The sequence below is a fragment of the Furipterus horrens genome, unplaced genomic scaffold (genome assembly GCF_987537825.1).
Source record: "Furipterus horrens unplaced genomic scaffold, mFurHor1.1.pri manual_scaffold_6, whole genome shotgun sequence".
NCBI lineage: Eukaryota > Metazoa > Chordata > Mammalia > Chiroptera > Furipteridae > Furipterus > Furipterus horrens.
The window spans coordinates 89,081,164-89,224,505 of NW_028327176.1; the positions used below are offsets into that span (position 1 = coordinate 89,081,164).

Sequence of the window (143,342 nt, forward strand, 5' to 3'; positions counted from 1 at the left end):
TTCAACACCCATCTCTGCAGTTTACAAGCCTTGCTTTTGCCATTACTTCCTTTTTGTAGAAGATTGAACATCAGCCAGAGGTATGGTCTCATGGCCTTCTCAGGACTTCTTTGATTATATGCCCCAAACTGGGCATGTACATGGCCTTCTACAGTCACAAGAAGATGTGAAACTTTTCACAGCCCTTATGGCTCATGGCACCTCACTCCCCAGATCCCTCTCCCATATTTTTCTCCATGTACGTTATTTGCCCCACCTGATGTCTTTGCCTTAGGGACAGCTGCTAGCTCTTTGGCATTTAAATAATTTTGGCAAATGATCTTTGCCAAAGTCTGTCTCTACCTGAGAGAGTTCTGGGTTAAAGAAAATAAAAATAAGCCATTTATATTCATCCTGAGGGAGCCCTCTGACAGCTCAAAAAAGAAAGTCACGGGGCTCTGACAGTGTCCACGCTGACTCCTCTGGCACCTAGAACCCACCTGAGTGGCACTGTCTTCAAGGTCACAGCTCAGCAGGGGAGGGGGATGAGTGAAGGGCAACCAAAACAATGCAGAGCTGTCCTATTCAGTTTCTGTTGTCTTCTCTGTCTTTAACATTAGAAAAATCTTTATTGTATTTTTTCCATCACCATAGAGTCCCCTTATATCCCCCTGCCCCCAGCAATCAGCACACTGTTGTCCATGTCCATGAGTACTTTTTCCTTTTTGCTCAATCCCTCTATCCCCTCACCTCCCCGCCCCCACTAGCTGTCCTCCTGCTCTTTATGAGTCTGTCCCCATTTTCCTTATTAATTCAGTTTGTTCATTAGATTCCACATATGAGTGAAATCATATGGTATTTGTCTTTCTCTGACTGGTTTTTTCACTTAGGATAATGTTCTCCAGGTCCATCTATACTGTCACAAAGGATAAAATTTTCTTCTTTTTATGAACAAGTAGTATTCCATTATGTAAATGTCCCATAGTTGTTTTAGCCACTAATCTATTGAGGGATATACTTGGGCCACTTCCATATCTTGGCAATTGTTAAAAAAAACAAAAAAAACTGCAGTGAACACAGGGGTGCTTATTTTCTTTGGAATTAGTGCTTTGGGCTCCTTCAGATATAGTCCCAGAAGTGGGATCACTGGATCAAAAGGGAGATACATTTTTAATTTTTTGAGGTACTTCAGTACTGCTTTCCACTGTGGCTGCACCAGTCTGCATTCCCACCAACAGTGCAAAAGGGTTCCCCTTTCTCCACATCCTCACCAGCACTTGTTGCTTGTTGATTTTCTGATGATAGCCATTTTGACAGTTGTGAGATAATATCTCATTGTGGTTTTAATTTGTATTTCTCTGATGATTATTGCCATTTAGCATTTTTTCACCTATCTATTGCCTGTTTGTATGTCCTCCTTGGAGAAGCACCTATTCAGGTTCTTTCCTCTTTTTTTTAATGGGGTTGTTTATTTTTTGGGTGTTGGATTTTGTAAGTACTTTATAAATTTTGAATATTAACCTCTCATCAGATATACCAGCAGATATATTCTCCCATTCTTTTTTGTCTTTTTTTTTTTTTTTTTTTTTTTGGTTGATGATTTCCTTTTTCTTTTGTTTCCCTCACCTGAGGAGATATACCCAATAAAAAATTGCTATGAGCAATGTCTGAGATTTTGTTGCCTATGTTTTCTTCTACAATTTTTATGGTTTCAGGTCTAATATTTAATTCTTTAATCCATTTTTAATTTAGTCTTGTGTGTGGTGTAAGAAGGTGGTCTAATTTCATTTTTTTGCATGTACCAGTTCTTCCAATACCATTTATGGAAGAGACTCTCTTTATTCCATTGTATGCTCTTGACTCCTTTGTCAAATAATAATTGACTATAAAGATGTGGATTTATTTCTGGGCTCTCTATTCTGTCCATTTATCTATATGTCTGTTTCTATGCCAGTACCATGCTGTTTTGATTACTATGGCCTAATAATGCAGTTTGATACTAGGTAGCGCTGGCAATGCGTTTGTCATATATGGCCTTTATTATGTTTAGGTTTGTTCCCTCTGTTCCCACTTTGCTGAGAGTTTTTATCATAAAGAGGCCAGTGTTCAAAAGTTATGTGTCATGTAGAAGTTCAGTCCAGTTTAGCCTTTCTCCCCACCTGGCTAACATAGTCTGTGTTTCTGGTTGTATTCTGGCTAGCCTTGTGTCCAGGCCCACGCAGTCTGCCAAGGGCAATGGTGTCGCATGGTTATGAAGAAATCAGAGAACTGAACATGGTGAGCACATTACAGACAGAGAAGACAGACAGAGAAAGAGAGAGCTCTTTCTTAGCCTGAATATATTACCTGGACTTGAGAAGGGCCAGGTGCCTTTTTAAACGAATCAGTCAATTTCCCAAACTTTCTCAGGCTTATGATGGGTCCTTTCCCTAACCAATGCATTTCCTAGATCCTCTGGAGTTCTGTTCCCTATTCAGTCTGATCCTTTTCCCAAGTTAGACTGACAGGCCTCTACAGTTGTCATCTTAGTTTCTAGTGTGTGGGCCTCAGAGTAGAAGCACCTCCCCTTTTGTCATCTTGGCTTCTACTGGGCATGCGCTCAGCAGAGAAATTTCCTGTCCTCCTTCCCCTGATAATCCAATGTGGTACCAGATGGCAGTCCCCCCACCACCCCGGAGGTTTGATAGCTGGTGCAGAATGCTGCCATCCCCTGGGGAGAGTATGAAGCTGCAGCTCCTAACAAAGCAGGCTCAGTATCTGACTTAGCTCTCCATTCATTAGGCTCGACAGTGTCTGATTCCCTTGATTCCCTTCTTTACTAATATCTAGCCACCTGCGCTAACAGTACCTCATGCCCAACATTTCTCAAAGTATTTGAATCAACTTACTCTCTCACTGATAACACATAAGAGAATTAGTGCTAATTCTTGCCAAGTTTCTCATTTTTGCCATTCTAGGGGTTGTGCCGTCATATCATATTATGCCTTAATTTGAATATTTCCCCTCTGACTAAAAAGTCTGAGCAATTTTCTTAAATTTATGGGTCATGTAAATATCCTTAATAAGGTCATGGACTGGACTAATAAAGACTGAATGGGACTCTAGCAATGTGCCAGCATCTTTTGATTGTTATGATACTTTTGCTATTAATGGATATGTAGTCAAAGACCTGTGGTATAATAGAAAATATTTGGTCTTTGTCCCTGGATCCTGGCACAGAGCTCCTAAAACTCTTGGATCTCAAGGATGCTAATGAGATGGCTGTTGGCCGAGGGTCCTGGACAGTTTCAGGATGGGGCTGTTACCAGAAGACCAAGCCTAATCAGAAGGTTGGAAGTTTTAGCCTCACTGCCCAACCTCTGTCTGGAAAGAGGGGTAGGAGTCTGAGTTCAATCACTAGTGGCAAATGACTTAATTAATCTTGTCTATGTAGTGAAATCCCCTTAAAACCTTTAATAATGGGGTTCAGAGAGCTTCTGAATTGTGAACATACCCACATGCTGGAGGCAGGGGTGACACTTTCCAACTCCATGGTGACAGAGGCTCTGGCACTCAGGACTCTTCCCCATCTCGCCCCATGTCCCTCTTCACTGGCTGCTCACTTGTATCATTTATAATAAAATATAGTATTTTATTATAAGCACAGCATTTTCCTGATCTGTGAGTTGGTCTGACAATTAATGAACTTGTTGGGAACCCCTAACTTTCATATTCAAGTCAGACAGAAGCGCAGGTAACACGGGGGCCTGAACTTGAGACTCGCTCTGAAGGGAGGGTCGTGTTGCAGGATGGAGCCCTTCCTGCATGGGGCCTGAAGCTACCTCCAGGTAGTTCACATTGGAATTGAGCTAGATTGTGGGAAGCACAGTTGGTTTCTGAAACTCAGAGAACTGGGTGAATGGAGAAAAAATCCCTCACCATCCCACAGAGAAATTCAGAGTGAGAGCAAGCAAGTGACCCTCTACCTTGGATGTCATTTATCAATCACTTGTTCTTCCAGCCAAACCTGAGCACCTGTAAAGTAACAGAAAGTTCTAGTCTCGGATCTTTGCTCCAAGAATTGAAATTAGTCTCTTTTCTACCCCTCCCCCAGCACCTATACTGGGCAGAGACCGCATTCCGACATGAAAGAGGGAAACACACGTCCCCAACATTCATGCATCTGGACACGGCTCAAGGCTGCACCAGTGAGGTGACCACATGCTGGACTGACTCAGGACCTGGTGACACAGAGAGGCTGGGCCTGCACAGAGCGCACTCGGCAAGGGTGGCGGGAGTGGCAGTAACAGTGTCTAGGTGCTAGAACAGCAGAGACAACAGTCCCAGCCGCAGGGCTCAGGGTCCAGCATCAGGGGAGTCAGTGGTGGGAGCGGTGACATCTGTGGCCAACAGCCGCGCAGTGGGTCCTGTGTGAAATACGACCCAGGCTGGACTGTGGATTGCTCCTGGCTGTGCAATCTCTAGTCTGTTCTGCTGCTTTCCTCAAAAAAGCATTAGAACCCAATATATTGCTTCATATCTAAATTAGAAAAAATTGGGATTTCATTGTTTGCTCCAAGAAATACTTCTCAAGAAGAATCTCAGAGAGCAAGCATTCAGAGATTTTATTATGCTGACCCGGGGCCCTTCCTAAATCTCCCACTGACTCTACGCCATGGTAGAGAGAATGACATGTCACTCCCAACATTGTATCTCATAACTGACAATATCTGCCTCCCTTTCCTTTCTGAGGAAAAATAACACCTTTTAATATGCATTTAAGACCCCCCCCCCACCCTGAGCTCTGTCACTGACCTCAGCAGTCCCCATCTGGCTGAGCCCCCTCACATAACCTGCTTCCAGAGTCTTCCCCATCTCTGCTGATGGCAACTCCGTCTCTCTGCTTGTAGCCTCTGAGGTTTTTGGTGACCCTGACTCCACCTCTCATACCCCAGATTCACCATCAGGAACGCTGTAAAGCCCTTCAGAAGGTATCCAGAATTCCCCCCATGCCCACTGTTTCCACAGCTCACTCAGGGAAGCATCTCCAGCCTGGAGCCCTGCACAGGCTCCTCCTGTGTCCCCACGGCCTCCCAAGTCTGCTCCCATGTCCCTCTCCTGCCCTAAACTGCCTAGTGACTCCCACCTTACTCAGAGCAAATCCATGCCCTTCCAACGCCCTCCAGGCCCTTATGGTTTGGCTGCGCCTCTGTTTCATCTCCCTTACTCTCTGCTCCATTCCCACACCGCCTCCCCAGGCATTCACACTGCCCCTGCCTGGACAGGACTTCCTCCATGCATCCTCTTGGATAATCCCTCACATTCTTCAAATCTTTCCTCAAGGTCACCTTCCCAGTGAGGTCCACACTGACTGCCCAAGTCAAACAGCCATCTTCCCTGTCCCCACAGCCCACACTGGGGGTCGCCTTCCCCTCTGAGCTTTCTGATCACTTACCCTCCTAACACAGACACTTCCTGGTTACTGTGCTCACACACCCTGTCCCTCCCACACAACACGTGCTCCACAAGGCCAGCAGTGACCCTGATTAACTTCAGTGATGTTCTCACATGCAAACGATGCCACACATCTGTCACACAGCCACTATTGCTTCATCAATGGTCAGTGCAGGGCACCTCCCTATGCTAGACAGTGTTGTTATTAATGTGGCCTTGGTCGATAGCTGTTCTGTGGCAGCGATGGCACCACCCCCACTGACGCTGACATTGACACACCTGCACTTTCCCACAGCACTGCTCCCCCTAAATCTAAAGTGGACTCTGCTCTGTGAATCCTGGGGTTTGCACTGGAGCCAGCACTAGAGCGAAGGGCAAGGAAGGAGTGCAGGCGAGCAAAGCAGAATTCCAACAGAAACTTATCTGAGGTAAGGAATTATGGGTCCCATTTCTGCTCATTCCAGATCCTGGCTCCTTTGAGAGTTTAGAAAAAATGGGAAGACCAGTCAAGTCCTAGAAGGTGGCAAGGGCAGGATGAGTCTGAAAGTTCATCTCTCGGTTCCAGACTGTGTGCAGGGACCCCCAGGGCCCTGTGGAGACAATGACAGGCAAAGCACCTCCTGCTGCTGACAAGGGACACCCAGAGAATGAGACTATGACTCCTAACAAGAAAAAAGAAAAGTCATATTTCCCTATAGAAACAACAAATAAAGACCCAGAAGATGGGGACTGAGGGTCAGACCCAGGCCTGAGCCCTGGCTGACCCGACCTCACGAAGTCCTTGCTGCCCACATCCTGGAGATGTTCTTTATTAGGACAGTGTAAAGGCCTGGGTGATGTTGGGTCCCTGTGATCCCAGGTCCTGGTGGCCTAGGTTCTACTGAAGGAACAAGGACAAAGGGGCAGAGGGGTGACCCAGTCAAGGAGTGACCACGTAAAAGCCCATGATGCACTGAGCACTGGCTGGGCACCGGCCTCGACAATGCTTAGTCCTCACAGCTTCTCCAGTCCCTGCAACAGACTCAGCACAGCAAATACTTGGGTTCTGGAAATTTTTCGATGCTCCCATTTATTTCTTCTCACATTTTAGACTCTTCAACTTTTTAATTAGCACATCAACCATTCATGGCAAGATTTGAAAAAACAAATTTATATCCAGAGTCTTATTTCAGTAAGGGAGTAAGAAGCTGCAGCTCATTGAACCAGGGTTAAAGTCAGGGATGGGAAGGGCCCAGCCCCGCCTCTGCTGGAACAGGAAAGTGAGGGGAGGGGGCATGGTGGGCAGCGGTGGGCCAGCCTCCCACCTCCTCACAAATGCTGATAGGAACGCAGACATTCAGACATTGCAGAAAAAGAAGCGAGATGTTCCTGAGGTCACAAATGAGTTTGGTGTGTGTGTGTGTGTGTGTGTGTGTGTGTGTGTGAAGAATCTTCCATCACTTATTCCCCAAGGCAGCTGTCTCATGCTGTAGAAGAAAATAATCATGAACAAATTCAGGTCAGTTGCTGTAAGTGGTGACATTGCACAACAGCTGACCTTTTGCCAAAATGTTCCAGAGAACCCCCATTACCCTGTCCCGTCCCCTCTCCCCCAACTCCTCCCCATGTCAGGGTCTCACCTTTATAAGCCAAGAGAGATTCATCAGAGCCCTGGGGACTGTCACTGCCTGGGTAGCACAAAAAGGAAGTGGTCAAAACCCAGGACAGGAGACTAAAGGATCTCAGGGTTTCAGAGGTCACTCCCCTCCATACTCACTGGCAGCCTGAGGGCAGCTCCCTCCTTTTCCACCTGCGGGAAGAAAACATCCTGTGAGAGACTAAGGAGAAGGCAGGGCCATGAAGTCCTAAAGGAAGCCCTAGTCCTGGACCCCAGAGAAGTTTCCAGAACTTTGGCTACAGATCCAGGGTAGGATCAGGAAACCTAAGAAAAGTACATTTACAGGAACTGGACCAACCACACTCCTGGAGGTCTGTCCTCAGCAGTTACCCCACTTCTGACCTGTAACTGTTGGGAACCAGGTCCCCATACTAGAATCATTCAGGTGATCAATTTGTCTCTTACATTCTCACCTGCCTTACTAACGTGTAACTGAGAGTAAACAGGCCCCCAGACTAGCAAGCACCCGGGTGAAGATGGTGCTTCCCTTAATGAAGCAGGACTCATGTATACCTGGGCTTGAAACCCCCAGTAGGACAAGAAACTCAGTTCCCTCCGCTCCACTACCTGAGTGCTTCCTCCCCCACATCACTGCTCCAGCTGCCACAGCTACAACGACCAGGCCAACAAGGACGCCTATGATGATGATGATGGTGGTGGTGGTGGTCTGAGGCAGAGGCTCTGAAAAGGAACAGGAGGGTGAGGACCCTGACCCCTAGGCCCCAGCCCCGACCCTGATGAGGTCCTCCAGAGGCCCCCACTTCCCTGGGAAGAGGCTCTGTGCCCATGTGCCCCCCTCACCCCATCTGAGGGTCCGGGGCGCGGCCAGCCCCTCGTGCTGCACAAGACACGTGTATCGCTGCTCCTCTCCAGGGGGCACCACCACCGACGCCCACTTCTGGAAGGTCCCATCCCCCGCAGGCCTGGTCTCCACAAGCTCCATGTCCTGGGTCTGGTCCTCCCCATCACGCTGCCAGGTCAGGGTGATCTCGGCAGGGTAGAAGCCCCGGGCCCAGCACTTCAGAGTGACCTCACTCTCAGAGATGCGGTGGTGGGTCACGTGTGTCTTTGGAGGGTCTGAGAGAAGGGTGAGAAAATTCAGAAGCATTGCATCGTCATGGGACACTCCAGGAGCGCTATGTGACCATCCTGAGAAAGGACAGGACAATCGGGTCCAGGAGGGAGCGCCAGACCTCGACACCAGCCTGGACAGCGTCACCTGAGATTTACTCCCAGTCTTTAGAAAGTTCTAGAATCAGAGTGACACAGCCCCGGGCAGGAGGCAGGTCTCAGGGGAGAGAAAAGGCATTTCTGGTCCAGATGTGGGTGGAGGTCACGCGACTCAGAGCAGCCGGGTCACACCTGAGACACCGGGTGTGGGGCGGGAACAAGGCCTGAGAGAGAAAGTCCCCGTGGGCCCCGGAGCCACTGCCAGAGTCAAAGGGAACCGCTGATCGGTAATTTCCGGGTTGTGTTCCTGCGCCCCCAGAGGGACGGCACCCCGAAGTGTCCCTGAGAGGAGGTGGCTCTCCGGCCCCGGATCTGAAAATCCCGGCGAACCCCGTCTCCCGACCGAAAGCAGCGGGGACTCTGACGCTGACCCCATTCCCGTCTCCTCGCTGGAGCCCCGGCCCCGGGGGAGAGGAGGCCCCGCGGCCCCGGTACCTGCGCGCTGCAGCGCCTCCTTCCCCTTCTCCAGGTACCGCAGGAGCCACTCCCGGCACAGGCCCCTCACGTAGCTCTCCCATCGCTCCGCAGCACCGGCCGCCTCCCACTTGCGCTGGGTGAGCTGAGCCGCCGCGTCGGCCGCGGTCCAGGTGCGCAGGTCCTCGTTCAGGGCGATGTAGTCGGCGCCGTCGTAGGCGTACTGGTCATAACCGCGGAGGAGGCGCCCGTCCGGTCCCGTGTCGCAGCCGGACATCCACTGGATGGTGTGAGCCCCTGACCCCGCCCCGCGGTCAGCCGCGCCCCCGGGTGAGCCCCGCCCCGCCCCGCCCCGCGGGGACTGAACCAAAACCGAAAGTGAGACCGAGTCAACGTCCCCGCCGGCTCCTCCCGGTGGGGTGTAGGGGGTCCCGCAGCCTCGGGGTGAAGCTCGGACGCGGCCCCTCAGGCGACCCCCGCCCGCCCGTGGGGATGGGGGTCGGGACGAGCCCGGTCCCGCGTGCTCACCGCCGTCGCTCTGGTTGTAGTAGCCGCGCAGGGCATTCAGGCTCACTCGGAATATCTGCGCGGCTTCCTTAAAGTTCCTTGTGTTCCGGTCCCAGTACTGCGGGTCCTCCTGCTCCACCCACGGCTGCTCCATCCACGGCGCCCGCGGCTCTGTCCTCGGGTCCGCGGCGTCGCTGTTGAACCGCACGAACTGTGTGTCGTCCACGTAGCCGACGCCGATGAAGCGGGGCTCCCCGCCGCCAGGCCGGGACACGGCGGTGTAGAAATATCTCAGGGAGTGGGGACCTGGGGGTGGGGCGGGGCTGAGAGCGGCGACCATCCTCCCGGCGCGGGTCCCGGTCGGTGGGACAGGGGGGGAGGGCCCGGGAGACGGAAAAGTGGGGACGGAAGGGGCGTGGGGTCGGGGCCGGGGGTGGTGGAGACGCGCCCTCCCCGGGGTCCTGCCCGCGCCGGGTCCCCCGCGCCTCCCCCGCAGAGGCCGTTCCCTCCCACCCCGCGCTCACCCGCCCAGGTCTCGGTCAGGGCCAGCGCCCCCCAGAGCAGCAGGAGGAGGCTCGGGGACCTCATGACCGGCATCCTCAGGGTTTGGGGAGGACCTGAGGCCGGGCGGGTCCGCGGAGACCTTATAACCGGGAACGGCGGTGACGCTGATTGGCGTCTCTAGAAACCGGGCACCAATGAGAGTGACAACTGGGGACGCGTCATGAGTATCCAGGAAGGAGGCCCCGACACAGGTTGTGAGAGGGCGAAGTGAAACCGGGGAGACGGGGACTCCCCAGCACTGGGCTTCCCCGCCCCAGACTCCGCCCTCGGGCTGAGACCCTGACAACCGGGCCTGGGACCTGGGACCTGACCCCCCTCCTGCTCTGAGAGTCTTTGCCACCCTGTGTCCCTGGGTCCTGGCCCAGGGTCTGTGTGAGGAAACCAGGGAGAGACCCCAGGTGGGCCCAGCCCCCTTTCTTCACCTTCTGTTCCCGGATTCCCTCTCCCTGAAGTAGACTCTGTGCCTCCCACCCCTTCTCTCTGTGTCAGAACGTAGAGGCGGCTGGACTGCCCTCCCGGACTTCTGACGTATGTAAATGAGCCGTATGCAAATTAACCCCGTCCTAGCCCCTCTTATGGGAAATGAAAATGGACTTTGCGAGTTCCCAGAAGAAATGTTGACGGACCTAGCTGGATATGTTGACTGACCTCGTGGGGGAAAAGCAGGGAGATGTAAATAACTTACTGAATGTGTTGATGGGAAAACTCAGCCTAACTGAATTTGTTTTTGGCAAAGCGTGGAGATGGCGCCAGCAGAGACACACGGAAGTAAATTTTACAGCCCGTAGGTGATTGGGAGTTTCTACTCTTCCTTTTCTCTTTTTTCTACCTCCTCTCTTTATTTCAATAAACTTTTTGTTTAATCTTAGAGTGGTGTTCAGTGATTTCTCAGAGGAAGACTACCTGACACTTTCCCCCTGGACTCCTCTAGAAGTAAAATCACCCCAGGGAACTTGATGCCTGAGAGGAGCTCACCCAGGGAGTGGGGTCTGAGGGACAAGGGCTTTCCCTTTAATCCTGGAGGAATTGTGCCTGGAAGCAACTGATGGAGATTCTCAGCTCCGGTTCCTGGTTATCTACGAACTGCAGTGGGAACACGATCTTGGAAACCCGACACCAGGAGGCTCATCTGTGAAGAAGTGGTTTTGGCCCCTTGGTACAGAAATGTGTCTAAATAGCCCTGCAGTCCGACTCACAGGGCCCCTAAATCCCACTTCCCACACAGTGAGTGTGTGATTCGGGATTGGTACGTTGTAAAATGCCCTTCACTCCGAGCCCCAAGTGTGTCCCTGTGAGTCCCGCGTCCTCAGTACAAAGGAGCCCCGGGAAGCAGTGTGTTGCTGTGCGTTTGAACAGGAGCGTGTGCAGCTCAGAGCTGCAAGGACTCAGTGCGGTCACCCACGTCATGGAGAGAGAGCAGGCGGGTGGGGGAGGGGTCCTAGACCCAGGGCAGGGTGAGGGAAGTTCAGAGAGGGCATGGTGGACCCTGGAGTCTCTCAACCTCCAGAGGATCAATAACCCTGCCTCAGTTTCCCTGCTGTTCTCAGTCTTTGACAAGAAGAAGCCTGTGAGAAGCGAGGTCCCAGAGCAAAGGGGCAGCACATTAGAGAGCACAGCAGTGGGGACATCAGTCAGTCACCGTCCTTCAGGCGGAGGGTCTGGGTGTCATTCTCATGCTGCCACGTGATCTAATGGAGAAAGAAAAATGACAAGAGAGCACATGGAAGCACTGCTGGGCCAACACCTTTAAGTGGACGAGAGTGGAGCACCAGCCGGGGACTGGCTCTGGCTGGGAGTGTGGGCAGCTCACCTGCGTGAAGGTCTCCAAGTAGCTGGTGCTGGAACTCTGTCAAAGTTGTCGTCTTATGTGTTCGGTTTTCTCAGTGAAGCAGGAGACAAGGTCACTGGCAGTAATAAGATGGGGAAGGAGGGTGGACGTTTGAGCAGAGGATGGGGGGAGACTGAGGGAGCCCTGCAGGGACAGGATGATGGAGGACAGCGGTGTGGCCCCCCTTACTGTCTGGGTCATGATGTTAACGTGACAGTGTGAGCACAGCTGAGTGGTTCTCCAGCCTCCTGTAGCTGGTGGGGCCGACGCAGGGCAGGCAGAGGTAGGGTCAGTGGCTGTGTAGTTTCTCCAAGCAAGGGTGACAGAGCGACAGGGGGGTCAAGGGATGGACTGAAATGACATCTCATGGAATTGAAGAGGAGGGAGGAGAGGACATCAAGGGGTGAGGGACAGGGAATAGATGGATCGTGAACTGGGATCCCAGTGAGGTCAAGGGATTGTTGGAGTTGATGCAGCACAGGGTGGACTCAGGCCTAAAAACAGGTTCATTTGTGATGAAAGGTTTGCTGCTCTTACGTTACAATGTATGATCAAATAATCGTACCAGTGTTTTCAGAGCTGAGGCCACTTTGCTTTTAGGGTTTGTGTGGCATCATTGGGCCCACCCAGCTAATCCAGGAGAGTCTCTATCCCTAGGTCCTTAACCTGAATTACATCACCCAAGTCCCTTTGCCATGGAAGGAAACCTGTTCACAGGCTCCAAGGAATAGGCTGGGCGTCTTTGGGGGCCACTGTTCAGCCTTCCACCTGTGATGATGTTGACATCACTGAGGATCAAGGAGGCAGCCCTCTGGGGAGGGTGATAGTGAGACAGGAGCTAAGAGAAGTGGGGGAACAGCCTGGGGGTCCACAAGATATTCCTACATGAGGGGATTGGGGCTCCAATCTGATGACCAATTAGAGGGTGTTAGGGAGAAGGGAGGAGAAAAGGTCAGAGCAGTTGAGGAGCAAGGACCCCACCCACTGCCACACCCAGGGCACAAGGTCAGTGGGAGGGGAGACCCCCGTGGGAGGACGTCAGAGGGAGCCGTGTCCTACGGAGACCCGGTTTCTGTCAGAGCTGCAAGGGGCAGGGACATCCTGGGGGAGGCTGTGCAGGTTTGGCTGATCCTGGGCTGAGATCTCTGGGTGTGGACAGTGGGGTGTATGCAGCCTGTGAAGCTGAGTGTGCACCATGTTGGGGGACCAGAGGTGACTGAGAAAAGCAGGGGAAGGAAAGATGAGATTCATCCTGGTTGATTCAGGGCATATGGTGGTGAGTGTGGGAGCGGGAGGTGGGAGGAGCAGGGTTTGGGGCTCTCACTTGGGCTCTGCTGAGGGAGATGAGGAGATTTGGGTGGTCGGATCTCGGTTCCAGGTTTGACCCTGACTGTGGGTGCAGTGCCTGCGGGATTGGAAGGGGCTTAGAGGATGTGCATGAGTTCACTCTTTTTATTTTTAAATCCTTACCCTAGGACATTGGTTTTGTTTTGTTCTTTTCATTGCTTTTAGAAGAGAGGAAGGACGAGAGGAAGAAGGGAGAGAGAGAGAGGCATCGAAGTGAGAGAAAAATCTTTGATTGGTTGCCTTCTGTATGTGTCTGGTCCTGGGATCATAAGATCTGGACCGAGGATCTAACCTGCAATTTTTCTGTTAGGTGAGCGCGCACCACCAACTGAGCCACACCTGCCAGGGCGTGAGTTCCCTTTTAAACCTGAGAGAGAGGTTTTACTCAGACCAGGTCTCAGTGTGACAGCTGCTGTTGGAGGTGTGGCTACTGGGTCATCCGCTGTGACCTTGGCGCCCAGGCCCCTCTTCTGTCCTGTTGAGGGAACAGAAGGCCCAGGGGAGCCGTGGTCCTCATGCCAACAGTTGCCATGTACGTAACCACATGTGAAAGATGTAGACATTGAGATGTTCCCAAATAAGAGATGGTTTTATTTTAAAAACTGAGCAACGAAACAGAAATAGGGAGAAGGAATTAATGTGCCTACATTTCAGTTTTCCCTGGTGTTGCCATCAAAGGGAAGGACAGACAGGTGCTGGGAGGGGTGGGAGTGTGACAGGCAGTACAAGGGCCCCTGAACGCCCCTCTTCCCCAAATGAAAGATAGTGCAGGATAATGAAGAGAAGTTTATATTACTTTGATGTTTGTATACAATTAGGAAAACATCATTTTGTTCAATGTAATAATATTATTGTTTGAAGAGAAAAGTTATTTTTTAAGAGATGAGTCCTCATATATTTAAGAGTGAGGGGTATGATGTTGGCAGGTGATTTTCAGTTGTAAGAAGTGCTTATTTCTGCCTTATCCTGACTTCCTCAGGAGGGTCCTCTCCTTCCCAGACCTAACACCCCAGCCCCCGCCCCTTCCCATGTTCTGAGACAAAATGAACGGATTTCCAGGTGTAGGGTCCTCTAGCTCCAGAGGCAGCGGCAGGAACAAGTGACAGGGACTTGGGTGGCCAAGGTTCCATCCCAGGGACTAAGGGCACCCACCTAGTGTGTTTGTTGGGTCCATCCTGGACCTGGGACCAGCTGTTACAGCTTGGAGACCTCACTCTTGCCTGAGGCTGAGTCCACGGTGACTCAGGGGGAGGAAGCATCAGTGTTAGCGTGGGTTTTGGAAAACGCTTTGCACCAGGAATCCGAGAGCAGACGGTCCCCGATCTTGTATAAAAGCCCTGATCTAGTGCTGGGAGCAGAGGAGACCTTGGGAGGTCCTGGCTGAGCAGCAGAAAGGGGAGCGGGGTCTTCTGTCGTCAGCCCTGTGGCCACACGGGGGCGCTGCCGCGCTGCTCCCGGAGGCTGCCTGCGCCCTGGGAGGGTCTGCCTCGGAGTTTGTCAGAGACGTGGACCTGAAGGCTGGGCACCCCTGGGGGGCGGGGGGGGGGGATGAAGTTCAATAGCTTCCGAGCAGTCCCGGACTCCGCAGGTGTCGAGGTCAAGGATGCGACAGGGGTTGACAGGGAGGAGCGCCCAGGAGCCCTGGGCCATCTGTGAGGTTTCCATCTCCCTGCTGTGACCTGTCTCTTCAGCCCCTTGATGACAACACACAGAAAATGCAAAAAGAAACATTTTCTTCTCCTCTCTGTTTTTCACAGGACTCTTTCTTGTTGTAGCAACAGTAACAACATTTGTGTAAGTTTTCCTCAGGAAGGATACATGACAAATTGGTAACATGCTCTCGTCTCTGGCAGGGAACCTGGGTGCTTGGGGTCTGGGAGGGAGGAAATTTCCCACTTGAACTCCTTGGACTGTCTGGAGTGAGCTTTGCGCAATATGTTGCATTAAAGTCCCTCTCACTTGCAAGACCCTTTCCAGTTCAGGTCCAGATGGCACAGCTGTGGCCGTGTGATGGGCTGGGTCCAGGTCCTCTTGCCAAACAAGAGCAACCGGAGCAGTACTGTCCAATAGAAATATAATGAGAGATACTTACTCAGTATCAAAATTTCTAGTAGCCACATTAAAAAACTAATAAGAAATCAGTGAAATTAATTTAATAAAATTTAAACTTAATAAATCCAAAATAGTTAAAGTATTATTCAATATAAAAGTTATTAATAAGATTATATATTTACATATATAATACATTTTTATTTTTATTATGTTGGTTTAAAAAATTTGATTTGATTTGATTTTTCAGTCACAGTTTACATTCAGAACCGTTCTGTGTCAGTTCCAGATGTACAGCAAAGTGGCCAGAAATTCATGTACCTTACAGAGTGGTCCCCTCCTGCCTCAAGTACCCACCTGGCTCCCTATAGACTTACCATGTTATCATTGACTATATTCACTCTGCTGCAAGCCATGACTCTGTGACTATTTTGTAAATACCAGTTTGTACTGCTTAGTCCCTTCACCTTGTGCACCGAATGTCTCAAATTCCTCCCCTCTGACAACTGTCAATCTGTTCTCTATAACTATGAGTCTGCTTATATTTTATTTGTTTTTAAATTTTTAAAATTTAAGTTATATTCAATAGTTTATGCTATTACAGTTGTTCCAATTTTCTCCCCTTTAGACCCCTTCCCCCAGCCCCACCACCCCCTCAGGCAGTCCTCACACCATTGTCCATGTCCATGGGTCATACATATATATTCTTTACTACTATATTCCCTATGCTGTATTTTACATCTCGTGACTATCCTATAACAACCAATTGGTACTTCTTAATCCCTTCACCTTTTTTGCCCATCCCACTGACCTGCCCTTCCCATCTGGCAACCATCAAAACATTCTCTGTATCTATGATTCTTTTTTTGTTCTGCTTGTTTGTTTATTTCATTTTGTAGATTCAGTTATAGATGGACGTGTTTATTACCATCTATTGTTCATATTTTTTATTTTCTTTTTAAAAATTATTTATTTGTTTGTTTATTTTATTTTAGAGAGAGGGGAAAGGAGAAAGAGAGGGAGAGAAACATCACTGTGTGGTTGCCTCTCATGCATGCCCCCAACTGGGGACCTGACATGCAACCTAGTCATGTGCCCTGACTGGGAATCGAATCAGCGACACTTGGCTCGCAGGCCGATGCTCAATCCACTGAGCCACAGCAGCCAGGGCTTGATTTTCTTCTTCTTAAAGAAGACCATTTAACATTTCATATAATACTGGTTTGGTGATGAGGAAGTCCTTTAGTTTTTTCTTGTCTGGGAAGCTCTTTATCTGCCCTTCAATTCTAAATTATAGTTTTGCTGGGTAGATCAATGTTTGCTGTAGGTCCCTGCTTTTCATGACTTTGAATATTTCTTGCCAGTCCCTTTTAACCTGCAAAATTTTTGGAGAAATCAGCTGACAATCTTATGGGAGCTCCCTTATAGGTAACTGACTACTTTCTCTTGCTGCTTTTAAGATTCTCTCTTGTCTTTAAACTTTGGTATTTTAATTATGATGTGTCTTGGTGTGGTCCTCTTGGGGTTCACCTTGTTTGAGACTCTCTGTGCTTCCTGGCCTTGCATGTCTATTCCTTCACCGAGTTAGGGAAATTTTCTGTCATTATTTTTTCCAATAGGTTTTCAATTTCTTGTTCTCTGTCTTTTCCTTCTGGTACCCCCCACCCCTTGATGCAAATGTTGTAATGCTTGAAGTTGTCCCAGAGGCTCTTTACAATATCTTCTTTTCTTTTATCATTATTTGTTTCTTGTTGTTCTGATTGAATGCCTTTTGATTAGTTATATTCCAAATTGTTGATTCCATTCTTGGCTTAATCCACTCTACTTTTGATTTCCTGTAAATTGTTTATCATTTCAGTTAGTGTATCCTTCATTTCTGAGTGGTTCACTTTTATGGTTTCCATACCCCTTTTTATGCTGTTGAAGTCCTCGATACATTTACTGAGCATTAGTATAACCAGTGTTTTCTTTTTAAGTAGATTTTATTGATTATGTTGTTATAGTAGTTTTAATTTTTCCCCCTTTGCTCTCCTCCGCCCAGTACTCCCCTTCCCTCCAGCAATCCCACACCCCTTAGTTCATGTCCATGGGTTGTGCATATAAGTCTTTTGGCTTCATCCTTTACTATATTATTCTTAACTTCCCCCTGTCTATTTTGTACCAACCGATTAGGCTTTTTAATTCCTGCACCATATTTTCATTTCTCCTCCTCCCCTCTCCCAGCTGATAACCCTCCAAATGATCCCCATTCCTATGATTCTGTTCCTATTCTGGTTTGCTTAGTTGGATTTTGTTTCTATTTTTTAGATTCAGTTGTTTAGAGTTGTGAGTTTGTTGTCATTTTAGTGTTCATAGTTTTGATCCTCTTTTTCTTAAGTAAGTCCCTTTGACATTTCATATAATAATGGCTTGATGATGATGAACTCCTTTAGCTTTACCTTGTCTGGAAGCACTTCATCTGCCCTTCCATTCTAAATGATAGCTTTGCTGGATAGAGTAATCTTGGTTGTAGGTCCTTACTTCTCATCACATTGAATACTGCTTGCCAGTCCCTTCCTGCCTGCAGTTTCCTTTGATAAATCAGCTGATAGTCTTCGTAGGTAACTCTCTGCTTTTCTCTTGCTGCTTCTAAGATTCTCTCTTTATCTTTCACCTTTGGCATTTTACTTATAATATGTCTTGGTATGGTCCTCCTTGGGTCTAGCTTGTTTGGGACTCTCTGTGCTTCCTGGACTTCTATGCTTATTTCCTTCACCAGATTTGGGATGTTTTCCTTCATTATTTTTCACATAAGCTTTCAATTTCTTGCTCTTCCTCTCTCCTTCTGGCACCCCTATGATTTGGATGTTGGCATGTTTAAAATTGTCCCAGGGGTTCCTAAGCCTCTTCTCATTTTTTTCAATTCTTGTTTCCTCATTCTGTACTGGTTGATTGTTTTTTTCTTCCTTATGTTCCAAATCATTGATTGGAACCTCAGTTTCCTTCCCTTCACCATTTATTAGCTTTGCTGGATAGAGTAATTTGGGTTGCAGGTTGCTTTTCATCACATTGAATACTGCTTGCCAGTCCCTTTCTGCCTGCAAAGTGTCCTCTGAGAAATTAGCTGATAGTCCTATAGGTACCCCCCTGTAGGCAACTCTCCACCTCTCTCTTGCTGTCCCCAGGACTCTTTCTTTATCTGTCACCTTTGGCTTCTCAATCATGATGCGTCCTGGTGTGCTCCCCTCTGGGTCCAGCTTGCCTGGGACCCTCTGTGCTTCCTGGACCTGTATGTCCATCTCCTTTACAAAATTTTGGAAGTTTTCCTCATTTTTTTCAATTCTTGCTTTCTCATTCTGCACTGGTTGACTGTTTTTTTCTTCCTTATGTTCCAAATCATTGATTTGTACCCCAGTTTCCTTCCTCTCACCATTGGTTTTGTGTGGATTTTCCTTCATTTCATTTAGCATAGCCTTCACTTCTTCCCTTATGCATTTGCCATACTCAAGCATATCTGTGAAGCCTGTGAGCATCTTTATCACCAGAGTTTTGAATTCTGAATCTGTTAGGTTGTTTATCTCCTCATCTGTTAGGTTGGCTATCTCCTTATCACTTAGTTCTCACACTGGAAACTTGATCCATTTCCCCTTTTGGGCCATACTTCTCTGTCTCCTCATTCTGACAGGCTCCTGTGTTTGTTTGCCTCCGTGTCCCAGGTAGAGCTGTCGTTCCTGTTCCCTTGTAAGGGGTGGAGTCTTAGGGATTCGTCAGTACAGGGCAATGTGTTTCACCACGTTGTGGCACTGTATGTGGGGGAGGGTTCAGAGAGGGAACAATGCCACCTACCCAGCACTTGCCCCTTTTCTAAGCACTTCTCGCATTTCTGCACCAAACTGGCGCCTCTCTAGCTGCTGCCCTGGCTGCCATTTCCACAGTGGGTAGGTCTGCGGACATTCTAGGACCGTGGGGGCCCTTTAAACAAGCGACTCTGCTGAGAGACTAACAGTTCCTGCCTCCGTCCTAACCCCCACTGATCTGCATAGTCAGGAGCAATGAGGCTTGATTTTCCCCAGTGCTGGGACTGTGAGCTGGGAGGTCTGGTGAGGAGCTTGGAACACACCCCAGGTGTCCCTCCTGACTTTTTAAGCCATGTGACTGCACTTTCCACTGGCCTGCCACTGCCGCCTCCACACCACGTCCTCTCTGCTCTGGCTCCGCCCCTCCTACCTGTCTGGGTGAGCATTTCTTCTTTATATCTTTGTTTGCTGGACTTCCATGATATTTGATTTTCTGGAACTTCTGGTTGTTTCTAGTTTTGAGATAGTTGTATTCCTTCTTAGTTGTGGAGGGAGATGTAGCGTGTCTGTCTACACCTCCATCTTTGCCAGAAGTATAACCAGTATTTTGAACTCTGCATCTGATAGATTGCTTATCTCCATTTTGTTTAGTTCTTTTTCTGGAGTTGTGATCTGTTCTTTCATTTGGGCCATGTTTCATTGTCTCCTCATTTTGGCAGCCCAGCCTCCCTGTGTTTGTTTCTATGCATTAGGTATGACTCCCTGGCTTGGAAGAGTTGTCTAATGTAGTAAGTGTCCCTTAGGGTTCCAGGGGCTCCCCGGTAGGCATGGGCCAGGTCACCTTCCTGCGGCTGCTCAGTGTCTCCACCCACCAGGACGTCTCCTACCCTTGCTCTGGGGGTGCCCCAGAAGGCCAGCTGAAACCAAGGGGTGCCAACGAGGGTGAGCTGAGCCCAGACACTGACATTTATGTCAAGAAATTCAGAGAGGGCTGTCAGGTGGGAAGTGGGGAGATCCTGATGGGGGCAGATCCCAGGCTCAGGCTGCAGGAAGACCCTTTGGGCAGGGGCACCAGGGAGAGCAGGAGACTAGCTTCTTGGTCAGACATGGCTGAGTGAGCTCAAATGGGGAGAGGGGTGGGGAGGACGGAAGTGGGGTTCACTTATGTGCAGACAGCAGAGTCCCCAGAGTACACACATTTAAACAGGTTGCTCAACAGAAGAACATGGATGGGGCAGAGGGGGAACACCCCCATGGAGGCACAGGGGCACAGACATCCCCAATCTGTACATACATCCCCACACATGTGTGGAATCATGTCGGCTAATATCACACAGGCCCCCCACAGACACGAGTACACATGTCCCTGAGGAGTCACACAGACTCACGTCACCACCACAGGCAGATAATCTCAAAGACAAACCCGAAGCCGCACACACTGGTCACGAGCATGCACACACCACGCACACAGGCACATGCAGGCTTCCTGGCTTTCCCAGGCCTGACTGTCTGGAAGAACATTCAGCAAGTCAGAACATGTGACGCGGCCGGGGGAAAGTTTCTCAGGGTGCTCAGAGGGGAGGCTGCCAAGGCCTGAGGATGGGGCATCTGTGGGGTGTGGCCCCTCCACCACACTCACTTCCCCACTCTTCTGCCTCCCCCTCCAGGCACAGCAAGGCCAGATGGTGCTGGAGGTGTGGATCCCTGTGCTGGAGCAGCTGCCAGTGCTGGGTGCCTCCTTCTCAGACCTGGGGGCACCCCCCAGGCAGGGAGGGGTGCTGCTGGGGCCTGTGTGCTTCATGGGCTAGCACCTTCTATGTCTGACCCTGTCAGTTGAAAGCAGGCCCACCTGGAATCCCACAGCATCAGCTCCACACCACCTCCCAAGAGGGGTCCTCACCATCTGGGGACCCTGGGCCAGGGCACTGAGAGCCCCTATTCAGGGGCAGACCAGAGGAGGGGTAAAGTGGGGTTCTGGGACACTGCAGGGCAGGGGTGGCATCTGGGCTCATGGTGCTCCCACCTGGAGCCCGTGACCTGTTAGACAGCTGACACACTTATTTAAAACTGACCTCCCCATCACCCCAAACAAGATGAGGAGAGAAAGGACACTGTGTTTTGTATTTAAAAGTAATTGTATTAATTATTTAAATACTAAAACTAAATAACAAAGATAAAGAGAGAAATGCCAACAAAAGTCGGTGGACTTTGGAGTCAGGGCTCTCCAGGGCTGAGCCCCTGACCCTCCTCCTTGCCTCAGGGCTTTTCCTCAGTGACTGGGGGTGGGGGTTGGGAGCTCAACCCCAGCTCCCTCACACCCCACCCATAGCACCCACTGTGAACATTAGAATACACGGTCTCCTTGGCCTCAGGGCTCTGACTCTCTTGTCTCCACATCCTGGGTCTTTGGCTCCCCGACCCTCACACCTGCTCTCCTTCACCTGGTCTCGGCGCAGGAATGGCCTGCTGCTTGGGGACCTGGCCGCTGCCCCCAGGGAGGCAAGGATAGTGAGGGCTGTGTGCGGGGCCTGTATTCAGCGGACGATTGAAATGTCGAAATATTCGCTATTGGCTGAGAAGTCACCGTGGCCCTGAGCCCCTGAGTATCCCATTGCCATCCTGGCCACCCCAGTCCACCCCGGGGCACCCCCTCCCCTTCTCTGATCCTTCAGTTGAAGGGATAATGTGTGCTATAGGGATGGAAGGGACTCCCAGGACCTTGTGTAGCTCTATGATCAGCGTCCATTCTGACTGGTGGTTAAAAAATTGTGATTGCCTCCTCCTGGGGAGTATGCATGTGATGCTTGCATTGTTACCTCAATCCCCACCAAACCTCTATCCACCCTCATTCTCCGACAGGCCATTGCCAGGAGTGGGTGGCTTAATCCCTGTTCCCTGGAGGGCCTGCCCGGCTGGGATCACAAAGCCTGGCTGACATCCAGAATCACAAATGGATCCCCGGTTCTGCCTGACGCTGGTGCGGAACTGGTTCAGGGGGAGGGTGTGCCTCGAACACCCCTCCCCATCTTTAGGAACTCAAGACCTGGAAGGAGCCTTAGATAGCCCAGTGTCAACTCTTTGCAAATGTGGAGGCTGAGGCTCCTTCCCTGCAACGTTTCCTGCGCCTGTAGGTCTGGTCATCTCACCTCTCCCCCTAAGGCTGGCCGAGTCCGGTCACAATAAGGCAGGGCTGTGGCGGCCCCCATGCTGTGCCACTGCGGGTATCAGCGTGGAAGTCATCCCAGGCTTCCCGCTGTGCCAAGATGCACAGTGTTCGCCCTTTCCTCCCACTCTGTGCTGCCCCCACTCCCTCCTACCCCAGCGGCCACTCCCGGGGCTTATTTTTCCTGCAGCTGGTCCCGGTCCGGGTCTGTCCCTTCTGTTCAGGGCGGCCGCACCCCTCGGGCATCCCTCCCTGGGCTCCCTGCCTCTCCTGGGACTTCCCATCCTTCCACAGCACTTCCTGGCTGCCGCCCATCCTGCCAGTGGATTAAAATTTATTCCAGGGCCTCATCCCAGTCAGGAGGTCCCAATTTTTGCCGGACGCCTGGCTCCGAGGGCAGGAGCGGGACGGGCGTGAGCGCGTGTGCACGGGTGTGTGTTCCGGTTTCGCGTCCGCAAAATCCGGTGCTGCCTTGCACCCCCGACCTTGAGTGCGCACCCGCCTGCCCACGCTCCTACTTCTTTCTAACGTGGTATCTCCAACGGCACCGCCTTGATCGTCCGGATCTCAGCGACAAAACCCCAGTTTTGAAACCCTGGGTTTTGGGAGCTACTTCTCTGTGCAGGAAGCTCTCTGACGGACGCCTAGAAAGAAAAGGGAGCAGGAAACCAGGGGACAGGTGAAAAGCCCCCCTCGCACCCCGCCTCTGGCTCCGCGCATCTCTCAGCCTCGTCTGCCCCCTGGTGCCGGCGCCCAGGCCTCCGCCCGCTCACCGGCCTGCGGAGCATTCGGTCCCTAAAGACTCCGAAACGGCTGCTCCTCCTTCGTCAGCACTGAACCCTCACTTTCTCATTCTGCCCAGCCTAGGAGGGGGCCGAATGGAGGGGAAGCTCCCGATCTCATCTATTTGGGGTCAGGTGTTTCCGGGTCCACCCACGCCCTGCGTCTCAACCTTCAAGTCCTGAGGGCTTCAGACAGGCCGCCCTCCTCCCTTCCCACCCTCCCTCCCAGGCCTCCCTTGTAGAGGTGACCAGACCTAAAAAGACGCTCCCCGCTCTCCCCGCCGGCACCCGCTCCCAGGCAAGACCTCGGAGAGCTGAGGTTTCTCAGCGCTCTCTCTGCATTGGAGCCAAACCCACACAGGTAGCCCCTGAGCGCAAAGGGGAATGATCCCAGAGGTCACTTTTGGTCAGATGCCCTGAGCTCAGAGGGCTTTTCTCCACGGAAACAAGGTCACACAGTCACTCAGACAACATTTATACATGGCGGTTAGGTCCCCTGGCCACCCACGAAAGCCTATTTTATGAAGGATTCTGTGTCAGGTTGCAGCTTGAGGAAGCCAGAACCGCAGTGGGACGCCTCCCTCCCCAGGGCAAGCGGAGCCCCGGCTCGAAGAAAAGATGGGAGCAGTTTAAGGGCGGGGCTCCAGGCTGGGGGCCTGGGGCGGGGCTGGGCGTGTGAGTGCAGAGGCCCTGGCGTTGGGACACGTGGATGCTGTCAGTGGCTCCCGTGGCTTGTGGGCAGTGGAGGCTTCTGGGAAGGACATAAAGGAGTGAGAGGCAGAGACTTTAGGGACCTTGGGGTTGGTTGGGTCAAAATATAAACTTGTAGGAGGGGCTGGATTCTGAAGCAACTTGACTGCCTCTCAAAGGAGTTTAATTTGAAACCCAAAAGGAAGAGGGAGGCATTGATGGTGTTTAAAAGGTGACTGATATGATGAAGTTGTGTGCTCCCAAGGCCCCACCCAGGGTGGATGAGGGTGTGAAGGAACCAGAGGAAGGCACACAGCCAACAGGCTCGGAGGTTTAGGAGGGGAGGACTTGGAGTGGGTGGGGAGAGCAGTGAGATTATAGCGGGAAGGCTGTGGGGATGGGTCCTCTAGCCTGTTACAGCCTTGGAGCTGCTTCTCAGACTCGGACTGATATTTTTGGCTTCTGTGACTATGGTCAAAATATCCCTTGTAAAATTTGAACCTCTTAGACTCCTCATTGTACATGGGAACACTGAATAGTCCAGAAGGCTATGTTGCATTCTGGGATTTGTAGTTTTTTAGTTCCTGAGTGGTCAGGGCAGGTGTGGGGTGGAGATGAGATAGGAAAGGGAATGGGTCAAAGCAAGGCTTTAGCTGCCTCAGAAAGAAGTTCCTGTGTAGTTGGGGTGGTGACCCATTTTTGTGGCTGCGTAGCCCCTATCCCTGCAATTTCTCATGGTCAGCAGCGGGGGTCAGGGCCACATCCTAGCTTCGTCCTGGCCAGAGTACAGTTCACAGGGCATGATCATGTTTCCCCATTCAAACCTGCTGAAGGAGCAGCCACCCTGGGTGCTTGCACTTGGTTTCCATTATCTCTTTCTCATCTCCAGGTGGTTTCATGGGAACTGGCCCTGCCAGCAGAATGCCATCTCAGTAGGGAAGACCTACTAGCTGTCCCAGCTAGTCCTTGATTAAAGACCAGGGACGTCTATAGGGGTACCTCCATAGGGTCACCCACATACAGTTGGGATGGTAGATCAGCCTCCTTGAGAGCCAGCACACCACGCCACTTACCCTCAGTTGGCAGAACATGGCAATTCGTTTTATTTACTTTGTTCTGGCCTCTCTTTCTATTAGTAACATCTTGCTTCTAAGCTAAAATCGTTTGGTTCCCCAGAAATAGATGGGTGGTTTTTCAAAGCATAAGAGGTAAAAGCTGCATTGGATACTATGGCATCTGGTGCAAAGGTCATATTCCAGGTCTTGCCACTTCATCTATAAGGGCTTGGGTTCCATGGACTCGGGCCAAAGTATGTGGGTCATGGCTCTCTGTTCCTGTTGTGTTCATGTCTCCCCAGTGGCTGGGCTGTATTGCTGTGGGTTAATTCTTTTCACTGAATAAGGTGTACCTATATTGCTAGGGCTGGTAGAGATTTCTAACAGCTCTGCAAATTTCCACTGGTCGTTATTTTTATTAATATCTCAAGATTTTTCAAAATTGAAATCTACAGAAACAAACAATAAACACTAAAACTAAGAAACATCTTTCAGGGAACAGGGTTAAGAGAGGATGGGAAATGGTGGGTGTTTGATTGGGGCCCTGGTAGTCAGACAGAAAAGCCTGCAGCAGCAGATGGGCTGGCTGAGCAGACTTGGGGCTGGCGGTGACAGTGACGGTGGCTGGCAGGAGACCTCTCTGTGTTCCTAAGTAAGGGCTTCTTCATTTAGCTTCCCAGTGGTGCATTGCTTCTTACTGGTCTGCTTATTTAATTTGAACATCAGTTTTCTCATCTGCAGAATGGAATAGTACCTGCTCTCTAAGGGAGTAATTTCCCCTTAATGACACCTTTGCACTGGAAAGATCAGGGAGGGGACTGCCACGCTGCCCTAGTCCAATGTCCTTGCCCTGGTTACTGCTGACACACTGGTGTCTGGAGTACAGAGCTCCCCTTTACCTTCTGGTCTCAGTGCTGCTAAGACCCCATACTTCTTGTTTCTTTTTGTTACAAACAGCTGTTTGTAATCTGTTTTGTTACAAACAGATTTTGTTACAAAAATCTGATTCTGAAGAGTTTAAGTCCCCCCCCCCAAATTTACTGTGAAAATATTGGGGTACTCTGGATTTGAAGGACAGGTTGATTCAACTGGGAAGAGCAAAGGATGTTCTGGGACCTCACGGGTTCTTCATGGACTTTGTCCGGGATCAGGGCCACGAACACCATCCAGTTGGTCTGCTCTCAACTCTGTGTCTCTGGGCGCCAAGGCTCAGGTTCCTGAGTTCCAGTCTGGCTGGTCTAGCTGTTGGGTCAGCTGTCTCCCTGAGAACCCACAAACCCACTCTTCTATGGCAGGGGATCCAGCAAAATAGATATGAACTATGAATATGAAATATATATGAAGCACTGGGATGGGGGTAGAGAAGTGTTGGGGGCACTCTTTCCACATAAGGTGGAATTACTGCGACACCCCAAGAGGTGTCTGCTGTCTTTCCCCTTTCTGAACATTTGACCAGCATGATCCAACCAGCCTCTTCATGACCACACTTGCACTCCCCCACCCCCCTCTCCCCAGGGGGCAACCCAAGTCATGTTCAGCTGTTGAAGCCACAATGTCATGGGCGCTCTATTCTTGGAGTCCAGCATCTCTACTAGTTTGTATTGTATTTTGCTGCTTTGCTCTTCAGTATGTACATGTTCGTGACCATTAGATCCAGAGCTGCATTCTGACTTCTGTGGGCCCTAGGCTCCTTTATCCTTCCTGGACCCTTTCTGCCAAAAATAATAATAATGATAATAATAATTAATAATTATATTTTATGACTTTGTTGATATACAGATAAATATATTAATATTATATTAAGATGTTTTCTTGAACCAAAAAGTTTATTTTGTATATGAAAAGAAATGTAAACATTTCCATGGACCCCAAAATTTTTGTGGGTCCTATGCACTGTGTCTACTATGCCTAATGGATAAGCAGGCCCTATTGGGTCTTTGTTGAAGATTTTATATTTTATTAATAAAAAAAAAATCCCTTTTCCTGTTTACTGGGTTTATCTTGATCAGAGATTTTCAACTGATGTGCCGTGGTACATTCGTGAGCTGCAAGAATTTTTAAAACATGCAACAATACCTGACTATTTAGTCAGGGGCACTGACCTCTTTTCCCTTATGTTGTCAAATTAAGAAAATGACAAAAGTCAACCCAACAATAGCTGCCCTGTGTGAATGAATCAAAATTATACCTATTTTTTTGTCCGATTGGCAAAAATAAAATTTTTAGTGTGCCACAGAATTTCAGTCATTAGTTAATGTGTGCCATGAGATGAAAAAGGATGAAAGTTGCTGGTCTTGATTAACATATTTTGTATATGTTAAGGAACCCTGCTTTTTTCATTTTCCTTTATTTGGTTTATATATGCATATAATCTATTTTTAAAACTGTTTCTAATGAAAAATTTCAAAATACAAACATGTAGCCATAAGTTGCTAAAAATTTTTAACTCCTGGCCAATTTTGTTTCATTTCTACCTCACTCCTTCCTTGTTATCTGGATTTTTTGAAGGAATCCCAAATACCATATAATTTCATCTGTAAACTATTCAGTATGTAGCTCTGAGAGATAAGGACTCTTAATATATAATCACAATTTTATTATCACATCTAAAAATTAATAATTATTTCTTTTTTAAAAAAATTATTTATTTATTTGTTTATTAGTTTTGTTTATTTATTTATTTATTTTTAGAGAGGTGGGAAAGGAGAAAGAGAGGGAGAGAAACATCACTGTGTGGTTACCTCTCACTTGCACCCCCAACTAGGGACCTGACGTGCAATTTAGTCATGTGCCCTGACTGGGAATCGAACCAGCGACACTTGACTTGCAGGCTGACACTCAAATAATTATTTCTATTGTCATCAAATATTCATTCAGTGTTCAGATTTCCTAGATTGTTTTACACGTGCGTGCGTGTGTGTGTGTAGTGGTCCAAAAAGAGCTGATAAAAGTCTTTTAAGTCTTTGAGATCTATTTCTTTTTTTGTTTTGCTTTTTGTGTTTTTTGAATTTTTATGAGTTTATTTGTGCCAGACTGATGACATATGCTAGGGAGCAAGATCTCAATTGCTCAGGAGAATAACACTTTTACAGCTTCTTTTATGCATTTGAAATTAAGGAGGAAACATAAGAAAGATTACATGGAGGTGGGAGAAGACAAGGTGGGATTGGATTACAGGATAGTTAAGATTATGTGTCCTTTTCTGGGTGGTTATGATTTCAAAGGAGAGCTAACCTAGATGCACAGAAATAGTGGACAGGGCTGGCTTAGGTCAGAGACAAGCCTTTTAGTGAAGAAGATATAGGTCTGGGGTGTGACTGCTCCCCATGACCTGCCCAGTTAGGAATTCATGGTCAGATCACCCTGTGAAGTTACTTTCCATAGAACCCCGCTTCTTTGTCCACAGTCCCCACTTTTGGTCATAAATCCATCTGAAATGCATTGATGACTAAGCTTTTGGTCAGAAAGTGTTGTCGCACAAAGCTAGGAAGGCTCACTCTTGGGAAGTCTCAATTGACCATGGGGGATGGGGCAATACTGTAACCATGGGATCTGAGCTGAGACTTAATTTTTCCCTAAAAGGGAAGAGCAGATAAATGGAAGGCATTCAGGGCTTATGGCCTCCATTGAAAAAAAACCACTCTGAATCATTTCTATCCTGTGAACTATCATGATCCGAGTTTTGCCTTCTGTCTCGTTTTTCTGTATTTAGCATCTAATATAACTTTTACATAGACCATGAAAAGGCTATTAAAAGTTATATATGTTCAGTAATCATAAACAGTTGGACTATGTAGGAAAACCCAGAGAACAAGTGTAACTATTATTATGACTAGTATCATCAGCAGAAAATCAAACAAAATGAATTCTGAATTCAATCCATAGGTATACAGGCCTGTCAATGCCTTGGGATACCTGCCTACCTCTGATGTGGGATTCTCATCCTAGAGGAGTCTTTGATGTTTGGGGACAGGGGTAGCTATCCATTCATGGTTAGGTGCCTGATAAGCTCCCTCCCAATAATCTTGGAAAGTGAGTTTTGTTTGATGTCCAATACATAAAAGCTTATCTCCTGGGAGCTTGCTGTGAAAGAAGTCATTACCAACTTGGCAGTTTTCCTGAAGCAACGCTATCAAATTTTGGTGATGGTGTAAGATGTCTCCTTTCAATAATGTCAGCTCATAAATTCCTTCCTCCAACTTCAGCTCCAATGCACTGTGATGCACGAAGGAATGCAAAACCTGAGAAATGGGGAGTCAGGGAGCAGGGAAGGACTGAGTGTCCAGCTTGGGTTTCCCATAGTCCTGACTATTCATACAACTGACAACCTTTGTTTACCATACCATATACCCTAGAAACTGTCATCACTCATTTTACAATGTTTTCTATGCGGTATCAAATCTCTTGACGTGTTCCAGGGCCCCTTCTGAAATGCTGCAAAGTTATTCTGGCATATGTTGAGACTTTAACCCTAACGCCTCAATGTCTAATGAAAACTAAGTAATCAATTAGCATTCTTTTGTTTTTAGTCTTCACCTGAGGATATGTTTCATTGGTTTTAGAGAGAGAGGACTACGGGAGAAAGAGAGAAACATGGATGTGAGAGAGAAACATTGATCAGTTGCCTCTGGTATGCGTGTCAATCAGGAATTGAACCCAGAAGCTAGGTATGTGCCCTGACTGGGGATTGAACTCACAACTTTTAGTATATGGAATGACACCCCAACTGACAGAGCCACCCAGCCAGGGCTGATTACCATTCTTTAGCATGGACATTTTATAACCTCTAGAAATATTTTTTATAGAGATAGAAGTCAGTTATTAACATAGACTTATTTTTGTAAAATTCTGATAAAATACATGTCATTTATACTTATACTAATATACTTAAGCTAGCTTTTACTTACTAAGAATTAATCTTCAGCCATGTGAACTTGAAAAGCATTTATGATTGTTCCTATATTTCTGAGAATTTTAGAATACTCAATTCTTACAAATGCTTGCTTTGAAATTATTTTAAAAAGTTTTTTTTTTTTATCCTCACCCAGGGACACTTTTTCATTGCTTTTTAGAGATAGAGGAAGGGAGAGAAAAAAGGAGAGAGAAACACCAGTCAGCCACCTCCCATACACACCTGTGCTGGGGATCAAACCTGCAACCCAGGCATGCGCCCCAACCAGGAATTGAACCCATAACCTTTCACCTACAGTACGTTGCTCCACCCAACTGAGCCACAATGGCCAGGGTGCCTTGGATTAATTTTAACAGTACTAGCATGAGGTAGAAAATTATTCGACATTGCAACATACATACATATAGACACACAGACAGACAGACACAAATAAAGACTTTTGAGCCATTAGAAAAACTCACTAGTTTATAAAAGAAGAATTGGATCCAAATTTTTCCCTGGAGACATTTACAATATTTTTAGATATCTTATTTATTTATTTAATTTTAGAGAGAGGGGAAGGGAAGGAGAAAGAGAGGGAGAGAAACATCAGTGTGCAAGAGATACATCGATCATTTACCTCTCCCAAGCCCCCAGCTGGGGACCTTGCCCGCAACCCAGGCATGTGCCCTGACTGAGAATAGAATTAGGGACCTTTCCGTTCACAGGATGGCACTCAATACACTGAACCATAGCAGCCAGGGCTGGAGGTATTTACAATTTATATCTGTCCTTGATAAGTCAAGTTCCAAATTACCTTCCCCCTTTTAAAGTAAGGACCACCATTTGTTTTTGAAAAGTCTTACAAGGTTTGAAGCCAAAATTTTGAGGACATGCCCGGAAGTAAAATCTCAATGGATTGAGAAAATGCTCTGGAGAATGGAAGTTTTATAGTTTATTTTATACAATAGAATCAAAAGAGTCATAAGGGGTTACATGAAACCCAACTGTGGTAGATTAAGGGGGTGGCAGAAAGCAAACTGGGGAAATCTTGAGGATTGAATAAAAAACAAAATGGAGAAACTTCTTTCACATCCGGGGATACAGGAGAGTTAACATTTGCAGTGCATAGAGAAGGGAAGTAATTTTTAATACCTCAAAGAATTGGGTTGACACCTAAATGATCTCACAGGTTGATCCATTTATCCAAATCATTTACGTTGTTTCATTTTAGTACAGGGGAAAGGCCTTTTTCAGTTCATTCTGCCTAATTTTATAGGTGGCTTTTTCTAATTATGCTCCTGGAAGTTAATTTAGAAACATCACAGGATCCTCATCTTGGCCATGTTAGTGTCCATGGGGAGCTGACCATCGTGGGGCTCTTTGGCTTCAGAGGCACGATTTCCCATGTAAATTTTGAGATCTATGGAATCGGAACAAACTCCTAAGAAAAACCAGTCTTTGTATGGATGTCTCCAGAGGAGGCAGATGCCAGAGATACAGGACCACTTAACTCCCTAGAGAAAAATGTTTCCTCTGGTGACTCTGCAAAGATCTAGTCACCTAAGAATACTCAGGGAACAACCAATGAGCGCTTACCAGGCGCCGCTGAGAGTGTGCCGCCTTCCCAGGCACAGGTCCTGCCCCCGAGCCCCTCGCTTGCGGTGTGCCCATTCCAGGGCACCCTGCCCTTCTCCCTGGGCTCCTGCTGACTTCCCTGGGATCCCTCTACTGCTCTGGATGACTCCCTGGGCCCATGTCCGTCACCCTGGATTCAGAGATCTGAACTGTTGTCACCCTGTTGGCTATTAGGGTTAGGGAAGCAAGGGTCCTTTCTCTTCCAAAGCTAAGGAGGGTTCAGGCTGTCACTTAACCAGCAAGGATTTTGTTCAGACTCCAGTAAGCAATTCAATTCTCAATTAAAATTAAAAGCAGCAATTCATTATTTCCCTTTCCCTGGGTTATTTCAACCCTTATCCCCCTCTAGGATTGTCTAAGAGCATCTCTATAAAGTCATGGCCTGCTACTTAAGCAAAGAGGCCCAGAATTCTGAGAGAAACTCACCAAATTCCCCTGCTGTGAAGTGCGGAGCTGGTGGGCACAGTGGCCCCTTGCGGGTACCTAGCACAGGGTCTGTGTCAGCAGGTGGTCCTGGGTGGGCTTCTCTGAAATCCTGCCAGTTATCTCAAGTATATGTAGATAGAAGAAACATCCAGACCTGTAGAGATTTTTTATAAGAGTTTATTTGAGCCAGACTAACCACATATGCCAGGGAGCAAGATCAAATACAACCTAAAAATCTTCTTCATTATCCAAACAACTTTCATTTACACTTACTTCCTCATGCTGGTCACCTCATGTCCTCCAAGTGGCTGCTACAACCCTGGGCATCACTCCAACACTCAAGACAGAAGAGGTAAATAACAGTGACAGTCACGTTTGTGCCTCCAACCAACTTGATTGCAAGGTGGGTTGGGCAAGGGAAAGGGTGGGTCATTATGGGTGTGGGGTCAGCCAAACGCCAGTGTCTGCCACACGCTAGTGAACCAGTATGTGGAAAGTCAATGTCTAGCTTTCTCTCCTGGGCAGGACCTGCCAAGCTGAACAATGGTGTTAAATTTATTTATTTGTTCATTTGTTATTTGTCTGTTTCACCCATTTTCCCCACTCCCCTCTCCTTTGGCAACCAACAGCTTGTTCTTTATTATTTATGCATCTATTTCTGTTTTATTTTGCTTATCTGTGTGTTTTGTTATTTTAGAGTCCACATGTAAGAGAAATCATACAGTACATTAGTCCCTCGCTATATAGTGGTTCACTTATTGCGGCCTCACGGTATCGTAGGATTTTAAAAAATATTATATTTAATTATTTATCGCGGATTTTTTGCTATATCATGGGATTTTGCAGTACTGTTAACGTATGTTGTTAAATTTATGTAGGTTTAAGAGTGTAGAATAAATTTAAGGTTCCTACTTCTCAGGGGGGTCTGGAACATAATACCCACAATAAGTGAGGGAATACTCTATTTGTCTTTCACTTTGCATAATACCCTATAGGTATTATAGGAGGAAAGAGGAAGGACATCTCTAAAATCAGAGAAGGAAAACTCTGACTCCAAAAAACCTCCGCTGCCTTGCGGCATACCTCTTTAGGGGAAAGGCTAAGGGAGTAAACCCCGACAGAAAATCCGGAGCCGGAGTCCCTAAGGCGGTTTGACATTGTAGTCAACACCGGCAACTCCTGCGGCGCACCTGAAGCCAAGCTGTATTGACTTTGTCTTTCCCTTGGACCCTTCAGCTGCGAAGAGAGGGGGGGTCTGCTGCATGGGCAACAGCAGACCCTCCATATCACCCTGCCCAGGCTCTGTAGCTTCAGTTTCACTTGAGAGGACACTCCAGCGTCATCGCAAGATGTCGACTCAACACGGGAGGAGACAGATACCGGTTATAAGCTCATCCGATTGGCGAAGGAAACGAGCGCCAGGGGTCTCCTCTGACGGTGGGAGAGGTCATCGCACCTCACTGGACAGCTACCGTCTCGCCATGGCTCGCCTGCCCCACTGGGTGCGTGGGGATCAGAGAGGCGCCTCTCGAAAAGTGGGCCACAAAACACCCGCACCAGTTAATTCCAAGCAAACAACAAGAAAGAAGCCTCCGGCTCTTCGCCTCGCTAGCTGGAACATCAGGACCATGTGCCCCGGACTTACTGCAGACCTTCCGTGGATCAAGGGTGCCAGGAAAACCGCTGTCATCGATAGGGAACTGGCACGACTAAACATCGACATTGCGGCTCTACAGGAGACCCGGTTGGCCGACAACGGAACTATCAGAGAAACCAACTACACCTTCTACTGGCAAGGGAAGTCTCCGGACCAACCAAGACAGCACGGTGTTGGGTTCGCTGTGAAGAACACGCTTGTTAACTCCATAGAGCCACCCACAGGAGGCACAGAGAGATTACTTACCCTCCGATTGTCAACAACTTTCGGCCCAGTCAGCATTCTTAGCGCGTATGCCCCAACCCTCTGCGCCACCACCGAAGAGAAAGAACAGTTCTACCATGCACTGGACGAAGCGTTATCCAAGATTCCCAGAAGTAACGCTCTCTATCTCCTTGGAGACTTCAACGCAAGAGTAGGAGCCGACCACATGGCCTGGCCCACCTGCCTTGGAAACTTTGGGAGAGGAAAGATCAATGAGAATGGTCAGCGACTGCTTGAGCTTTTGTGTCACCACGGCCTGTGCGTGACAAACACATTCTTCAAGTGCAAAGAGATCCACCAGGTGTCATGGAGGCACCCCCGCTCCCGCCATTGGCACCAGCTTGACCTCGTCATCACCAGAAGAACGGATATTGGCAGCACCCTCCTCACCCGCAGCTACCACAGTGCAGACTGCGACACGGACCATGCCCTCGTGGTAAGCAAGGTGCGCATAATGCCGAAGAGGTTGCACCACTCCAAGATGAAGGGTCGCCCACGCATCAACACCAGTTGTGCCAGCAACCCAGTTAAGACCCAGCAATTCATCAACAAGATGGAAGATGCACTCGGCGAGGGAGTGGCGGCAGATGACATTATCGAATCCAATTGGCCACGTCTCCGCGACGCCATATACAACTCCGCCATTATTGCTTATGGGAAGAAAGAGCGGAAGAACGCTGACTGGTACGAGGCTCACTGGGAAGAAATGGAACCCGTGATCGAGGCTAAGAGGAAGGCCCTACTGGCTTACAAGGTCACGCCCACTCCCAGTACACTTCAAGCTCTACGGGCTGCCAGGAACAAAGTCCAGAAGACCGCCCGCCACTGTGCCAACACCTATTGGCTAAACCTGTGCAGAAGCATCCAGGAAGCCGCCGATATAGGCAACACACGAGGAATGTATGAGGGTATCAAGAAGGCAACAGGCCCAATCCCCTCCAAGATCGCCCCCCTTAAGTCCAAGACAGGTGAGGTCATCACTGACCAGGAACAGCAAATGCGGCGGTGGACCGAGCACTACCTCGAGCTGTACGCAACGAAGAACACCGTAACAGACACTGCTCTTAAAGCCATCCCAGACCTACCAGTCATGGAGGAGCTAGACACCCCACCTACTGCGGCAGAGCTCGGCAAAGCCATCGACCGCCTTGCTTGTGGGAAAGCACCAGGAAGCGACGGAATCCCTCCAGAAATCCTAAAGAGCGGGAAACCAGTCCTGCTACAGCCGCTCCACCATCTACTCTGTCTCTGCTGGAAGGAGGGTTACATCCCCCAGGATATGAGAGACGCCAACATTATCACCATGTACAAGAACAAAGGAGACCGCAGCGACTGCAACAACTACCGGGGCATCTCTCTCCTCAGCGTCGTCGGCAAAGTATTCGCCCGGGTCGCTCTTGCCCGCCTGCAGACCCTTGCTTCCCGCGTCTACCCAGAGTCCCAGTGTGGCTTCAGAGCTGGCCGCTCAACAGTGGACATGATCTTCTCCCTACGCCAGCTGCAGGAGAAGTGTCACGAGCAGCATAAACCACTCTACCTCGCCTTTATTGACCTCACGAAGGCGTTTGATCTGGTCAGTCGAAGCGGACTCTTCAGCTTGCTACGGAAGATTGGCTGTCCACCACATCTGCTTGCTGTGGTCATGTCCTTTCACGACAACATGCACAGCACGGTGTCCTACAACGGCGCAACCTCTGAGGCCTTCCCAGTCAGCAGCGGAGTAAAGCAGGGCTGCGTCCTCGCGCCTACGCTGTTCGGAATCTTCTTCTCCATGCTCCTCCAATACGCCTTTAAGGACTGCAGCGAGGGTGTCTTCATTCACACCAGATCCGATGGCAAGCTCTACAACCTGGCCCGTCTACGAGCCAAGACCAAAGTCAAAGAGGTGCTCATCCGTGAGATGCTCTTCGCCGACGACGCAGCTTTGACATCACACTCCGAAGAGGGACTCCAGCAGCTAGTCACTTGCCTTTCCCACGCATGCAAGGAGTTCGGACTAGCCATCAGCCTGACGAAGACGAATGTTATGGCTCAAGGCACGGGGACTCCCCCATGCATCACCATCGACGGATACACCCTGGAGGTTGTCAACGACTTCACTTACCTCGGGTCCACCATCTCGAGCTCTCTGTCAGTCGACTTGGAGGTCAACCGGAGAATCGCCAGGGCAGCCACAGTTATGGCCAGACTGAACCGGCGAGCGTGGAACAATTCCAGCCTCACTGAGAAAACCAGACTGCGCATCTACCAAGCCTGCGTACTCAGCACTCTCCTCTATGGCAGCGAGACGTGGACCACCTACGCAAGGCACGAAAGGAAACTCAACAGCTTCCACATGAGGTGCCTGCGACGCGTCCTGCATGTCGCCTGGCAGGATAAGGTCCCCAACACCGAGGTGCTGAAGCGAGCCAATATGAGCAGTTTGCATGCAGTTCTTAGCGAGAGACGCCTCAGGTGGCTCGGCCATGTCAAAAGAATGGATGCAGGCCGTATCCCCAAAGACCTCCTCTACGGCGAGCTAGCAGAAGGCCAGAGGATGACAGGGCGCCCAAAACTGCGGTTCAAAGACATCTGCAAAAAGGACATGACACAATGCTCCATCAATCTCAACACATGGGAAGTTCAAGCAGATGACCGCCTAGCCTGGAGGCTCGCGGTCAGGCAAGGTACGTCACGCGCGGAGGCTGCGCGCAACGAGGAGGCGGTCCAGAAAAGATCGAGGCGGAAGCAGCGTCAACAGCAGCAACAACGGCCATCTGCCTTCACCTGTACCAAGTGCGGCAGGGATTGTCACTCCCGAATCGGACTGCACAGCCATTCTCGGCGGTGCAGATAGACTCTCAGGAAGCTACGCCATCGTCTCTCGAGACGGACGGCTGCCGACGACGACGACTCTATTTGTCTTTCACTTTGCATAATACCCTATAGGTCCCTCCATGTTGTCCCAAGTGGCAAGATTTTGTTCTTTAGGGTGTTACTTTTAGACTGAGTTGACTATCAAATCAGTACAGTAAGGCGCCACTGGGTGAATTCTTAGGTATTTTCTTTGGTCATATTCAATACTCAGCTGTTAAACTCCAGTGGTCTATAAACCTGTTTGACCTTCTTAACAGTGCTGTCCGATAGAGCTTTCTGTGATGATGGAAATACTCTATGTCTGCGCAGTGCACCACTAGCCACACATAGCTACTGAGCACTTGAAATGTGGTGAGTGCACCTAAGGAACTTTATTTTTACTTTTACTTATATTAATCAAAATAACCAGCCGCACATTCTCCTGGCTGAGGGTGCGCCCAGCTCTGCAGACTTGTGAATAAATGCCTCACTTTAGTGCTCAAAAAAGAATAAAATAAAATAAATAAATAAATAACCACAAGTAGTGGCTTCTGCATTAACATAGCTCTAAGGCATCTTGCTGTTTAAGCACCTTTGTTAATTTGGATCCATTTTTAGTTATTTGAAGAAGAGACCCAAGTTTAACCCAGGTGAGGGACATGCAGTCTTAAGAGTTCAAACATATCAATTTTTCTTTTTCTTTTTTGGGTCAGGAGGTTCAAGGGCAAAGGCTTTGGCGCAGAATTTTTCTCCCCAAATCTTTGCTGAAATTTTTGTGGTTTTATGAGCCATTTCCTTGTAATCATAAAATTGGTAAGGGAAAACAGAGTCTGTATGCAACTGCTTATTTATTTATTAAATAATTTAGATATTATTTAAATTGTATTTTTCCACTACCATTTATCCTTCCTATACCCTCTTCCACCCCCACTGACCTTACCACCCAGACACCACACTGCTGTTCCTGTCCATGAGTTCTTTTTTTTGTTTTGTTTGTTGCTCAATCCATCCACCCCTCACAAACACCCCCAGATCTGTCAACCTGTTCTCTATCTGTAAGTCTGTCTCTATGTTGCTTGTTAGTTCAGTTTGTTCATTAGGTTCCACATATGGGTGTAATCATATGTTAATTGTTTTTCTCTGACAGGCTTATAACACTTAGCATGTTTTCCAGGTCTATCCATGCTTGCAATTGCTTTTTTAAAAACAGGTATACGAGATATAATTTACCTAAAGCAAATTCCAGTGTCCTTCGCTGTATAGTTCTATGAGTTTTGACAAAAAAATTTACTGTGTAGCTCTCTTCCTCGACGCTGCCTATGGAGGTGGCAGCCATCTCTTAGTTGGCATCATGGCTGCCCTCAGACCCCTCATAAAACCCAAGATTGTCAAAAAGAGGAAAAGAGGACGAAGAAGTTCATCCAGCACCAGTCAGACCAATATGTCAAATTAAGCAGAACTGGCGGAAATGCAGAGGTACTGACAATAAGGTGCACAGAAGATTCAAGGGCCAGATCTTGATGCCCAGCATTGGTTATGGGAGCAACAAGAAAACAAAGCACATGCTGCCCAGTGGCTTTTGAAAGTTCCTGGTCCACAACATCAAGGAGCTTGAAGCGCTGCTTGTGTACAACAAATCTTACTGTGCTGAGATTGCTCACGTCTTAAAGAACTTCAAATCCATTGTGGAAAGAGTGGCCCAACTGGCCATCAGTCACCAATCCCAATGCCAGGCTGTGCGGGGAAGAAAATGAATAGACAGATTGTGTACACATTGTATTTGTGTTAATAAAACTATAAAATTCTGCCATCTGGCAAAAAAAAAAAAAAGAACATTACTGTGTATTCTGTCAGAACATGGCGGCAGCTAAACTGCCCACCCGGATTTTTGACATATGCAAACGAAACAAATTAACCTGAATCTAGCCCCTCCCATAGGAAATGAAAATAGACTTTGCTCCTTCCCAGAAGAAATGTTGATGGACCTAGCACGATATATTGACTGGCCTGGTGGGGGAAAAGCAGGGAGATGTAAATAACCTGCCGAATGTGTTGATGGGTAAACTCACCCTAACTGCAATGTATATTCAGAAAAGTGTGGAGATGGCGCCTGCAGACACACAGGCTGGTCATTTCTATGAGCCTTTGTGGGTGACTGGGAGTCCATTCCCCCTTTCTCCTTTTCCCCTTGACCCCCTTTCCCCTTTTCCCTGCTCCTATGGGCCCTTGAGTTGGTTCAGGAGTTTCCTATTCTCTCCAACCCCCTTTCCCCTTTTTCCTCAATAAAGCTGGTGTAAAATCCTAGATTGTTCTCTGATGATTTCTCAGAGCAGGGCTACCTGACATTTTGGTGCCAAAACCCAGGAGGGGCTCTGAGAGCTGTCACTGGCAGCTTGCTGGCAGGGGAGCCATGGGCTGTGGCAGCACGTCCCAGGCTTACCCCCTGATCCTGCCTGTCGGAACCCCCTCGCCCCCTACTCTTCCACCTTGCTCAAGCGATCTTCACATCTGACAACCTCCACCTCTGGACCCTTTGCCTTGGCCTGTCCTCCATCCACACCAGACACCAACTAGTCAAGTTTCTTCTCAATGGGTGAGTCTCTCATCAGGTTGACTGTCTCATTTCCGAGCCTACTGTGGTTCTACTCGAAAATCCTAGGCCTAGGCTGTCTTCCTTGGGGCCTTGCACCTCGTTGGACTTCCACTGGTGGGGACGCCAGTGGACAGTTTACTTGGGGACTTTGTGACTCGTAGAATCAGTGGCTTGAGTGGGGATCCCCCTTAACCTTCCTGATTCATTTCATCTCAGACTGACCCTCTGGGTCGTTACTCTCAATGCCATGGGAGCATATCAGTCCCAGCTAAGAAAGCTAATTTCTCTTTCCACTGTCACCTGGCCTCAATATTCTCTTGATAACAAATACCATTGGCCAGAACATGGAACATTTGACCTCCAAATTCTTACTGACCTCGACAACTACCTGAGTTATAATGGCAAATGTTCTGAAGTTCCATATGCTGAAGCCTTTTTGATTTCACAGCAGACAGTCCCTTTATTCCTCCTGCCCCCACCCCCCACCACCACCACTTATTCTTCTTCAACTGATCTGCGCCTGCAGTTCCTCTGCGTTCCGAACTCCCCCAACTCCCCACCCACCCCTGTTCTTGTCCTTTACAGAAGCAGACCTTGGACACCGTTATCCCCTCACCCTATATTTCCCCACCCGGTCAACAGCGCCCCCTGCAGTAAACCCTTCTCCCTCATCCCCCTCCCCTCCTGACTCACTGGCCAAAGACAAGCCATTGCCCCAGACTCCACCTTCTCATTTCACCTCCCCACACCCGTTCTCGGCCTGCCCTCGCACCATTGTTCTCCCCGCCACCCTCAGGCCTGTACCCTCTTTGTGAGGTTGTAGGAGCCAAGGACATTGTCCGGGTACATGTCCCTTTTTCCCTCATGGATTTAGCTCATATTGAGTGCCATCCAGGGTCTTATACTGCAGATCCTTACCCACTTTGGCAAGGAGTTCAAATATATAACTCAGACCTATTCATTAACATATCAAGAAATCTATGTCATCCTAACCTCCTTTACCATGCCAGAGGAAAAAGATGGCATTCTGTCCACTGCTTCTACATTTGCAGACACCCTATACATCCGGGATCCCAATAGGAATCCGGCCAGACCCACAGCAGTTCCAGCTACGGATCCTCACTGGAACTATCAGTCAGGGTCCCCTGATTTGGCTAAGAGGTCTCATTTTCTCACATCCCTTGTTGAAGGCATGTGTAGGGCTGCCCTTAAGGCCATCAATTATGACAAAATCCTAGAAATTACACAGGAGGCCTCCAAGAACCCAGCTTCATTCATGAGCGACCTTACAGAGGCCATTCTCAAGTACACCAAATTGGACCCCAACTTAGAAGAGCAAGCTCTCTATCTTAATACCCACTCTGTTCCTGATATTAGAAGAAAGTTATGGAAGCTGGAGGATGGACCCAAAACTCCCCAGAGGGACCTAATTCAGACTGCCTTTTGAGTCTTTAATAAGATAGAGGAGGAAGAAAAAAAACAAAAATTAAAAAGGGACCAGCAGAAATACCTTATGTTAGCTACCACCATTAGGGGTCAGCCCATCAAAGGTCAAGGGAACAAAAGGCTCGCCTAAGCCTCTGCCAGGACCGTGCTTCAAGTGTAAGTAGACAGGTCATTGGGCACAACAATGCCCCCAACCATGGCCCCTGCCGGGTCCCTGTTCATCCTGTGGACAGAAGGGACATTGGAGGGTCGACTGTACTCTGGTCTCTAACTAGGGGGGCAGTAGACCACTTCAGTCCAGTTCAGATCAACCTCAAAAGGAACAAAGACTTCAGCACCCCAGTCTGTTGAGGCCTGCCACAGACAACTGACGGTGCCCAGGCTCGGAGCCCCTGTCTCTGACCATCTTGATGGTTGAACCCTGGGTAATCATGGTGGTGGCCAGTACATCGGTCTCCTTTCTTCTAGACACAGGGGCAACCTAGTCCATCCTTATTGAATATGCGGGTGTTCTACACTTATCTCCATCTCTGTTATTGGAGTTTATGGGTTCCGCACTAAAACCCTAACTATCAAATCTCTCACATGTACATTAAGGTCCTTACCCTTCATGCATTCTTTCCTGGTTATGCTTGAGTGCCCAGTTTCCCTCTTGGGAAGAGACATCCTGGCCTAACTAGGAGCATCCCTGTCTCCTAACCTAGATGGAGGGGCTAAGGCCGACTCCATTTTCCTTTTGACTTTAGCGCAAGAAGCTTCCCAGGGGGATACCCCTCGTCAGTTGCGCCATTATAGTGTGAATGTAAACCACCTTGTTTGGGATACTGAGAACCCAGCAGTAGCCAGACCCCACCAGTGGGTACAGGTCACCCTCAAGCCTGGGGCTTCATTCTCCAGTCGGTCTCAGTATCCTCTCAGCGCACAAGAGATGCAGGGTCTGCAGCCAGTCATTCACCACCTGCTCAAAGCCAGACTCCTATGACCAGCAAACTCTCCCGCCAACACTCCCATCCTAGTGGTTAAGAAACCCAATGGGTCTTTTCGCCTAGTCCAGGATCTTCGGGAAGTCATTGAAACTACTCTCTCAATCACTCTCATTGTCCCCAAATGAAAGAAGGACACGGGAATTGGAAAAGAAATAAGAAGGAAATATAAGCATATAGTTCAATCTGAAAGAGTAAAAGGTATTTAGAAAGTTTACGAATATTGCAGAAGGTCTGTGGAAAGTTGTAAAGATAAATGGAAAAGGGTGTGGAAGTTTGAAGGGAAATAGAGATTGAGGTTTCCCAGGGAGAGTTAAAGCTTCACACTCGTAGGAAAGTGAACAGGAGAGGGTGTAAGGCATGGGAATGAATAAGGTTAGTGAAAGTTTTGAAAAGAAATTGTATGGTTTTAACAATGGAAAGTATAGGGCACAGAGATGCAATTTTAGTGAGTATTAGAAGGACAAGAATTTTCCTTCCTGATTTTTCTTTGCATGAAACTAATAAGATTCCTGGGACTTAAGGCTCTCACTAATCTGTTGGCACCCACCCTACATAAGGCCCAACTTCTTAGCACCCTCAGCAAGATCAGTCGTCAATGCTCGGTTTGCCAAAAGGAGAGAGCTAAGGATAAGTTAGACCTCCACCATTCCCTACTCACCAGGCCAGGGACAAGATGGCAAATTGACTTCACCCACATGCCACCAGTTAAGAAGGTTAAGTACCTACTAGTAACAGTAGATACCTTTTCTGATTGGATGAGAGCTTTTCCCACTATATCAGAAGGAGCAAATGAGGTTGTTCATGTTTTACTAATAGAAATTATTTCTAGGTTTGGACTACCTCAATCCCTACAATCTGATAATGGCCTGGCCTTTGTTTCTAAAGTTACTTCACAGGTCAGCACGACTTTGGGCATTACCTTGGAACTGCAAGTTCCCTACTGGCCTCAGTCCTTGGGGAAGGTAGAACACTACCTTAAAAGCCAGTTAATTCAGCTTGCTTTACAGGTCTGGGAACCCTGGCCCCACTTGCTGCCTGTAGCTCTCCTCCACATTCATGCAGCCCCCCATGAACCCCACTTACTTGGCCAACCAATATCTGAAAAACCTCTTGACTTTTGCTTCTAAGCCCTTATCTATTGCAGGACCAGTCTTCACTGGGGTCTCCATCCCCCAAAGCCAGCAAGTACCCATTTGTGTTTCTCGTACTCAACATTCAGGATCTTCTAGCCTGGTAGGTCACCAGCCAGCTCTCCCGTGCAACTTCACAATCAATATAACATGCCAGGAGCAACACGAGAATCACCTCTCGTCTGAACCTGGCATCAAAATTTACATACCCTCTTCGGTTCATGACACCTCCCCTACTAAGATGCACTGGGACTTCCAACCATACCTCCTGTTCTGGAAGCCCCTCTCCCCTGCTATTCCCCTTCGGCACTTCCAATCCCGGCTTCCCTATGAGTGCCAACTGTCACCAGTGGTCTAATCGTACTCTCAACCTACAAGGTCCTTTTATAGAAAATTGCTCAGTACGTGACTCCATCCAGGGAATGACCTGGGCAGAAACTATCTTGGTCTGGGAAAAAGAAACCCAGACAGTACCTTTAGAAGGTACCTGGAACATCTACGGGGCACTCAATACAGGCACATCTCTGACAACTCTCAGATTCACCTACCGCCTTCATCTTCAGGTGATGCCTTTGACATTCTGGCATTGTCTTTCTGTGTGGATCACAAGCCTACCTCTGTCTACCTACCAATTTGACAGTGACCTACACAATCACCTTTCTAGCCCCTTCCCTATAGGTGATGCCATCCAACTCAGAGATTCCTATTCCACTTTCTACGGCAATAAGAGCAAAGCGAGCTCCAGTACTACCCCCATCCTAGCAGCCCTTGGCGTTACTACTGGAGTCACAAGGGGAGTGGTAGGATTGAGAACTTCCCACAAATATCATCAGGAATTATCCCTAGAGCTTGAACAAAGCCTAGAGGATACAGCGCAGGCTATTTCCAAACTTGAATATCAGGTAAACTCCCTAGCCAGAGTCATCCTTCTGAATAGAAGGGCTTTAGACCTCCTTACTGCCCATAGAGGGGGTACCTGTGCTTTTTGGGGGGAAGACTGCTGTTTTTATATTAACCAATCTGGAATAGTACAAGACATATTTAGAAGGCTAACAGATCAAGCTGCCCAATTAAGGGATAAGATAAGCAACTCATTGGATTTATGGTTTGACTTAACTGTCCCTCTGAAGTTCATCCTTCTACTCCTCCTTGCGCCTTTGCTATTTCTATTTTTAGCTCTCATTCTATGACCTTGCCTCCTGAGACTCCTCGTCAGCTTCATCAGAAGAACCATCAATACAGCTCTGGTACAGACAGCCTACACCCTCATGCTCCTGTCTACTCCTCAGTACCAACCCCTGCCACCACGAGAAACATTGGAGATAAACACAGAGGATTATGTGCACTCTACACCCCCATGTCAGCAAGAAGTAGCCAGAATGACTGCGACACCCTTTTCCCCTAAACCCTCCATCCGTGACCCAGGACCTCAGCATCATTCTTTTTATTACAAACAAAAGACTGGAAATGTCAGAACATGGTGGCAGCTGGACTGCCCACCCAAACTTTTGACATATGCAAATGAGACATATGCAAATTAATCTGGATCTAACCCCTCCGGTAGGAAATAAAAACGGACTTTGTTTGCTCCCAGAAGAAATATTGATGGACCTAGCATGATATATTGCCTGGCCTGGTGGGGGAAAAGCAGGGAGATGTAAATAACCTGCTGAATGTGTTGTTGAGTAAACTCACCCCAACCAAAATGTATGTTCTAAAAGGTATGGAGACAGCACAGGCAGGCTATTCTTACAGCCCTTGTGAATGAACTGGAGTGTTCACTTTTTCTCTCCTCCTTTTTTTCTCTTTTCTCATTTCCTACTTCTCTCTTTCTTCTTCCTTCTACTCTTGCTTCTACAGGCTCTGGAGTTGGTCTGGGAGTTTCCTCTTTTCTTCCAATCTTCTTCCTCCTTTTTTTCTTAATAAACCTGGTTAGAATTCTAGACTGTTCTCTGGATGATTGTTTCAGAGCAAGGCTGCCTGACATAATCATCAGTGCAATCACTATAAAAGATACTTTTATTCCCCACCACCCAAAAATTTTCTTATGGGACAATTGTTTTCAGGTTGTTACCAAACAGCAAAATTCCAGAGGCAAAGGTTTGCTGATCAAGGAAAGGAGTCTTTATTCAAAGGCAGTCACTTAAGCCTATCAAATCACAGCTTTAATCGCTTATGCCTATCAATAAGGCTAAAATCTAACACCTACGTTCTCCCATCTTTTTCTCTGTAGGGTTAGTTTACAAACTAAAACAACATAATACACAAAAACTCCATGATTCTAGAGTGGCAGGCTTCTGCCTCAGAGCCTGTTCCTTCTAGAACTCCCAAAGAATAAACTGCCACCCTCTGCCAGGCCAGCCTGATCCCAGGATGTGCTCAGAGTTCCTTCCCATCCAAAATACCATCAACTGGAAAAATGCAGGCAGCTGCAGCGTGATCATCCATGAATCCTCAAGGAGGAAAAGCCTGAGAGCCAGAGCCAGAGCCTGAGAGAGAAAGCCAGCTCAGGAGAGAAAAGCTCATGAGCCCAAGAGCCAGTCCTCTTTTTATTTCTATTGGCTCTAGAGGCTTCAGCTTCTCAGCCAATCCTCTCCTAGCCTGCTTTCCATTGCCTGGGCAAACTCTTCCTATGGCCTTTCTCTGCAGTGATCTTAATCAGATCTCTCTGTGTCAGTGTTACCCCCTGGTTAATGCCCCAGTAGTGTAATGAACAATTTTGATACTCAAATTGGATTTAGGTCATCTGATTAAATTCGGCTTTATTGGATTTTCCTCAGGGTGGGAGAATTTACTGTGGCAATACAGTAAATGTGACTTGGGGCAGCCAAGTGCAAGCAGACTGCTGGTGGTGAACAGAATTGATTGGTGTAGATAAGAATACACCAGTCTGATGGGTGCATGTGTGCTAATCAGAGGCTGGTTTGGCAGCATCTTGTACTAAGGAAATGATATCAGGTACAGTACCAGCCACATTTATTTATTTATTTTGTAATTAGATGAGTTAAATATACATAAAGTACTCAGAACAGTCCCTGGCACTTAGTAAGTTCTACAAGAGCTCTGTTGGTGGGATGGATTATTTGAAGTTCCTCCAACTATTTTACCGTAATTGGTATTTTACATACTGGCCTGAAGACTTCCCACTGTTTCATATTTACATTTTTTGGTCGTGAAGTGAAATTCCAGAGGTTCAAAGTGGGAGCTTTTCTATTTCCCACAATTAGAGCAGCAAATTCAAATAACATCCCCAGGGCAAGTGACATCAACATAGAAATTCTTGAGGTTTTCTGTAACCTCCATAATGTTATCACAACCTGTCATCCAAGGTTCATAAGAGCCCTTTTTATTAGATTAGGTTTTCATAATTAAAAGTTGCTTTGATCCTGTATTCAAAATTTCCTAGATCTTCAATATTGTCCATTGTCTAAGGCAACGGTTCTCAACTTGGGGGTCGCAATCCCTTTGGGGGTTGAATGATCCTTTCACAGGGGTCACCTAAGAACATCGGAAAACATATATAATTACATATAGTTTTTGTGATTAATCACTATGCTTTAATTATGTTCAATTTGTAACAATGAAATAGATCCTGCATATCAGATATTCACATTACGATTCATAACAGAAGCAAAATTACAGTTATGAAGTAGCAACAAAAATAATTTTATGGTTGGGGGTCACCACAACATGAGGAACTGTATTAAAGGGTCGCAGCACTAGGAAGGTTGAGAACCACTGGTCTAAGGTGTTTTAATGGAGCCTAGACCGTCTCCAGGCAGATCTAACATTGAGACAGGCCTGGAGGGAAGAACACGGGGACTATTTGTGCTGTCCTGTGACAGGATCTGGCTTGAGCTTTAGGGCACAGCCCTTTACACTCAGAGGGTGAATCGGAGGAGGAGGCGTGTTGGAGTGTCCCCTTTCTGCCTGTGCCCACAGAAGTGTGTTCTTCAGTTATAAGCTCTTTGTCTCGGTGGTTTCCTTAGGCTTGCTTCCCAGCACTTAAACTGCATGAGCTGAGGGCTGTAGCTTCTGTATCTGCTAGAACCAGACTGTTTGTGATAGTTCCTTAACCTCTTTTGTAATTTTATTAACTTGCTAGCAGACCTACTATGTTTTTAGGATTCTGATATCCCCACATCTAATAGCCACGATCAGACAGTACCCATATCTCCATCCTCCCTGGCTTCTCAAATTCTTTTCATTTTCAGTTCTCCAGCAATTTCTCCTGCAGGTAGATGGCTGCCTCCATTAAAAGCTACTGAGAGGGCGCCTATACTTTTTTCAGAGAAGGACTGTAAATTCCACTCTGCCTGTGCACAATGGCAGCCACTAGCCACATGTGGCTATAATAATTTAAATGTAAAGAATTTAAAGTTAAATGAAAATTTCAGCCCCTTAGTTGCACTAGCCACTAGCATTTCAGTGATCAAGAGCCACATGTGGCCCATGGCTCCTCTACTGGGCAGCTTTGGCCCTTTTGAACGTGGAGATGTACTTCCCACGGACTGACTCGGGGGGAGGGAGTTTAGGGTGCTCTGATGAACAAAGCGTCACAGGGCAAGTCCGCCTCTATGAGCTGATGCAAACAGCAATATAAAAAAGTATAGCACGTTATGCTCTTATGCCTGTTATGTATAATTCTAACCTTATGTTGATTGTTACACTTGGAAAGCATATTCTTTAGTGACTGACATGCTTTATCAGGCTGGTATGATTTCAGTGGCAAATTCAGGTTCAGTGTGGGTTCACCTGGGATTGCTAGGAGTAGTGGTGCCACTCACAGGTGAGAGTACAACATAAACTTGGGCATATATAAAGAAATAAAACAAATTGAAGAAGTCTTCTACCGGGTTCCCTCATATTCAATAAGAAGAATTGATCATCACCAAGAAGTTTATTTCTCCATGCCTGGGTTAAATAATAATGATATCCCCAGGCTCTTCACTGATAATCAAACCTTTCAAGCATAAAGATGGCCCCATGACAATGTCCTTCCAGTCAAGAAGAAAGGAGGACCGTAATATTGGATTTAGGTGGTCTCTGTTCCTTAGGAAAGGACACTCTATAGACAGGAGAACTTGAGAAGGAGGAAGTACATCGAGTTAAAATGCAGAGACTCAGAAACTGGTGGCAAGGGCCCGATTCTGTGGTAATGTCCTTTTTGGAGGTGGGAGGTTGCTGGACAACAGAAGTATCAGAAATCTTTGTTCCAAGGCCACAGGTGATATTTGAGGTCAGTTCAGTAGCCCTTTGAAGAAGAATAATTAAAGGCAAATCAAGCTCAGAGACTGTATTTCCTTTTCCTCTAGAGTCACAGGAGAAAAACAATTATAGAGAGAGGCTGAGTGTTGGTCTGATGAATGATGGAAGAGTTTCTGGCATTTCCTTATGCAATGGGGCAAAGCTCATGGCTTATAACCACCCAAAGCGAAAATGGACCATCGGCCCAACCTGAGAAAGAGGGTCAGCCTCTGAGTGTTTCTCCTCATCCCAGACACTTCCTATGATACATCCTGAACACAGAGTACTCATTAAATGCTCCCAAACTCATGTTGCAATGAAAGAAATTGCACCCCAGCAGGAAGAAGGGAGCAGCAGTACCACCTACTGACTGAGATCCTTGTCCTGAAATGAGAGTGAAAGAGAAGCTGTGACTGAGAGAGTAAAGAGCAACATCACATTGGAAAGTTATGCAAAGCTTTGCATCCCACGCCCACGCCACCGGGAACGAAAGCAGGGCCCATCTGTGGACTTAAGCTGAGCCCAGGCCTAAAAGAAGCCCCTGCAGGGAGGGGTCACTGGTCAGCAGTCTCAGCGGTGTCACTGGGCCCATATCTCATGTCGGCATCTCCTCCCTCCATAGCTGTCATCGCCTGGTCAGAACCTCATTTCAGTGGCCTCCTTTGCTCTATCATTTCGCTTTTCATCTCAACTTCATCACTGAACGAGAGAGTGGAAAGGCCATATCCACCCCATTCCAGAGGCGTCTTACCTTGCTGGCCTCTAACATGGAGAGTGAAGCTCGCCATGAGGGCAATGAGCCCCAGCACAAAGCCCCCGACTCCAGTCAGCATCTTGCTCTGGGCAGAATCTGACTGAGGCTCTGGGAAGAACAGACCCACAATCAGGCTCACCTCCACCTGCTGTGACCGCTGGCCCTGCCTGACCCCTCGGGCCTGACCTCGTGTACTCTGGAGACAAAGGGAGAGGGTAGTGCCAGATAGAACCACTGTGGGGAAGGAGTAGATGTGGAAATCACCCCAAAGTTCTGAGTCTCAGACTGATGATGCCCATAAAAGGCAAATGCTGGTTTTAGGTCAAACCATGAAGTCCAAGCATAAAGGACTGAAGGAAGATGGAAGGAGGAGGCCAGGTCCCAGTGTGAGGGCCAGTCATGAAGGTGATTGCTTCTCTGGGGTTTTCTGACAAGGGGAGATTCTTTAGGATCCCTCAGGGTGGGATAAATGCCCTCTAAAATCACCAGATCCCTGCTGCTCGCAGCCTAGACCACAGTGAGGGGGTTGGTGAGGACACACGGGGATATGTGGCCCAGATGGGTTGTGAGTGGGTCCCAGAGCCTGAAACCCAGAGGGTCCTCAGGAGATAACTCACTGCACTCTACAGTGACAGGCCTGTCCAAGCTGGCACGGTCCAATGGCAGGTGTAGACGTCTCCCTGCTGGGGGTCATTTCCAGCATCACCAGGATCTGGAAGGTCCAGTCTCCATTATGGATCGTGTTGGTGGACACAACCCCAGCTGTTTCCTCCTGTCCATTCAGGAACCAGCGGACCTGAATGTTACCTGGATAGAAATCGGTCACGTGGCAGACAAGCAGGTTGGGGTGCTGCAGGGGCCCCTTCTTCGAGGGGGACACGTTCACTTTAGGCTGGACTAGGAGGGGGAAAAAGAACCTTTTTAGGATAACTGAGACAGTTAATGCAGTGCATTTAGCAATTTTCTTGCCAAATTGACTTCTAGATGTTAAAGATCGATGTATTGTCTGGTAACCCATTCAGAGGCAGGAGATGGGGAAAGGTAAAAAGTTCAAATGTACCAAGAACAACCTCATCATACACAATGAAGAGAGAGCAGAGAAGAATAGGACAGGGGAAAGCAGGCACTCTGCAACACTATTGCCAGAAACGTAGGAGGCAGTAACTAATGTTCTTTGAACAGAAATGCTGAACCAGCTATAAGATTACCTAAATTTACATTTCCCTGTCTTGTTCAAAAGGATGCATAATCCTTCCAAATATTATGTTAGAATCAGAGTATACTCAATAGTCAATAGCATTCCTTTGATCTATTAGTCTGACATCCTCATTAAAAAGAGGCGAAGAAATGAAGTACTTTGATTCGTTCTTCATTTAACTTGTACGTCTCCTCGTCATCTCTACCAAAAAATGTTTTTACCAAGATGCATAAACTCAACGTCTTTAGTCCTTTTGTGTTGGATTAGCAGGGAGTCCAGCCCTTTCCCATGTGGTCTGACCCCTACGCACTGTGAAGCCCTTGGGTCAGGCCAGCCAGCCTGGGACACACTGGGGCTTGGAGATGGGAAGGAGACCTCCCTGCTCCTCTGCTGCCCAAGCGCAGCCCTCCCAGGGTCTTTTCTTTCCTCCCACTGCTCACCTCTGCGCTTCAGGGTGAAACCCTCATCCAGCTCATAGTTGTGTCTGCGCACCGTGTCCACGGCGCTCTTCCTCAGCTCCAGGAACTCCCTCTGGAGGCTCCAGGCTTGGCAGTTATGTGCCCGAGCTCAGCCACAGCCCAAACACCCCCACGCTGCTGTCAAACTAACGAACACGTCTCTGTTGTAAATGTATCGCTCCAAGAAGTGGTGCGTCCCATTGAACTAAAAGCAGTCGCTCCTCCTCTGGTTCACATGAAGCTCTGTGAGTGTGAAAGACCAGGGCAGCGCTGAGCCAGAGAGGCCCTGACACCCGCAAGACACGCTGCGCACTCCGTCCCCGTGTGGGCCCCTCCCTCTTTGTTGAGCCACACAGCCAGGGCCATGTAGTCCCTGGCTCTGTCTTTTCTCCTGGCTCCCCATCTCCCTTCCAGAAGAGCGTCCACTATAGAACCCAGAGGCTCACCCTGCCCTCTGACGCAGGGCCTAAGCTTGGCTGAAATAAACTCTTTGTGTTCACCACCTTCTCAGGGTTTGCTCTCTCTCTTCACTTCACCTCCAATTTCTTTGTCACTCTCAATAAATCAAGAAACTGATAACTATTGTTTATTACTGTTGCTATAAATGTAATTTGCTTTACTCCTGTCACCTTCCACAGTTAAATTAGAAAATATACATTTTTCTCACACCCAGTCACATGATCGTCGATAAATCATAGACCCTTCTGGACTGAAGTTTTCTTATCCAATAAATGGGGGACTTAGCTAAATAATCTCTGAAGTCATTTCCAGCATTAATAATAAAGGGGCCTGCCTCAGGGGACACCGTGTGGCTGCAGTGACTGGCGGGGTCTCTGAGGCATGGGGGCCGGCGCAGGGGCACAGGAGGCAAGTCTGTACTTCGCTGAGAGTTGGAGGCTGAGGGAGATGTGCAGGGAGCTGACCTGCATCTGGGGTCTAATGAGCAGCAGAGGGCAAGAGCGCGCTGGCAGAGGTGCCCAGGGACCAGAGGGAGCAGCAGGAAAGTGAGTAGTGGGTGGCTGAGGTGACAGCAGACGGGACAGGTGGGCAGCGGTGCTGCCAGCTGTCTGTGCCCAGGAGTTTGGGGATTATTTCCTCCAGGGAGTAGGTGTCATCTGATCTGTGCAGTAGGAAGGTCCTGCAGGGAGTGTGGGGAATGGATTGGATGTTTTTACAACAGGCAAGAAGTGATGGGGGCATAGACTGGAATTAAGAAAATGAGAGAGATTATGAAGCAAAGTCTATATGAATGAGGGAGAGGGAGGACAGCCTCTTCCCAGTTATAGCGCCAAGAGCAGTAACTGTGATGTTCAAGATCACAGACTCTGGGTGGAGAGTCCTCACTCCTCTTCCATCTCAATGACTGAGTAGCTGTGGGGCCTCAGTGAGACACAGTGTCCTTGTACTAAGATGGGACAACGATTTTTCCCTGACAGCACCATGTGAGTTAACTCAGATGGAGAAGATAAGCTATAACACTGGGCCTACAACAAAGTACCGGTTCAGTTGACAGTGGCTGTGATCACATCTGGGCTTTTATTCATGAAGCTGGAGTGAGAACACAGAATGACAGCGTTCTGTCTACACTACATTCTTGCCTGGCTGCCACTCATCGTTCGGGTTTGTCCACTTTCAAACTCCTTAACGGTATTGAATGTCTGCCAGGTCCACTTCCACCCTGACCTTTCCCTTCCCAAACTCACCCCATTTAAAGTGTGCACTTCTCAGCCCTTACTGTCCCCAAACTGCCATGTCAAAGGTCAATGTCGAGTGCATCTTATGACCCACCTACATTCCCCTTAAATGCCAGTGTGTCCTCATGCCGTGTTCCTGACACACTTCTGGACATTCTCAATGAGGGTTATTGCACTTATATCATTCCCTATTAACCATAATTAGTAGCTCACACGGGTACGATTCCACCCTGTCCTCTTTTATGAGTCCTACTCATGTCTTTCCTCATGGCCACTGGGCACCTCCAGCTGGACATCCCACAGGATCCTCAACATCAGCCCATGCAGACGACACACCAATCTGCCTCACACCTGCTTTTCCTCCCAAGTCCTTGGTGCGTGGTGTTATCAGTCACTCATCCTCTAGCTAAGACTTTTCAGTCACCCAGAGCTCACTCTCTTCCTCGATCACCACTTCTGATCAGATAACAAGACTGTTATTTTTCCTCTTCTCTCCTGTCCCCAGAGATAGTCAACTCAGACTGCTGTCACTCCCAACCTAGATTCATTCAGTGGCCACTTACCCTTCTCCCTACCTCAGTTTTGCCTCCTTTGGTTCATCCTTTGACTCTAAGTCACACATTGCCTCAGTATGATGTCCAGGTTTTGAACAAGATGAGCAAGGCTCTTTGCAATCCGACCCCTCTTACCTAACCAGGTTCCTCTCCTCCTGCCCTCCACGCTTCTACTGTTATTCTATGGTTCTACAGGGGGAACCCGCCCCCCCCAAAAAACAGGAATTATCTTCTGGAGAGCAGGCCCCTTGTAGTACAGGCTTCCCCCGCTAGGTGATGAGTGTTCTAGGAACCCATCTGTATCGGTGCACCAGCTGGCATTGTTGTGAGAGGCTTCATTCCGCTTCAGTGAAATTTTTTTGAAGACTCTTTCAACACGTTTGCCCATTTCATGATGGGTGATTTATGAGCACAACTGTCCACACCACGCTGAGGGTTCAGCACTTTTTGACCAAAAACTGTTTGACCTCTATGCCCCACCCTCCTTATTCACCTGATCTCGCCCCAAGCAACTTCTGTTTCCACAGATGAAAGAAGTTCTCAAAGGGAGATGTTTTGCCGATGTGGAAGAGGTGAAACAAAAAACGGCAGAAGCACTAAAAGGCATCAAAATCACTGAGTTCAAAAACGGTTTTGAACAGTGGAAAAGTCTCGATGGGTGTATTGCATCAGATGGAGAGTATTTTGGAGGCGACTGAAGTTTAAACATGTAAGAATAAATAAACAACTTTTATAAATAAATTTCATGCTTTGGAGCCCCCTTGCATCTTTGTAATTTTTTGTCTTTTTGTGTTGCTTATTTCACATTGCACAATGTCTGCGTGTCTGCGTATTATCCAAATAAAAATAAATAAAAATGCAAATAAGTAATGTATTTTGGTTCTAATGCTCAAACTAAAAACACCCAATTCCGTCTTATCCTTCAACACCAAGCTGGGTATCAAGTTTCTGAGAGATTTTCCAAAGTTTTCTGCTCCCCCACCCACAGTAACTCCTCGTATACCTGTAAATGTTCTCTGTGCATAACTCCACATCCTGTTTCCCGCTCTGTTTACAGACTAAATCGTACCCTGTTCTCCCCCTTGAATTTGTTCTGTCCCAGAGATCTCTGGCTGCGCAAACACAATCCATCAAGGTCAACAAACTGGAAACGTTGGCATTAACTTTAATTCTTTTTACTTTTCCCACTCTAACCTGGTCCTGGGAGTTTATGTGCTATGATATGACCTCTTAGAAAGCCTGTATAATAAAATCAGGGAAGCACTGATGCCAAACCTAACCAGTGAAGTGAAACAGAATAGAGAGCTCAGAGTTTATGATTACATGGGATTTAACACACAACAGAAGAAGTCTCTCAGCAGATGGGGGAGAGAATGGTTATCTAGTGGATGGAGTTGGAAAAACTGGCTTAGATATAGAGGACAAAATCTAGATCTGTACTTAACATAAAAACCTGGACCCCTGAAGGATTAAAGACCTAAATATGAATAGGAAACTATAAGGTAAATGTAAACATGTATAAGAGAATATAATTATGAACATGGGAGAAAAGAATCATTTTTTTTAAAGATTTTATTTATTTATTTTTAGAGAGAGGGGAAGGGAGGGAGAAAGACAGGAAGAGAAATATCAATGTGTGGTCGCCTCTTTCGCACCCTCATCTGGGGACCTGGCCCGCAACCCAGGCATGTGCCCTGACTGGGAATCCAACCGGCAACCCTTTGGTCTGCAGGTCTGCTCTCAATCCACTGGGCCACACCAGCCAGGGCAGGGAATTATTTCTTAAGCCAACATAAGAACACAGGACAAAAATATAATAAAATGGATTACATTAAAATTTAATACTTATGTGTAGCAAAAAGTATCACTAATAAATTAATAGATGGAATAGAAATATACTCACAATATCTAAAATGGAGATGGGATTAATATCTAAAACATATAAACAACTCTTTAATAATCAAACAATAGAAAGAACTGTCATAGAAAAGTAAATAAAGTGTGGAAATGGGAATTAATAAGAGAGTTAGCTTGCAAGGTTAACTTCAATTGACAAGTGGAAAGAAAATTGCAATGTGAAAAAGAAAAGAGACTGAGATCTTTTAGACTTTGAAAAGTTAGAGAGCTGGATGGGGGTCTGGGGAAACACCCGCCTATTGCTGGTGGAGCACAGACCGCCGCACACGGTCAGAGCAGCAGGCAGGGACACTTGGTCACACTGAGTAGGTGTGTGCTGTGTGACCCAGCACTTCCATAATATGTTATACAGCAAAAATGTCCACACAGGTCCATGAAGAAGCAGGTAGGGGATGCTGCTGGCAGTGACATTAGTTTTGAAACTGAAGAGCTGGCAGCGATCAATCGCTTTGATCACCACTGGGACAGGAAGTACCTAAAGTGTTGTCTCTGTGCACCATGGAATATTATGCCGCCATCAGGAGAAATCAAATGATTGTACTCTCCACTTCTTGGTCAGATCTTAAAAACATGCTTAGTGGGACAAAAAGGAAAACAATATACTTTACAACCTTATGTAGTTACATTAAAAATATAGGAAAATGGGAAGTAGATATTTTGAAAGCATGCATACAAACAAAAACTATGAAGGGAACCCATTGGAATGGGTGGTGCATTCTCTGTCTGTGGGCCTTTAAATCTCACTACCTGGTCACACTGGGGAAACTGAAACAATGTCATTTTTTTCATGTCTGTATTATTCTTTACACTTTTAAGGAAAAGTATTGTTTTATTTATAGTTTTATACTGCACCTAACCTAAGCATTAGTAAATATTTATGACTCAAAGAGTAAGCAGAGAATTTACTTTATTTTTAAAAACATATTTCCAACTTTCTTAGGTATGTTTGACAATCAAAAATTGTACATATTTAAGATATGCAACCTGATGACGCGATACACACGTACGTTGTAAAATGTTGTCCTACAGTCTTTCACCACAACCAAGACAGCATTACCATCACCTCATACAGCTGTTTCCTTCTTGTCTTTTTTTTTGTGTGTGTGTTGAGAACATTCATGATCTACTCTCTTAAATTTTAAGTACACGATACAATATTGTCAACTACACTTACATTGTTGTACACAGTCCTCTAGAACTTATTCATCTTGCATAACTGAAACTTTGTACTCCCTGACAAATATCGTCCCATTTCCACCTCCCACCAGCCTCTAGTGATCACCATTCCACTCTCAACTGCAGATTCTATGCAATATCTGTCTTTCCACACCTCAGTTATTCTTTAACTGAGCATACTTATCCATATTTTCATATCCATAATTATCCATATTTTCACAAATGGCAGGATTCCTCTCTTTTAAAAGGCTGAATAATATTTCATTGTGTATATATGGGACATTTTCTTTACCCACTCATCAGTTTATGGACATTTAAGTTGTGTTTATATGTTGGCTATTGTGAATAATGATGAAACGAACAGGGAAATGCAGGTATCTCTTCAAGACCCAGATTTCATTTCCTTTGATATACACTCAGAAGTGGGGTTACTGGACTATATGGCAGCTCTGTTGCTACTGTTTTGAGGAATCTGAATACTGGTTTCCATCATGGCCGTCCTAACTTACATTCCCACCAACAACGGACAAGGGTTCCCTTTTTTCTACATTCTTGCCAGCATTTGCTGTCTTCTGTTTTTGATCACAGCCATTTCAGCAGTTGCAAGGTGGTGGTTTCCCACTCTGGTTTTGATTTGCATTTCCATGGTTACAAGTCAAGTTGAGCACTTTTTCATATACCTGTTGGCCATTCTTTTTGTTGTTGTTGTTACAGAGTTGTGTGAGCTCCTTATATATTTTGGACATTAACCTCTTATCAAATCTATGGTTTGCAAATATATTTTCTCTCATTTCCATAGGCTTCCTTTTCATTACATTAATTGTTATTTGTGTGAGTGTGCAGAAGGTTTCTAGTTTGATGTGATTCCATTTCTCTACTTTTGCTTTTGTTGCCTGTGCTTTTGGTGTCATACCCAAAAAATCAAGCCAAGATCAATGTTCAAAAGCTTTTCCCCTATGATTTCTTCTAGGAGATTTATGGTTGCATCTCGTTCCTCTTACTGACTGGAATCCATCGGTCTCTCTCACCTCCACCCACCACGCTGCTCACTATTCACCCCAAAGAAGCCCCACACCCTGACTTCAATGAATTCACACCAACAACCGCCACTGCCCCCGCTCCCAGGAGAGCTTCTCCTGTGCTCCTCCTGCACCACCTCTCCTCTCAACTCCTGCTGGGCATCCTCCCATCTCACCAGCTACTCCCGCAGCCCATCCTGCCCTCGAGACTCAATCCCCATTTCTTCTCTCACCTGCGGGCTGCACGGCTGGGTGGGCTGCCCTTTTCCGGTTCTCTGCCCACCTGAGTGATGAACGGCAGAAAACCTTCTCCTTCCCTCTAGCTGAGACATGGGTACAGCGGGATGGAGTTTGAGCAGACGAATTGGGGGTTTCAAATGCTATTAACCCTGGAAATTGGGGAAGCCTGAGAGAACCTGATTCTCAGGAAGAAGTGGGGCTGGCTTTGTGGGTGGAGATGGAGAGGCTGGGGAATTTTAACATAAATGATCTCACCATTCTAGTCCTGGTTTTGTCATTCACGGGCTTAATGGTGAATTGGAACTAAAAGAGGCAGTTTCCTGTTTCTCACTTCCTCTGTGGTGCTATCCTGATATGCCTGATCTGGTTCCTGACGTGAGGACTGTCAGCGGCAGTAAGTATCCTGTGGGCCTTAACCTCCGCTTGTCCCCACTGCCCTCCTGCTCCTCTGGCCATCGCTGCTCACTGTAGGGTCTCGCCCAGTTTTGTGGAAGGGCCTCCACCTGGATCCCTGGTTGTACAGCACAGTCCTGGGATCCTGAACACTGCAGAGTGACCTTGGTTTCTCTTTCTGATCTTTAATGTTGAAATGTCACCTTGAATCCTCAGTGAGAACCTTGTCCCTCCAAAATCAGGCCAGACCACCAGGTACTGTTGTGCCCAGCAGATGCATACACACTGATCTCCTCCTCTCTTTGCTGGGAACAGTGGTCCTGGGCGATGTCAAATCCCCAAGGCCTCTCTGTGAATTAGGCCCACATGGGAGAGCCCCCAGGGTCACTCCCCTGAGCCAGGCCCTCCAAGAGCAGCAGCTCTGCTCTTACGTGGGGTGTCTCTGCCCTGAGCCAAAGTGGGGATCAGCATCACCAAGGACGTCATCAGAGTTGCCATCCAGGGGGCCCCAGTGACCTGCAGGAACACCATCCTGGAGCCTGGGAAAGGCCGGGGTGAGAGGATCACATTGAGAGCAGCTCTCACTCCTTGGGTCTCCCCCTAAAACATTAGAGATGATGAGCCGGGACAGCCTCCTACATCCCCTGGGTGTGGCCAGTCTTCACTAAAGGAATCAATTAGTAGGAATTGTTGCTCCAGGCAGAGGGTTGGTGCAAAGCATAAGATCCTTCAAGGTGTAAGGCAACAGTGTAAGAAAAGGGATCCTTGTTTTGATCAACTGGATAAGTCATAAGGGTCCCTATTCTATGTTTTCCTCACTCTGGTGCAGACCCCAGGCAGGTCATCGCCCCTCCATGGTGAGTGACACCTCATCCCCCACCCTGCATGGCTGTGTTTTTAGAATGAGCAAGTGCTAAGCAGTGTGTTAAAGGTCCAGGCAGTGCCCTGGCTGGTGTGGCCCAGTTGGTTGGAACACTGTCCCATGGCCGCAGGATTGCGGGTTTGGTCCCCAGTCCAGGTGGACATGGGAGACAGCGGGTGGGTGATTCTCTCTCACATCAATGTTTCTCTCTCCCTTCTTCTTTCTGTTAAAAGCAATGAAAAAAATGTCCTTGGGTGAGAATTAAAAAAAAAAAAAAAAAAGATCCAGGGGGATTAGACTGTCCACTGCAGAGCTCTGACTTAACCCTGGGGTGTATATAGCGGTCATGCAGGTGTCTGGTGTCCGTCCTCTCCTGTCCGAGGTTCCATTTGATCTTAGAGCTACAAGGTGTGGAATGAGGTCTCTGTGTTTTAATACCAGAGGAGGCATGGAAGCAACTGTACAACTTTTGGGCAAATTTCCTGTTCTTTCTGGGCCACAGTTTCTTCATTTTTGAAACAAGGATGGTAGCACCTGCCTCCTCCGTAACTCTGTGAGGGTGAGGAGGGAGCACCGTGTGAAATGCCTCGGAAACTCAAAGACCTGAGAGGTCCTGAACAGACCAATGACGTTATCAAGGACCATCCTTTATTTATTTATTTTTTTCAATTCAGTATACTTTGGGGGGTAATTTTTCTTTCCAAATAATTCCCAACAAACGAATTTAAAGGTAGTTCCTAAAATGAGGTAAATATACTCTCCTATACAGAAACTTAAGAGAGAAAATGATAAAAGAATATAATTTCCAACAAGTTTATCAAGTACTTAAATAAAACGTGGATGTACTGAATAAAAGCATATACAATTATTTAACTGGGGTTTTCTATTAGGGACAAGGATGTATTCTAGGAAAGTGGTCAGACACAGGTTTAGATGGAAATTTCCTGGCCGTGTGGTTGACCATAGAATATTTTTATAAAGTACGTTTTATTAGTGACATATTTTCAAGCATCCCCACTAAAACGGAGGTGATTATCCTCAATCCCTCCTGCTGGTCCTCTCCCAGGAGGGCCGGCCCCTCTTGCCCACTGAGATGCCCCTTCTCACCTTGTCTTGCTGGCTGAGCCCCATCAGCTGTCCCACCCCCCTTCTCCCTCCATAGGGGAGGGAAGTAAGGGCAGGAGTTGGGTCCTCCCTGCCCTGCACGGCCTCCTTTCCTCCTCACCGCCTGGCTCACTGGCCACTGAGATGCACCGTGAACAGGTAAGGAAAAGAAACACAAAACTGTGTCCTTGTCCCTGAGTCATGAGGGTTAAGTGAAGCCACGCGTGCTCTTGGTTACAGGAGCCGTGGTTGGTTCGCCAGGTCCCCTGGACGTCCCCACTCCATCATTCCGTCCTCTCTGCAGACCCCACTGTACTTATTTCTGGGTCAGGGACACGGAATCTGCGCCTTCAGTCTCCACCTCTCTCAGAAATACGGGGAGTGGGTCCCAGAGGCCGGGTGTGATTTGGGGACAGAGCTGAGTGCAGCGAGCGTGGCGTGGGAACTGACAGGGGCAGGGGTGGGAAGGAGCAGGGAGAGAGAGGCACCTTTGGGTGTCAGGTCTGCTGAGCGCTCAGCACGTGCCTCGGGAGGTAACACTCTAGGCCAGCGATTTTCATCCCTTTTCGTCCCATGGCACATAAACTAACGACTAAAATTCTGTGGCACACACAAAGATGTTATATATTTTTTTGCCAATCTGACAAAAACAATAGGTATAATTTTGATTCATTCACATCAGATGGCTATTGTGTTGGCTGTTGTCATTTTATTATTTAACAACCTGAGTGAAAAGAGGTCAGCGCGCCTGACTAAATAGTTAATATTGCAAGTTTTAGAAATTCTTGCTGCTCACTAGGTGAATCGCTGTCTCAGAGTAAGTACCGCTGTGCCGGGTCAGCCTCTTCTCAACCTGCTCAAGCGCCTTCTCCTTGCTTCTAGTTGCTCCCGGGGCAATCACCCATCAACTTGAAGGTGGAAAGGACGACTGTACATGCCCCACACCTGAAGTCTCCCTCCTCCTTTGAGTTCTTTTCAGATAGATACATATTTCTTAAAAAAATTCTTGAGCTGCTCTGCATATTGAGTTCAACCTCTGTTCTTCCCTTTACAAATCTGATGTATTTCTAAGAATTTTAATTGCCCACTCTGTTTTTTCCTAAGTTGTCAGCTCATGGTGCAGGGGCTGGAAGGGTCCCAATCCCCAGAGATCCCTTTGCCTCCTCAGTCCCTGGAATCCACTGCTCCCCCACCCCCCTCCAGTGGCTCCTGAGCAAAATGGCCCCAGGAAGCAGCAGCCACAGTGCTGGAGAGTGAGGGGCTGGGGAGGGCTTAGCATTTTAAAAGGTAGATATATCTTGCTATTGATTTTTAAATAATTTGTGAATCTTACTTTGGGTTTGTGGCAGTAAGCCACCGGAATCAACTGTGGAATTAAGGTCAGTAAGTACAGGTGTGTTTCTCCCTTGAATGACTGCTACCACCACCTTCGATTGTACCAGCCCTGAGTCCAGTCCCTTCTCACACCCCATCCGGGAACGTCCTCTTACAACAGTAAACAGGTGCCCTCCAGCTGAGCTCCAGCTGACCCTCAGGCCATTACCCACATGATAGATACAGCGATCTTTTCACTGTGAATGAGGACTGTCCTCACCACTACCTCCCATGGAACACTCCAGTGTCTCCCTCCTTGGGCAGCATGAGCTCCCGTCCCTCACATCTGCCTCCCAGCCCCTCATGACAGGGCCCCTCTGGCCACCCTGGCCTCTTCCCACCACTCTCAGCCTGACTCACTGGTCTCTACTCACCTCAGCCTCTGCACACTGCCCCGTCCTGACCCAGGGCACCTGCCCTGCTGTCACCCCCATGGGCACCTCCTCTCCAGGGACCCACATGGCTGCTCCTCACAACATGCAAGTCTCTGCTCAAGTGTTCAGTGTCAAGTCCCCAGAGATGTCCTGCCCAACAAACTGAGGTATGTGCTCTGGCACCACCCCCACCCCCACTTTTCTAGCCCAGGCATATTTTTCTTCACCACAGTTAACATTGATCTTAGAGCAAATGTTGTTTATTGTCAGTGAGCATCACTGAGTTATATGTTCCCTGAGCAAGGGGTCTTGTCTGTTTCTTCACCACGATATCCCCGGCATCCTCACCAGCTCCTACTGAGGGCTCGATGGATATGTGTTAAATGAGTGACTATGACAGTACAGAGATTAGAGAAGCAATTTGACCATGTGTGTATGAAGAGGCATAAAAATGTTTAAATGCTTTGATGTAATATTAACCATTTGAATAGTCTATCAATGTAAAAAATCCCAAGTATAAAAGAATCTTTATGCACAATGATGCATATCAAATCATTGTTTATCAGAAGAAATGAAAGCAGATGGATAGAAAAAAGACCTGGTTCCATCTTGTTGTTTGCAATGGTATGCAGCTTGCAGAAGTGGTATAATGCAGTGTCTATAACATGGAAAACTACTTGTTGTATATTACACATTTCATCAGTAACATTCAAACTAACCCATAACACATGAATGTGACTTTCTAAAATGAACACAAGCATGTACACACATATATATTTCATGTAACATATAATAATATATTTATGTAGTATTACATATAATATGTTAATATATATTATTTTTAAATTTTATTTCACAATTACAGTTGACATTCAATATTATTTTGTATTTGTTACAGGTGTACAGCATGGTGATTAGACAATCACATAACTTACTGGGTGTTCCCCTCGATATTTCAAGTCCCACCTGACACCATACATATTTATTACAGTATTATTGACAGTCTTGTTGTATCATCCTTTCCTCTAGCCCCATAGCCCAAGGCAACCAGTGATCTACTTTCTGTCTCTATAATTTTGCATTTTCTAGAACTTCATGTAGACTTTTATGCTTTGCTTCTTTCACTTAGCGTAATGCTTTTTGAGATTCATTTGTGTTGTTTTGTGTATCAGTATTTTGATCTTTTTTATTGCTGTGGATGTCTGTGACGCGATATTCTAGCATCCGCATCGTTTAGAGCTGTGACTCAGAACATGGCGCATTCCTAGAAGCCGCTTTCGGCATCAGTGGGCGGCGGCGCGTGGACTTGCAAGCGTGGGGCGCGGGACCAACCGACGCCACTTCGTGTTGGACAGTGGAAGCTGGAGAGCCAGGCTATTCGGACTGAGCCAATTGGTTTCCATGGATCTCAATAGTGCCAGCACTGTTGTTCTTCAAGTCTTAACTCAGGCCACCAGTCAGGATACTGCTGTGTTAAAGCCAGCTGAGGAGCAGTTGAAACAGTGGGAAACACAGCCAGGTTTTTATTCAGTGTTGCTGGTAAGTTGCTTAAAAATAGTTATTATTTTTAATAAAATGAGACACTATTCTATTGTTTTAAAAACCTACTTGTGCTGGTGGTTTACTTAGTGAAACTGATCCAAATGTTTGGCTGCCATTGCACTGCCATTTACTAATTCGAGGCATGGCACTTGGAGGACATTTAAGAGATGTTTATTGTTGGGTGAGTATACCCAAGCAGGGTATTGGTAGTATCTGCTTAGAAGGTTACACTGCCAGTTTTCTATTTTAGCCTGTAAATGCTGCCCTCAAGACTGTAAAGGAGGAAAGAGGAAGGACATCTCTAAAATCAGAGAAGGAAAACTCTGACCCCAAAAAACCTCCGCTGCCTTGTGGCATACCTCTTCAGGGGAAAGGCTAAGGGAGTAAACCCCGACAGAAAATCCGGAGCCGGAGTCCCTAAGGCGGTTTGACATTGTAGTCAACACCGGCAACTCCTGCGGCGCACCTGAAGCCAAGCTGTATTGACTTTGTCTTTCCCTTGGACCCTTCAGCTGCGAAGAGAGGGGGGGTCTGCTGCATGGGCAACAGCAGACCCTCCATATCACCCTGCCCAGGCTCTGTAGCTTCAGTTTCACTTGTGAGGACACTCCAGCGTCATCGCAAGATGTCGACTCAACACGGGAGGAGACAGATACCGGTTATAAGCTCATCCGATTGGCGAAGGAAACGAGCGCCAGGGGTCTCCTCTGACGGTGGGAGAGGTCATCGCACCTCACTGGACAGCTACCGTCTCGCCATGGCTCGCCTGCCCCACTGGGTGCGTGGGGATCAGAGAGGCGCCTCTCGAAAAGTGGGCCACAAAACACCCACACCAGTTAATTCCAAGCAAACAACAAGAAAGAAGCCTCCGGCTCTTCGCCTCGCTAGCTGGAACATCAGGACCATGTGCCCCGGACTTACTGCAGACCTTCCGTGGATCAAGGGTGCCAGGAAAACCGCTGTCATCGATAGGGAACTGGCACGACTAAACATCGACATTGCGGCTCTACAGGAGACCCGGTTGGCCGACAACGGAACTATCAGAGAAACCAACTACACCTTCTACTGGCAAGGGAAGTCTCCGGACCAACCAAGACAGCACGGTGTTGGGTTTGCTGTGAAGAACACGCTTGTTAACTCCATAGAGCCACCCACAGGAGGCACAGAGAGATTACTTACCCTCCGATTGTCAACAACTTTCGGCCCAGTCAGCATTCTTAGCGCGTATGCCCCAACCCTCTGCGCCACCACTGAAGAGAAAGAACAGTTCTACCATGCACTGGACGAAGCGTTATCCAAGATTCCCAGAAGTAACGCTCTCTATCTCCTTGGAGACTTCAACGCAAGAGTAGGAGCCAACCACATGGCCTGGCCCACCTGCCTTGGAAACTTTGGGAGAGGAAAGATCAATGAGAATGGTCAGCGACTGCTTGAGCTTTTGTGTCACCACGGCCTGTGCGTGACAAACACATTCTTCAAGTGCAAAGAGATCCACCAGGTGTCATGGAGGCACCCCCGCTCCCGCCATTGGCACCAGCTTGACCTCGTCATCACCAGAAGAACGGATATTGGCAGCACCCTCCTCACCCGCAGCTACCACAGTGCAGACTGCGACACGGACCATGCCCTCGTGGTAAGCAAGGTGTGCATAATGCCGAAGAGGTTGCACCACTCCAAGATGAAGGGTCGCCCACGCATCAACACCAGTTGTGCCAGCAACCCAGTTAAGACCCAGCAATTCATCAACAAGATGGAAGATGCACTCGGCGAGGGAGTGGCGGCAGATGACATTATCGAATCCAATTGGCCACGTCTCCGCGACGCCATATACAACTCCGCCATTATTGCTTACGGGAAGAAAGAGCGGAAGAACGCTGACTGGTACGAGGCTCACTGGGAAGAAATGGAACCCGTGATCGAGGCTAAGAGGAAGGCCCTACTGGCTTACAAGGCCACGCCCACTCCCAGTATACTTCAAGCTCTATGGGCTGCCAGGAACAAAGTCCAGAAGACCGCCCGCCACTGTGCCAACACCTATTGGCTAAACCTGTGCAGAAGCATTCAGGAAGCCGCCGATATAGGCAACGCACGAGGAATGTATGAGGGTATCAAGAAGGCAACAGGCCCAATCCCCTCCAAGATCGCCCCCCTTAAGTCCAAGACAGGTGAGGTCATCACTGACCAGGAACAGCAAATGCGGCGGTGGACCGAGCACTACCTCGAGCTGTACACAACGAAGAACACCGTAACAGACACTGCTCTTAACGCCATCCCAGACCTACCAGTCATGGAGGAGCTAGACACCCCACCTACTGCGGCAGAGCTCGGCAAAGCCATCGACCGCCTCGCTTGCGGGAAAGCACCAGGAAGCGACGGAATCCCTCCAGAAATCCTAAAGAGCGGGAAACCAGTCCTGCTACAGCCGCTCCACCATCTACTCTGTCTCTGCTGGAAGGAGGGTTACATCCCCCAGGATATGAGAGACGCCAACATTATCACCATGTACAAGAACAAAGGAGACCGCAGCGACTGCAACAACTACCGGGGCATCTCTCTCCTCAGCGTCGTCGGCAAAGTATTCGCCCGGGTCGCTCTTGCCCGCCTGCAGACCCTTGCTTCCCGCGTCTACCCAGAGTCCCAGTGTGGCTTCAGAGCTGGCCGCTCAACAGTGGACATGATCTTCTCCCTACGCCAGCTGCAGGAGAAGTGTCACGAGCAGCATAAACCACTCTACCTCGCCTTTATTGACCTCACGAAGGCGTTTGATCTGGTCAGTCGAAGCGGACTCTTCAGCTTGCTACGGAAGATTGGCTGTCCACCACATCTGCTTGCTGTGGTCATGTCCTTTCACGACAACATGCACAGCACGGTGTCCTACAACGGCGCAACCTCTGAGGCCTTCCCAGTCAGCAGCGGAGTAAAGCAGGGCTGCGTCCTCGCACCTACGCTGTTCGGAATCTTCTTCTCCATGCTCCTCCAATACGCCTTTAAGGACTGCAGCGAGGGTGTCTTCATTCACACCAGATCTGATGGCAAGCTCTACAACCTGGCCCATCTACGAGCCAAGACCAAAGTCAAAGAGGTGCTCATCCGTGAGATGCTCTTCGCCGACGACGCAGCCTTGACATCACACTCCGAAGAGGGACTCCAGCAGTTAGTCACTTGCCTTTCCCACGCATGCAAGGAGTTCGGACTAGCCATCAGCCTGACGAAGACGAATGTTATGGCTCAAGGCACGGGGACTCCCCCATGCATCACCATCGACGGATACACCCTGGAGGTTGTCAACGACTTCACTTACCTCGGGTCCACCATCTCGAGCTCTCTGTCAGTCGACTTGGAGGTCAACCGGAGAATCGCCAGGGCAGCCACAGTTATGGCCAGACTGAACCGGCGAGCGTGGAACAATTCCAGCCTCACTGAGAAAACCAGACTGCGCATCTACCAAGCCTGCGTACTCAGCACTCTCCTCTATGGCAGCGAGACGTGGACCACCTACGCAAGGCACGAAAGGAAACTCAACAGCTTCCACATGAGGTGCCTGCGACGCGTCCTGCATGTCGCCTGGCAGGATAAGGTCCCCAACACCGAGGTGCTGAAGCGAGCCAATATGAGCAGTTTGCATGCAGTTCTTAGCGAGAGACGCCTCAGGTGGCTCGGCCATGTCAAAAGAATGGATGCAGGCCGTATCCCCAAAGACCTCCTCTACGGCGAGCTACGGCGAGCTAGCAGAAGGCCAGAGGATGACAGGGCGCCCAAAACTGCGGTTCAAAGACATCTGCAAAAAGGACATGACACAATGCTCCATCAATCTCAACACATGGGAAGTTCAAGCAGATGACCGCCTAGCCTGGAGGCTCGCGGTCAGGCAAGGTACGTCACGCGCGGAGGCTGCACGCAACGAGGAGGCGGTCCAGAAAAGATCGAGGCGGAAGCAGCGTCAGCAGCAGCAACAACAGCCATCTGCCTTCACCTGTACCAAGTGCGGCAGGGATTGTCACTCCCGAGTCGGACTGCACAGCCATTCTCGGCGGTGCAGATAGACTCTCAAGAAGCTACGCCATCATCTCTCGAGATGGACGGCTGCCGCCGCCGACGACGACGATTGACAGTATTGCCTGAGTTGTATGTTAAACACACAGAAAGCCACAGGATGAAAATCAGGACCCCAACAAAGGGCAGCTCCAGGGAGCACCGTTCACACTGAAGTCTGTGAACTTTCCACAAAGAAATTATTAATTGAGGGGAGGCTATATTTTTATATTTAGTCTGTGCATCTTCTAGTTTTCTGTCTCTGAAAGGTTTTATTTTCCTAATATGAAAAGCATTTTAAATTTCAAAATAAAACATTTGAAGTAAATGTTTTGTGCTAACCTGACACAGAATCTCTCAACTGGACTCCAGAGAACAGAACTCCCTGGTGGTGGCTGCTCAGAGAAGAAATGAACTCTTTGCCCACAATCCATGATCCATCCTTTGGCCATGGAGTGCAGAGGGGCAACAGAGGCCACACTAAGAACACCATCAATGTGTAGATTAACAACTGCTTGGCCTGGGTTCATAAGAAGTGTTGGCCTTGAGACTTCAAGGAGTCTGAGGAGCCCACCTGGGTGTGAGCCATAAGGACAGAGGCTCCACAACAGCGGGAAAAACAATGAGATCCCAGGATGGGTCCCACTCGTAGTGTGTCCTCATCAGTGGAACCCAGCTGAAGGATGGGCCCAGGTAAGAGTTCCCACCTTTCTTCAGTTTTGTGGGGCAAAAGGGTGGGTCATTCAGCTGTCAGCGAGGTGCCAGTGCCTGGTATTCCTAGAGCTTTCTCTAGTTCCTCTGCTGAGGATCCACCTGTACAACCCAAAACTACACGTTTGTTTGTGAGCAGGTTTTCTTCAGAAATGCAAGCATGACATCCCTCACATTTAAGGCTAATCATTGTCATTCCCAGTGAGTCCTACTAATTGAGTAAGCTCCTAACTCCCACTGAAAATTAGCCTCAGACTTGCAGCTGAGTATTTGGATTCAAGGCAGGAAGTCAATTAAGGGTTTAGACCTGGCTGATCTAGAGGATGATCTGAAAGACAGCTTTCTGCAGGCAGAAGACCGAGGGGAGCTCTAAGGAGCAGATGAAGTCCTGATGGGAGAAGACAGATGGACAGATTCTAAAGCAGACCTGAGTTTACCACACAAAATTTTTTGGAATATATTCCCAAGTCTTTAAAAAAATTAATGTAAAATACATTAACATAAAATTTACTACTTTTGCCATTTTAAAGTGTACAATTCAATGACACTTAGTACATATAGGATGTTGTGCAACCATCACCACGACCTAATTCCAGAGCAATTCCATCACCCAAGAAGGAAATCTCTTACCCATTAACCAGTCACCCCCATTCCCTCTACCCTAGCCCATACACTCACTCATCTGCTTTCTGTCTTTATTTGCCTCTCCTGGATATTTGATATAAATGAAGTAATATATTATGTAGCCTTTTGTGTGTGGCTTCTTTCATTCATTGAAATGTCTTCAAGGTTCATCCATATTGTAGTATGTATGAGTACTTCATTCTCTTTATGACCAAACAATGTTCCGTTGTATGGATATATCACCATTTCTTTATCCATTCATCAGTCAATGGACATTTGCCTATGCTATTGTCTTTCAAATCATATACACATAATGGGAAAAATATTTATTTATATTTAGTATGTAGTTACATTTACCAGTGTTCTTTGTTTCTCCATCTGGCTTGGCATCACTTCCTAGTGTCCTTTTATTTCAGCTTAAGGGGATTCTTTCAGCATTACGTGTAGGTAAGGACAGCTAAAGCTGAACTTCCTCAGCTTTGTTCATCTGGGAATGTCTTAATTTCCCCTTTATTACTTTTTAAAATAATTTTTTATTTTTCAGTTATAGTTAACATATACTATATATGAGTTTCAGGTGTACAACGTAGTGAATAGACATTTCTATAACTTCCAAAGTAATCACCCTGATAAATCTAATACCAGCCTGGCACCGTACATGGTTATTATAAAATTATTGACTGTGGCTTTCCGGTAGAGGCATGCGTTTCGTGGCCGCGGCCTCCGGGCTGGGATGAACTGTGCTCTTGGGGGAGGCGGCGGAGCCGAGCCGGAGCCATGGCCAGCACAATGGTAGCAGTTGGACTGACCATTGCTGCTGCAGGATTTGCAGGTCGCTATGTTTTGCAAGCCTTCAAGCATATGGAGCCTCAAGTCAAACAAGTTTTTCAAAGTCTACCAAAATCTGCCTTTAGTGGTGGTTATTACAGAGGTGGGTTTGAACCCAAAATGACAAAACGGGAAGCAGCATTAATACTAGGTGTAAGCCCTACTGCCAATAAAGGAAAAATAAGGGATGCTCATCGACGAATTATGCTTTTAAATCACCCAGACAAGGGAGGATCTCCTTATATAGCAGCCAAAATCAATGAAGCTAAAGATTTACTAGAAGGTCAAGCTAAAAAATGAAGTAAATGATGAATTTTAAAGTTCTTAGTTATGTGTACAAGTACCAGCTGTTTAGAAAATGTCCCAAAGCTACACATTTTAAAAATGATTTAGTACAAACTAAGTCAAAGCCTTGTGTAAGTTTAAATTTGAGGATTTTAAATCAGATTATAGAGTATTTGGAGCTTACTGCTCAACAATTACGGGTAAATACATACCATTTGAATAGAAATATTGTTCATTACTCATTTACCAAGGCAAAGTGAACATGAAGGTCTCTACTCTCAAGGAACCCCAGTCTTAACAGGAGACTGATAACTGGTAATTAAACTACAATGTGATAAATACTACAATGGAATTAGTATAGGTTGTTATAGAAGACGCATCTCATTGGGAAGAAAGGTTTTAAAGGTACAGAGAGCTTGGAACTGTGAATTTAGCCACAACTTTGACCTAAAAAAAATTGATGTACGTATGCATATGTCACTTGACAGAATTTGGATTTCATATATTAAAAACCTGATAAAAAAGCAAAAAAAAAAAAAAAAATTATTGACTGTATTTCCTTGCTATACTTTACATCCCCATGACTATTTTGTTATGACTGATTTAGACTTCTTAATCCCTTCACCTTTTCACCAGCCCCTATCCTACTTCACAACAAAATGTTCTCTGTATCTGTGAGTTTTGTTTGTTTTATTTGCTCATTTATTTTGCTTTTCAGATTCCACATAAAAATGAAATCATCTGCATTTGTCTTTCTCCATCTGACTTATTTCAATCAGCGTATTACCCTCTAGGTCCATCCCTGTTGCTGCAGATGGTAAGATTTCAATTTTGTATGGTTGGGTCATATTTCATTGTACACAGAAGTGGGCAAAAAGAGGTCTACAGTTGTAATATAAATAAATAATACAATAATTAATAAATAATAATGCAAGAATAGACTCTGTGTTTTATCCACTCACTACTCTAAGCCTACTTTTTCCACACCCTGTTTGGGCACCACTTCTTCTTTATCCATTCATCTATTGATGGACACTTAGGTTGCTTCCATATCTTGGCTCTTATAAATAATGCTGCAATGAACATATGAATGTATATGTCTTTTCAAATCAGTTTTTTTGTTTTTTTCTGATAAATACTCAGAATTGAAATTGTTGGGTTCTTCTTTGTCTATATTATAGTCTTTGTTTTAAAGTCTGTTTTGTCTGGTATGAGTATTGCTACCACAGCTGCTTCTTTTTTTTTTATTTCCATTTTCATGAAATATCTTTCCCATCCCTTTACTTTTAGTCTGTGTGCATCTTTAGATCTGAAGTGAGTCTTTTGTAGACAGCATATAAACAGTCTCATTTTCTTATCCATTCAGTTATCATGTGTTTTGGAAAATGTAACCAGTTTACATTTAAAGTAATTATTGATAAGTACATAGTTATCATTTTATTATTCACACTTACATTCCTTTTTTTTTTTTTTTCTTCCTAAAGAAGTCCCTTTAACGTCTCTTGTAATACTGGTTTGGTGATGATGAACTCCATTAGTTTTTTCTTGTCTGGGAAGTTCTTTATTTGTCCCTCTGTTTCTAATGATAGCTCTGCTGGATCAGGTATTCTAGACTGTAGGTCCTTGCTTTTTCATTTCCTTGACTATTTCTTGCCAATAATTTCTGGCCTGCTAAGTTAATTTTTATAAATTAGCAGACACTTTTATGGAAGCTTTCTTGTAGGTAACTAACTGTTTTCTCTTGATACTTTTAAGATTCTCTCTTTGTCTTTAACCATTGGCATTTTAATTATGATATGTCTAGGTGTGGGCCTCTTTGAGTTCATCTGGTTTGGGACTGTCTGCACTTCCTGGACTTGTATGTCTATTTCCTTTACCAAGTTAGGAAAGTTTTCCCTCATTATTTATCGAGATATGTTTTCAACGCCTTGCTCTATCTGTTCTCCCTTTGATGTGAATGTTGTGCTTGAAGCTGTCTCAGAAGTCCTTTTTAAACTATCCTCATTTAAAATTTTTTTTCTTTTGTTATAATGATTGGGTGTTTTTTGCTAACTTGTATTTGGAATTGCTGATTTGATTCTCGGTTTCATCTAGCCTGCTGTTGCTTACATCTAATGTATTCTTCATTTCAGCTACTGTACTCTTCATTTCTGACTTGTTCTTCTTTATGTTTTTGACCTCTTTCTTTAAATTCTCACTGAGTCCCTGTATTCTTCTCCTAAGTTCATTGAGCATCACTAAAACCAGTGTTTTGAACTCTGCATCTGGTAGATTGCTTGTGTCCATTTTATTTAGTTCTTTTTCTGTAGTAATGATGTGTTCTTTCACTTGAGACATGTTTCTTTGTTTCCTCATTTTAGCTGCCTCCTTGTGTTTGTTTCTGTGTGTTAGGTAGAGCTGCTATGTTTCCAGATCTTGGTAAAGTAGCCTAATGTAGTAGGTGTCCTGCAGGGCACCTGAGCTGGTTGATCCAAGCATGTTCTTATCTCCTGTGCTGTTGAGCCTTGATTGCTGTTGGCACACAAATGGGAGGGATTAACCCTCTGGCTAACTGGCTGTGAGTACAGTGGAGGAGCTGCTGTGCAAGGGCTGACCCTACAAAGCAGGATTTGCTTTAGTGGGGCTCTGGTGCTTGCAAAATCTACCCTTTAAGTGTGTCATTTGTGGAAGTGGCTGAGTGGTGCTCTGGTGCAGTCTGAAGCTGGCCACTGGCTGTGTTGGTTCAGGGGACTCTTGGGAGGTGCAGGCCAAGGTTGGTTTCTTCCCGCACTCTGGTTGGAGTCACCTGATATGAGCCACAAAGTGATCTGCTGATGGTTGTCACTTGTGCTGGGACTGGAAGAGCCTGGGAGAGGCTGAGCTCTGCACCAAGACCTGGTTGTCACTAGGTTTACGGCTGCTTAGTAAGAGGTATGTGGCACACCAAGGCCATATGGTACTTATTTTGTGTTTGTGAACCTTTGAAAGATTTTAGAAATGTCCACAAAATGAGCCTAGATAGGCCGTTTTTTGGAGGTGACACTGGAGGCAACTGGAATGGACCTGAAAGGTGCGTAGGGTGGAGTCTCAGGAAATCACCAGTGTTAGGTTTGTGGAGATTTAGATATGGTGCCCACCTGTGCCTGCAGCAGGAGAGGGGGGATGCTAAGCAAGGGAACAATGGCTTCTGCCAGCACTTCTGTCTGGGAGAAAGCTTCTCTGCCAGCCTTCACCCTGAAGCCAGACAATTCAGTTCCTCCCAGTATGTCCCTGTTGTCTTTAGAGCTGCTGCCCCAGAGCTGGAGCTCATAGTGAGTCCATCAACAAATAAGGGAAACACCTTGGACTCCAGAAGCCTCTGTCTCACTCAGCCACAGTCCTCGCAGGATTTCATAGCCAGAAGTGATGGGGCCTTCTCTTCCTGGCACTAAAACCCTGGGGCTTGGGGTTGGTGTGGGCTGGGAATCCTCACTCCTTAGGGGGCATCAGCCCAGCCACAATATTCCTCTCGATTATCAACCCCCACACATTGGTGTGAAACCAGCCCAATGTGTCTCCTCCTACCAGTCTTGATGTGGCTTTTCTTTTTTACCTACTTAGATATAGGACTTCTTTTATGTGGGATTTCAGGTAGTTCTCAATAATAGTTGTTTTCTAGTTTAGTTGTAATTTTGATGCAGTTTTGAGAGGAGGTGCATACAGCATTGACCTACGCTGCCATCCTAACTAGAAGTCTTTCTTTTTTCCTAAAGGATAATTTTTCTAGATACAGACTTTTTGGTTGGGTTTTATCAGACTTCAATCTGTCATTTCACTGATTTCTGGAATCCATAGTTGCTCAGAGTAACTGGCTGTTAATTTTATTGAGGTTTTCTTATATGTAACTACCTAACTTCTTTCTTGCTGCTTTCAAAATTATTTCTCTTTGGATTTTGACAGTTTAATTACAATATATCTGAGTGTGGACTTTTTTTTTTTTTTTTTTTTGCATAATCCTGTCTGAAGTTTCTTGAGCATATTGAGTGTGTAGATTCATTAATTTCATTAAATGTGTAGGGCTTTAGCCATTATTTTTTGAAATACTCTTTCTAATGCTTACTCTTTATCATATCCTTTGGGCTCTTTCATGATATGTACATTAGTGTGTTTGATGATATCTCACAATTTTCAAAGGCTCTGTCATATTTATTTATATACTTTTTCCTTCTACTCCTCAAACTGCAAAATTTCAATGGGCCTACTTTGAAGTTTGCTGATTCTTTTTCTGCATGTTCAAATCTGCTGTTGAAACCCTCTGATAAAATTTTTATATTGCTTATTGTCCTTTTCAGCTTCAATTTTTATTTGGTTCCTTTTAAAAAATTTCTGACTCTTTATTGATCTTCTCTATTTGGTTATACATATTTCTCCTGATTTCCTTTACTTATTTGTCCATAGTGTCCTTTAGCTCTTTGAATATATTTAAGAAAGCTGATTTAAATTTCTTCCCAAAGTCTGGGCTACCTCAGGAATAGTTTGTCAGTTACTTCTTTGCTTGTGAATGGGCCATACTTTCTGACGTCATTGAATGCTTCAAAATCTTTGTTGAAAACTACATATTTAAAATATTATTATGCGATAACTCTAAAAACCAGATTTATCACACTTCCCTGAGGATTGTTTTTATTGTTCATTGTGAATTATATAGTTATTTGTCTAGTGACTTTTCAAAACTATTTTTATATAGACTGTATTCTTTGTCTTTGGTCACTGAAATCTCTGTTCTATTATCACAATGGTCAGCTAGTGATTTTATAGGAATTATTTTAAATGTCTGAAGACAAAAGGAAAAATAGAATACAGCTCTCAGTTCTTGAAGTTGGGCTGTGTGTGTGTGTGTGTGTGTGTGTGCTGAGACACACTTTCAACACCCATCTCTGCAGTTTACAAGTCTTGCTTTTGCCATTACTTCCCACTTCTAGGACATTGAACATCAGCCAGAGGTATGGTCTCATGGCCTTCTCAGGACTTCTTTGATCATATGCCCCTAACTGGGCATGTACATGGCCTTCTACGGTCACAGGATGATGTCAAAGTTTCCATAGCCCTTATTGCTCATGGCACCTCACTCTGCAGATCCTTTTCCCATATTTTTCTCTATGTCCATTATTTGCCATAGCTGATGTTTTTGCCCTAGTGACAGCTGCTAGCTCTTTGGCATTTAAATAATTTTGGCAAATGATCTTTGCCAAAGTCGGTCTCTACCCTGAGAGAGTTCTGAGTTAGAGGAAATAAAAATAAGCCATTTATATTCATCCTGAGGGAGCCCTCTGACAGCTCAAAAAAGAAAGTCACAGGGCTCTGACAGTGTCCATGCTGACTCCTCTGGCACCTAGAACCCACCTGAGTGGCACTGTCTTCCAGGTCACAGCTCAGCAGGGGAGGGGGATGAGTGAAGGGCAACCAAAACAATGCAGAGATGTCTATTCAGTTTCTGTTGACGTCTCTGTCTTTGGCATTAGAAAAATCTTTATTGTATTTTTTCCATCACCATAGAGTCCCCTTATATCCCCCTGCCCCCAGCAATCAGCACACTGTTGTCCATGTCCATGAGTACTTTTTCCTTTTTGCTCAATCCCTCTATCCCCTCACCTCCCCGCCCCCACTAGCTGTCATCCTGCTCTTTATGAGTCTGTCCCCATTTTCCTTATTAATTCAGTTTGTTCATTAGATTCCACATATGAGTGAAATCATATGGTACTTATCTTTCTCTGACCTGTTTATTTCACTTAGGATAATGTTCTCCAGGTCCATCCATACTGTCACAAAGGGTAAAATTTTCTTCTTTTTATAAACGAGTAGTATTCCGTTGTGTAAATGTCCCATAGTTGTTTTATCCACTCATCTAATGATGGACACTTGGGCTGGAAATATCTTGGCAATTGTGAAAAAACAAACACTGCCATGAACATATGGGTGCTTATGTTCTTTTGAATTAGTGTTTTGGGTTTCTTTGGCTATAGTCCAAGAAGTGGGATCAGTAGATCAAAAGGCGGTTAAAATTTTTAATTTTTTGAGGTACCTCTATACTGCTTTCCACAGTGGCTGTACCAATCTGAATTCCCACCAACAGTGCAAAAGGGTTCCACTTTCTTTCCATCCTCACCAACACTTGTCGTTTGTTGATTTTCTGATGATAGCCATTCTAACAGGTGTGACATAATATCTCATTGTGGTTTTAATTTGCTTTCTCTGATGATTATTGCCATTGAGCATCTTTTCATCTATCTATTGCCTGTTTGTATGTCCTCCTTGGAGAAGCATCTATTCAGATCCTTTGCCCATTTTTAAATGGGGTTGTTCATTTTGGGGTGTTGGATTTTGTAAGTACTTTATCAATTTTGGATACTAACCCCTCATCAGATATATCAGCAGATATATCCTCCCATTCTGTGAATTGTCTTTTTGTTGTTGTGTTGTTGTTGATAATTTCCTTTGTTGTGCAAAAACTGTTTAGTTTGAATAGTCCTGTTTATTTATTTTTTCTTTTTTTTCCCTCACTTGAGGAGATACATCCGATAAAAAATTGCTATAAGCAATGTCTGAGATTTTGTTGCCTATGTTTTCTTCTACAATTTTTATGGTTTCAGATTTAATAATTAATTCTTTAATCCATTTTGAATTTATTCTTGTGTGTGGTGTAAGAAGATGGTCAAGTTTTATTTTTTTGCATGTACCAGTTCTCCCAACACCATTTATGGAAGAGACTATCTTTATTCCATTGTATGCTCTTGCCTCCTTTGTCAAATATTAATTGACTATAAATATGAGATTTATTTCTGGGCTCTCTATTCTGTCCCATTTATCTATGTATCTGTTTTTATGCCAGTACCATGCTGTTTTGATTACTATGGCCTTATGGTGTAGTTTGATACTAGGTAGTGCTGGTAATGAGTTTATCATATAGGGACTTTATTATGTTTAGTTTTGTTCTTTCTATTCCCACTTTGCTGAGAGTTTTTATCATAAATGGGTGCTGGATTTAATCAAATGCTTTTTCTGCATCCATTGATATGATCATGTGCTTTTTATCCTTCATTATGTTTATGTGGCAAATCCCATTTATTGATTTGTGGGTGTTGTACCAACCTTGCATTCATGGAATAAATTCCACTTGATCATGGTGTATGATCTTTCTGATGCATTGCTGTATTCAGTTTGCTAATATTTTGTTGAAGATTTTAGTATCTATGTTTACCAGGGATATTGACATATAACTTTCTTTCTCTGTAGTGTCTTTAGCTGGCTTTGAAATTAGGATATGCTGGTCTCATAAAATGATTCTGGGAGCCTTTCCTCCACTTGAATTTTGTGAAATAGTTTGAGGAGAGCTATTAATTCTCAGAACGTTTGTTAAAATTCCCCTGTGAAGCCATCTGGCCCATGGCTTTTGTTTGTTGGGAGGTTTTATTTATTTATTTATTACTGCTTCAGTTTTACTAGGTGTAATGCGTCTATTCTGATTCTCTGATTCTTCCTGATTTAGTTTTGAAAAGTTGTATTTTTCTAGGGATTTATCAGTTTCTTTCAGGTTATCCAGTTTGTTGGCATATAGTTGTTCATAATATTTTCTTACAATCCTTGGTACTTCTTTGGCTTCAGTTGTTACTTCTCTTTCATTACTGATTTTATTTGAGTGCCTTTTCTCTTTTTCTTGATGAGTCAGGTTAAAGGTCTGTCAATCTTGTTTATCTTTTCAAAGAACCAGCTCTTGGATTCATTGATCTTTTGTATCATTTTTTATACTGTATTTCAATACTCTGTTCTGATCATTATTATTTCCTTCTTTCTACTCACTTTGGGCTTTGTTTGTTGTTCTTTTTCAAGTTCCTTCAGTGTGAAGTTAGATTTTTTGTGGGGAACTGAAAAGTTCCTCAGCTGAAGTCTTACTAACTGACATCCTAAAGTTCTGCTTGGCATGGCCTCACCATCCCATAATAGTTGTTTACTCCTTACTAGGGCAACGACCCTCTTTCTGTTCCTGGGATTGTTGTCCTGCAGTTTAACTCATATCTACCAGATAACGCCCAAGCTGCAGCTGCGTTCCCCCCGAATGAAAAATTCCTCTTCTCCTGAGCTATAAGAACGCTGTTTTGACTAAGAATAAATGAGACTTGATCAGAGCACTGTCTTGTCTCCTCTCCTTGTGTCTCTTGTCCCTTCTTCATCCTCACTCCCCCTCTAGGGTCCTCGTTGCTCGACCTGCGGGACGGGTCAATTTTTTACTTGAGCTTTTTCTTTTCTTTTCTTTTTTGAGCTAGGCCTGTAATGCTATGAATTTCCCTATCATGCTTGCTTTCCCAGTGTCCCACAGATTTTGGATGGTTGTGTCCTCATTTTAATTTGTTTCAAGGTATCTTTTGATTTCTTTCTTGATCTTGTTCTTTACCCATTTATTGTTTAATAACATGTTATTTAGCTCCCATGTCTTTGCATGTTTTACAGTGTTCTTCTTGTGATTGATTTCTGGTTTCATAGCATTGTGGTCAGAGAAGATGCTTGATATGATTTCAATCTTATGAAATTTGTTGAGACTTGTTTCGTGTCCTAACATGTGGTATATCTTAGAAAATGTTCCATGTACACTAGAAAAGTTTGTATATTCTGCTGCTTTGGGGTGAAATGCTCTGAAGATATCAATTAAATCCATTTGACCTAGTGTGTCATTTAAGGCTGCTGTCTCCTTGTTGATTTCTGCCTGGAAGATCTTACCATTGAAGTCAATGGGGTATTAAATTCCCTGACTCTGACTGTATTTCTGTTGATCTCTCCCTTTATGTCCATGAAGATTTGTTTTACAAATTTAAGTGCTCCTATGTTGGGTACATAAATTTTTGCTAGTATTATATCCTCTTGTTGGATTGTTCCCTTTATCATTTTGTGCTATCCTCCTTTGTCTCTTGCCTTGGTTTTAAAGTCTGTTCTGTCAGATGTAAGTACTGCCACCCCAGCATATCTTTTTCCATCCCTTTCAGTCTGTGTGTATCTTTCAATCTGAGATCAGTCTCTTGGTGACAGCATATATATGGGCTTTGTTTTCTTATCCATTAATCTATCCTATGTCTTTTTGTTGGAACATTTAAGCCATTTACATTTAAGGTGATTATTGATAGGTACATACGTAATGTCATTTTATTGTCAGGATGTTTTCCTCTGCTTTTTTCCCCCTTTCTCTTCTTTTTCTTCTTCTTAGAGCAAGCCCTTTAACATTTGTTGCATACTGATTTGGTGTTAACAAACTCCTTTAGCTTTTTCTTGTCTGGGAAGCTTCTTATTTCTCTTTCAATTTTAAATGATAGTCTTGCTGGGTAAAGCAGCCTTTATTGTAGGTCTTTGCTTTTCATCACCTTGAATATTTCATGCCACTCCATTCTGGCCTGAAATGTTTCTGATGAGTAATCAAATGACAATTTAATTGGTGCTCCCTGGTTTGCAACTACCTGCTTTTCTCTTGCAGCTTTTAGGATTCTTTCCTTGTCTTTAAGCCTTGGCATTTTAATTATGATGTGTCTCAGTGTAGGCCTCTTTGGGTTCCACGTGTTAGGGACTCTCTGGGTTTCCTGGAGTTTTGCGTCTTTTTCCTTCACTAGATTAGGGAACTTTTTGGTCATTATTTCTTCAAAATATGTTCTCAATTCCTTGCTCACTCTCTTTTCCTTCTGGTGTTTCCATGATGCAGATGTTGTTACACTTCACGTTGTCCAAAAACTTTCTTAAGCTTTCCTCAATTTTTAAAATTCTTTTTTTTTTCCCCTGCACTGTTGGGATGAGTATTAGTTCTTTATGTCTTTGATTGTAGGACTCCCGTGTAGTTTGATTTTCTGGTAGTTTCGATTGTTTTTTGTTTTGAGGTAGAGATAATCCTTCTTATGGTTGTGGAAGGAGGCAAAGCATGTCTACCTACACATCTATCTTGGCCGGAAGTCCCCTGTTTTGTTCTTAATTAATTTCACCTATTTTGTCTTTTTTTTCACAGAACAAGCCCCTCCCAGCAGGCTGGGCAATCAACATGAAGCAACAGACTGGCCTTGTTGAGTGGGAGTCACATTGCTGAGACCATGTGCCTCTATCCAGTGGTCACATTGAGCAGGGACTCCATGAGCAAGCCCTGCGTGGCTGGGGAGAGGCCAAGTGACACCATTTGTCAAGGCGTCTCCCCCACTGAGTAAAGCAGCCCCACCACACAGATACCCCCTGCTGGCATCACCTTCCACACCAGTACGTTCATCCCCTCTGACGACGGCAAGAGGTCCATGAGCACACCTCTCCCCCACCTCTCAGTTCCCAAGTCATTTTCCTCAGTTCCTGCCCCGCCAGCCAACCCATTAGCCATTGTTCTGAGTCACTCATGCCCTACTCAGGGGCATCTCTCACACACACCCCTCGCAGGGGCTGACTTGGGTTTGATTCCTAGTCCTGATGTGACAGCCATTCCCAAGGCTGTTCAGGAGTCAGCTCCCAGGATCACTGCTCTTGCTTTAGATTCTCTTCTTGTGCCTCAATCACAGACATTTATTTCCTTGATTTTTTATTAAATGGCAGAAATTTCAACTCAGTAATTCTAGAAGCTTTTAGTAAGAATGATTCTATGTTGGCTTAAAGAAAATTATTCAAAAATTCAGAAAAGTGTCCTTTTATGAAGGACCACACCCACGGAGAGATGTGGACAAATCATAAGTGCGCAGTGGATTCTCACAAAGGGAATGTTGGGACAAACACACCCAGGGAACATTCTAGCACCCAGGGAGCTCACTTGAATTTTATTTGGTCATAAACTGCCCCCATCCCAAGTAACTATTTATCTGGATTTCTGATACCGTAGATGAGTTCTGTCAGTTTTTTAGAGAATGAAATATTATTACAGTGGACACCTCCCTCTTTGAACCTGGCTCTCCCTCAGCATTCTGTCCTGGGTCTCATCCCTATGGCTGTGAGTGGCTGTAGTTTATTTACTCTCATGGCTGCAAGAGGTTCCATTATATGAACAGCCCACACTTCTTGTCTTCTGCTCATGGGCATTTGTGTTATACCCAGATTTTACAAATTGTGCTGCTATGAGTAATTGCTTCATATATTTGGCTCCCATATGTATGCATGTCTACTAAGTACGTGACTAAGCCTGGAAAAGCTGGGTCATAGGGTGAACGATTGTTTGGGTATCGTAATGTTGCCAGTGGAAATAGGGTTCTTTCATGGAGTCACAAGAAGAGCATTCTGACGACTCACATAGAGAGAGATAAGGCTTAGTTGTCAGATTTAATGTAGGTGGAGCAGACACAAAAGGCTGTTCTGGGTTCAACTCCATCCCGCTGTGGAAAAAGTCCAGACTAGTCTTCATGAGGCCTCGCACAAAGGCCAGTGTCCAAAAGTTCTGTGACATGCGGAAGCTCAGTCCAGTTCAGCCTTTCTCCCCACCTGGCTAACGTAGTCGGTGTTTCTAGTTGTACTCTGGCTAGCCTTGTGTCCAGGCCCACGCAGTCTGCCAAGGGCAATGGGTGGCTGCTAGTGTCTGGTGTCACATGGCTATGAAAAGAACACAGGACTGAACAGGATGAGCACGTTACAGAGAGAGAAGACAGACAGACAGACAGACAGACATCTCTTTGTTAGCCTGATTATATTACCAGAGCTTGAGAAGGACCAGACGCCTTTTTAAATGAACCAGTCAATTTCCCAAACTTTCACGGGCTTATGATGAGTCCTTTCCCTAACCAAGGTATTTCCTAGATCCTCAGGAATTCTGTTCCCTTATCCAATCTGATCCTTTCCCCAAGCTAGATTGACAGGCCTCTGTAGTGTCATCTTAGTTTCTAGTGTGCGGGCCTCAGAGTAGAAGCACCTCCCCTTTCATCGTCTTGGCTTCTACTGAGCATGCACCCAGCAGAGAAATTTCCCCTCCTCCTTCCCCTGATAATCCAATTTCGTACCAGATGGCAGTCCCCCCACCACCTTGGAGATTTGAAAGCTGGTGCAGAATGCTGCCATCCCCTGGGAAGTGTATAAAGCTGCAGCTCCTAACAAAGCAGGCTCAGCATCTGACTTAGCTCCACATTCATTAGGCTCGACAGTGTCTGATTCCCTTGATTTCCTTCTTTACTAATATCTAGCCACCTGCGCTAACAGTACCTCATGCCCAACATTTCTCAAAGTATTTTAATCAACTTACTCTCATACTGGTAAAATACAAGAGAATTAGTGCAAATTCTTGCGAACAATAGATTTAGTCTGAGTTTCTCGTTTTCACGATTCTGGAAGCTGTGCCGTGATACCACATTACAGCTTAATTTGAATTTTTCCCCTCTGACAAAAAGTTTGAGCAACTTCCTTACATTTATGGGTCATGTAAATATCCTTAATAAGATGATGGACTGGACTAATTGTTAAAGACTGAATGGGACTCTAGTAATATGTCAGCACCTTTTGACTGTTATGATACTTTTGTTATTAATGGATTTGTAGTCAAAGACCTGTGGTATAATGGAAAATATTTGGTCTTTGTCCCTGGATCCTGGCACAGAGCTCGTAAAACTCTTGGATCTCAAGGATGCCAATGAGATGGCTGTTGCCCAAGGGTCCTGGACAGTTTCAGGACGGGGCTGTTACCAGAAGACCAAGCCTAATCAGAAGGTTGGAAGTTTCAGGCTCACTGCCCAGCCTCTGGAAAGAGAGTAAAGAGTTTGAGTTCAATCACCACTGGCCAATAATTTAATCAATCTCGTCTGTGTAGTGTAACCTCTAATAATGGGGTTCAGAGAGCTTCTGAATGATGAACACATCCACATGCCGGTGGCGGGGGTGATACTTTCCAACTCCATGGTTACAGAGGCTAAGGCACTCAGGATTTCCCTACTTCACCCCATATCATTCTTCACTGGCTGCTCACTTGTGTTGTTTATAATAAAATGTAATCATAAGCACAGCATTTTCCTCAGTTCTGTGAGTGGATCTAGTAAAGTAATAAGCTTGGTGGGGAACCTCTAACTTTTGTAATCACGTCAGACAGAAGCACAGGTAACACAGGGGCCTGAACTTGAGACTCGCTCTGAAGGGAGGGCAGTCTTGCGGGACGGAGCCCTGACCACGTGGGGCCTGAAGCTATCTCCAGGTAGTTCACGTCGGAATTGAGCTAAATTGTAGGAAAAACAGTTGGTTTCTGAAAATCAGAGAACTGGGTGAATGAAGAAAAACTCCTTCACCATCCCACAGAGGAATTCAGAGTGAGAACAAGCAAGTGACCCTCTACCTAGGATGTCATTTATCAATCACTTGTTCTTCCAGCCAAACCTGAGTACCTGCAAAGTACCAGATTGTTCTAGTCTTAGATCTTAGCTCCAAGAATTGAAATTAGTCTTTCTTTCCCACCCCTCACCCCAGCACCAGATCTTGGGCAGAGACCACAATCCTACATGAAAGCGGGACACCCCCACCCCCAACATTTGTGCATCTGGACACAGTTCGAGGCTCCATCAGTCAGGTGACCACATGCCAGACTCTGACTTGGGACCCGGGAAACAGAGAGGCTGGGCCTGCACAGAGTGCACTAGCAAGGGTGGCGGGAGTGGCAGTAACAGTGTCCAGGTGCCGGAGCAGCAGACAGCAGTCCTAGTCGCAGGGCCCAGGGCCCAGCATCAGGGAGTCAGTGGTGTGAGCGGTGACATCTGTGCCCAGGAGCAGAGCAGTGGGTCCTGTGTGGGACCTGACCCAGGCTGGACTGTGGATTGTTCCTGGCTGTGCAGCCTCTAGTCTGTTCTGCGGCTTTCCTCAAAATATTATACCATTAGTACTCAATACATTGCTTTATATCTAGATTAGAAACAATCAGAATTCCATTGTTTGCTTCAAGGTATACATCTGGGGAACAGTTTCAGAGAACAAGCATTCAGAGATTTTATTATGCTGACCCGGGGCACTTCCTAAATCTTCCACCCGACTCTACGCCATGGTAGAGAGAACAACATGTCACTCCCAACATCATGTCTCATAACTGACAATATCTATCCTCCCTCTTCTTTCTGAGGGAAAAAACTACCTTTTAATGTGGATTTAAGACCCCTCCTTACCCTGAGCTCTGTCAATGACCTCAGCGGTCCCCATCTGGCTGAGCCCCATCACATAATCTGCTTCCAGAGTCTTCCCCATCTCTGCTGACAGCTACTCCATCTCTTTGCTTGTAGCCTCTGAGGTTTTTGGTGACCTTGGCTCCACCCCTCATACCCCAGATTCACCATCAGGAATGCTGTAAAGCCCCCGTCAGAAGGCATCCGGAATCCCCCCCCACGCCCACTGTCTCAGCAGCTCACCCAGGGAAGCATCTCCAGCCTGGAGCTCTGCACAGGCTCCTCCTGCGTCCCCACTGCCTCCCCCACCTCCCGAGTGTGCTCTCAGCACAGCAGCCACAGCGATCCTTCAAATGGGACATCAGGCCATGTCCCTCTCCTGCCCTCAGCGGCCCTGTGACTCCCACCTTATTCAGAGCAAGTGTGTGCCCTTCCAATGTCCTCCAGGCCCACGTGGTCTGGCTGTGCCTCTGTTTCATCTCCGTTACCCTCTGCTCCATTCCCGCACCACCCTCCACCGCTCCTCACTCTTCCCAGACACCAGATACACCCCTGCCCCAGCCTAGACTGAAATTCCTCCAGACAACCTCATGGATAATCTGTCACATCTCCAAATCTTCCCTCAAGGTCACCTTCCCAGTGAGACCCACACTGACCACCCAAGTCAAACACCCACCTTCCCTGTCCCCACAGCCCACACTGGGGGTCGCCGTCCCCTCTGAGCTTTCCCAGATCACTTGCCCTCCTAACACAGACACATCCTGGTTACTGTGCTCACACACTGTCCTTCCCACACATGTGCTCCACTAGGCCAGCAGTGACCCTGATTAACTTCAGTGATGTTCCCACATGCAGTGCCACGCATCTGTCACACAGCCTATTGGTTCATGAATGGTCAGTGCAGGGCACCTCCCTATGCTAGGCAGTGTCATTGTTAATGTGGCCTCAGACCACAGCTGTTCTGCAGCAGCGACGGCACCACCCGCACTGACGCTGACATCGACGCACCTGCACTTTCGCACAGCCCTGCTCCCACTAAATCTAGAGTGGACTCTGCTCTGCGAATCCCGGGGTTTGCACTGGAGCCCACACTAGCACGAAGGGCAGGGAGAGAGCGTAGGTGAGCAGAGTAGAATTTCAACAAGAACTTATCTGAGGTGAGAAATTATGGGTCCCAGCTCTGCTCATTTCAGAACCTGGTTCTTTTGAGAGTTTCGGAAAAGACGGGAAGATCAGTCAAGCCTTAGAAGGTGGTGAGAGTAAAATGAGTCTGAAAATTCATCTGTAGGTATCACATACTGCTGTGTGCAGGGAACCCCTGGGCCTTCTGGGGACAATGACAGGCAAAGCACCTCCTGCTGCTGACAGACAGGGGACACCCAGAGAAGAATGAGACCAGCACTCCTAACAAAACAAAAACAGTCATATTGCTCTATAGAGACAAACAAACAACAAATAAAGACCCAGAAGATGGGGGCTGAGGGTCAGACCCGGGCCTGAGCCCTGGCTGACTCAGCAGCAAGAAGCCCTCGCTGCCCACGGTCCTGGACATGTTCTTTATTAGGACAATTTTCAAGGCCTGGGTGATATTGGGTCCCCGTGATCCCAGGTCCTGGTGGACTAGGTTCTACTGAAGGAACAAGGACAAAGGGGCAGAGGGGAGACCCAGGCAAGCAGTGACCCAGTCAAAGAGTAACCACATTCATGACCATGACGCACTGAGCACTGGCTGGACACCGGCCCCAACAACGCTTGGTCCTCACAGCCTCTCCCGTCTCAGCAACAGACTCAGCACAATAAACACTTGAGTTCTGGAAATTTCTCGATGCTCCATTTTATTTCTTCTCACACTTTAGACTCTTCAACTTTTTAATTAGCACATCAACAAATTATGGTAAGATTTGAAAAACAAATTTACATCCAGAGTCTTATTTCAGTAAAGGAGTAAGAAGTTGCAGCTCATTGAACCAGGATTAAAGACAGAGATGGCCAGGGCCCAACCCCCCCTCTGCTGGAACAGGAAACTGAGGGGAGGGGGCGTGGTGGGCAGCAGTGGGCGAGCCTCCCACCTCCTCACAAATGCTGATAGGAACGCAGACATTCAGATGCCAGTTGCAGAAAGAGAAGTGAGATGTTCCTGAGGTCACAAATGGTTTGGTTGGGGTGTGTGTGTGTGTGTGTGAAGACTCTTCCATCACTTATTCCCAGACAAGGCAGCTGTCTCACGCTGTGGAAGAAAATAATAATGAAAAAATTCAGGTCAGTTGCTGTAAGTGGTGACATTGCACAACAGCTGACCTTGTGCTGAAAATGTCCCAGAGAATCCCCATTACCCTGTCCTGTCCCCTCTCCCCCAACCCCTACCCATGTCAAGGTCTCACCTTTACAAGCCGTGAGAGACACATCAGAGCCCTGGGCACTGTCACTGCCTGGGTAGCACAAAACAGGACATGGTCAGAGCCCAGGACAGGAGACTAAAGGATCTCAGGGTCTCAGGGGTCACCCCCTCCATACTCACTGGCAGCCTGAGCATAGTTCCCTCCTTTTCCACCTGCAGGAAGAAAACATCCTGTGAGAGACCAGGAGGAGGCAGGGCCATGAGGTCCTAAAGGAAGCCCTAGTCCTGGACCCCAGAGAAGTTTCCAGAACTGTGGCTACATACCCAGGGCAGGATCAGGAATCCTAAGGAAAGTACATTTACAAGAACTGGACCAACCACCCTCCTGGAGGTCTGTCCTCAGCAGTTACCCTCCTTCTGACCTGTGACTGTTGGGAACCAGGTCCCCATCACTAGAATCATCCAGGTGATCAAATGTCCCTTACATTCACACCTGCCTCACTAAAGAGTAACTGAGAGTAAACAGGCCCCCAGACTGGCAAGCACCCGGGTTAAGATGGTGCTTCCCTTTAATGAAGCGGAACTTATGTATACCTGGGCTTGAAACCCCCAGCAGGACAAGAAACTCAGACCCCACCCTTCCCCTACCTGAGCGTTTCCTCCCCCACATCACAGCTCCAGCTGCCACAGCTCCAAGGAGGACAAGGCCAACAGTGACACCTATGATGATGATGATGATGATGGTGGTGGTGGTGGTCTGAGGAGGCGGCTCTGGAAAGGGACAGGAAGGTGAGGGCCCTGACCCCCAGGCCCCAGCCCCGACCCTGATTAGGTCCTCCAGAGGCCCCTGCTTCCCTGGGAAGAGGCTCTGTGCCCACGTCCCCCCCTCACCCCATCTGAGGGTCCGGGGCTCGGCCAGCCCCTCGTGCTGCACAAGGCACGTGTATCTCTGCTCCTCTCCAGGGGGCACCACCACCGACGCCCACTTCTGGAAGGTCCCGTCCCCCGCAGGCCTGGTTTCCACAAGCTCCATGTCCTGGGTCTGGTCCTCCCCATCACGCTGCCAGGTCAGGGTGATCTCGGCAGGGTAGAAGCCCCGGGCCCAGCACTTCAGGGTGACCTCACGCTCAGAGATGGGGTGGTGGGTCACGTGTGTCTTTGGAGGGTCTGAGGGGAAGCGTGAGAAAATTCAGGAGCTTTGCATCGTCATGGGACACCCCAGCAGCACTATGTGACCATCCTGAGATTGGACAGGACAATGGGGTCCGGGAGGGAGCGCAAGACCCCAGCAGCAGCCTGGACAGCCAGACCCCGACACCAGCCTGGACAGCGTCACCTGAGATTTACTCCCAGTCCTTATAAAGTTCTAGAATCAGAGTGACACAGCCCCGGGCAGGAGGCAGGTCTCTGAGGGGAGAAAAGGCATTTCTGGTCCAGGCCCGGGTGGAGGCCACGTGACTCAGAGCAGCCGGGTCACACCTGAGACACCGTGTGTGGGGCGGGAACAAGGCCTGAGACAGAAAGTCCCCGTGGGCCCGGGAGCCACTGCCAGAGTCAAAGGGAACCGCCGGTTATTTCCGGGTTGTTCCCCTGCGCCCCCTGGAGGGACGGCACCCCGGAGTGTCCCTGAGCGGAGGTGGGGGTCACTCTTCGGACCCGGATCTGAAAATCCAGGCGGACTCGTCTCCCGACCGAAAGCAGCGAGGACTCTGACGCTGACCCCATTCCCGCCTTCTCGCTGGAGCCCCGGCCCGGGGGAGAGGAGGCCCCGCGGCCCCGGTACCTGCGCGCTGCAGCGCCTCCTTCCCCTTCTCCAGGTACCGCAGGAGCCACTCCCGGCACAGGCCCCTCACGTAGCTCTCCCATTGCTCCGCCGCACCGGCCGCCTCCCACTTGCGCCGGGTGATCTGAGCCGCCGTGTCGGCCGCGGTCCAGGTGCGCAGGTCCTCGTTCAGGGCGATGTAGTCGGCGCCGTCGTAGGCGTACTGGTCATAACCGCGGAGGAGGCGCCCGTCCGGTCCCGTGTCGCAGCCGGACATCCACTGGATGGTGTGAGACCCTGACCCCGCCCCGCGATCAGCCGCGCCCCCGGGTGAGCCCCGCCCCGCCCCGCGGGGACTGAACCAAAACCGAAAGTGAGACCGGGTCAACGTCCCCGCCGGCTCCTCCCGGGTGGGGTGTCGGGGTTCCCGCAGCCTCGGGGAGAAGCTCGGACGCGGCCCCTCAGGCGACCCCCGCCCGCCCGTGGGGATGGGGGTCGGGACGGCCCGGCCCCGCGTGCTCACCGCCGTCGCTCTGGTTGTAGTAGCCGCGCAGGGTGTTCAGGTTCACTCGGAAAGTCTGCGCGGTTCCCTTGCAGACCCGCGTCTGCTCCTCCCAGTACTGCGGGTCCTCCTGCTCCACCCACGGCTGCTCCATCCACGGCGCCCGCGGCTCCATCTTCGGGTCCGCGGCGTCGCTGTCGAACCGCACGAACTGCGTGTCGTCCACGTAGCCGACGGAGATGTAGCGGGGCTCCCCGCCGCCGGGCCGGGACACGGAGGTGTCGAAATATCTCAGGGAGTGGGGACCTGCGGGCGGGGCGGAGCTGAGACGGGCTACCCTTCCTCCCGGCGTGGGTCCCGGTCCGTGGGACAGGAGGGGGAGGGCCCGGGAGACGGAAAAGGGGGGACGGGACGGGCGTGGGGTCGGGGCCGTGGGTGGTGGAGACGCGCCCTCCCCGGGGTCCTGCCCGCGCCGGGTCCCCCGCGCCTCGCCCGCAGAGGCCGATCCCTCCGATCCCGCGCTCACCCGCCCGGGTCTCGGTCAGGGCCAGCGCCCCCCAGAGCAGCAGGAGGAGGCTCGGGGACCTCATGACCCGCATCCTCGGGGTTTGGGGAGGATCTGATGCCAGGCGGGTCCCCTGAGACCTTATAACCGGGAACGGCGGTGACGCTGATTGGTGTCTCTAGAAACCGGACACCAATGAGAGTGACAACTGGGGACGCGTCATGAGTATCCAGGAAGGAGGCCCCGACACAGGTTGTGAGAGGGCGAAGTGAAACCGGGGAGACGGGGACTCCCCATCACTGGGCTTCCCCGCCCCAGACTCCGCCCTCGGGGTGAGACCCTGAGAACTGGGACCTGGGACCTGACCCCCCTCCTGTTCTGAGAGTCTTTGCCACCCCGTGTCCCTGCGTCCTGGCCCAGGGTCTGTGAGGAAACCAGGGAGAGACGCCCAGGCTGGGCCCAGCCCCCTTTCTTCACCTTCTGTTCCAGGAGTCCCTCCCCCTGAAATGGACTCTCTACCTCCCACCCCTTTTCTCTCCCTCTGGACTCCTCTAGAAAAAACTCACCCGAGGGAACTTGGTGCCAGAGAGGAGCTCACCCAGGGAGTGGGGCCTGAGGGACAGGGGCTTTCCTTTTAATCCTGGAGGAATTGTGCCTGGAAGCATCTGATGGAAATTCTCAGTTCCGGCTCCTGGTTATTTACGAACTGCTGTGGGGAACACGATCTTGGAAATCCGACATCAGGAAGCTCATCTGTGAAGAAGTGGTTTTGGCCCCTTGGTACAGAAATGTGTCTAAACAGCCCTGCAGTCAGACTCACAGAGCCCCTAAATTCCACTTCCCACACAGTGAGTGTGTGATTCGGGATTGGTACGTTGTAAAATGCCCTTCACTCTGAGCCCCAAGTGTGTCCCTGTGAGTCCCGCGTCCTCAGTACAAAGGAGCCCCGGGAAGCAGTGTGTTGCTGTGCGTTTGAACAGGAGCGTGTGCAGCTCAGAGCTGCAAGGACTCAGTGCGGTCACCCACGTCATGGAGAGAGAGCAGGCGGGTGGGGGAGGCGTCCTAGACCCAGGGCAGGGTGAGGGAAGTTCAGAGAGGGCATGGGGGACCCTGGAGTCTCTCAGCCTCCAGAGGATCAATAACCCTGCCTCAGTTTCCCTGCTGTCCTCAGTCTTTGACGGGAAGAAACCTGTGAGAAGCGAGGTCCCAGAGCAAAGTTACAGCACATTAGAGAGCACAGCAGTGGGGACATCAGTCAGTCACAGTCCCTCAGGCGGAGGGGTCTGGGTGTCATTCTCATGCTGCCACGTGATCTAATGGAGGAAGAAAAATGACGGGAGAGCAAGGGAAGCAAAGGTGCTGGGCCAACACCTTTAAGTGGATGAGAAGGGATGAGGCTTGGAGCACCGGCCAGGGGACTGGCTCTGGCTGGGAGTGTGGGCAGCTCACCTGCGTGAAGGTCTCCAAGTAGCTGGTGCTGGAACTCTGTCAAAGTTGTCATCTAATGTGTTTGGTCTTCTCAGTGAAGCAGGAGACAAGGTCACTGGCAGTAATAAGATGGGGAAGGAGGATGGACATTTGAGCAGAGGAGGGGGAGACTGAGGGAGCCCTGCAGGGACAGGACATGAAGGGCAGCGGTGTGGCCCCCCTCATGGTCTGGGTCATACTGTTAACGTGACAGTGTCAGCGCGGCTGAGTGGTTCTCCAGCCTTCTGTAGCTGGTGGGGCCGGCGCAGGGCAGGCAGAGGTAGGGTCAGCGGCTGTGTAGTTTCTCCAAGCAAGGGTGACAGAGCAAGGGGCGGCCAAGGGAGGGACTGAAATGATGTCTCATGGAATTGAAGAGGAGGGAGGAGAGGACATCAAGGGGTGAGGGACAGGGAATAGATGGTGGGATCGTAAACTGGGATCCCAGTGGGGTCAAGGGATTGTTGGATTTGATGCAGCACAGGGTGGACTCAGGCCTGAAAACAGGCTCATTTGTGATTAAAGGTTTGCTGCTCTTACAACATATGATCAAATAATCGTACTAGTGCTTCCAGAGCTGAGGCCACTCTGCTTTTAGGGTTTATGTGGCGTCATTGGGCCCACCCAGCTAATCCAGGAAAGTCTTTCCCTAGGTCCTTAACCTGGATTACATCACCCAAGTCCCTTTGCCATGGAAGGAAACCTGTTCACAGGCTCCAAGGAATAGGCTGGGCATCTTTGGGAGCCACTGTTCAGCCTTCCTCATGTGATGATGTTGACGTCATCGAGGATCAAGGAGGCAGCACTCTGGGGAGGGTGACAGTGAGCCAGGAGCTAAGAGAAGTGGGGGAACGGCCTGGGGGCCCACAGGGAATTCCTACATGAGGGGAGTGGGGGCTCCAATCTGATGACAGAAGATTCATGTAAGAAAATGTTTTGGGAAGAGGAAGGAACTTATGGTACAAGGTCAGTGGGAGGGGAGACCCCCATGGGAGGGCATCAGAGGGAGCCACGTCCTCAGGGACCCCGTTTCTGTCAGAGCCACGAGGTTCAGGGACATCCTGGGGGAGGCTGTGCGGGTTTGGCTGATCCTGGGCTGAGAGTTCTGGGAGTGGTGGGCTGGTTTCAGGAGTTGGGAGGGGTTGTGGGAGGAGATAGTGGGGTGTAAGGAGCCTGTGAGATGAGCGTGCAGGATATTGGGTACCCAGGGTGACTGAGACCAGTAGGGAAAGCACAGATGAGGTTCATCCTGGTGGATTCAGGGCAGATGGTGATGAGTGTGAGCGTGAGATGGGAGGAGCAGGGGTTTGGGGCTCTTACCTGGGCTCTGCTGAAGGAGCTGAGGAGGTTTGGGTGGTCGGGTCTTGGTTCCAGGCTTGAGCCTGAGTGTGGGTGCAGTGCCTGCAGGATTGGAAGGGGCTTAGAGGATGTGAATGAGTTCATTCTTTTTTAAAAAATCCTCACGCAAGGGGAGCTGTGGTTCTTGTCCCAACAGTCCCAATGTGCATATCCACATGCAGAAGATGTAGACATTGAGATGTTCCCAAATAAGAGACGGTTTTATTTCAAAAATTGAGCTACAAAACAGAAATAGGGGGAAGGAGATAATGTAGAGAAGTTTGCATTACTCTGACATTTGTATACAATTAGGAAAACATTATTTTCTTCAATATTATTGTTTGAAGAGAAAAGTTATTTTTTAAGAGATGAATATGAAAGTATTTGGGAGTGAGGATCATGATGTTGGCAGGTGATTTTCAAATGTTTCAGCAGAATTATAGAACTATGTTACATAAAGAAAATATGACAAAATATTAAAATGATTAAATCTAAGGTGAACATTGTTATTCTTTCAAATTTTAGGTATCTTTTAGGTTAATTTTCACAATAATTTGAAGAAAACTTTGGAAATGATAATGCATAATGACACCAAAAATGTTCATAATATAATGTTAATGAAAATTAGGTTTCAAGAGTGTGTGTATGAGAATGTGTGTTAGTGTGTGTATAGAATGTCAGTGTGTGTGAGAATGTGTCCGTGTGGGTGCAGTGTCTGTGTGTTGGTGTGTAGCAGGGTGTGGGGACTCTGAGTGTGTCTTCGCTCATTCATTCACTCAAGAGATGTTTTAAAATCAACTTTCAGGGAAGTGGGAACACAGCTGTGAAAATCAAGTCCCTGTTGTCATCATAAGCTTATATTCTCAAGGAGGGACAGGCAGTAAACAATGAAATCAACCCGTGTGGACATGTGTGTTAGTGGGCTGGGTGTGAACAAAAGCAGAACAGGGTGGGTTAGAAGGAGTCTGGGGGTCCCCCGGGTGGGGGCAGTGCGGGGAGGGTCTCTTAGCGAGGACGCCTGGGGAGACTGTCAGGGAGGGAGGTGCCCCCTGGGTGACAGGTCAGGCCCCAGAGCAGCAGTGCGGGCTCTGAGGTGCGAACAGCCTGGGCCCTGTGCTGGGGGAGCACGGGGAGGACCTGGACCCGGCCCACCGCACGGCCACGGCTGTGCCATCTGGACCTGAACTGGAAAGGGTCTTGCTAATGAGAGGATTTTAAAGCAACATATTGTGCAAAGCTCACTCCACATAGTCCAAGGAGGTGAAGTGGGAAATTCCCTCCCTCCCAGGCCCCAGGCCCCCAGGCTCCCTGCCAGAGACGAGCATGCTACCAATTTGTCATGTATCCTTCCTGAGGAAACTTACACAAATGTTGTTACTGTTGCTACAACAAGAAAGAGTCCTGTGAAAAACAGGAGGAGAAAATGTTTCTTTTCGGTTTTTCTGTGTGTTGTCATCAAGGAGGTGGATAGAGAGGTCTCAGTGGGGAGATGGAAACAGCTCCTCCCCGTCAGCCCCTGTCGCATCTCTGACCTCGACACCTGCGGAGTCCGGGACTGCTCTGAAGCTATTGAACTTCATCCCCCCAGGGGTGCTCAGCCTTCAGGTCCACGTCTCTGACCAACTCAGAGGCAGAGCCTCCCAGGGCGCCGTCAGCCTCCGGGGACAGCGCGGCAGCGCCCCCGTGTGGCCACAGGGCTGACGACAGAAGACCCCGCTCCGTTTTTGCTGCCCAGCCAGGACCTCCAGAGTCTCCTTCTGCTCTCCCTCTGCTACCAACACTAGATCAGGGCTTTTTTTTTTTTTTTTTTTTAAATAATTTATTTACTTATTTGTTTATTTATTTATTTTTAGAGAGAGGGGAAAGGAGAAAGAGAGGAAGAGAAACATCACTGTGTGGTTGCCTCTCACCCGCCCCCAAATGGGTACCTGACCTGCAACCTAGTCACGTGCCCTGACTGGAAATCAAACCAGCGACACTTGGCTCGCAGGTTGACGCTCAATCCACTGAGCCACAGCAGACAGGGGAAATCAGGGCTTTTATACAAGAGGGGGCCCGTCCTCTGTCGGGTTTGCCCTGCAAAGTGCTTTCCAAAACCCACGCTGACATTAATGCTTCCTCCCCCTTGAGTCACCGTGGACGCAGCTTCAGGGAAGAGTGGGGTCTCCAAGCCATAACAGCTGGTTCCCAGGTCCAGGATGGACCCCACGAACACATTAAGTGCCCTTACTCCCCCGCAGTGGGACCTTGCTCCTGCTGCTGCCTCTGGAGCTAGAGGACCCTCCACCTGGGAATCAGTCCAGTGAGTCTCAGAACATGGGATGGGTGGGGGCTGGGTGTCAGGTCTGGGAAGGAGAGGACCCTCCTGAGAAAGTCAGGATAAGGCGGAGGTAAGCACGTAAGAGGGGCAGAGGGTGGGTGGGGAGAAAGGAGCCATGGAGGGGAGCACGGGGAGGGTTGGCCATGGGGCATCTGACTGTTTGGAGAGGGTCGACAGCAAAGGGCTGTGCTGCCCCTGTAGGGAGGAGCCCTGGTCCCAAATTCCTGGGGTTTCCAGGGTCCCACTAACTGCGCTAGCACCTCCCTGCCATGTCTGCACCCAGCCCTGAGCAGCAGACTGTCACAGCCTTCAGTGACCCTTTCTTCCCCAGCACAGGATAAGCCCTAGGGCCAGGCCGAGGGGGCCCTGAGGACCAGGTGCTGAATGTGGGTGTGGGCTGCACAGCGCCATGGCTGTGACGACCTCAGCACAGGACCCAGGCTGCCTGTTCTCCAGTGGCAGTCCCTCCACCCTCCACAGCTCACTGCCCGGCACTCTGGGACCCCCTCTCTTTCCTTTGTGGTGACCCAAGCACCCCACATTCAGACTGGCCCCTCCAGGCCATGCTCTCTGCTACCCCTAATCCCTGAACTTGGGAACTCTGTATCCTCAGCCCTAAATCTCATTTCTAACCCAATAACGGACCCAGTACCCTGGAGTACAATAGACTGAATGTTTGTGTTGTCAGAATTCATAGGTCAAAACCTAAGCCCGAGTGTGATGGTGTTGGAGGTGGGATCTTCGGGAGGTGATTAGGTCTTGAGGGTGGAGCACTTATAAAAGAGACCCCAGAGCGCTCCCTCATGCTGTCCACCGTGTGAGGACACAGTGAGAAGGCAGCCGTCTAAAAACAGGAAGATAGCCGTCACCAGACACTGAATCTGCGGGCACCTTGATTTTGGACTTCTCAGCATCCAAAACTGTGAGAAATAAATTTCTGTTGTGTATAAGCCAGGCTGTGGCCTTGTTTTAGCACCCGAACAAACAGGGGAGCCACAAGCGAGGGGAGGGCTCTCCAGACCCCATAGGTGGCAGCTGAGCCACAGCTGCAATCTGAGCATCAGTCACCCAGGACACTACAACCTAGACGGACCCCACAACCTAGACGGACCCCAGTCCCAGCCCAAAAGCCATGAGAGCTGGTTGGTGGCTAGGTGCCACCTGTCTGCTGTGCTCTGTGGTGAGACCAGAGCTGGGGGAGGCACTGAGAATTGTGATTGATGAGGGGCTCTGGCAATGGAGACCAGCTGGTAGGTAGTAAATGCACATGTCATAGGAGACCCCTGTTATGGATTGAGATGTGTCCCCAAAATCTGTACGTTGAAGCACCAACCACCAATGTGACTATATTTATAGACAGAGCCTTTAAGGAGATCACTAAGGTTAAATGAGGTCATGGGGTAGGGCCCTGATCTGAAAGTTCAGGTGGGGCTATAGCAGAAAAAGATATCAGATACTAAAACCCTCCTTCCCCCCCAGCCCCTCCACAGAGAGGGAAAAGGCCGTGTAGAGACACAGGGAGAAGACAGCCGTTTACCTGCCAGGAAGAGGGACTTCAACCAGAACCCAGTTTCCCTGGCACTTTGATCTTGGGCTTCCAGCCTCCAGAACTGTGAGAAAATGGACTTCTGTTGTTTCAGTCACCCAGTCAGTGGTGTTTGGTTATGGCAGCCCGAGCAGACTGAGGGAGTCCCCAAAACTCAACACCGGGAGTCCCTCCGTTCCAGTCTCAGACTCAGCTGTGAGGAGCCTTGTCCCAGCACTTATTCATTCACGAATATTTAGTGAGTGCCTCTGTGCCAGGCTTCATGTCAGGCCTGGTTATCATTTAATGAAAACAGACAAAACACGTCCCTGATATTTACAGTCTGACAGGAAAAACAGACAATAATGAGAACACAGTGATAGTAGTAAATTATTTATACATGTCTGTGTTTCCATTATCTGCCACTGGTAACAAGCAATCTATAATACAATAAAACAACTTTTTTATTCTCTCTTATTCTGTGGGTTGACTGGGCTCAATGGGCAGCTTTTCTGCTCCAAGTGACATGGGCTGGGGCTGCTGTCACTGGAGACCCAACTGGTCCAGAACATTCAAGAGGGTCCCTGACAGGACTCAGCTGGTGCCAGCTGTGGGCTGGGAGCTCCCTGGGGCTGTTAACCGGGTGGCCCAGGGCACCCTCCACCTGCTTCTCCACTTGGCTTTGCTGCTCCCAGCTGGGCACCTGCTTCCAGGAGGGCGTGTTCCAAGTGCACAGTCAGAAACCACAGGGCACCTTATGTCAAACCTCATCACTCAATCAGTGTCACCTTCCTCATGTCCCAGTCATCAGAGCTACTCACAACCCAAGGGGAGGGAATCAGGCCCCACCTCTAGACAGGGGATGGCGAGGTCACATTACAAAAGAGCATGTGGGGTGGGGGATACTGTTGAGGCCATCTTTGGAAAAAGGAACCATCACAGCATGTTAGAAAGTGGTAGAAGATACAGAAAAAAAATAATAATTCACAGTAGACAATTAGTGTAAAGTGACGGGAGATGTGGCACCTATTTATTTTCACTTTACAATTACAGTGGACAGACAATAGTATTTATATTAGGGCCAGGTGTACAGCATAGTGATTAGACATTTACATAATTTATAAAGTGACCCTGATAAATTTAGTTCCACTGGGCACCATACATACATGCTATGACAACATTATTGACTATATTCTCTATACTGTCCTTTACATTCTTTGTGACTATTTTGTGATTGCCAATTTGAACATTTTTTAAAGTTATATTATTGTTTTAACTTTTTTTTAATAACCAAAGGAGTTGAATGTTTTAAATAAGGTTTTTGGCTGTTTAAATAGTTTCTTTAGCACATTGTTCTTCGTTGTTGTTGTTTTGGTCAGGCTTTACTCAGCCCCTACTATGGTGGCGGATTTGGAATTCTTATCCCCTCACCTTGGTCACCCAGCCTCTCCAACGCCACTTGCCCCTGGCAACCAGCAGTTTGTTCTCTGTATCTAAGTCTGTTCCTAGTTTGTTTGTTCATTTATTTTGTTTTTTAGATTCCACATATAAGTGACTCATTTACTCAGCATAATATTTTCTAGGTTTATCCATGTTATTGCAGATGGTAAACTTTTGTCCTTTTTTTATGGCCAAGTAATATTCCCCTGTATACATGTACCACCTCTTCTCTATCCAATACCATTTTGGTCCGAGAAGATGCTTGATATGACTTTTTTAGTGACTTAACATGTGAACTATCCTGGAAAATAGTCCTAGTGCACCTGAGAAGATGCATGTTTGCTGCTTTGGGGTGAAATGTTATAAAATATCAACAAATCCATCAGGTCCAGTGTGTCATTTAAAGCTACTGTCTCCTTGTTGATTTTCTGTCTGGGAGATCTATCCATTGATGACAATGGGGATGGAAGTCCCGTTCTGTGACTGAATTACTGCCAATCTCTCCCTGTGTGTCCATCAGTATTTGCTTTGTACACGTATTAGGTGCTCCTATGTTGGGTGCATAAGTGTATATGAGGGTTATAGCCTTTTGTTGGATTGATCTCTTTATCATTATGAAATATTCTTCTTTGTATATTATTATATATAGCCTTTGTTTTAGTCTATTTTGTCTGATAGAAGTGTTACTACCCCACTTTTTGTTTCTTTGTTTCTATTTGCATGAAATCTCTTTTCCATCCCTTGACTTTCAGTCTGTGTCTCTCAGTCTGAAGTGGGTCTTGTGCACAGCCTGTGTGTGGGTCTTGCTGTCTCATCCATTCAGCTACCCTATGTCTTTTGATTGGAGCATTTAATCCATTTATATTTAAAGTGATTATTGACAGATATGTAGTTGTTACCATTTTATTATTCATAGTTATGTTTTTTCTCAGAGTGTCCCTTGTGTGGGTGTGTGTCCTCCTGTTGTAGTTGAGCCCTGATTGCTGCTGGCGCATTGGATGGGGTGCACCCTCAGGCTGGCTGCTGTGAGTACTGGCCACAACCACAGCACGCGGACTGCTGTGTGGGGCTGACCCTATAAAGCAGGATTCACCCAGCAGCACCTGGTGCCTGCCGAAACTGCACTTTGGATGTTCTGCTTGTGGAGCATATGCTGTGGGACTCTGCTGTGGTCTGAAGCCGGCCACAGGGTGTGTTGGATCTGGGGCCTCCTGGGAGGGGCTGTGGTGCAGGGCAAGGCCCAACACCACCTGGTAGGAGCTACAAAGTGGTCCATGGTTGGTAGCTATCTGTGCTGAGCCTGGAGGCTCATGGGAGAGACCAGGCTGTGGATCATCATCAGCTGCCCCCATTATCAGGCCTGGGGCAGGTCAGCAAAAAGCAGAGGGCACCCCAAATCCTGCTGCCACCTGTGGCTGCCTATAAGGCTTAGCCAGTGAGAGTAGCAGGTGGTACCTGAGTTGGATGAGGTGGGGTCTCAGGGAGTCACCATGGTAGGACGAGTGGTACTCCCCAGGCTACTGCAGATTCATGTTTGGTCATGTCAGGGGAGGGCTTAAGACAGAAAAAGGACAGCTGTCCCTCCAGCCCTCACCCTGAAGCCACACAACTGTTTCTCCTTGTGTGTCTCCTGCATGATCTGAGCCGCCGTCCCTCCTCTGGAGCCTTGGGTGAGGGCCCCAGTGAGTCTGTGCTGGCCCTTCAACAGAACACTTGAGTCCTGAGCAGTGTAGCTCAGTTGGTTGGGCGTCTTCCTGCAAAGGGAAAGGTCGCTGGTTTGATCCCTGGTCAGGGCGCATGCCTAGGTGGTGGGCATGGGTTTTGTCCCTGGCTGGAGTACATACCAGAGGCAACTGATTGATGTTTCTCTCTCGCATCAATGTTTTTCTCCCTCTCTAAAAATAAATAAAGAAAATCTTTAAAAAATAAAATAAAATAAATGCCTGGCCTTGGCCTGTGTAGCTCACTTGGTTGGGGCATCACCCCCCAAACAGAAAGGTCATGAGTTTGATTTCTGGTTGGGGTACATACGAGGGGCAACCAATCAATGCTTCTCTCTCAAATGATGTTTCTCTTCCTCTCCTTTTTCCTCTATAAGCATTATCCTCGGGTGAGGATAAAAAGACAAACAAACAATTCTGATGTTTAGATAAATAAATAAAAAGAACACCAGGGACTCCAGCAGCCTCTGTCTCACCCTGTCATATGGAATTCTCACGGATCATCACCGCCAGATGCTGTGGGGCTCCTCTTCCCAGCACTGATGCTCCAGGCTGGGGAGCCTGGTTTCGGGCTGGGACCCCTCGCTCTTCTGGAGAACCTCTGCAGCTGAGATATCCCTCTTGATTCTCAATCACCACACACGGGTTTCACATCTCTACCACTCTTACCAATCTCAACCTGGCTTCTTTATAACCTCACAGGATTTCTGTTCAGCTAGTCTTCACATCATTCTCCAGGCTGACTGATCTATAATTCAGTTGTAATTTTGATGTGGTCATGGGAGGAGGCAAGCGTTTACTCCGCCATCTTGACCGAAACTCCAATATGGCACTTTTAAATAGGGTGGTCAGTGTGGGCCCATTGAGTGACATCTGAGCAGACCTGAGCAGTTGAGAAACTGAGCCACACGGGCATGTGAAGGAAGGACATTCCTGGACTGCTCTCTGCATGTGCCGAGGACTCTGATGGGGCAGGCAGTAACACTGCAGTGAGAGTAGAAGTGGGCGCACGTGGGTAGATGTCTGGGGGGAGTGGCAGGGTCCATGGCCTCTCCCTCCTGCTCTGGCTTTTAGAAGTCCTGGAGCTGGGGAGGGAGGAGGCGCTGCCATGTGGGGAAGAGTAGGAGAGGAGAGAGGAAGTAAAGATGGGAGAAGTGAAGGCGGGATGCCCACAATGTATCTTGGCTGTCGCTCCTCTGTATCCAGTGTCCCCCTAGGTTGTGGTGACTGAAGTAGGACAGTGAGGACTGTCACACTGTGAGAGACCGAGTGTTTGCCTCTTCACCGGCCAACAACAGGCTGGCCTGGCTGCAGGAAGGGAAGCTGCTGACTGTGGACTCAGGACTCAGAGGGATCAAACCTGGTGGGGGCAAGTCACACCAACGATACACAGCCGTGGGGTCCTCCCCAGAGTGGAGCTGAGACACACCTGCCTGGTGGAGCTCCTGGGCCTGAAGGGCCCTCAGTGTGACCTGGAGTGAGGGGCTGTCAGAGCCCAGGGGTGAAGGGGAGGGTGGATCTCACCCTCACTCTGCCTGTGCCCTCTGCCCCTGTACCCAAAGCCCCTCCCTTCTCTCCTGAATGAAGAGGCCGGGACTGTCCTTGGTCTCTCTAATTACTCACCCTCCCTAATTTGGAAGTCTTTCTTCCCTCACCTCCTGCTTCTGCTCTCACCTCCTTCCTTCCTGCTGCACCTTCTCCCACAGCCCTGGCTGGGGCCTCTCTCCTCTGCCCTCCAGTGGTGGGAAGGGCTCACATCCCACTGAGCACAGGCTCTGGGTGAGAGGCTGGGCTCTCGCTGAGGCTGAGAGAAGGAAAGGCTCCCAGCCAGGGGTTTGGGAGGGAGCATGGGCACAGCCAGAGGAAAAACCAAAGGGTTGAGGGAGGTGATGGGGAAATATGTTCTTCATCATGATTTGTCTCTCTTGGTCCCAGGGAGCCATCCTTCTCCTAGGCCCAGGGAAATGGAAAGAACAGCAGGGGCAGAGAAATATTTCACATGAAAGAAAAATATAAGTGATTCCTTCCTCTTCCTCTTGCCTATTCTGGTCAGTTTTGTAAGTGAAACTTGTTACCAAAACTTGAAATTATTGCTGTTAGGAAAATCTGCAAATACTAGGGAATATAATTACTAATGTGTAAGCCCCGCAGACTGGAACAACAGGAACTTTGAGAAATTAAGGTGTGGAAGTTGAGACTTCCAGCCAAGATGGAGGCCTAGACAGACACATTGTGTCTCCCTCCACAACTGAGAAGGAATACAACTACCTCAAAACTGGAGACAACCAGAAGTTCCAGAAAACCAAATTGCATGGAAGTTCAACAAACAAAGATATAAAGAAGAAATACTCATTCAGACAGGTAGGTGGGGTGGAGCCAGGGCAGAGAGGATGTGGTGTGGTGGTGGCAGCAGCGGCAGCAGTGGCAGGCCATAAAGCACAGTCACACATCTCAAAAAGTCAGGAGGGACACCTGGGGAGCGCTCCCAGCACCAGACCAGACTGTGCAGCTTATGGTCCCAGCGCTGAGGAATATAAAGCCTCATTGCTTCTGACTGTGCAAACTAGTGGGCGTTTGGGCAGAGGAAGAAACTGCTGGTCTCTCAGCAGAATCTGCTTTTTTAAAGGGCCCTCACGGTCCTAGAACACCCGAAAACCTACCCATTCTGGGAACCATGGCCAGAGAAACAGCTGGAGAGATGCCAGTCCCATATGGAAGTGGGAGAAGTACCTGGAAAAGGGGTGAGTGCTGACCAAGCAGCATTGTTCCCTCTCAGACCTGTCCCCCACAAACAGTGCCACAACGTGGTGAAACGGGTTGCCCTGTACTGATGAATATCTAAGGCTTCGCCTCTTACAACGCAAAAGGTATGATAGCCCTACCTAAGACACAGAGGCAAACAAACACAGGAACCTGTCAAGATGAGGAGGTAGAGAAGTATGGCCCAAAAGGGAGAATGGATCAAGGTTCCAGTGGGAGAACTAAGCAACAAGAAGATAGCTAGCCCAACAGACGAAGAGAAAGCCAACCTAACAGACATAGAGTTCAAAACACTGGTGATAAAGATGCTCACAGACTTGACAGATATGCTTGAGTATAGCAAATGCATCAGGGAAGAAGTGAAGATTATGCTAAATGAAATGAAGGAAAATCCACACAAAACCAATGGTGAAGGGAAGGAAACTGGGGTTCAAATCAATAATTTAGAATATAAGGAAGAAAAAAATACAGTCAATCAGTACAGAATGAGTAAACAAGAATTGAAAAAAATTAGGAGAGGCTTAGGAACCTCTGGGGCAACTTTAAACATGCCAACATCCGAATCATAGGAGTGCCAGAAGGAGAAGAGGAAGAGCAAAAAACTGAAATTTATGTGAAATAGTAATGAAGAAAAACTCCCCAAATTTAGCTAAAGAAATAGACATACAAGTCCAGGAAGCACAGAGAGTACCAAACATGCTAGACCCAAAAAGGACCACACCAAGACACATCATAATTAAAATGCCAACGGTGAAAGATAAAGAGAGAATCTTAAAAGCAACAAGAAAAATGCAGAGAGTTACCTACAAAGGAGTCCCTATAAGACTATCAGTTGATTTCTCAAAAGAAACTTTGCAGGCAAGAAGGGACTGGCAAGAAGTATTCAGTGTGATGAAAAGCAAGGATCTACAACCAAGATTACTCTATCCAGCAAAGCTATCATTTAGAATGGAAGGACAGATAAAGTGCTTTACCAGATAAGGTAAAGTTAAAGGAGCTCATCATCACCAAGCTATTATTATATGAAACGTCAAAGGGACTTACTTAAGAAAAAGAACATCAAAATTATGAAGATTAAAATGACAACAAACTCACAACTATCAACAACTGAATCTAAAAAATAAAAACAAAATGCAACTAAGTAAACGAGAATAGGAATAGAATCATAGGTATGAGGGTCATTTGGAGGGTTATTAGCTGGGAGGGGGAAGGTGAGGAATGGGGAAATGGTGCAGGGATTAAGAAGCATAATTCGTTGATACAAAGTAGACAGGGAGGAGTTAAGAATAATATAGGGAAGGGTGAAGCAGAAGAACTTATATGCACAACCCACGGACATGAACTAAGGGGGGGTGGGATTGCTGGTGGGTACTGGGCAGAGGGGAGCAAAGGGGAAAAATTGGGACTACTGTAACAACATAATGAATAAAATATACTTAAAAATAAATAAATAAAGGCATGTGAGGGGACTGGACATCGTGTGCTCAGTACCGAGGATGCACTGAACAAGCTCTAAGGTGGTGCTGAAGCGAGAGCCACCTGTGTGCCTGGGTGAGCTGGGTGCCTCTTGGGACCTCTGTGTTCTCTTTAGAAAAGTGTGATGAGCCCGGATCCTGGTCTTGAAATATTATTCTCCAATAAAGGAAACCAGGGCTCCTCAGAAGAAGAGGTGATTCTAGGGCTAAGACAAAAGGGGGTAGGGGGAGAGATGAGCCTGAAACATCCTGTAATGTCAGAAAGGAAGTGTATCTCCCACATCCAGAGCATGTGACAGGGACACTGGGCCAACCTGAAAGAGCTCCCCCTGAACACAAGGGAACGGTATGAGCAGCATGTGACAATGGTGGTCGGTTATAATCCAAAATATAAAGTAAGTGTCCATGAGTTCATACTGATATAAATGATTGAAACTTTTTAAAATGAGAGAATGGGGGGAAATCTTTCTAAGTTATACATGAAGAGAATCTCCCTTCAGGAGGTGGGGCTTAATTCTTCCCCTTGAATGTGGGCTAGACTTGGCAATTTACTTCCAAAACACAGAATACGGAAAGTGAGAAATTCTTACTAATGGTAAAGTTACTACAATTGACCCTTGAACAACACAAGTTTGAACAGTGCAGGTTCACTTATACACAGATTTATTTTAATAAATACATAAGTATTGTAGGAATATTTTCTCTTCCTTATTATTTTCTTAATAACATTTTCTTTCATGTAGCTTCTTTATGTAAGACTACAGTATAGAACACATAGAACATACAAAGTGTGTTAACTGACTGTTATCGGTAAGTTGTCTGGCCTAGAGTAGGCTACTAGTAGTTCATTTTGGGTCATTCAAAAGCTATACACAGATTTTTGAGTGTGCAGAGGACAAGTGCCCTCAACTCTCATGTTATTCAAAGGTCAACTGCATTTCACAGTGGAGAAACTTGGTGGACATAATAACCTTAATCATGTGGTAATAGTCATGCTAATATTATGTGCCCTCTGATATGATGTGATGAGAAAGGCACTTTACCTCTATGGTATTGTTTCCCAAAATACATAATCCCAATCTAATCATGGCAAAACATCAAACAAACCAAAATGAGTGACAGTCTTCAAATTATCTGCTTGGTATTTTTCAAAACTTTCAAGGTCATGAAAATGGGTAAAGAAATTCACCAAATCAGAGGAGACTAAGGAGACCTGACAACTTAATGCATTTAGGTACCCTGGATTTGATCCTGGAACAGAAAAGGAACATTAGTGGAAAAACTGTTGAGACCCAAATAAAGTCTATGGTTGCCTAATAGTACTGTACCAATGCTAAATCACCGAGTTTCTTAGTCTTAACATGAATTTGTCAGATGTTAACATTAAGGGCAGCTGAGTGAAGGGTGTAAGGAACTCTGTTTTCTAGCTTTACAACTCTACTGTAAACCTAACATTACTAAAAAATCACTTAAAAAAGTGAAATGACATAGACAATTCAGATAGACCCATAGTTATCAAAGAAATTGAATCAATAATCAGTAACCTTCTAAAATAGAAAGCACCAAGCCCAGATGGGTTCATGGGTGAATTCTACTAAACACTTAGGGAAGAAATATACCAACTCTCTACAGTCTTCTTCAGAAGATAGGAGAGGTCAGTATTAGCTTAATACCAAAACCAGACAGACATTACAAGGAAATTATAGACCAGTATTTCTCAAGAACATAGGTGCAAAAATTCCTCAACAAAATATCAGCAAATCAAACAAATCCACAATGTATTAAAAGAACTGCCTATCACAACCAAGTGGGATTCATCCCAGGTATGCAAGGCTAGTTTCAACTTTTTTCATCTCATGGCACACATAAACTAATTACTAAAATTCTGTGGCACACCAAAGAAGGAATTATATTTTTTGCTGATATGACAAAAAATAGGTATAATTCTGATTTACTTACAACTGATGGTTATGGAGCCAGAAGAAGAGAAAAAGCAAAAAATTGCAAATCTATTTGAAAAAATAATGAAAGAAAACTTCCCTAATTTGGTGAAGACATACAAGTCCTAAACATACAAGCACAAGAAGCACAGAGTCCCAAACAAAATGGATGCAAAGAGGCACATACCAAGATACAACATAATTAAAATGTCGCAGGTTAAATATAAAGAAAGAATATTAAAAGCAGCAAGAAAAAAGCAGGTAGTTACCTACAAGGGAGTTCCCATAAGACTGTCAGCTGATTTCTCAAAAGAAACTGTGCAGGTTAGAAGGGACTGGCAAGGAATATTCAGTGATGAAAAGCAAGGACCTACAACCAAGATTACTCTACCCAGCAAAGCTATCATTTAGAATGGAAGGGCAGATAAAGTGTTTCCCAGACAAGGTAAAACTAAAGGAGTTCATCATCACCAAGCCATATTATATGAAATGTTAAAGGGACTTATTTAAGAAAAAGAAAATCAAAACTATGAACAATAAAATGGCAATAAATACATATCTATCAACAATTGAATCTATAAAAGAAACTAAGCATACAAGAAGAACAGAGACAGAATCATGGATACTGAGAACAGTTTGATGGCAGCCAGATGGAAGAGTGGTTGAGGGAATAGGTGAAAAGGTGAAGGGCTTAAAAAACACAAATAGGTAGTTATAGAACAGTCATGGGGATGCAAAGTACAGTATAGGAAATGGAGAAACCAAAGAACATATACATGACCCATGGACATAAACAAAGGTATGGGGACTCCCTGAGGGAGTAGGGGTGCTGAGTGGAGGGGGGCAAAGGGAGAAAAATCGGAGAGCTGTAATAGCATAGTCAATAAAATAGAATTTAAAAACATCTTAGACTGTTACACTAACTTCTCCATCGCACGAGCCTATCACTGGGGGTTAAGGCAGGGCTGCACGAAGACTGAGCCAGCATTGAATAGGACCCAAGTCCCAGGAGATCTCATGTGTCTGCAGGGATAAGGGCCCAGCCTGGGGGTTCCTCTCTCCTCCCTTTTCTCCCCGACAATCTAACTTCAGTGCCTCTAGAACTCTCTTCATTGCTTCTGTGTCAGTCCCTTATCATGGATGAGAGTGAGTAATTCAGGGGAAAGGCAAACCTCAGTCACCTCCCCAGCTTCCTTACCTCTCTCGCTCCTCAGATGGACAAAGTGCTCACTACAGGAAGATGAGACCCAGCTCAACAGTCAGCATCTTGCCCCAGGCAGCACAGACCACAGGGCAGTCTCGCCTCCATTTGCTGCACCCCCTCAGGTATAGTAAGAGATTCTGGAGCCTGGTGTAAAATACCAGCACGGGGACAGTGAGGGCTACACACCTGGGAGAAGGAGTAAATTTAGAAAGGACCTCCAAGTTCTGAAGCTCAGAGTGTGACCTCAAAAGTGGCACATGTGCTGATTCTCGCAGTTGCATGTCACCCTCACTCAGACGTGGCAAGAAGGAAGAGAACAGTTCCCAAGTATGAGGGCCATTCAGGAAATGGTCCAAGTTTCCTAGATTTGCTGACAAGGGTGCAAATCTAGGCAGCCTTAGCATCTCCTAGGTCAGGGATGGGCATTTTGCATTGCTCCAGCTCTGAACTTGTCTCAGGGGCTTGTATAAGAAAAAGGTGGGTGTAGATATGACCTCAGCATATAGACACATCAGACAAGATGAGTAGACCCCAGAGCCAGAGTTTCTCCTGCTCTTCAGAATGTGGGGTCCAGAGGATCATCAGGGAGTAATTCACTCCATTCCTGGTGACAGGTCAGCAGCCTGGAGAGCTCCTCTTGGCAGGTGCAGATGTCTCCTTCTGGGGGCCATTTCAAACAAAACTGGGATCTGGAAGGTTCAGACTCCATTAGAGATTGTGTTGGTGGACACAACCTCAGCTGTTTCCTCCTGTCCATTCAGGAGCCAGCAGACTCGAATGTTCCAAAGATAGAAATCTGCCATATGGCAGACACACAGGTTGGGACACTGCAGTGGCCCCTTCATGGCAGGGGAGCCATTTACTTTAGGCTTACTAAGACTGGAAATATTTTAAAAAGTAATGGCCTTTGAGGTTATTCTTTCTTTTTAAAATATTTTTTAAATTTTTATTTTTAGAGAGAGAGGAGGGAGGGAGAAAGAAAGGGAGAGAAACATCGATGTGCAAGAGAGATATCCATCAGTTGCCTCTTGCACTCCCTCAACTAGGGACCTGTCCTGAAACCCAAGCACGTGCCCTAACTAGAAATTGAATTGGTGACTTTTTGGCTCAAAGGCTGGCACACCAGCCAGGGAGAGATTATTACTTCTTAGACATTTGTGTTACAGAATTGAGTTCTAGATATTTAAGATATATATGCTATAATAAGGTTAGTAGAAAAGGGTGGTACTGAATAGACAGAAACAGATCTTCAAATGGAGTATGCATGACCTTGGATTACACAGTAAGGACTGAGAGGAGTGGGAGAGAATCACCTATTCAGAAGAATTTCCCAAATCAGAGTATCTGCTCCTTAATGGTTTAATTCTTTCCCTCCTGCTCTCTTTGTACGCACATAACTCGGGTGGGGCTGGCTCAGGTAAAGGTACGGTAACCATACCCACACCCATCCCTCCCTGCGATGTTTCTGCCTTGTGCTCGGACTCATTCAGCTGCCCACCTTCTTCATTCAAGGAGATTTTCATTTAGGGGCACTTTCTATCTAACCTGACTTCCACCCCTTTCATGAACTCAAAGTCTGTCAATTAGTTCAACCCATGTTTGAACTCAGGTATGGATTAGGTTCAATTTCTCTCTCATGGGGCACTGGACACCATGTAAACCAGGGTGTCAAGTTTAAGGTCCCAGAACATTCCATAATTAGGCATTTTTCCTGGACTACACATGTGATCTCCAGGAGGTGCTGGGGCTAAGTCTAAGGTCCAAGTGGGTACATCTCTGAAATGTTCCTGAAGGCAACAGATTCCTCTGTGTTTTAAGGCTGCCTTGCTGAATGCCCACAAATGTCTCTTCAAGTACTTCTAGAATTTTGTAGGGCATCCATGTTAGAATTTCTACAGTTCTCCCTTTCCCCTTCCCATTTTCTTCATCATTCTCATTTATGCTTACATTACCTATCTCTAGACAATAACTGGACTGGGTGTGTGGACGCTGCCCATGGCTCCTCTCATTGAGCTGCTTCAGCAATGAAGCCAAGCCTCCAGCTTCTCCCTGAAAGAGCTGGATTATACACCTAACCTTCCAGCATTCTAGCTGCTACCGAAGGGACTGACTGCTAACTCTCCTGTCCCTGGGAGCTGACAGGCCTGGCATTTGCTAGAGAGTGAAGCAACAGTCTAAAAGAGAGTTTGAATGAGATCACAGGCATTGGCCACACAAGCTCCTCTCCCTGGCTCAGTGCACAGTGATCAGGTGATAAACTCCAGCTCCCAGCTTCTCTCTGAGGAGGGAAGGCATTGGACACACATGTGGTGCCCCAACTCTTCTAGCTGCTCCTGCAGGGACTGGCTTCTATGTCACCTGTCTCGGGTCACTGACATACTTATCATATCCTAGAATCCTGGGGCAGCTAAGAACAAAAGTGGAATAAAGGAAATCATCTTAACACAATAAAGGCTATATATTAAAATTCCATGGTAATATAATCAATGGAGAAAGCATGAAAGCTTTTCTTCTAAGATCTGGTAGAAGGCAAGGATGTCCATGCTCACCACTTCTATTCAACGTAGTACTGGAAGTCCTAGCCAGAGCAGTCAGGCAAGAGAAAGAAATAAAAGGCATCCAAGACAGAAAGAAAGAAGTAACTTTATCTCTTTTTGCAGATGACATGCTCGTATATGTAGAAAACTTTAAAGACTCACCAAATAACTGTTACAACTAATAAATGAATCCAGCTTATTTGCAGGATACAAAATCAACATACAAAAGTCAGTGATGCTTCTATACACAACAATGAACTATCAGAAAAGGAGACTAATAAAACAATTTCATTCACAAAAAGACTAACATAGTAATAAACTTAACCTCAATGAGATAAAAACTCATACTCTGAAAACTATAAAACACTAATAAAGAAAATTAGAGCAGACAGAGATAAATAAAAAAACATCCATGATCAGGAATTGGAAGAATCTCCCCAAAGGGACCTACAGATTCAAGTGACTTCCTTCTCAAAATCTCAGTGGCATTCCTCACAGAAATGGAAAAACAATCTTAATCATATAAAATCACAAAAGACCTTGAATAGTGAAAGCTATCTTAAATAATAAGAACAAAGCTGGGGGTATCACACTTTCTGGATTCAAAATATATTATAAAGCTACAGTAATTAAAACACTGTGGTACTGGCATAAAAACAGATATATGGATTATGGGAATGGAATAGAGAGCCCCCCATCACCCCCCCCAAAAATCCATACACTTTTGGTCATTTGGCTTCCAACAACTTTCAAAAAATCAATGGGGATGAAATGGTCTCTTCAATAAGTGTTGTGAGGAAAGTTGTCTATCCACATGCAGAAGAGTGAAACTGTATACTTATCTCACATCATATATGAAAATCAACTAAAATGGATTAAATAATTAAACATAATACCTGAAAACATAAAATTTCTTGAAGAAAAGATAGGGAAAAGCTCCCCAACGTTGGTTTTGAATTTTTTTTTTTTTTTTTTTTTTTTTTTTAGATAACACCAAGAGCATAGGCAGCAAAAGCAAAAATAAACAAGTTGGAATGTATCACACTAACAGGCTTTTCACAGCAAACAGACAACAGACAACAGAGCTAAAAAATATTTTCAACCCATATATCTGATAAGGGGTTAATATACAAAATATATAAAAAAACTCATACAACTTAATAGCAAAATACAAGTATCTGGATGAAAAATGGGCAAAGGACCTGTATAGACATTTCTCCAAAGTAGACATACAGATGGCCAACAGGTGCATGAAAAGGTTCTCAGTCAAAACCACAATGAGAAGAGGGGTCACTTCACACCTGTGAGATGCTTATTATCAAAAGACAAAAGCTGAGTGTTGATGAGAATGTGCAGAAAAGGAAATCCTTTTACTCTGCTGGTGGGAATGTAAATTGTGCAGTCACAATAAAAAACACCATGGAAGCTCATCAAAAAATTTAAAACAGAACTACCTTATGACCCAGCAATCCCACTTGAGAGCATATATCCAAAGGATCAGAAATCTGAATTTTTCTTTTTTTCTCCTCCTCCTCCTCCCCTCCCCCTCCCGCTCTCCTCCCCCTCCTCCTTCTTTTTTAACCTGAATTTTGAAGATATATCTACACCTCCATGTTCACTGAAGCATATTCACAATAGCCAAGATATGAAAACAACCTAAACGTGTATCAATGGATAAATGAATTAAAAAATGTAATAGACACACACAAATGGAATCATATTAAAAGAAAAGATCTTTGGGGAGCCAGTGGGCATTTTATTTGTCTTGGATTTCCCATCACTTCCTTTATACTCAGACTTCCTGAAAGAACAGCACAACGCAGCTCAAACACTGCTCTGTTCTAGCGATGGAAAATCCAAGACAAATAAAATGCCACCTCAGCCCCCAAGGATCTTATGCCCCACCCCACTCACCCCCACCCTGCTCTTCAGCCAATGGCGGTGTGGCTCCTGCTCCCTCTGCTGCAGCAACCTGCCCTCGCCAGGGTCTCGCTGACTTCCAAACCCACATTTCAACTTGCCTTTACTTCCCCTTCCTAAGTCACTCGTACCATCGTCCACTGTGTCTTCGGTCACTCTCTCAGCCTCAGCTCCTATTCCACTCTCTGCCCATGTTCTCCTAACACCCTGTCTTTACTTTCTGGAACCTTCCTTTAGCCAATGTCAGTCACAGTTGTTCATATTCCTAGGAGTCATCCTTCGCTCTCTTCTCATTGGATGCCCTTCCCTAGAGGATCTCGTCTAGTCCAGAACCTTCTCCTCAGCCCCAGAGCCTTCTCTGTAACTGTCCATCAGACAGGGCACTGGGTCCCTCAAGCATCTGAAACCCAAACACCGCCCCCCCACCCCGGGTTTCTTCCCGACAGCCCCTACCGCACAGGCACCATCACCGGCTCCATCTCCCCCCGCACACACCTGGACGTTATCCTGTCTCCTCGGTCCCCTCACCCCCACGTCCAGCCAGTTACCGGAACCGATAAGCTCCCGGCGCTCTCACCTCATTTCATGCTCAGCCCCGCTCCGGACTCCCCGGTCAGCCCCAGCCCCAAGCTCCGCTTCGCGCTCCACGCCACAGCCTGCGGTCCTTAGGTCGGCCCGCTGCCGCTGTTCTCCCGGCTGAGCCACGCGCCCCACTGCCCGCAGCCCTCACCTGGGCGCTTGGGGACTAAGTCTCCATCCAGCTCGCGGGTGGGTCTGCACCCCTGTGCCCCGCGGCCCGCGGCCGCTCCAGGACCTGCGCCTGTCCTTTCGGGTCCTCGGCGATGGAGCGTCCGTCCCAGGGCAGCCGCGGCCGGTGCCCCACGTCGCAGTCCCAGCGCAGACACTTCTCTCGGGGTGGGGAGCGGGGGACGCGTCTGCGCATCAGGCGCTGCGTCCCCCGAGAAGATGCCTGGCACTCAAAACGCCTCTGCAACAGGTGTTCTCTGCTGGAGACCCACCACCCGCACACCGCCGGGCTCCCCACGCGGCCCTGGGCTGAGCAGAGCAGCGTCCACGGTCCCAGCGTCCTCCCGCCCCTCTTGGGCTCCTTCCTGCGCTCTCGCCTGGGCTTCGAACCCCAACTCCGCGGACCAGAGAGCGTTGACCCGGCGCGCAGGGGTCCTAGTGCCGCCGAACGTATCCGCCCTGCTTTGTACCTGTCCAGTCGCGCTGTCTCTGTCTCGCATTTCTTGAGAGGTATGTACGTTACATTCGATGTATAAGGTTCTAGCTATCCTCCCTCAAACCTCCCACCTCAGGGCTGGATTTGTAAATACTATCTCTTCTGACAGTGAGTTAGGTGACCATAGGCAGGTCACAGAACGTTCTAAGACTCCGGGTTTTCATCTATGAATGGAGAGCATTTTACTGAAGTCCTTTCTAGCATTGAATAATAGAAAGACCCTTCACAAGGAAAATAAGTTAGTAAGTAAATGAACACACACACACATATATAAAGATATAAATTGTGACTCAGTGATCTTGAGAGAGGCGCAGTCATACGGAGGAGAAAGCAATTCAGCCTGCAGCTTGCAGAGGGGACGTGGAGTCTTCCCAGGGAGGGGTTATTTCATGTGGGGTCTCAGGGATGAGCAGACTCTCACCAGGGGAAGACCTGAGCAGAGGCACAGCAGGGACACAGGAGCTGGGGACATGGAGGCTGCAGTTCCCTCTGACTCTCTTCCTGCCATTGTCATCCTGGGGACAGTCTTGGCTCAAGTGTCACTGCTCCATGATGCTTTCCTTTATTTCTTTCATTTCTCCACAGTTAAGTGCTCTCTCTTCCATGCCAGTGTTACACCTTGAATATGTCTCAGTTTTGTTGTGTTGCATTGCTAGAAACGTGGACATAAATGTCTTAAAGCTTTCTTAGAGCTTGGAGTAAGGAAGGCTTCCTAGCTTGCAAGTTTATATATCTTCTCACTTTTCAAGCATGGCTGTAGAGACATGACTCAAAATGTATGGATGTACCGTGGTCAGTGAAAATCATCACAACCTCCAGAGACTGATGGGGTGAATGCCATGTTTTTAGAGGCATTGATGATATAATTTTTAATATAAAAAATGTGGCAGGTGTTATATGCTGCTCTTTGTAGGGAGCGCCACCAGCAGAGTTCCGGCAGGTTCATGTCTACACAGAAGTAACAATGTCCTAGCACATTTCTGTTTGCTTCCATTCAAGTCCCTTGGGGCCCGCTCTGTTTGGGTCACATATGGGAATCAGGGTGGTGAGTGTTTTGTCTCCATCCTCTTCAAGTTATCTTCTCAAGGCAAATACCTACTGTCTTTTTCTTTTTTTACTGAGTGTCTAGCATAGTGCTTAGTAAATGTTTGTGCATTAGTAATGAATGAACCAACACATAAAATGAACTATGTGCTTGGAATATAAGAGGAAACTCTAAGGTTATGAAATGTGTATTTCAAATAGCCATCTCCTTTATCTCACGAAAAGAACATCTCTAATTTAAACGCCAGAGCTAATGTGTCACAAGTACTGAGATGTCATTTAATTGCATGTGTGGGGGCTGCAAATGTTTTTAAATAGGATGCTCTCCTGTCTTTTACCCCTTCAGGGGAGACCTGGGAACAGATGAGCCAACCACAAGAAGCAAAGCCCCAGCTGAAGCTGTGATGCAGCCCCAGCCCTAAATATTGGGGGGCCTTCCTGAAGGTAGAAGAAAGGATGGAGGTATTACTGGAAAGGGACCAGACCACAGAGGGTCTGCCTCAGGCCGGCATGTAGTGTGGGGGTTCTTCATTTTGTGTAGGAAAAATTTCACAGCATGAGTCCAGGTGATTTAGAGGGTATAATTATTAATGTGGGGGACAGTGAAACAAAGGAAGGACTTAGAGTAAAAGAAGTAACAGGAGAGAGTCTAGGCGGTGCTCTGCTTTGGCTCCCTAGAAAGGTTATAGGAAAGGAGTGAGCCAAGGTGAGGCCGCTTTTAGCTCACCTGGACATCAGAGAAAAAGGGGGCCCTGGAGACAGGATCAGGGGGTAAGCCCAGGTTGAGCTGCCGCTGCCCACTGCTCCCTTGGCTACAAGTCTCCTTTGGACCCTTACAGTTTGGGAGGAACTAAGAGGTTCATGCCAGGAAGGGGCATGTCGCCCTGAGTCTTTGTCCTGAGGGTTTTTTATCTTCTTTCTGCAGGTGAGAATCTTAGGGGAGGGTTTCAGCAGAATATTCATCAGCTTTCCATGTGCATTTTTAATATGCTGATGTGTCAAAATGAGTGCATTGGGGGGTGATATTCTTTGGTCTGCTACACTGTTACTTTTATCTTGGGTCTGTCTGGCTTTTCATTGGGTTTTTGTTAGTCGTTTCCTTGACTTTATCTGTTCTTGGGTTTTGCTGGCACAAAAGACTTGAATTGGGTCTCTGTTCTCTACTTTCCCAGACCCAGGAGGTTTGAGCTATGTACTCTCTGGTTAGGGAGGAGAGGTATGAACTATTTGCTCGCAAGTGTCTTTGGTTAGGGGAGATAAGTTCTTGTGATTCACCAGCTGGCTGTAAGTTGCTCAACCTGTTTGGTCTTGTTTAATTTTCTTGCCTCAGTTTCCCCATTTCACTTGCCCAGGAACTTTCCTAGCTTCTTACTATCCTGTCACAGAAGTTTGAGGATCAGGAAGGGGCTCTTTAGGGGTGATCTGCCTGCTACCTCTGTCACCAGAGTGATGGCCAGAATAACTGGTTCATCTGGTGAGTTCTGTCCTCCCTCCTGCTCAGTAGAATCAGCACAGCTGGTGGCAGAGGACAGGGAGAGGGGGTGGGGTTAGCCTCAGGGGCCACCAGGAAAGCCTTTTGTCTACAGGCTCAATGCTGAGGCAAGATTTCACTTCTGGCTCAGGTATCTGACTGCCTCCCCTTCTGGTGCCTGTGCCCCAGGACCCTGGGCCCATAGCCCTTCTTCAGCCCAGAATCTTTCTCATTCTGCCAGCCATCTGCCTCTCCCCACACAACTGACCCAGTTCCCAATGTGTTCCTGTAATTTTCATCAGTTGTCCTTGCTTCTCCTTCACATTTATCAGTCAGGGAACATTTGTCAGTTTAGAAAAATAATTTTGAAACTTTTGGGGGGTAATATTTACCTCTTTTTAAAAAGGGTCAAGTCTCAGCTCTACTAATAAGCTATGATCTTGAGCAAGAACAACCCAACTTTCCATTTCCTGAAATGTAAACTAGTAATAGCCCTGCTTACCTTGAAGGACTGGATGAGTGAACATGCATAAAGTATGTAGCATGTGTCAGCTCTCTCCCCGCTTACCATGTGTGAGGTGTGTTCATATGTGCACAATTCTAAAGGAACTCAAGGGAGAGACTGACCCGAGGGCTGCTGGAAAGTCTCAAGGGGAAGTGCCATTGGGACCAGACCTTAAGAGTTGAAAAGATTTTGTTGACTGTTTCCAGGTTAAATTTTCTCACCTTCTGCTTCCCATAGTGGTTTTGTTTACTTGGGAGATAAGGAGGACAAGACTGGGTACACAAAAACTCAAGTCCACAGTCATTTTCAGCAACTGTCCAGGTGGTGTGACAGGGAGGACTTGGGACTGTGTGGCTGGAAGCTCAGGGGCAGTGAGTGTGGTGAAGGGGGAGTCCGGTCAGCATGCTCATTCAATGTGTCAGGGCTAAAAGGATGTCGCCTCAATGAGCCTGGTTTCTTCAAGCTGGCCTGCTGCCTCACCTTGTGCTCACTAGGGGTTGGCCCTCCTTCCTTAAGCCCAAGCCTCCCTCCCAGGCCTTTTCCTTTCTGCCCTGTTTGAGGTTGGGGGTGGACCTGGAAGGGTGGAAAGGGCATAGTAGCATCACCCTGCCCACTGTTCCCACATCCTCCTGTGACTCCGGCTCCCCGCCAGCAGATCCGTATTGAACATTTGTTCTGGGTAGGGTGCGCTGATAACCTGACCTCATCCCTTCCACACACTGGCATGTTCTCATCTCATTCTTTCTAATCTCAGTGCACCCGCTGCCTCTCCATTCCGTCACATGCATCCTTTGCTCTCTGTTTACCCCGTGTCTGGGTTTCCTTGGCAGCTGCCACCACCGTCCATTATCCCACAAAACAGCTTTTCTTATGGGGTCCTGGCACTGCCTCCCCTCACCGCCTACTGGACATTATTCAGTATCACCCAACACTGTTCTAGCTTCCCCTTTTCCCAGTTTCATTGCTCCCTGGTTCCTGGGCTTCTGAAGACACAGGCTGTACACCTGAGCTGCCCTGCTGGTTAGTTCCCAACCCCTGTGTGTGACTGACAGGGGCAAGGTCTCCCTCCATCTCAGCACGTGGTCCCTACAGAATAGGAGTGGGGTCTTGGGCTTTGAAGGGCTGTACTCAGGAGACTCAAGCGCTGTCACTCCTGGAAATTGAGGAAGCAAAATGAAGACAGTCTATCCTGGGTACACCCTAGACAAAGGGATGGAGGATGTAAAAGAGGAAAGATTCATGAAAGAAAAGGTAGAAGTTAGTGGCAAACTAAAATAACCTAATTTATAGCCCTTCCTCTCATGTTGATGGGTATAAATTTGAACTAGGAAGTTAAGAAGCCTTCTGAGCAATACACATAGAACCCTAGAATCATCACATTAAGTTAGCCATAGGGAGGCAGCACAAAGAAGAGGTCTACCTCTCAGTCACTCCTTCCTTGGCCTTCTACGCACCTACACATTCTCACCCCATTCTTCCCACAATCTCAGTCCACCCTAATACTCTTAATAGGATACAGTGAAAACACTGCTAATGGGAAATTTTATAGCTGAAAATGCTTATATTAAAAAAAAAGAAAGACCTCAGATCAACCACCTACTTTACAACTCCAGGAACTAGCAAAAAGAGAACTAAACCCAAGGTCAGTAGATGCAAGGAAATAATAAAGATTAGAGCAGAGATAAATAAAACAGAGAATAGAAAAACGATAGTGAAAATAAAGAAAACCAAACGTTGGTTCTTTGGAAAGATTAACAAAATTGAGAAACCTTTATGTACCTTGAATAAGAAAAATAGAGTGGGTCAAATTACTAAAATCAGAAGTGAGGAGGGGACACCACTACTGATTCCACAGCCATAAAAAGGATGAAAAGAGAGCACTGGGAACAACTGCATGACCAACAACTCCGTTAACCTAGATGGAATGGACATATTCCTAGAAACACAAAACCTATCAGGACTGCAGCAACAAGAAATAGAAAATCAGAGTAGACCTGTAACTAGTAAGAAGATTGAGTCAGTAGTCAAAAACCTTTTGATGAAGAAAAGCCCTGGAGGTGATGGCTTCACTGGTGAATTCTGCTAAATATTACAGAAATAATACAAATTCTCCCAAGATTCTTGTAAAAAATTGAAGAGGGGAGAACACACCTTAATTCATTCCGTTAAGCTAACATTGCTCTGATACCAAACCTAGACAAAGACATTGCAAGAATGAGACCAATATCTCTTATAAACATTGATGCAAAAATTAACAAAATATTAGCAAACTGAATCTAGCAGCACAGAGAAGGAAAACTCTGACTCCAAAAAACCTCCGCTGCCTTGCGGCATACCTCTTCAGGGGAAAGGCTAAGGGAGTAAACCCCGACAGAAAATCCGGAGCCGGAGTCCCTAAGGCGGTTTGACGTTGTAGTCAACACCGGCAACTCCTGCGGCGCACCTGAAGCCAAGCTGTATTGACTCCGTCTTTCCCTTGGACCCTTCAGCTGCGAAGAGAGGGGGGGTCTGCTGCATGGGCAACAGCAGACCCTCCATATCACCCTGCTCAGGCTCTGTAGCTTCAGCTTCACTGGAGAGGACACTCCAGCGTCATCACAAGATGTCGATTCAACACGGGAGGAGACAGATACCATGTCACTCCCGAGTTGGACTGCACAGCCATTCTCGGAGGTGCAGATAGACTCTTAGGAAGCTACACCATCGTCTCTCGAGACAAACGGCTGCCGACGACGATACACCAAGTGGGGTCAACATATGAAAATTGATTAATGTTAAATACCTAATTAACAGAATAAAGGGAAAAAAATTCAAATTATCATCTCTATAGATACAGAAACAGTATTTGACAAAATCCAACACTTTCTGCAGTAAAAAAACTCAAGGAATTAGGAGTAGACAGAAACTACTTTAACATAATAAAAGCCGTATGTGAAAAATCCACAGCTGACATCATACTTAATGGTGAAAGACAAACCTTTCCCTGTAATTTCAGGAAGAAGACAAGGATGCCTGCTTTTGCCATTTCTATTCAAAATAGTACTAGAAATTCACCCTGGCTGGTGTGGCTCAGTGGATTGAGTGCTGGCTTGTGAACCAAAAGGTCACTAGTTTATTTAATTCCCAGTCAGGGCACATGCCTGGGTTGTAGGCCAGGTCCGCAGATTGGGGGCATGCAAGAGGCAACCGACTGATGTACCTCTTGCACATCCATGTTTATCTCAGTCTCTTTCTCCCTCCCTTCACCTCTACCTAAAAATAAAAGTAAAATCTTAAAAAAAAAAAAAGTATTAGAAATTCTAGTCAGTACAATTAGGCAAGAAAGAGAAATAAAAGGCATCCAAATTGTTAAAGAAGTAAAATGAACTCTATTCACATATAACATGGTCTTATCAGTAGAAAACAATAAAGATTCAACACACACACAAAAACTATTGGAATAAATAAATGAATTCAGCAAAGAAGCAAGATACACAATGAACATACAAAAGTCAGCTGTGTTCTGTACATTTATAATAAATAATCCAAACATAAATTAAAGAAACCATTCCATATGTGGTAGCATCAAAAAGAATAAAAGGATTAAGAATTAACTTAGCCAACGAGGTGAACACTGTATACACTGAAAACTACAAAATGTTGCTGAAAGAAATGGAAGAAGACATAAATAACAGGCATTCTATGTTCATAGATTGGAAGATGTGATATTATTAAAATGCCAATACTACCCAAAGCATTTTACAGGTTCAGTACAATCTCTATCAAAATCTTAATGATGCTTTCTTTTCAGAATTAGAAATATCCATCCTAAAATTTATATGGACTCACAAAGAATCTGACTTGCTAAAACAATCTTGAAAAAGAAGAAAAAAGTTAAAGGTAACACACTTCCTCATTGAACATTTACTAGAAAGTTACAGTGTGGTACTGGCATCAGGACAGATACATAAACCAATGGAGTAAAAAAAGGACCCAGAAATAAGCTCTTGCCTAAATGGTCACATAATTTCCAACCCAAGTGTCAAGAAAATGTAATGGAGGAAAGTACAATTTTTTTCAACAATGGTGCTGAGAAAACTGGAAATCCAGATGTAAAAGAATGAAATTGGACTCTTACCTAACACCATGCATAATAATTAACTCAAAGATTTAAATATAAGAATGAAAACTATAATACTCTCAGGAGAAAACGTAGGGAAAAAGTTTCATGATATTGAATTTGGCAATAACTTTTGGATATGACACCGATGCACAGGTAAAAAAGAAGCAATGGAAAAACTGAATTTCATCAAAAATTTAAAAAACGTTTGTTTATCAAAGGATACTATCAACAGAGTAAAAAGTCAACTCACCAAATGAGAAAAATATTTTAAAATAATATATCTGAAAGGAGATTAATACCAAGAATATACAGGGAACTCCTACAACTCAATGACAACAAAAATCCAATTAAATGATGGAGCCAAGGCCTTGAACACTCTTTTCTCCAAAGAAGATATACAAATATTCAATAAGTGCATGAACAGATGCTCAGCATCACTAATCATGCAGGAAAGGCTTATCAAAACCACCATGAGGCGCCAGCTCACACCCATTGGGATGACTACAACCAAAGAACAGAAAACAAGTGTTGGTGTGGGCGTTGAGAAACAGGAACTTGGCCTTTCCCCAAAAAGAGATGAATTTTTTTCAAAAAAAAATTTTTAAATAGGAAGAGCTTCATCTGTACCTTTAAATGGTTACTTTAGGTGTTGTTCCAGAGTGTAATGAGAAGGGTTATTTGTTTTTCAAAACTTACTTTCTTTACATGGGAGTTTTTCTTTCTTTTTTTAAAAAGATTTTATTTATTTTTAGAGAGAAACATCAATGTGTGGTTGCCTCTCACTTGCCCCCTACTGGGGCCCTGGTCCACAACCCAGGCATGTGCCCCGACCAGGAATCGAGCCAGCGACCCTTTGGTTCACAGGCCAGTGCTCAATCCACTGAGCCACACCAGCCAGGACCACATAGGAGTTTTAATGTGTAAATTTCAAACTATCTAAGATAAAAAGGAAGCGAGATTTTACCTTAAACATTTTCAGTTTCTTCCCAGGAGATAGAGGTTGCGGCTCTGAGATTTAGAGGTCGGAAGGTGGGAGGGGAAAGTTCTAGGGAAGCGGGCAACTTCTAGCAGCGCATCAGAAGTATGGAGCCTGAGAAGGGAGGACCAGTAAGAAACCTGCTAAGGAAGAGCTGCCCCGTGACGACCAGAGCAGTGTGCTTGTCCCAGAAGGTGGAGCAGGAGACGATGCAGACCACCTGGCATAGGTAAGCACCTGCTTGCATCACTTCTCGGTGCAGAACTAGACCATTTGAATTCCTGCAGTTATGTGGTTGGGCACTTGTAACTAATTAATTACTAAGGAAAGGGTCTCCCCAGAATGTTAAAGACCACATGGACATTCATATTGCATGTTAGTATAATGGGTTTTCTTTTTTTCACATCACTTCTAGTTCTGTGTACAGCCTTCCATGATAGAGTAAAAGATATTTGAAGGAACCATAACTATGATCCCAGAGCCTTGCGCAGTGCCAGAAGCAAAATAGACTCCAAGTAATCAAATACATATATACAGCATGGGGTAAAAGTAGATTTACAATTGTTCATATGGAAAAAGGCTTGCAGGTTATGATTATTACAGTAGCTTTATTAAGTCTGTTTCGTGTACTGGTAACTGTAAACGTACTTTTGCTCCCTTCTTGTTTGGACAGAAAACAGGTCCCTATCTAAAACGGCAGAAATGAAAGGTAAGATGCCCTCTGGCGGACTCTCTAGGTAGTAACAGGCAAGGACCTAGGGACCCCAGCCAGGAGGCTGCTTAACTTAACGTGAATAATCTAAGAAAAGGCGTAAAAGGCCAACTGGTAGCCAACCAAGGGCAACCGGAGCAGCACTGTCCAATAGTAATATAATGAGAGATACATATTCAATATCAAATTTTCTAGTAGCCATGTTAAAAATTAATAAGAGATAGGTGAAATTAATTTAATATAATTTAAAACCAATAAATCAAAAATATTGTTAATTAAGCACTGATCAATATAAAAATAATAAGATTATATATTTACATATATAACATTCAATACTTTTTGATTTTATTACTTTTGGGTTTTTAAGATTTTTATATTTTTTAATTTTCAGTCACAGTTCACACTCAGAACCATTCTGTATCAGTTCCAGATGTATAGCAAAGCGGCCAGAAATTCAAGTACCTTACAGAGTATGTATTCCCATTGCTACCTCAAGTACCCACCTGTCCCCATACATACGTATCACGATATCGTTAACTATACTGCCTCTGCTGCAAGCCATGTCTCTGTGACTGTTTTGTAACTACCAATTTGTACTGCTTAGTCCCTTCACCTTTTCCACCCAGTGTACCAAATCCCTCCACTCTGAGAACTGTCAGTCTATTCTATGAGTGTGTTTCTGTTTTGTTTGTTTATTTATTTTGCTAATTAGATTGCACATATAAGTGAAATCATTTGGTATTTGCCTTTCTCTGTTTGACTTACAGTGATCCCTCACTTATCTCAGGTATTACGTTCTAGATCCCCCCCCTTAACAGGTGAAAATCCGTGAAGTGGGAACCTTACATTTATTTTATTATTTACTGTACAGTACAGCAAAATCCCATAATATAGCAAAAAATCCGCGATAAATAATTAAATATAATATTTTTTAAAGTCCCGCGATACAGTGAAGCCGCGATAAGTGAACCACAATATAGAGAGGGACTGCTGTATTTCACTTAGCATAGTACCCTCTTAGTCCATTCACACTGTCGCAGATGTTAAAATTTCATTCTTTTTTATCCTCTCATCTGTTGATGGGCACTTGGTTGCTTCCATATCTTGGCTATTATAAACAATGCTGGAATGAACATAGGGGTGCCCATATTCTTTCAAATTAGTGTTTTCAGTTTCCTCAGATATGTTTCCAGAAATGGAATTGCTGGGTCATAAGGCAGCTCCATTTTTAATTTTTGAGGAACCTCCACACTGTTTTCCATAGTGGCTGCACCAATTCTCATTCCCACCAACAGTGCACAAAGGTTGTCTTTTCTCCACGTCCTTGCCAGCACTTGTTTGTAATAAAACGATAGCCATCCTGGCAGGTGTGAGGTAATATCTCACTGTGGTTTTGATTTGCATTTCTCTGATTCTTAGCAACATTGAGCAACTTTTCATATGCCTATTTGGCCTCTTTGGAGAAGTGTCTATTCAAGTCCTTTACTCACTTTTTAATTTGTTTGTTTTTCTGGTGTTAAGTTGTCTGAGTTCTTTATAAATTTTGTATATTAACCCTTTATCAGATGTTTCATTGGCAAATATGTTCTCCTATACAACGGGTTCCCTTTTCATTTTGTTGATGGTTTCTTTTGCTGTACAGAAGCTTTTTAGTTTGATGTAGCCCATTTGTTATTTTTTTTCTTTATTTCTCTTGTCCTAGGAGATACATCAGCAAAAATATCGCTACAAGAGATGCCTGAGATTATACTGCTTATGTGTCTTTCCTAATGTATCTATGTTTTTTGTGACTTACATTTAAGTCTTTTATCCATTTTGAGTTTATTCTTGTGTATGATATAAATTGGTGATCTGATTTCATTTTTTGCATGTATCTGTCTAATTTTCCCAATACCATTTATTAAAGAGACTATCTTTACTTTATTGTATGCTCTTGCCTCTGTCATCAAATATTAACTGACCACTTGGCATTGGTTGATTTTGGAGCTCTCTATTCTGTTCCATTGATCTATATGCCTGTTCTCATTCCAGTACCATGCTGTTTTAATTACAATCACCTTGTAATATAGTGTGATATATAGTGTGATTCCTGAAACTTTGTTTCTCTTTCTTAAGATTGCTGAGGCTATACAGGGTCTCTTTTTGTTCCATATACATTTTTGGAATACTTGTTCTAGATTTGTGAAACATGCCATTGGTGTTTTAATAGAAGTTGCATTAAATCTATAGATTGGGGAGTATAAACATTTTAATTATGTTAATTCTTCCAATCCATGAATATGGTATATGCTTACACTTATTTGTATCTTTCTGAATTTCTTTCTTCAATGTCATAGTTTTCCAAGTACAGGTGTTTTACCCCCTTGATTAAATTTATTTCTAGGTACCTTATTTTTTTTGTTACAAGAGTAAATGGAATTGTTTTCTTAGTTTCTCTTTCTGATAGTTCATTATCGATGTATAGAAATGCCACCAATTTCTTTTTTTTCTTTTCTTTCTTTCTTTTTTTTTTTAATGTGTTTTATTGATTATAATATTACATTTGTGCCAATTTCCCTTCCCTCTGCTCCCCTCCACCCGGTGGCCCCCCTCCCTCCAGTTGTCCCCCCCTTTTAGATCATGTCCATTAGTTGTGCATACAGTTCTTCTCAACCTCTCTCCATCCACTCCATTCCCTCCCACCATGATCCTTAATTCCTATATCATCTCCCTCCCTCTCCCCATTCCCCCTCCCTGTTGACCTCCCCCCAATATGTTCCCCGTACCTATAGTTCTTTTTCCACTCTCGTTGCCTGTTTAGATTGCCTTTGTTTCAATTCCCTAGCTTCTGTTGTTTCTTGTGATGCAGTTTTCATTTTAGATTTCATTGTCTTGATCCTCCTTTTTCTAAACCAGTCCCTTTAACATCTCATATAACAGTGGTTTGGATCTAATGAACTCTTTCAGTTTTATTTTGTCCTGGAAACACTTTCTCTGTCCTTCTATTCTGAATGACAATTTCGCTGGATAGAGTATTCGTGGTTGTAGGTTTTGGATTTTCATTACTTTGAATATTTCTTGCCAGTCCCTTCTTGCCTGCAGGGTCTCCCTTGAGAAGTCAGCTGATAGTCTAATTGGGACCCCTTTGTACATAATTCTTTTCTTCTCTCTTGCTGCTTTTAAGATTCTCTCTTTATCTTTAATTTTTGACATTTTGATTATAATGTGTCTTGGAGTGGTTCTCCCTGGGTCCAGGTTTTTTGGAACTCTCTGTGCTTCCTGGACCTGTAAGTCTATTTCCTTCCCCAAGTCTGGGAAGTTCTCCTTTATTATATTTTCCCTCAATTTTTCAAGTTCTAGTTCATCTTCCTCGCTCTCTGGCAAACCAATGATTCTTATGTTGGGCCTTTTATAGCTGTCCCAGAGGTTTCTGATCCTCTCATCGTTGCTTCCCATTTCCTCTCTCTGCATTGGTTGACTGCTTGTTCCTTCTCCATATTCCGGTTTGTTGAAATGAACTCTGGATTTTTTTTCCTCACCATCTGTCTCATATGTGGTTTTGTTCCTTTCGTTATGAGTGTTTTTCGCTTCTTTCTCATCTTTTTCCAGATCTTTTGTGAATTCTGTAAGCCACCTGATAACAATGGCCCAGAACTGAGCATCTGACAGGTTTCTTATCTGTTCATCTGTCAGGTTCTCCATCTGTTGCCTGGTGAGCTGTGCCACCGGGATTTCTATAGTTGTCTGCCTCATTTTGACAGATGCGTTTTGTTTTCTTGGGCCAGCTGTAGGGGGCAGTGCCTGTGTACTCGTAATGACCCAGCGACCGGCGCCCTTTGGCAGCCTTTCTTGCTGTGCTGTGGTGCTTTGTCGTCACAATCCAGCGACCGGCGCCTGTCCGCGACCTATTTCGCAGCCCTGTGGCGCTTTCTTTGGGGGCGGGGGTCCAAGATGGATTCACACAGTTATTCCACTAGGAGACCGGGATCCGTCCTCCCGCCCCCCTGGGCCTCACTGTTCAAGGCGATGTGGTGGCTGCTTTCCCCAGCGTTGGGGTCGCGAGCTGCCGGGGGTTCGACTGCAGCCGGATTGTTCTCCCCGCCGCTGTCCCAGGTGCGACCGCAAACAGCGCCGCCCTCTTTTGCTCTTACCTGCCCAAAGGGCGCCGCTGGTTTATAACTTCATATGTTGGGCTTCCGTGTAGTTTTATTTTCTGGAATTTCTAGTTATCCTTTGTTTTGAGGTAGTTGTATTCCTCTCTAGTTGTAGAGGGAGACCTAGCGCGTCCGTCTAAGCCTCCATCTTGGCCGGAAGTCCCGCCACCAATTTCTGAATATTAATTTTGTATCTTGCTACTTTGCTGAATTCATTTATTAGCTTTAGTGGCTTTTGTAAAGGAGTCTTTAGGGTTTCTATGTACGATATCATGTAATCTGTGAATAATGACAGTTTTACTTTCTCCACTCCAATTTGGATGCCTTTTCCCTCTTCTTGTCTGATTGCTGTGGCTAGAGCTTTCAGTGCTATTTTGAATAAGAGTTGTGAAAGTGGACATCCTTGTTGTTCCTGATCTTAATGGCAATGATTTCAGTTTTTGCCCATTGAGTATGATGCTGGCAGTGGGTTTGTCATATAGGGCCTTTATTATGTCTAGGTATATTCCCTCTATGCGCACTTCGCTGAGATTTTTATCATTAGTGGGTGCTGGATTTTATCAAATGCTTTTTCTGCATCTACTGATATGATCATATGGTTTTACCCTTCATTTTGTTTATGTGGTATATATCACATTTATTTATTTGTGGAAATTTTACCAACCTTACATCCCTGGAATAAAGCCCACTTGATCGTGGTGTATAATTGTTTGAATGTATTGCTGGATCTGGTTTGATAATATTTTGTTGAGGATTTTAGCATCTATGTTCATCAGGGATATTGGCTTATAATTTTCTTTCTTTGTAGTCTCTTTATCTGGTGTTGGAATTGGGATAATTCTGCCTTGTAAAATAAGTTTGGGGGTTTTCCCTCTGAATTTCTTGGAATAATTTAAGAAGGATAGGTGGTAGTTGTTCTTTGAATGTTTGGTGAAGAAGTTTTTTTGATTGTTGCTTCAGTTTCACTAGTTGTGATCTGTCTATTCAGGTTCTCTGATTATTCCTGATTCAGTTTTGGAAGATTGAATGTTTCTAGGAATTTATCCATTTCTCCCATATTGTCAATTTGTTGGCATATAGTTGCTCATAATATTTTCTTACAATCCTTCGTATTACTATGGTGTCAGTTGTTACTTCCCCTCTTCCATTTCTGATGTATTTTGGGGGGCCCTCTCTGTTTTTATCCTTGATAAGTGTGGTTAAAGGTTTACCAATTCAAAGAACCAACTATTGGTTTTGTTGTTTGTTTGTTTTTTATCCTATTTCATTTATTTCTGCTCTGATCTTAATTATTTCCTTCCTTCTACTCACCTTATGCTTTGTTTGCGGTTGTTTTTTTCTCTCAGATACTTCAAGTGTAAAGTTAGATTGTTTGAGGTTTTCTTATTTCCCAAGGTAGGCCTGAAATGCTATGAATTTCTCTCTTAGGACTGCTTTACTGTGTCCCGTAGATTTTGTTTTTTGTGTTAACATTTTCATTTGTTTCAAGCTAACTTTTGATTTCTTCCAAGATCTCATTGTTAACCCATTCATTGTTTAGTAACATGTAATTTACCCTCCAGGACTTTATGTAATTTTCAGTATTGTTTTCCCTGTGGTTTATTTCTCGTCATACCATTATGGTCAGAGAAGATGCTTGATATAATTTCATATCTTCTTAAAAATTTTTAAGTGTATTTTATTGGTTATATTGTTACAGTAGCTCCAATTTTTTCCCCTTTGCTCCCCTCTGCCCAGTACTCTCCTTCTTTCCAGCAATCCCACCCCCACCCCTTAGTTCATGTCCATGGGTCATGCATGTAAGTTCTTTGGCTTCACCCTTTCCTATATTATTCTTAACTTCTCCTTGTCTGTATTGTACCAACCAATTATACTTCTTAATTCTTGAACCATTTCCCATTTTCTCCTTCTTACCCCTCCCAGTTGATAACCTTCCAATGATACCCATACCTATGATTCTGTTTCTATTCTAATTTGCTTAGTTGGATTTTGTTTTTATTTTTTAGATTCAGTTGTTGATAGTTGTGAGTTTGTTGTCATTTTAATGTTCATAGTTTTAATCTTCTTTTTCTTCAGTTAGTCCCTTTGACATTTCATATAATAATGACTTGGTAATGATGAACTCCTTTAGCTTTATCTTGTCTGGGAAGCACTTTATCTTCTCTTCCATTCTAAATGATAGTTTTGCTGGATAGAATAATCTTGGTTGTAAGTCATTGCTTTTCATCACCTTGAATACTTCTTGCCAGCCCCTTCTTACCTGCAAAGTTTCTTTTGAGAAATCAGCTGATACTCTTCTAGGCACCCCTTTGTAGGTAACTCTCTGCTTTTCTCTTGCTGCTTTTAAGATTTTCTCTTTATCTTGAACCTTTGACATTTTAATTATGATGTGTCTTGGTGTGGTCCTTTTTGAGTCTAGCCTGTTTGGGACTCTCTGTGCTTCCTGGACTTGTATGTCTATTTCTTTTGCCAAATTTGGGGAGTTTTCCTTCATTATTTTCTCACATAAGTTTTCAATTTCTTGCTCTTTCTTTTCTTCTTCTGGTAATCCTATGGTTTGGATGTTGGCATGTTTAAAGTTGCCCCAGAGGTTCCTAAGCCTCTCCTCATTTTTTTTCAATTATTGTTTCCTCATTCTGCACTGGTTGACTATTGTTTTCTTCCTTATGTTCCAAATCATTGATTTGAACCCTGGTTTCCTTCCCTTCACCATTGGTTTTGTGTGGATTTTCCTTTGTTTCATTTAGCATACCCTTCAGTTTTGGATTCCTTATGCATTTGTGGTACTCAAGCATATCTGTCAAGCCTGTGAGCGTCTTTATCACCAGTGTTTTGAACTCTTCATATGTGAGGTTGGCTATCTCCTTGTCTGTAAGGTTGGCTATCTCCTCGCCACTTAGTTCTCCCACTGGAACCTTGATCCATTCCCCCTTTTGGGCCATACTTCTCTGTCTCCTCATCTTGACAGGCTCCTGTGTTTGTTTACCTCGGTGTCTTAGGTAGAGCTATCACACCTGTTACGTTGTAAGGGGTGGAACCTTAGGTGTTTGTCAGTACAGGGCAACCTGTTTCACCATGTTGTGGTGCTGGGTGTGGGGGAGGGGTCTGAGAGGGAACAATGCTGCTTTCTCAGCATTCGCCTCTTTTCCATGCACTTCTCTTACTTATGTATGGGACAAGCTGTTGCCCTGGCCATCGTTCCTAGAGTGGATGGATCTGCCGAAATTCTAGAACTGTGGGAGCCCTTTAAACAAGCAGATTCTGCTGAGAGACCAGAAGTTTCTTCCTCTGCCCCAACCCTCACTGGTTTGCACAGTCAGAAGCAATGAGGTTTTATTTTCCCTAGCGCTGGGACCATGAGCTGCGGGGTCTGGTCTGGTGCTGGGAGCGCTCCCTAGGTGTCCCTCCCTACTTTTTAAAATGTGTGACTGCACTTTCTGCCAGCCTGCCACTGCCGCCGCTGCTGCCACCACCACACCGTGTCCTCTCTGCCCTGGCTCCACCCCTCCTACCTGTCTGGATAAGTATTTCTTCTTTATATCTTTGTTTGTTGGACTTCCATGCAGCTCAATTTTCTGGAACTCATGGTTGTCTCTAGTTTTGCAAGTTGTATTTCTTCTTAGTTGTGGAGGGAGATGCAACATGTCTGTCTAGGCCTCTATCTTGGCCAGAAGTTCCTTCTTAAATTTATTGAGACTTGTTTTGTGTCTGAACATGTGGTCTATCTCAGAAAATGTTCCATGTGTGCTTAAAATAACGTATATTTTGCTGCTTTGGGTTAAATGCCTCTGTAAATATTAAGTAAAACCATCAGGTCTAGTGTGTCATTTAAGGCCACCATTTCTTTGTTGATTTTCTGTCTGGAAGATCTATCCATTGATGTCAATAGATGTTAAAATACCCTACTATGACTGTATTCCTCTCAGTCTCTCCCTTTTGGCCATCATATTTGCTTTACATATTTAGGTGCTCCTGTGTTGGATTGCTCTTTTTATCATTATGCGTGTCCCTCTTTGTCTCTTACAGCAGCCTTTGTTTTAAAGTTTATTTTGTCAGACATTAAGTATTGCTACCTCAGCTTTTTTTCATTTCCATTTGCATGAACTATATTTTTCATTCATTTACTTTTAGTATGTATGTGTGTGAGGTGGGTTTCTTGTACACAGGATATACATGTATATGTGTCTTTCTTTCTTAACCATTCAGCTATGCAATGTCTTTTTATTGAAGCATTTAAGGCATTTACATTTATAGTGATTATTGATATGTACGTAGTTATTGCCATTTTACTCTTTTAATTCTGTTCCTTTTTTTTCTCCCTTTTTTCTGCTTCTTAAAGCAGGCCCTTTAATATTTTTTGTTTGGTGGTAACAAACTTATTTAGCTGCTTCTTGTCTAGGAAGCTCTTCATTTCTCTTTCAATGATAAATGATAGCCTTACTGGGTAAAGTAGCCTTGATTGTAGGTCCTTGCCCTTCATCAGTATGACTATTTTATGCCGGTCCCTTGTGGCCTGAAGTATTTCTATTGAGAGACCAGCTAACAGTCTTTCGGGAGATCCCATGTAAGTAATTATCTGCTTTTCTTTTACTGCTTTTAAGATCCTCTCTGTGTCTTTAATCTTTCACATTTTAATTATGATGTGTCTTGGAGTGGTCCTCTTTGGGTTCATCTTGTTTGGTACTCTGTGCTGCTTGGACTTGTATGTCTTTTTTCTCTCACCACATTAGAGAAGTTTCCAGTCATTATTTCTTCAAATAGGTTCTTAATCCATTGCTCTCTCTCTTCTTCTGGGACCCTTATGATACGGATGTCGTTAAACTTCATGTTGTCCCAAAGTCCCCTTAAGCTATCTTTATTCTTTTTAATTATTTTTTTTAACTGCTCTGATTGGGTGTTTTTTTTCTATCTTGACTTCCACATTTTTTATTCAATTCTCTGCTTCATCCAAACTCCTGTTTTTTCCTTCCAGTCTATTCTTGATGTCAGATATGGTATTCTTCATTTCTGACTGGTTCTTTTTGATGGTTTCTATGTCCTTTCTCATGCTGTTGTAGTCTAAGTTCCTTGAGCCTCCTTATAACCTTTACTGTGAACTCTATATCTGATAGATTGCTTGCCTCCATTTCATTTAGCTCTTTTTCTGGAGATTCCTCCTGTTTTTTTATTTGGGGCTTTTTTCTTTGCCTCCCCATTTTGACTCTCTTTGTATTTGTTTCTATGTATTATATAGATCTGCTATGACTCTCAGTCTTTGTGGGGTGGCTTTATGTTGTAGGTCTCTTGTGGGACCCAGTGGTGAGGTCTCCTTGATCTCCTGAGCTAGGTTCTCTAGGAATGTCCCTTGTGTAGGTTATGTGCGATCCCCTTGTTGTAACTGAGAGTTGATTGCTGTTGGCCTCTTCATGTGGATCCACCCTCAGGTTGGCTGACTGTGAGGGTCAACCCTGACCACAGTGGGGGAGCTGCTGTGCAGGTGCAGTCTCAATGTGTTTTCTTTTTTCTGGAAATCCTTGGTTATAAAACTCCTCTTCAGCTAGTCTTTAGTTGTTTATTCAGGGTGATTGTCCCCCAGTTTAGTTGTATTTCCAGTTTGGTCCTGGGAAGAAGTGAGTATAAGCTCCACTTACTCCACTGCCCTCTTGAATGTCCTAAATGCATTTTTTTTTAAATCCCCACAAGAGGATATTTTTACCTGAGGTCATTTTTTTTTTCATTGCTTTTAGATAGAGAAGAAAAAGTGAGAGAGAGGGGGGAGAGAAACATTGATAGGTTGCTTTCTGTACACACCTTGATCCAGGACCAAACCCACAACCTAGGCACGTGTCCTGACTGGTAATAGAACCCACAAGCTTTAGGTTCACAGGACAACACTCCAGCCCACTGAGCCACCCAACCATGACCTAAATGCATTTTTGAAGTTTGATATTTTCAACTTACAATGGATTTATCATGATGTAACCCTATCATAAATACAGGAGCATCTGTGTATACAATACAATAAAATAAAAATATTTTAACTTAGTGTTTGAAGTCAGATGTGCTTTATATTTATCGTATATCTCGATTCCAATAGGCCTTATTGCAAGTGCTTCATAGTCACATGTAGCAGGTGGTTACCATATTGGACAGCACAGTTCTAACAGGAGGGGTCCTGTCCTGCTCTTCTCTGTTTCTACCACAAGGCACAGTATCCAGGACACAGTACGTGTTTCATAAACATGTATTTAATGAACAATATCTCCTAAGACTTACCCCAACTTATCAGGCCCCACAGAACATGATAGATACAACTACCATTTTCTCAAAATGTGTTTTTGACAATGTAGAGTAACTGAACTTGTCATATGCAAAGAGTAGACAGTTTACTCAGAATTTTTGATAAATCAGTATCTGGTATTTGTTGTCACTATGTGAATATTTCTCCCTAGAACCACTGGCATTTACTTTATTTACTTTTACTTGTTGTCATCTATTTGTTTATTTAACAAACATTTATTTAATACTGTGCTAGAAGAGGGGAGGCTGTATAACAAAGATGCAGTAAACCATGACCCATTGACATTGTCGACTTGCAGAAAATGATTTTCATAAATAAATATTTCAAAAAATAATAGAGAGACCTGCTTCTTACCAAGGTAACTTAGCGTGTGTTATTGGTTCCCACCCCTAAAAATCAACCCTAGAGAAACCACTGTGGCTCTGACCCCTTGCTAGTAATGGCTGTGAGCTCTACTGTTCTGTTAGTTTGCCAGCCACCTCTCCCAGATCTGCAGTGATGGGGAGAGGGAAGGGTGATGTCTGCTTCTTTTACACTCCAGGCAGTAGTGTAAGGTCTGCAGCCTGATTCCTCCCCCACTACCAGCCTCACCAGAACCATGGCAGGTGCCCAACTGCATCTCCAGTCACTGTCCTTGTCCTTTTCCTCATCCTGCCTCCCCTACTCTTTCCAAAATGCCCACCAACAGATGTCCTGATGCAAGGACAGAGGATCTTTAGTTGAGTTATAGTTGTCCCACTTGTAAATTTAAAGGAAGAAACAATGAGTCTTTCTAGTCTGCCATGATTGCTGATGTCACTCTGTTTCTTGACTTATTGACGATAACCATTCTTACAGGTGTGAGGTGATACCTCATTCTGGTTTTGATTTGCATTTCCCTGGTGATTAGTGATGTTGAATATTTTTTCATATGTCCATCAGCCATCTGTATATCCCCTTTGGAAAATTGCCTATTCAGGTCCTGTGCCCATTTAAAAATTGGGTTGTCTGTTTCTTGGAGTTAAATTGTATGAGTTCCTTATAGTTTTAAAATATTAACCTCTTTATCCACTGTATCATTTGTGAATATTTTCTCCAATTGAGCAGGTTGGTTATCTTTTCATTTTGTTGATAGTTTCCTTTACTGTTAAAAAAAACAAACACAACTTTTTAGTTTGATGTAGTCCGTTGTTTATTTTTTCTTTTGTTGCACTTGCCTGAGAAGATGCATCCAAAAATATATTACTAAGACTTATACAAAAGAGTTTACTCCTGTGTTTTCTTCTACGAGTTATATGGTTTTAGGTCTTATGTTTAAATCTTTAATCTATTTTGAATTTATTTTCAATATAGTGTAAGAATCTAGTCCAGTTTCATGTCTTGCGTGGATCTGTCTCATTTCCCCAAAACCATTTATCGAAGCGACTGTCTTTATATCATTGTATATGCTTGCCTTCTTTGTCATGTAATTGCCTTCTTTGAGTTTAAGTGTTTTTCTCAGATGTTTTTCTATTCTCTGTCTTGTTTATCTCTGCTCTAGTCTTTATTATTTTATTTTCTCTGCAAACGTTGTATTCAGTTTGTTCTTTTTCTATAAAATTAGGTAGTTGATTTGAAATCTTTGTGTGTGTGTGTATGTGTTTTTATGTAAACATTTATGGCTATAAATTTTCCCCTTCACACTGCTTTTGCCATGGAACCTAAGTTTTGGTATCCTGTGTTTTTGTTTTCACTCATCTCTAAGAATTTTTTTAGTTTTCCTTTAAGCAACCATTAGGTTGCTTAAAAACGTGTTGTTTAATTTCCACAACTTTATGATTTTTTTCCATTTTCTTTGTTATTGATTTATAACTTTATTCTATTGTAGCCTCAGAAGATACTTTGTATTAAGTCTGTTTTTTAAAATCTGTTGAGGACTTCCAGCCAAGGTGGCAGCCTAGATAAACACACTGTGTCTCACTCCACAACCAAGAAGGAATACAACTACCTCAAAACTAGAGACTACCAAAGTTCCAGGAAATCGAGCTACATGGAAGTCCAACAAACAAAGATATGAATAAGAAATACTCATCCAGACAGGTAGGAGGAGTGGAGCCATGGTGGAGAGGATGCAGTGTGGTGGCGGCAGCAGCAGTGGCAGTGGCAGGCCAGTGGAAAGTGCAGTTAAAATTTTAAAATGTCAGGAGGGACACCTGGGGATCACTCTCAGCATGAGACCAGATTGCATAGCTCATGGTCCCAGCACTGGGGAGAATAAAGCCTCATTGCTTCTGACTGTGCAAACCAGTGGGGTTTGGGGCAGAAGAAGAAACTGCTGGTCTCTCAGCAGAGTCCACTTGTTTAAAGGGCCCCCACAGTCCTAGAACCTCTGCAGACCTACCCACTCTGGGAACAGCTAGACAGACACCAGTCCCATACAGAAGTGGGAGAAATGCCTGGAAAGGGGGTGAGTGCTGAGCAAGTGGCATTGTTCCCTCTCAGACACTTCCCCCACATACAGCGCCACAACTGGTGAAACAGGTCAGCCTGTACTGGTGAATACCTAAGGCTCACCCCTTATTATGTAACAGGGGTAACAGCTCTACCTAAGACACAGAGGCAAACAAACACAGGAGCCTGTCAAGTTGAGGAGACAGAGAAGTATGGCTCAAAATGTGGAATGGATCAAGGTTCCAGTGGGAGAACTAAGTGATGAAGAGATAGCCAACCTTACAAACGAGGAGACAGCCAACCCCACAGATGAAGAGTTTGAAACACTGGTGATCAAGATGCTCACAGACTTGACAGATATCCTTAAGTATGGCAAACAGATAAGGGAAGAAGTAAAAGCTATGCTAAATGAAATGAAGGAAAATCCACACAAAACCAACAGTGAAGGGAAGGAAACCAGGGTTCAGATCAATGATTTGGAACATAAAGAAGAAAAAAACAGTCAACTAGTACAGAATGAGGAAACAGAATTTTAAAAAATGAGGAGAGGCTTAGGAACATCCGGGACAACTTTAAATGTGCAAACATCCAAACCATAGGGGTGCCAGAAGGAGAGAAGGAAGAGCAAAAAATGGAAAACTTATGTGAGAAAATAATAAAGGAAAACTCCCCAAGTTTGGCAAAGGAAATAGACATACAAGTTTAAAAAGCACAGAGAGTCCCAAACAAGCTAGACCCAAAAAGGACCACACCAAGACACATCATCATTAAAATGTCAAAGGTTCAAGATAAAGAGAAAATCTTAAAAGCAGCAAGAGAAAAGCAGAGAGTTACCTACAAAGGGGTGCCTAGAAGAGTATCAGCTGATTTCTCAAAAGAAACTTTGCAGGCAAGAAGTATTCAAGGTGATGAAAAGCAAGGACTTACAACCAAGATTACTCTATCCAGCAAAGCTATCATTTAGAATGGAAGGGCAGATAAAGTGCTTCTCACCATCATCACCAAACTGTTATTATATGAAATGTCAAAGGGAATAACTTAAGAAAAAGAAGATCAAAACTATTAACATTAAAATGACAATAAACTCACAACTATCAACAACTGAATCTAAAAAATAAAAACAAAATCCAAATTAGGAATCCAGAATAGGAACAGAATCATAGGTCTGGGGATCATTTGGAGGCTTATCAGCTGGAAGGGGGAAAGGGGAGAAATGGGAAAACAGTGCAGGGATTAAGGAGCATACTTGGTTGGTACAAAACAGACAGGAGGAAGTTATAAATAACATAGGAAAGGGTGAAGCCCAAAAACTTATATGTACAACCCATGGGCATGAACTAAGGGGAGTGGGATTGCTGGAGGGAAGGGGGTTACTGGGCATAGGGGAGCAAAGGGGAAAAAAGTTGCAATACTGTAACAACATAATCAATAAAATATACTTAGAAACAAAAAACAAGAACAGAGTAACCAAAATATATCTATTGAGACATATTTGTGGCCTAATATTTGGTCTCTCCTCAAAAATGTCTCATGTGCACTTGAGAAGAATATTTATGTTGTTGTAGAGTGTTCTGTCTGTTCTATTCATTCTTATGAATTGAGTAATGAAGTCTCTAACTATTATTATAAGCCTGTCTATTTACCCTTCAATTCTGTCAGGTTTTGCTTCATATATTTAATGGTCTGTTATTAGGTAAATAAATGTTTATAATTGTTATATCTCCTAGAGATATTGAGCTTTTTGCTAATATATAACGTCTTCCTTTGTCTCTTGTAATCTTTTTTGGTTTAACACTTATTTTGTCTGATATTACAATAGCCGCTCCTACTCTCTTTTGGTTGTTACTATTTTTCCATCCTTTCACTTCTAACCTGTGTGTGTCTTTGGATCTCAAATGAGTTTCTTGTAGATTGCATATAGTTGGATCTGTGTTTTTATTCATTTGTCAATCTCTTTTGATGGGAGAATTTAATCTATTTACATTTAAAGGGATTGCTGTTAAGGAGCTTCTGTCATTGTATTATTTGTTTTCTATGTGCCTTATGGATTTTTTGTTTCTCATTTCCTTCATTCCTGTCTTCTTTTGTGTTTTACTGATTTTTTTTTTGTGAAGTGTTTAAATTCCTTCTTATTATCTTTCAGTATACATTCTATAGCTATTTTCTTTGTGGTTACCACAGCAATTACATTTACTATCCTAAAGTTATAACATTCTAATTTGAATTTATAGCAACCTAACTTCAATAACATACAGAAACTGTTTACAGTTGTGTCCCCACCCCTCTTGGTTGTTGATGTCACAAAATTTATATATATTTTGTATGACCAAAACCAAAAACTAATAATTATTTAAAATATACTAGTCTGATAAATTAAGTAGAAAATAAGATCTGGAGTTACACACCAAAGTTACAATAATACTAACATTGACACTAATAATTTTTTCTTTAATGAATTATTGGATGCAGAGAGATCTGATCACATCACTCGGGAGGAGTAAGGAGGGGGATCTATGGCGAGGTTGCCCCAGGCAATGGTAAACAGTCTATTAAGAGATTGGCTGAGAAGATGAAGGCCTTTGGAACACATGGAATTATGGACCAGAAGATTTAAAATAAAAGAGGGCAGAGAATGGCTCTCAGGCTCTCTTCTTTGAGGATGCCTGGATGATCATGCTGCAGCTGTCTGCATTTCCCAAAGGACAGTATTTTGGATGGATTTTGGATTGGAGAAGAAACTCTGAGTGCAGCATAGGATCAGGCTGGCCTGGAAGAGGGTGGCAGGGTTATTCTACTTTAGGTATTCTAGAGGGGATGAGCTCTGAGGCAGAAGCCTGCCATTCTTCCAAAACTGTGTAGCTTTTGTATCTTATGTTGTTTTAGTTTGTAAACTAACCCTTTGGAAATAAGATAATTAAAAACTAAGAGGGAGAAATGATAGGAGAACTCAAGCGTTAAGAGTTTAGCTTTAATTGACAGGCTTAAGTGATTAAAGCTGTAACTAAAGAGTTACAGATTTTATCCTTAATTGATAGACTTAAGTGACTAATGCATGTGGAAAGATGTTATTCCAAAATTGTACAGCTTTTGAATAAAGAATTCTTTCCTATATCACCAAACCATTGCCTCCAGAATTTTGCCTAGAGGGTGGTGGCAAGCAGCAGGACCCCACTTGCTGTTCAGTAACATTGTTGTCTTAAATCATGTAGAAAACAAACAAAAAGTACAATTACCAACCATTTTTACAATAATATTAGCTTTTATAGGTGCTCATAATTATTTTTATTAAGATCTTTATATGGCTTTGAGGTACTGTCTAGTGTCCTTTCATTTCATTTTGTAGGACTCCATTGAGCATTTCTTTCAGGGCAGGTCTAGTGGTCACAACTTTCTCAATTTTTGTTCACCTGGGAATGTCTTCACTTCCCTCTCACTTTTGGAGGACAATTTGGCTGGTTATAGAACTCTTGATTGACAGTTTTTTTTTTCCTTTTAACACTGAATTCATGGGCCTACTCTCTCCTGCCCTCACAACTTTTGAAGAGAAATCTCTTAATCCTATTGAGAATCTGTTGTATGTGATGATTCACTTCTCTCTTGCTGCTTTCAAGATTTGCTCTTTGTGTTTGGCTTTTGAAGTTATGATTATAATATGTGTCCGATTGCCATCTAATTTGAAATACATTGAGCTTCTTGGATGTTTATATACATGTCATCCATCAAATTTGGAAAGTTGTCAGCTATTACTTTTTTTCTAATATTCTCTCTGCCTCCTTCTCTCTCTTCTTTCTCTTCTGGACTCTCATGATGTGTATGTTGGTCCACTTGATGGTATTCCACAGGTCCCTTAGGCTCTGTCTACTTTCCTTTAATCTTTATATTTCTGTTGCTCAGCCTCAATAGTTTCTATTGTCCAGTCTTGAAGTTTGTTGATCCTTTATTCTACATGCTCAAATCTGCCTTTGAATCTATTTAGTAAACTTTTTACTTTTTGTCCTTCTAAGCACCAAAATTATGAGATCTTTTTTAGTTTTTTATCTTTATTGATATTTCCATTTTGTTCACACATTATTGTCTTTACTTTCTCCATACATTTCTTTAGTTCTTTGAGCATCTTCAAGACAGTTGTTTAAAATTTTTGATATTATATCTGACACCGTATTTCAGGAAAAGATTCTGTTGAATTGCTTTTCCATTTGAATGGGCCACACTTTCCCGTTTCTTTGTATGCCTTTGAGTTCTTCTTGAACACTGGCCATTGGAGTCAAATACTGTGGTATTAACTTTGGGACTCTGTATCTGCCCCTTCCTCAGGCTTTGCTGGTTCTTTTTTCTTTTTAATTTTTTATTAATTGATTTGAGAGAGAGAGAGAGAGAAACAGCGATTTGTTGCTCCACTTATTTATGTACTCATTGATTGCTTCTTGTATGTGCTCTGGTTGTAACATGTCCCTCTGCTGAATAGCCTGGGGTGTAAACTTAATGTATTTTCATGTGTTTTCTCTGTCTTTTCCTGGGAATGTGAAGTCATTTTCTAATTTTCCCCATATATGCTTGTTTTTTTAATGTCCTAGTCCTTAGTATCTGGACCCCAAAAGGAGAGAAAGTAAAAAAACAAGTGGGGGGAGTGCACTGATCCTTTAAATACTCTTGGAAATTACTTGAGCCAGAATGGGAGGGCTTCTATAGTTGGGGGGAGGTGCCACAAAAATGGCCGCCTGACTCTTCGTCTGAACCTCTGTGATCAGAATCAGCAATCAGCCATTAGAATGCAGATTCCCAATATTTGGAGGATGGAGTCCTTTTGCCCACCCTATCTCCCACAGGCTTTGGACAGCTGCTTCAGGAAAATTTGATTCCTGCCACATAGGGTGGAGATGGGTAGCTGCTACTGTGAAGAGGGCTGAAATTAACTGAAACTTACCACCATATCTTCCCTTGAAAGTTGCTAGCCTTCACCAGACTCTAGAATTTCAAAGTAGTTACATCAGATAGATTCTTCAGTGCAATTGTGGTGTATTTAGGGAAACCTATTCCTGGTGCTTCCTACTTTGCCATAGTCTAAGAATCTTAGGAGATTTTTAGTGTTTTAAATTGCCCTTAGTGCTATCCTCTGCTCTTCCACTCTATATTAGCTTTGAAAACTAACAGACTACACTCACAGTGAAATCCAGCAGTGTGACAACTGCTGAAGGGAGTAGAATGGGGCTAGAGCTCCTTTACAGCCTCATTCTCACAGCATTACCATTATTTGACTTCTGTAGTGGCCTCCTGGGAGACCCCACTTGTAAGGCTGTCTGTATTTGACCTGTCTCAGAGTTTACCTAATACATAAAGCATTTTCTTACTTCAGGTAGGGGTTTTTAAATTTAAAAAAAAATTATACACAATTTTAATTTTTTGGCTCCCAGAGGCATTGGATAGCAGCTGAAATACATAATAAACTTTCTAGATGTCTTAGAAGAAAGAGGTAGCAAAGGAGATGTCCTTAGGGATCTTGAAAAGCTCTCAGATATTTCTGGGAATCTAGAAGGCTGCATGCATGTGTAGGGTGGTAAGGATGCCCAGAGCTATATGCATGCTAAGGGAAGACTGAGAAAGTCCTAAGTTCCCACCTCTGTCTGACCTTGAGGCTCCATGCAAGGAGGGACTAACAACTAAATCAGAGCTGTCAGCTGTCACCTGTCAGCTGTCAGGCTGATTTTTGAAGGCACTCCCCAGCATGAACACAAAGCCTCCTGGCAAAAGCTGGGAGGTTTATGTATTCCAAGCAATTGAGAAATCTCTGTGCAATCATTAGTTGACCACTAAGCTAACCAAGAAGAAACTTCTGTGGCCACACACAACTAAGAATACAAACTTTACATAATTAGTTCAGAATCACTACTAAAAAAACAACCACAATTACAACAAACAACAGTTATAACAAACTGTAGGGAGGGGAATAATCTGATTTCCAGAGTTGCCACATTTAAGGGAAAAATTTTTTGATCTGCATATAAATGGAACTGTGAAGTTCAAACCATGTTGTACAAGGGTCCACTATATCCACAAATATTGAATCATCATGTTATACACCTGAAACTAATATAATATGTCAATTATACCTCAATTAACAAAAAAAAGACCTTAAAAATTTACATAAAAAAAGAGCAACTGAAAATATGAAAACAGTGTCTAACTAAGTAAAGAATATCAACAAACATAAATTATAATAGAGAACCAAATAGAAATTCTGGAATTGAAAAGTATAATAATTGAAATGAAAAATTCATTAGAGGGTCTCAACATCATATTTTAGCACACAGAATATAGAATCAGCAAACTTGAAGATAGTTCAGTTAAAATTATCTGATGTGAGAAGCAGAAAGAGGAGTGAAGAAAAATGAACAGAACCTCAGAGGTTTGTAGTACATCATTAAGAATACCAACATACTACCCTGGCCAGTGTGGCTCAATTGGTTGGAGTGTCATCCCGTAAACTAAAAGGTTGTGGGTTTTATCCCTAGTCAGGGCACATACCTAGGTTGTGGGTTTGATTCCTGGTAGATCCCTGGTCAATTCCTGGTCGATTCTCAGTCAATTTTCAGTTGATCCTTGGTCAATCCCAGACCAGGGCTAATATGGGAGGCAACCAATCATCGTTTCATTGTTTCTCTCATATTGACCTCTCTCTCTCTATCCCTCTCCCCCCCTTCTTCCCATCCTCTCTCTCTAAAGGCAATGAAAAAATTTCCTCGTGTGAGGATAAAAAGAGAATACCAACATACTACACAGAAGGGGAGTCCCAGGAGAGTAGAGAGAGAAAGAGAGAAAGAGAGAGAGAGAGAGAGAGAGAGAGAGAGAGAGAGAAACAGAAAGTATATTTGAACAAGATGGAGGCCTAGACAGACATGCTGTGTCTCCCTCCACAAATAAGAAGGAATACAACTACCTCAAAACTAGAGACAACCAGAAGTAACATAAAATTGAGCAGCATGGAAGTTTAGCAGAGATATAAAGAAGAAATACTCATCCAGACAGGTAAAAGGGCAGAGCCAGGACAGAGAAGAAGCTGTGTGATGGTGGCATCAGCAGTGGCAGCCACAGGTTGGTGGAAAGCGCACACATTTTAAAAAGTAGGAAGGGACACCTGGGAAGCACTCCCAGAACCAGACCAGACCACGTAACTCACAGTTCCCGTGCAAGGGAAAATAAAGCCTCATTGCTTCTGACTGTGTAAACCAGTGGGGATTGGGGCAGAGGAAGAAACTATCCATCTCCCAGTAGAGTTCACTTGTTTAAAGGGCCACCACAGTCCTAGAATGTCTGAAGACCCACCCACTCTGGGAACAACAGCCAGGGCAACAGCTCAAGAGGCACCAGTACTATACAGAAGTGGGAGAAGTGCCTGGAAAAGGGACGAGTGTTGAGCGAGTGGCATTGTTCCCTCTCAGACCCCTCCCCCACATACAGTGCCACAACGTGGTGAAACAGGTCACCCATACTGATGAATACCTAAGGCTCTGCTTCTTACAACATAACAAGTGTGACAGCTCTACCTAAGACACAGAGGCAAACAAACACAGGAGCCTGTCAAAATGAGGAGACAGAGAAGTATGGCCCAAAAAAGGGAATAGATCGAGGTTCCAGTGGGAGAACTAAGTGATGAGGAGATAGCCAACCTAACAGAAGAGGAGATAACCAACCTAACAGATGTGAAGTTCAAAACACTGGTGATAAAGATGCTCACCGGCTTGGCAGATATGCTTAAGTACGGCAAAGATGTAAGGGAAGAAGTGAAGTCTATGCTAAATAAAACAAAGGAAAATCTACACAAAACCAATGGTGAAGGGAAGGAAACTCTTATAATCAAGAGTTTTGGTCAGACCTTTGAGCATACACAGAGACAGTGAGGAGCCAGACACAAGCACAGACTATGGCACTGAAATGGATGAATAAAGAACTTGGTGATTCGGCCCGCGACCTTCCAGCACAATGTTCTACAGGTCCAGTTGGGGATGATATGTTTCATTGGCAAGCCACAATTACGGGACCTAATGGGAGCCCATATCAAGGCAGTGTATTCTTTTTGACAATTCATTTTCCTACAGACTACCCTTTCAAACCACTTAAGGTTACATTTACAACAAGAATTTGTCATCCAAATATTAAGAGTAATGGCAGCATTTGTCTCAATATTCTAGCATCACAGTGGTCTCCTGCTTTAAGTATTTCTAAAGTTCTTTTATATATTTGTTCACTGCTATGTGGTCCAAACACAGGTGACCCCTAGTGCCAGAGATTGCATAGGTCTATCAAACAGACAGAGATAAGTACAACAGAATATCTTGGAAATGGACTTCGAAGTATGCCATGTGATGCTACCTTAAGGTCAGAATAACCTGAATTATAGCTGGAATAAACTTTAAATTACTGTTCTTTTTTTAATTTTCTTACCTGGCTGCTCCCCTATCAGACCTCATCTCTTTTAATTTTATTTTTGTGTACCTCCCTCCACTTATTCACATGCTCATCTGAGAAGATTTAAGTTCTCCCAGCTTTGGACAATCAACTGCTTTTAGAAACTATTAAATAGTTACAAGAGAACAGTTGCCCAAGATTCATAATATTTTAGAGTGGAGCATGAGTATTATGTGGCCAGTACCTTCACTCTACCTTGGTTATGAGACTAAAACCATTCCTCTCTGCTCTAGCATGCCAAAGAAATCATCTGCGGGGTTGGGAGGTGGATGCTCCATTGTCACATCAAAGGAAGCAGCATTTTTCTGGCAACATCCGTTCTCATTTAAGCCTTCCACTGTCAGAGATCTGAGGTTACATGATATACTCTATGCTCATAACTGATGTGGCTGGAGAACTGGTATTTAGTTTATAGCATCAACAGAACAGAAAAGATGATGTATTTTATACGTCAATAAAAGAATGATCTGTTCTTGTTCTATAGAGCATAAAAATTAAAAGTCAAACACCCTCTGTATTCCATAAGTAAGGTCCCAAAACACTGTGTAATTTTCATTTAAATTATTAGGAGGCTTAGAGCTATTAATCTATCTTCCAATACACTGTTTAATATAGCACTGAATAAATGATGCAAGTTGTCAATGGATGAGTGATCAACTAATAGCTCTGTTAGAAATTGACTTTTATTTTTCAGTAAAGCTGTATAAACCAATGAGTTAGCTGCTTCAATTAATCAGTATAGAAAACAATCTTTTGTAAATGCAAAGCTGTTTTTGTATATACTGTTGGGATTTGCTTCATGGTGTGACATCAAATGATGTAAAGTTCAAAAGAGTGACTATTTTGCCATGTTCAATTAAAAGTGCACAGTCTGGATTTCTGGCCAAGGTGGAGGCCTAGACAGACACGCTGTGTCTCTCTCCACAACTAAGAAGAAATACAACTATCTCAAAACTAGAGACAACCAGAACTTCCAGAAAAATGAGCTGCATGTAAGTCCAACAAACAAAGATACAAAGAAGAAATACTAGTCCAGACAGGTGTGACAGCTCTACCTAAGACACAGAGGCAAACAAATATGGCAGCCTGTCAAGATGAGGATACAGAGAAGTATGACCCAAAAGAGGGAATGGATCAAGATTCCAGTGGGATAACTAAGCGACGAGGAGATAGCCAACCTAACAGACATAGAGTTCAGAACACTGGTGATAAAGATGCTCACAGACTTGACAGATACGCTTAAGTAAAGCAAACACAGAAAGGAAGAAGTGAAAGCTATGCTAAATGAAATGAAGGAAAATCCACACAAAACCAATGGTGAAGGAAAGGAAACTGGGGTTCAAATCCATGACTTGGAACATAAGGAAGAAAAAAAGTCAACCAGTACAGAATGAGAAAACAAGAATTGAAAAAAATGAGGAGAGGCTTAGGAACCTCTGGGACAACTTTAAACATGCCAGCATCTGAGTCATAGGGGTGCGAGAAGGGGAAGAGGAAGAGGAAGAAATTGAAAGCTTATGTGAAAAAATAATGAAGGAAAGCTTCCCAAATGTGGGGAAGGAAATAGACATACAAGTCCTGGAGGCACAGAGTCCCAAACAAGCTAGACCCAAAGAAACACAACAACACACATCATAATTAAAATGCCAAAGGTTAAAGATAAAGTGAGTATCTTAAAAGTAGCAAGAGAAAAGCAGAGTTACCCACAAAGAGGTATCTATAAGAATATCAGCTGATTTCTCAAAAGAAAGTTTGCAGGCAAGAAGTATTCAATGTGATGAAAAGCAAGGACCTACAGCCAAGATTACTCTATCCAGCAAAGCTATTTTTTAGAATGGAAGGGCAGATAAAGTGCTTCCCAGACAAGGTAAAGCGAAAGGAGTTCATCATCACCAAGCCACTATTATATGAAATGTTAATGGGACTTATTTAAGAAAAAGAAGATCAAAACTATGAACATTAAAATGACAACAAACTCACAACTCTAAACAACTGAATCTACAAAATAAAAACAAAATTCAACTAAACAAACCAGAATAGGAACAGAATCATAGGTATGGGGATCATTTGGAGGGTTATCAGCTGGAGGGGGAAGGGGGAGAAATGGGGAAATGTTGCAGTGATTAAGAAGCATAACCGGTTGGTACAAAACAGACAGGGGGAAGTTAAGAATAATGTAGGAAAGGGTGAAGCCAAAGAACTTATATGCACGACCCATGGACATGAACTAAGGTGGGTGGGATCGATGGAGAGAAGGGGGATACTGGGCAGAGAGGAGCAAAGGGAAAAGAACTGGGACAACTGTAACAACATAATAAAATATACTTTAAAAAGGTGCACAGTCTGTTACAGGTTGACCCATTGACCTGATTTATGTGGAATTAATAAGGTATTCTGATAGTGTAGCTTAAGTATGCTGCACAAGATATTGAGAACCCTGGAGTTTATAGAT

General features: G+C 45.6%; 3 protein-coding genes, 2 long non-coding RNA genes and 3 pseudogenes across 8 annotated transcripts; 5 read left to right on the forward strand and 3 right to left on the reverse strand.

Moving 5' to 3' along the window:
• Positions 1-6,542: 6,542 nt before the first annotated feature.
• LOC150006891 (saoe class I histocompatibility antigen, A alpha chain-like) lies at positions 6,543-88,041 on the reverse strand. Of its 3 annotated transcripts, none has more exons than XM_090282281.1 (8): positions 87,930-88,034; positions 87,425-87,709; positions 86,923-87,198; positions 86,031-86,306; positions 85,788-85,910; positions 85,320-85,355; positions 85,183-85,230; positions 6,543-6,878 (listed from the first exon to the last, which is right to left on the reverse strand). In XM_090282281.1, exons 1-8 carry the CDS (start codon positions 88,000-88,002, stop codon positions 6,874-6,876), a joined length of 1,122 nt encoding a protein of 373 aa, XP_090138407.1. In that variant the 5' UTR covers positions 88,003-88,034; the 3' UTR covers positions 6,543-6,873. The 3 variants fall into 3 exon arrangements, with proteins under 3 accessions (XP_090138407.1, XP_090138409.1, XP_090138408.1); XM_090282283.1 differs by lacking the exon at positions 6,543-6,878 and adding an exon at positions 84,967-85,028 and having other exon boundaries at positions 85,320-85,352; positions 87,930-88,041; XM_090282282.1 differs by lacking the exon at positions 6,543-6,878 and adding an exon at positions 84,967-85,028 and having other exon boundaries at positions 87,930-88,041.
• Positions 7,785-9,852, reverse strand: LOC150006892 (class I histocompatibility antigen, Gogo-C*0203 alpha chain-like). The gene is made up of 4 exons (XM_090280134.1): positions 9,745-9,852; positions 9,242-9,526; positions 8,735-9,010; positions 7,785-8,146 (listed from the first exon to the last, which is right to left on the reverse strand). Exons 1-4 carry the CDS (start codon positions 9,815-9,817, stop codon positions 7,785-7,787), a joined length of 996 nt encoding a protein of 331 aa, XP_090136260.1. The 5' UTR covers positions 9,818-9,852.
• On the forward strand, positions 10,198-11,060 carry LOC150006893 (uncharacterized). 2 transcript variants are annotated; one of them, XR_016511767.1, is made up of 2 exons: positions 10,198-10,572; positions 10,654-11,060. It is a non-coding gene; the product is annotated as an uncharacterized LOC150006893 (long non-coding RNA). The 2 variants fall into 2 exon arrangements; XR_016511768.1 differs by having other exon boundaries at positions 10,198-10,552.
• On the forward strand, positions 11,906-15,541 carry LOC150006894 (uncharacterized). The gene is made up of 3 exons (XR_016511769.1): positions 11,906-13,491; positions 14,717-14,753; positions 15,292-15,541. It is a non-coding gene; the product is annotated as an uncharacterized LOC150006894 (long non-coding RNA).
• LOC150006895 (large ribosomal subunit protein eL32 pseudogene) lies at positions 37,488-37,953 on the forward strand (annotated as a pseudogene).
• Positions 48,232-51,610, reverse strand: LOC150006896 (HLA class II histocompatibility antigen, DP beta 1 chain-like; annotated as a pseudogene).
• LOC150006897 (mitochondrial import inner membrane translocase subunit TIM14) lies at positions 68,306-69,257 on the forward strand. Its single transcript, XM_090280416.1, has one exon. It carries the CDS (start codon positions 68,391-68,393, stop codon positions 68,739-68,741), a length of 351 nt encoding a protein of 116 aa, XP_090136542.1. The 5' UTR covers positions 68,306-68,390; the 3' UTR covers positions 68,742-69,257.
• Positions 88,042-140,345: 52,304 nt separating the features above from the next.
• LOC150006898 (ubiquitin-conjugating enzyme E2 D3 pseudogene) lies at positions 140,346-140,788 on the forward strand (annotated as a pseudogene).
• The last annotated feature ends 2,554 nt before the right edge of the window (positions 140,789-143,342 follow it).

Excerpts from the sequence above, each read along its gene's own strand:
- LOC150006897 (XM_090280416.1), top strand. The coding sequence starts at position 68,391 with ATGGCCAGCACAATGGTAGCAGTTGGACTGACCATTGCTGCTGCAGGA.
- LOC150006892 (XM_090280134.1), bottom strand. The coding sequence starts at position 9,817 with ATGCCGGTCATGAGGTCCCCGAGCCTCCTCCTGCTGCTCTGGGGGGCG. Across the intron at positions 9,011-9,241 it reads CTACAACCAGAGCGACGGCG|GGGCTCACACCATCCAGTGG; the intron begins GTGAGCACGCGG and ends GGGCGGGGTCAG. Across the intron at positions 8,147-8,734 it reads GGAGGCGCTGCAGCGCGCAG|ACCCTCCAAAGACACACGTG; the intron begins GTACCGGGGCCG and ends CCCTTCTCTCAG.
- LOC150006891 (XM_090282281.1), bottom strand. The coding sequence starts at position 88,002 with ATGCGGGTCATGAGGTCCCCGAGCCTCCTCCTGCTGCTCTGGGGGGCG. Across the intron at positions 86,307-86,922 it reads GGAGGCGCTGCAGCGCGCAG|ACCCTCCAAAGACACACGTG; the intron begins GTACCGGGGCCG and ends GCTTCCCCTCAG. Across the intron at positions 85,231-85,319 it reads GAACTATGCTCAGGCTGCCA|GCAGTGACAGTGCCCAGGGC; the intron begins GTGAGTATGGAG and ends TGTGCTACCCAG.